This window comes from Hyaena hyaena, unplaced genomic scaffold (assembly GCF_003009895.1).
Source record: "Hyaena hyaena isolate Hyena2069 unplaced genomic scaffold, ASM300989v1 scaffold_71, whole genome shotgun sequence".
NCBI classification, from domain to species: Eukaryota; Metazoa; Chordata; class Mammalia; order Carnivora; family Hyaenidae; genus Hyaena; species Hyaena hyaena.
In genome coordinates, this window is record NW_024080704.1 from 3,294,525 (window position 1) to 3,438,703 (window position 144,179).

At 38.9% G+C, this 144,179-nt stretch overlaps 2 protein-coding genes across 15 annotated transcripts; one reads left to right on the forward strand and one right to left on the reverse strand.

Annotated features, from left to right (window-relative positions):
- Window positions 1-1,235: 1,235 nt before the first annotated feature.
- On the forward strand, window positions 1,236-69,306 carry FN1 (fibronectin 1). 13 transcript variants are annotated; one of them, XM_039233111.1, is made up of 46 exons: window positions 1,380-1,666; window positions 2,653-2,781; window positions 3,694-3,831; window positions 5,343-5,474; window positions 6,414-6,551; window positions 9,012-9,167; window positions 11,597-11,788; window positions 12,626-12,805; window positions 13,431-13,607; window positions 14,975-15,127; window positions 16,418-16,546; window positions 18,416-18,559; window positions 23,293-23,414; window positions 26,090-26,270; window positions 26,465-26,641; window positions 27,660-27,788; window positions 27,890-27,979; window positions 28,802-28,996; window positions 29,750-30,022; window positions 31,313-31,579; window positions 36,440-36,534; window positions 37,958-38,126; window positions 38,623-38,709; window positions 39,952-40,143; window positions 41,434-41,706; window positions 42,786-42,968; window positions 45,329-45,418; window positions 46,691-46,960; window positions 47,959-48,075; window positions 48,880-49,044; window positions 49,572-49,727; window positions 50,401-50,514; window positions 51,331-51,600; window positions 52,791-52,978; window positions 54,177-54,264; window positions 55,390-55,566; window positions 56,330-56,419; window positions 56,649-56,828; window positions 57,994-58,083; window positions 59,041-59,504; window positions 60,651-60,789; window positions 63,256-63,420; window positions 65,262-65,387; window positions 66,132-66,238; window positions 68,070-68,177; window positions 68,549-69,306. In XM_039233111.1, the coding sequence occupies exons 1-46, from the start codon at window positions 1,504-1,506 to the stop codon at window positions 68,618-68,620; spliced, it is 7,440 nt and encodes a 2,479-aa protein (XP_039089042.1). In that variant the 5' UTR covers window positions 1,380-1,503; the 3' UTR covers window positions 68,621-69,306. The 13 variants fall into 13 exon arrangements, with proteins under 13 accessions (XP_039089054.1, XP_039089042.1, XP_039089043.1 ...); XM_039233112.1 differs by having other exon boundaries at window positions 59,116-59,504; XM_039233118.1 differs by having other exon boundaries at window positions 59,398-59,504.
- Window positions 69,307-81,966: 12,660 nt separating this feature from the next.
- ATIC (5-aminoimidazole-4-carboxamide ribonucleotide formyltransferase/IMP cyclohydrolase) lies at window positions 81,967-108,927 on the reverse strand. 2 transcript variants are annotated; one of them, XM_039233143.1, is made up of 16 exons: window positions 108,800-108,927; window positions 108,386-108,512; window positions 104,729-104,805; window positions 103,755-103,821; window positions 101,092-101,180; window positions 100,333-100,484; window positions 99,849-100,005; window positions 95,126-95,251; window positions 94,146-94,253; window positions 93,200-93,285; window positions 91,584-91,673; window positions 90,167-90,295; window positions 85,601-85,693; window positions 84,174-84,356; window positions 82,505-82,660; window positions 81,967-82,199 (listed from the first exon to the last, which is right to left on the reverse strand). In XM_039233143.1, the coding sequence occupies exons 1-16, from the start codon at window positions 108,816-108,818 to the stop codon at window positions 82,080-82,082; spliced, it is 1,779 nt and encodes a 592-aa protein (XP_039089074.1). In that variant the 5' UTR covers window positions 108,819-108,927; the 3' UTR covers window positions 81,967-82,079. The 2 variants fall into 2 exon arrangements, with proteins under 2 accessions (XP_039089074.1, XP_039089075.1); XM_039233144.1 differs by lacking the exons at window positions 103,755-103,821; window positions 104,729-104,805.
- Window positions 108,928-144,179: the final 35,252 nt, after the last annotated feature.

Below are 144,179 nucleotides of genomic sequence, written 5' to 3' on the forward strand. Positions count from 1 at the left end.
ATGTGATGAATTGCTCAATGCTAGTCTTCTCAGATTCCCTTTCAACCCCCTGCATTTAGAGGGAAAGAGGGAGAGACCTTAAATGGGAACTTTCCACATTCTTGGAATATATAACAATTGAATGTAGTTTTTTAAAAAAAAAAATTGCAGCAGGGGCCGGGGGAAGGGCATTCTGTGATGAAACTGAGATCTCCCAAAAGAAAATGCCAAATAAAAGCAAAGAAGGGACTATGGGAAGCCAAGTCTGTAAATGGTCTTTTCTAAGCTTTTAGTGAGTCAGACAAGATCTTTGCTTCTGTGTGCAACAGGCTTAGTGAACGTGGGCAAAGAGATGAAGACCTTTTTCTCCAGTTCACAGGTCGTCCCCGACTGATTTCACTTTGAGTGGAAACAGGCACCCCATCCCCAGGAAAGAGACTTCCCTGCACATTTCAAAAAGCAAACTGCTTCTTTGTCCTTCCGAAAAGAAAACTGAATCCACCCCACCCCCCACCCCCATCCTCCAGACACTGGCAGAACTTAGTAGAAGCTCATTAAAGAATCGCTTTTCCCCCTGCTCCCCGGGCCGACCTTTCTCAGAACACGGCAGGTACAACCTTGAAGGGGGAAGTCTTGAATGGGAAGTTGTGAAGGCAAAGAAAGAGAGTCCCGAGTCAGTGCACATTAGACCAAAGAGAGGGACCAGGAGGGAAGCCAGCCCCGCCCTGGGACTGTAAAGTCTACATTCCTACAGCTGCAAGGTGGTGGCTACTTTATGGTTTTTCCTCCCCCCAAAATACACTCCAGTGAGCAGACATTTTTTTTTTTTTTCTCAGAAGTGATGCAATTACTCAACTTCCCCCCACCCCAGTAAAAAAGAAAAGGAAAGGCGGGGGGTGTCTTGCAACCCCGTCGCCTCGCACAACTCCAGCCCCTCCCTTTCCTCCCAGTCTACCCCTTTCCAGCCGCTTCCCATCCCTCCCCCTCAGCCCCAAGAAAGTTTGACGACCGCAAAGGAAACCAAAAAAAAGTTCCCTAGCCCCACTCCTGGCGGGCGATCAGCATCTCTTTTGTTCGCTGCGAACCCACAGTTCCCCTGACGTCACCCGGAGTCCGGGCCAATCGGCGCGCGGTCGGCGGCGGCGGCGGGGGCCGGAGGGTGGGGGGAGCCGGGCGGTCCCTCCTCCCCGGCGCCCAGGGCCTCGCGGGGGGCGGGAGGGGACAGTCCCATATAAACCCTGGAGCTCGGGGTTCGGCCGCCCGCGCCGGCTGCGCTTTGCAGGGGGAAAAGGGGAAGCCCCAGGCGCGAGCGCAGGAGAGGGGACCTGCAGCCACAACTTCTCTCGTCCTCTCCTTCCCCTCTGTCCCTCGGGCCGTCCCCTTCCCCATCCCCTGGCCCCTACTTTCTTGGGGGCACCAACCCGCAGGAGGCACTGGAAACTCCTCCCGCAGTTTGCAAAGGGAGCCAAACTTGGTGGCAACTTGCCTTCTGGTGAGGGCGTCTCCCTCCCGCCCCGTCTCAAGATGCTCAGGGGTCCGGGGCCCCGGCTGCTGCTGCTGCTGCTGCTGCTGCTGGCCGTCCTGTCCCTGGGGACAGCGGTGCCCTCCACCGGAGCCTCGAAGAGCAGGAGGCAAGCTCAGCAAATCATTCAGCCCCAGACCCCAGTGGCTGTCAGCCAGAGCAAGCGTGAGTACTGACCTCGGGCTGAAACAGGCTGCCCCGGAGTGGGACCCTGAAGCCAACCAAAGTTGTGGCTGAAGTTTTGCGCGCGCGCGCGTGCGGTGTGTGTGTGTGTGTGTGTGTGTGTGTGTGTGTGTGCACGCCCTAATGAGAGAAACCGGGCGAGGACACAAAAGGCTCGGGTTTGAGTAGCCTGGTTCCGAGGGCCTTAGAATAAAATAATGCATTGGAGCGCAGGGGCTCCCGCAGCGCCTGGTCAGCGGTGCCCGTTAAAGTTGCCTTCCTGTGAATTCATCCAAACTTGCCTTTAAAGTGGAAACTGCCTTTACACTTTCCATTTGGTATTAGTGTGATCCTTACGCTTCAAATTTTCTTTGTTACTAAATGATTGGTTAAATATTTTCAAAATGGGGGTAGTAGGAAGGTGGCTAAATAGCTATATTGTTCCTAACTAACTTGAAAGCGATGTGATTGGTTCACAGTGCTTTGGGGCCCTTCAGGATACTTCTCCAACAACAGAGATCAGAATTCCTCTTCCAGTTTTTCAAAGACACACCCTCCCATAGCCTTGGTGAAAAGAAATTGATTAAAGTTGTCCTTTTTGACTTATTACCCCAAAAAAGCACTGAAGTCTTTGCATATTTTAAAATGTAATTCCAGGGTCCAGGTATCTGCTTTGCAAAATGTTTCCAATTCCTTTGATGTAGACCCCTGGCCAGATGGAAATGACATCATTGTATAACATTTAGCTAAGTTAAAAAGGGAAGGGGGGGAAGGAATACATAAATATCTACATGTACAAATTGTGGTTAACTCTTCAGATAGCTAATTTCTATCTATTTTAGAGTGGAGTATTCTGATGCCCTGATGATTAACTTATTTTTCTATGTTTGTTGCTTAGTCTCATCAATTTAGTTGTGCTAGAAAATTCCATAATTTGGAAAAAAAGAGGGGATGAAAATGTAATCACATTTTTCTTTAATCATTTATAGCTGGTTGTTATGACAATGGGAAACACTATCAGATAAACCAACAATGGGAGCGCACCTACCTAGGAAATGCCTTGGTTTGTACCTGTTATGGAGGGAGCCGAGGCTTTAACTGCGAGAGTAAACCTGAACGTAAGTGGGGGAGCCTGGCAGTTAGTATCTTTCAATATATAGAGAAGTGGGTGCTTGTTAATTAAACTTAGCATTGGTAATAAAAATATGTACACCATTTTCCAGTAGAATTGTCTATCATTTCGTCTTTAAATAACTGTTAATAACTGCTTTTATTTGCCTTTTACATGTTACGTCTTCCTTTAAAACTACTCAAATAGTTTCTTGAGTCTTCTTTTTAGTTTATTCTCTCCAAGTTTTTGATGAGAAAATGAAAGATTTTGTGTTCTCCTTCCAAAAAAAACCTGCCTATAAAATTTTAGTTTCTTAGGAAGGAATTTGAAATCTCAAACTGTAAGATTATGGGCCAGAAAACACTTCGGGCACCCTATTGTAAAGTGATTTGTCAGTCACACAAAACCAGGAGCCGTTTACTTCAAAGTTCTCGTTCTTTTATGACCTCTGTTCTGTTTCTTGTAAATTATAGCAACTCCTGGAGAGAAACAGTGATGAGGCTAAAATGGAAGGAGTAGGATTAAGAAATGACAGTGCCTGGTGGGAGGTGGAGATCTTCAAGTTGTTTGCTTTTCATGTGGACCTTGGTTTGAGTGAGTCAGAGATTAGAATGGAAGCCTTCCTTCACAATTTAGCCAGTCCTGAGGTAGTGCTTTATACAGCTTTTCCCTAAGGGCCTGAGAATCCTTTACAATAGAAATTAATTTACCAAAAATTAGAGACCTGGTCAAAGTTCAAAAGCTGAACTTCTGTGAAGCCTGCGGTAAAATCTACATCTCATATTTTAATGTTTTGCATACTTCCATAGCACTGTGCTACTCATAGAATGGAAATGTGAGTTTTTCTTTGGACGGGATCGGTGGAATAGAAAAGCTTTTACATATGTCAGGCTCATGTGGACTTTCCTTCTCTCCTCAGCTGAAGAGACTTGCTTTGACAAGTACACTGGGAACACTTACCGAGTGGGTGACACTTATGAGCGCCCTAAAGACTCCATGATCTGGGACTGTACCTGCATTGGAGCTGGGCGAGGGAGGATAAGCTGTACCATTGCGAGTAAGAAAGACATTCTGTAAAATGTCGCTGAAATATCATATAAATGAATTTCTCCATTACTGTCACTGTCACTGTCTGCTATCCATGACTGGATATTCCTAATTTGGGGCTTTACCCCAGGTGACCAGATGCTCTTAGGTGATCACACAATGGCTCCTGTGCGCAGGATGGAAACAGCATTTAGCTTGTATGGACTCGTAAGTACCAAGTGGATCTCCTGTGTTCCCTTTCAGTAAGATATGCTTGGAGGACTTGCTTATTTAATATTACCTGGACATCTTCAAGCTAGACTGATCAAGTGATTAGGAAGACGGTCAAGAAAAGTGAATTAGCCATTGTGTGGTCTGTTCTTCTTGCTTGTGATGCAGAGACCTCTTGAATTTCACAGAAACAGCCTGGCTTCTCTGTGACCTATAGAATTTCCCCAGGAAGCAAATCTCTCTGTTCCCAGGGATAATGTGGAATGGTTAGCCTACTAGTGTTTTCAACCTTTGGGGACTGTGTTGACTATCATTAATTCCCATTTAGCTAAGGCAGTCTTTTCATTATGATTCACTAGGCTACCTGTAGACTCAACATAGCATTTAGTGGAGTGCCTGAGTGGCTCAGACAGTTGGGCATCTGACTCTTGATTTCGACTCAGGTCATGATCCCAGGGTCATGGAATCGAGCCCCACATCAGGCTCCACACTGAGCATGGAGCCTGCTTAAGACTCTCTCTCTGCCTCTCTTCCCCCCCCCACACACACACACTCTGTCTCTTTCTCTGTCTCTCTCTAAACATAAATAAATAAATAAATAACGAAACAAAGATTTAGTTTGTTTAATCCATCTTTTAAGTATAAGTTACTTGAAAGGCATCTGTCCAAAGGAACAAAGCAGTCCTTTGTGGATAGACTCAATCAGCTTTTCCTGTACTTAATGTTAGGGTTTATTCAAGTTTATTGGCAATCTTATGAATCAGTGGTCCATAGTGTTTATAATCTAGTGGACAGTTCAGCCTCTGGATGTGCCACTGTGTTTAACAGGTTGGAAGAGTACCCAGGTTTACGCACTTGATAGGTGTGCATCTATGTGATTTTTACCAATGTGACTTTTTTTACTCTGGGGTAAAATATGGGTTCTCCCACTCATGAAAGCTGGAAAGCTATGTCCATTGCAGCCTTTTCATTCAGTCAGTCTCGACCTGTCTGCCAGCCTTTCTTTTCTGACTTAGGACCCAATTTCCTGTGATCTCTCTGAGGAACCAGGATTTATGACCTCTTTCTTTGCCATCAGTTTTCTGTGTGACTTCCCATCGTGCTTACACAAGACATTTAATTGAATGACCCAAAGTGACCAGACCTATTAACTTGCCCCCTGCCTTTGATGGGAAAGCTGTTCTCTTTTCTCACTTTGGCTAACCCAAGTACCTACCCTGGGTGGAACAGGAGACCTTTTCTTTTCTTTCTTCCTCTTTTTGTTTTTTTTCTTAAATATTCTCTCAAACATTTGCTTTTTATCTTAAACAGACCGTTGCCATGAAGGGGGTCAGTCCTACAAGATCGGTGACACATGGAGGAGACCACATGAGACAGGAGGTTACATGTTAGAGTGTGTGTGTCTTGGTAATGGAAAAGGCGAATGGACCTGCAAGCCAATAGGTATGTGGCTCTGAGGGATGACTGACAGGTGGGGAGGCACAGGCAAAATGTTGGGTGGACCACCAAATGCCATGTGGACATGAGATCTGAATTCCAATTTAAAAAATAACACAATGGAAATTTTATTTCAAATACTGAAATATTTCATACTCCATAGTCCTGAAGGAATCAGACCAAAAATTACTAACATTGGTAGAAGACTTAATTTTGTATAAGGACAAGATCAAATTGAAAGGTGTAGGAAAAAACCATTTATTTTGTCTAATATCTCATCTTTGCTTTCTCCTTGGTCAAGATATAAATGATTTAAAAGAAAAGAAAATGGCGTTTTGACATCTTTCTTTATTGGAACACGCTGGACTGAAACAATATTGTGTGTGCTCTGTCACATCTTGGTGGTTTTTTTTTCAAACTAAAAATTTTTGAGCTTCTTTTGGCCATAATCTTCAGATGAACTCTATAAATACAAATCTAAGTCTTTGCCTATAGATTTGAATATATAAATTGTTCTTGAATCAAAGACATTTTGTGTTGTAGTTGTTTTTACAGAAATCAGATTTTAAACAGCTTTCTTGTTTTTTTTAATGCATTCATAATTAAGATCATAATTGTGGGTGTTTAGTCCCCCACAGATGAATACATATACAGATCCTTTTCCCTCAAATACTTGTGTGAGAAAGGCTACTAGCTGAATATATATAGTCCATGTACTTATTAGGAGAATAGAATTTCCGCCTGCCGGCTCAGTTTGGGCTTTCTTTCTCTTTGGTTACTTCCTATGTGCTTAGTTACAGGGCGTGCCTTTCTTTTTGAACAGAGTACCACTTAAAAAAATGTGGCTGGATTTTTGCTTACACAATATACTTTAAATTACAAGGAGCCTCCACAATTCAAAATAACCCTTTTTCCCCTTGTTTTTTTATCCAAATTTCCTTACAGCTGAGAAATGTTTTGATCATGCTGCTGGAACTTCCTACGTTGTTGGAGAAACCTGGGAAAAGCCATATCAGGGCTGGATGATGGTGGATTGTACCTGTCTGGGGGAAGGCAGTGGACGTATCACCTGTACTTCTAGAAGTACGTCTTAGTTCTTTTACTCAAGATGAGGCGAGGTATTGTTTTCTGGATTCCTAGCGAGACCTGTAATGTGATGTCACTTAGAACACACCCAATACACCAGCATGTCTTGGTAACATTTGGATGTCAAGAAAGATTCCACAAGCAACTTACTCTGTTTCTTCAAAGAAAACTAGAAAGTTTTCGGCTATGAGTGACTAAGAAATTAGTCAATATGCATTGAAATGTCAAACATGCTGTGGACCTGAAGATAAGTTGCAAATGTTTGATTTAAGTGATCACTGAGATATTTTCCAAGTCTTAAGAGCAAAGAAATCATTAAAAATCACATGCAAATACATATTTGGGCATGTAGTTACTATTGACAGAGAATGGAGCAAGCTTTAAAGTTTTAGGTTTGCTTCTATGCTTGAAATTTAACCGGGGCGTATTCATTGGCAAAATTGATGAAAATAAAAAAGTATGTACAGGTTAAAATTATGTGCCTACCTGGGATTAAGGACAGTGTCCTACCCAAAGCACTTGAATAGGCTTCTTAGTGCCTTAAAGAAGCTGGCCTCTAGCACACCCGCTGCTCCTTCCAAGATTGCCTGGAGGCTCTACCTGTAGCCTTAGGGAGTCAAGCCTCCCCTTTTGAATTTTTCAAACCAACAGCAGCTAGTTTATTGAAGCAAAACAGCCATTAACTGTTGGTGTTATAAACAAATCCTAAGTCAAATCTAAATAAATTAAATCTATTTTGTTTATCCAGGTTCACGTATTTAACCATCTTAAAATGTTCACCCTCCAAATTTGAATTCTTTGCTGACAAAAAAAAAAAATGAGTCTTTCATGGAAAGTGGTAATAATTCTGGCAGAGTCCTTCCCAGAAACTTGCTGGTTCATTAGATCTTTTGAATTTAGAATGTTATAATGATCATCAGACTTTCAAGACCTTGGTGGCAATGTTTTAGCTCAAGACAAATTGGGCGTCTGACTCTATTTTCTTATCTATTATTTAAAGTTCTTCTACTAGCAAGCTTGGAGAACATTCTTCAAAGAAAAGTCATTTAGTCCATGCAATTTTGTAAGTCACCACTTTGTGCAGGATAGTATAGGATTGCAAAAAATGAATTGAACATTAGCCCACCCTCCAAAAAGCACTTACTAAGTAGGTCAGGGAGATGAGAAGGGCTATACATATTCATCTTCTACAAAGTACAATATTAAGGGCTTCAAGATAAATACATAAAAATAGTGCTATGGGGGTTCAGGGAAGGCAATACTTTTGTCTGGGGTTTGGAGAAAAGCTGTAATACCTTCATCCAGACCTCCATTCTGATGGTAGATCAATGTAGGTGTGTATTTGTGTGCCTTTATATCAACTGTCTAATTGCGGTCTCTCTCACCTAGTGCTGTGATTTTCTGATTCATACAGAAATCAAATCCTCTCTTCTCACATTGTAGCATATGGGCAAAACTGGATTTTAACTGAAACAATCTTATTTGCCAGATAATTGAACACATAGACTAATGGCAATTTAGTTACAAATTATCACTGTACATTAATAATTCCATTTTTCCTTGGAGGGTTCACAGTGAGCCATTCAAAAGAAGCCATTTGACTGGTAATTTTAAACAGGTATGTGTTGGGGAAGGACAGAAAAGAACATTTTAAAGAAGTTGGCAATCCTCTGAATTTTCTTACATAACAAATGAAGAAAGAGATGCTATTGTTTTTTTATAACTTCTTTGGGGCAGTTGGGGGAGACCTTTTGAAATCTACTTGCCTCCCTATTGTTTCTTGTTTTCTAAAGAAAGTCCCCTGTTGAAAGGCTGGCCATATACAGCAATTACTGGGAGAAAGATGGGAGAGCATGAGAAGGAAAGAGAGGGAAAAATAGAAAGTCAGAGAATGAATTCGGTCAAATTGTTTCACCAGTGTGAAAACAATTATTTTAAAAAACTTAATGGACTAAAGATGATGAAAAAGTACTTTGGCAAAGGGAAAGAGGAACGAGACTAAATCTCACAAAGTCACACATATCCCTTTCTGCTCTAACAAGTGGAATCCCATCTTTCAGAAGGTTGACACCTGTTGTACCAGAGCCACATATAAACATAACCCCGAAGAATAGCTCACCAAACTTTAAACCATTACCTTCCTTTTTCTCTTTCCTTTTTTTTTTTTTTTAATTTATTTCTCAGAGAGAGAGAGAGAGACAGCGTGAGCAGGGGAGAGTCAGAGAGAGAGGGAGACACAGAATCTGAAACAGGCTACAGGCCCTGAGCTGGCTGTCAGCACAGAGCCCAACATGGGGCTCGAACCCACCAACAGTGAGATCATGACCTGAGCTGAAGTCAGAGAGGCTTAACCGACTGAGCCACCCAGGCGCCCCTACATTCCTTTTTTAACGCTGACTCCGGCATTTGCCCAGCTTGACATGACATCTATATTGAAATGCTTCCTTTCTGATACAGACAGATGCAATGACCAGGACACCAGGACGTCCTACCGAATCGGAGACACCTGGAGCAAGAAAGATAATCGGGGGAACCTGCTCCAGTGCATCTGCACGGGCAACGGCAGAGGGGAGTGGAAGTGTGAGAGGCACGCGGCGCAGACCACATCTGCTGGTGAGGCACAGAACTAGCCAGAAATGGTAGCGCGTTTCAAAACCTTTGTCCGCAAATCCATCTTTCCTTTGATGTGCATTTGAGGATGAGTTGCAGTGTTTCTGGCTAATAACCCCAGTTCATTTCCAGCTTGCTAGTTGTTAACAACTTTGTTAATATCAGGTTTTAAATTTAAATAAAAATGAAATAAAAATAGATCTCGGGGGAACAAAAGCAGGCTTAGCCCCAAGAGATTAAACTGATGCTTAAGGCAATGCCAGTGTTAAAAATCCTACACAATTAATATATAGATAGATAGGTAGATAGGTTTCCATATATGCACACATATGCATTCACATGTATATGCATTTTTTATACCTAAAGTGCATTTTAATGGAAACAAAAGGGTTACAATGGGTTATGTGACTGCTCAGTTCTCCTGCTAGGAAAAGGGAAAAAAGTACATTTGTTCTTTTTCAGAATGGAATATATTTCCTTGTCCTGACATTCAGCTTTCTTTGTAGCGGAAACAATCCTTTATGCGTGGTTTCCATGCTCCAGCAAACTTTGTTGCATTCCATAAAATAATGCACAATCATTTTCTTCATGTATTGGCATTTACAATTTGAGAAATTCAGAAGAGGCCTAGGGACGAGAATGAATGACACAATGTCTAAAACATTAAAAAAAAGAAGAAGTTTTCATTATTTCTGGCATGAGAACAAGATCTTTGCATTGTTGCTTGTGTAAGAGTCTGAAGGCAGAAATATGGCGATCGCGGATGTGTGCTTCTGCTGTCATTCTTACTATGCTCTCACCGAGTTTTCACTGCATAATGTACTAGCATTATTGTTAGTTTCTCCTTCTGATGAATTTTCATCTTGTTCTGGGCATTTCCAAAGGTGAACAAGATTAGATTTGATAGCATCTTTGAGTTATTTGATTATTTTTATTTTATTTATTTATTTATTTATTTATTGAGAGAGAGAGAGAGAGAGTAGGTAAAGGGCAGAGGAGAGAGACAGACAGACAGAGAGAGAATCCCAAGCAGGCTCCATGCACAGTTTGGAGCCCGAAGCAGGGCTCCATCTCACAATGGTGAGATCATGATCTGAGCTGAAATTCAGAGTCAGGCACTTACTGATTGATCCACGAATGCATCCCACGTTTTTTGATTATTGTCAGTGAAATTACTGCTAACCAAAAAAGGAAAAGAAACAATTATAAATATCAATCTACTGAAATAGTTTATGTTCTCTTTTTTCCCCCTCTTCCAGCTCTGCTACTAAAATAGTTTAAATTAAAAGGGTAGTTGAGGCTTAACAGGATAAAGATTCAATAAATGTTATCTATTTTTATTAATATTACTAGTATTATATGGAAAAGGTTTTGTTCAAAAAAGTTTGAGAAGCATTGGGTTAAACAAAATGGAGCCTGATTCTATGGGATCTTTATGTTACTTTGTATTGTGGCTCTTTGGTGGAGGATATAAATACAGATGCCCGCTCTTTGGTGTGTATGACCTTGGGACCCACTGTATGCGAAGTGTCTTTGGGTTCTAGGGTTGAGCAGGGCTTAGGGAGATGCTGAATTCAGTCTACCAGTTATTTTGGCATCCATGCTGAATCTTCTTCTATGGGCCTGGCCTTTGGGGGAACAGATTTCCAAGAGTTTAAAGAAAAGATGAACATATTGTGCTGTCTTACTCTGAAAACAAAGCTGTGTTAAGAGGATTGATTGGGTTTAGAAACACACACACATGCACAAATTCCCAAATAATCCTGGGGGGAAACAAAATGTGGAAGGAGGAACAACTTCTAGAGAATCCAGAATGGCTGCCCAGGACACTTTCATTGAGCTCAGAGTTAAAGAGATGGCCACAGGTCTGCCGCAGGGTGTCAGGGACTTCTCAAAAACAATATTGCTAAAAGAAATGCCTGGTTATATTGAGTTTATAGAAGCTGCTAAAAGAGCAAGGGTGAGGCAGACCATTCCAGGAGAAGGGAAAAATATGAAGACAGCACAGGGTACAATGAGGGAATGAGACAAGGCCTACACCAAGGAAGGAAGTGGTCAGAAGCGAGTTGGAAGAACTTAAGCGTGGAGGATAATGAACCTGTGGACCATGTGCTTCCTGGATTGAGTGAGGAATTATTGAGGGCATCTGCTCTGTTGAGTGGCAGGATAATGTCTGTGACTTAGAAATACAATCCCAGTAGCTCCAGATGCGCTGGAAGATGGAGACCCTTTGGTTAGACTCTTACAGGTAATTTCCAAGGCTGAATGTAAAAGCTAACACAGAAAGGGAGGGGCGTTGCTTTTCAGTTCCAGGTCAGTAACACCATGGATTACAGAGTGATCTGTATGGGGCCCTGAAGATCCCAACTCCAGAAAATAGTTAGTTGGTTTCTCTTACCCAACTTTAGGACTTTCCTTTCTCATGCCCTTAGGATCTGGCTCCATCACAGATGTCCGAACCGCCATTTACCAGCCCCAGCCTCACCCCCAGCCTGTTCCATACGGTCACTGTGTCACAGACAGCGGTGTGGTTTACTCTGTGGGGATGCAGTGGCTGAAGACACAAGGAAATAAGCAAATGCTGTGCACTTGCCTGGGCAATGGTGTCAGCTGCCAAGAGACAGGTCTGTATTATCTTTTAAAAAAATAGTACTGATAACTTTTTATTATTTATTTTTTGAGAGGCAGTACATTCATTTACCAAAAAAAAAGAAACAACCAAAAACCAAAAAACAAAACAACCCAAAGTAAAACAATAAAACAAACAAGAAAAGCTTATAATCTTACCACCCTGTGATAACAACCAGGGTTGGCATTTCATATATTTTCTTCCAATCTTTTTAATCTATGTATTTTCTTTCCTGTAGTGCAGATTAAACTGCTATGTATTATCTTTATTTGTCTAAAATGTTGTTACAAAAGGGTTGCTTTCTGAATAGCAAATCAACCATATTTTGCACTCTGATTCTCAAATTTCTGGAGCTTTGTGATGTAAACATCTTTCAACAACCTAATGCTTTGCTTCTGGGCTACAAAGGTGGTAGTAACAATGATAGCGCTATAACTATAATTGGTGCTAACCAATAACAATTGGTACCCTTGACTTTTCCCCTAGAATAACCTCATGTATTAATTATTATGCCGCCAACAGAGTCCTCTAGATCCCTCCAGTATACTGTGAGCCGCATTATTAATTAACTAGTATTAATATACAATCGCAAATGGGGGAACTGAGGCATGGCAGCAAAGGTGACAACAAAGGACATGGGCAGAAGAACTCAGGTGTCACTCTGTTCACAAAAGATGGGTACGCTGAGTAATACATTTGGACTGACTAGGTGATTCTCTCCGCTGGCCGCTTGAGGGCACAAGCTTAGTCTCCATTAAGCTAAAAAGAAGCAGCTACTGGCAGGAGATGAATACAGCTCTATTTACTGTGTTGGTTCTGGTTGTGCTTGTAGCTGTAACGCAAACCTACGGTGGCAATTCAAACGGGGAGCCGTGTGTCTTACCATTCACCTACAACGGCAGGACTTTCTACTCCTGCACCACAGAGGGGCGACAGGATGGACATCTCTGGTGCAGCACAACTTCCAATTATGAGCAAGACCAGAAATACTCCTTCTGTACAGACCATACCGGTGAGTCTCCCAGGCGGAAAGCACAGCAGTGAGAAAACCCCATTTCCCATGCCCTATTTTTATTTGCCAGCCTTCTGGGCATTCATCTTGAGGCTGCAGAAGACATATCACTTTTATTCAGTCTGGACCCAGGAAACATGAAGCAGACTTAGCAGCTGAAGACCCTTCCACATTCCCTAGGACTCTTGGGAAATGACACTGAGGGGAAAGTCCTCCTGTTCAGTTATTTCTGACACACTGGGATTATGATGTGATTAAAGATATGGGCATATTAAAATCCGCTGGCAATCCCACAGGGCTAAAGAATACACAGGATGGATGCCTGAGTGCTTTAGCTTCTCTTCTGGTTAACACTGTTTTATTCAAAGCGAACATTTGATCTTTTCTCTTTTGGCTGGGAAAATGAGAGTGAAATTGGATTTAAATCTGTTTTGAAGGTGAAGGTGAATACGCTAAGGGAGCTTGCGACTCTATTATCAGGCATCCTGTATTCTGAGGTAGACTTCCTGTGAATTAGCTGCAGAGACCTGGCTCGCTCGGAACCGTCTTGTGGTAATTCCCTGCTGTACACTGAAGATCTCAGTTGTCATACTATTTTTTCCTATTTGTCTGTTATTCTGGGCAGTTTTGGTTCAGACTCGAGGTGGAAATTCCAATGGTGCCTTGTGCCACTTCCCCTTCCTGTACAACAACCATAACTACACAGACTGTACTTCTGAGGGCAGGAGAGACAATATGAAGTGGTGTGGAACGACGGAGAACTATGATGCTGACCAGAAGTTTGGATTCTGCCCCATGGCTGGTAAGACAAAGCCCTGTAGACACTCATTTATGCAGTAAGACAGAAGAATGGTGTCCAGTTTACTCCTATTTTACCCATTAAGTCTTAATTTTCAGACAGCATACAACTTCATAAGATATATTTATATTCATATAGCTATATATCATATATAGTTATATGTTATGTAACTATGTATATAATTATAAAATCCTTTTGATAGAATTGAATGTCTGAAAATATATAAATGCAATAAAAATACCTTTTTTAAAAGTCTGGAAATGTTGGGGCGCCTGGGTGGCTTAGTCGGTTAAGCGTCCGACTTTCGCTTAGGTCATGATCTCGCGGTTCGTGGGTTTGAGCCCCGCGTCGGGCTCTGTGCTTACTGCCAGCTCGGAGCCTGGAGCCTGTTTCAGTCTNAGCCCCGCGTCGGGCTCTGTGCTTACTGCCAGCTCGGAGCCTGGAGCCTGTTTCAGTCTGTGACTCCCTCTCTCTCTGACCCTCCCCTGCTCACGCTCTCTCTCTCTCTCTCTCTCTCTCCTAGAAATAAATAAAACATAAAAAAAAAAATTAAAAAAAAAAAGTCTGGAAATGCAAATTATTCACAGGTTTGTCGTTTGTAAAAAGCAAATAACTGAGTCACTTACAACATTTAATACATAGCTGCTGTAGTCACAGACCCATGATATTTACCACATAATTTTGATTTGATTAGAATAAGCTCTGTCACTTATTAAATATCAAAATGACCAAAACTGTATGCTTTCTATCAAGTATGGGATCTTTTCTTTTTTAAAGGGGGATCTAGTTTGTAAGGATAGAGAAAGGGGAGCCAATACCTGTTCTTTGTTTTCAAATTTCAAGAACCCCATAGATTACATTTATCCTGTTGTAGAGCCAAGAAGCTGTGTACTGTACTTCATTGAGTGTGAGGCCATGAAACATAAGAAAACTACTTAAGCTTTTATTTCTTTCAACACAAGAGAATGTCAGACTTAGAAGAAAACCATGCTCTAGCTTACAATTCTATACCCAAATGCATAGTTTCCCTTCGGGATAGAATAAGCTGGAAGTAGAAAAATTATGGGGCGGTAGTCAACACTGGTAGTACAACAATGGAAACCCTTTACGTGAATGTGTAGGCATTATCGTGGTTTGACATCCCCCAGTCTTTCCTGTAATTACCCCCTACATCATACTTCCCCTGTGGACTATGTTTGCTCTCTCTAGTACTCAAAGCTCTTCACATGCACAGAGCAGCCCTGAGACTTCGTTGAGGCACACTCAGACTGCTTTCCAACCAATTCTTGGCTATCCTATTATCCTAAGGACTGCACATACTGCGCATGTGTTTACACCTTGTGAACATTTCTCCATACATTTCTATACAGCCCACGAGGAAATCTGCACAACCAATGAAGGGGTCATGTATCGCATTGGAGATCAGTGGGACAAACAGCATGATATGGGCCACATGATGAGGTGCACATGTGTTGGGAATGGTCGTGGAGAATGGACTTGTGTCGCCTACTCTCAGCTCCGAGGTATGCTTGCTTATTTATTAATGAGAGCATGTGAGAGGACCAAAACTACAGAGAGGACCAAGTTTGTTTATGAAAACTTATACTTTCCAAAAAGCAGGAGAGGAAATGTGTGATGCCACACCATTAGTCTTCTGTGCTGGATAAGTTTGTCATGTTAGGCAGCCAGTGGAGAGAAGCTGGCAGAACACTTCTAAAATTCTGAAACATTCCCAGGATGTAAGTATTCAGGCTGAGCTGAGAAGATGACTTCAAAGGCTAGAACACAATTATTTGATCCTGTTAGCTTTTAGTTACGCCATTGGATTCATGTCTAGAAAAGATTGAATCATTTCTGTAAAGAAAAGAGACTTTGCTCTTCTAAAAACAGATCCTTGCAGATCCAAATTGAAGGTGACAATCAGAGAGACCTATTTCTTTTGCTCAGCTCAGTTTTTTTCCTTTGGATCCTGGAATATAATACAGGGATGTCGATTTATGAAAACAATTTTGGTACTTCTGTTTCTCTGATTCAAAGAGTATGATTTGGGTAGAACTCTAAACTAATAAATAGTCCATATAACTGGTGTGTTGACATTGGCCTGAACTTGTTCTCCTTTGTGGGTAACACAATCCAGGATTAATAATAAATTCATATGATGTTGCAGAACAGAAAGGAAAGACATACAGACTAACTCTTCATTTTACAGAGGAAGGAGCTGAGACCCAAAAAGGGAAAGTAATTTTCTCAGGATCTCTCAGAGAGTTAGGAACACAGTTGGCCTACGTTTGTGCGCGTGTGTGTTTAATTTCACAAAGGCCATCGATGTTATTTTATTTCCCAAATCCAAATATCTCCCCGCCCCGGCCATTCCAGAGATCAGACCATCACACCATTCTGGGTACTCCATAAGTATGTTTAATCCTCTTCCTATTTCTCACAGCAAGCAGAGATCTAAAGGACATTATCAATGTAGCAAGGACTTTTCCAAAAGTAAAACATACACTTGTTTAAAAATTACCTTTCCGCAGAAAGGTATATTTTACCACATTCTTTAGGTGTATAGACTTTGACCTCCGATATTTAAGTTTATAAAAAAGTTGATAAGAGAGAGAATTATTTTTTCCAAATACTGTATTCCTGGCTAAGCTTTGAAAAAATGTTCAATCTATGCTAGTAAGAAAGTTATTTTAGTGGGAGGTGTTGATATTTTAGTGAGGAAAAGACTGTATGCTTTGTAAAGCATGGCTTTTTAAAATTTTTTCATCATGAAACTTAAAAAGTTCTCCACCATCCCACTTTCTCCTAAACAGATCAGTGCATTGTTGATGATATCACCTACAACGTGAATGACACATTCCACAAGCGTCATGAAGAAGGGCACATGCTGAATTGTACCTGTTTTGGTCAGGGCCGGGGCAGATGGAAGTGCGATCCTGTTGGTAATTAGCCTTGTGTCTTTAGGTGGTTTTGGACGCTGGGACTAGTTAGCAGGTTTCAGATAAGGAGACCATTTAATATTACATATGGAAGTTGACTCCATTGACTTTGATCAATGGCTTGCAGAGAGCTTTGCAAAGTCTTTTCTCTAATCATGGACCAATATATCAACTTGATATTGGCAGTTATCTATTTTTGTTGAGTTTGGTAAAACATGCAGGTTTATTTTAATGGAATGGAATAATTCTTTGGTTCTGAATCATAAAGAGAATCCGTGTTATGAAAGAGAACTTTGCTGACTGTGCAATAACATGGGCAAGTGAGCATGCCAGTAAATACCTCCCTCCAAAGGCTTTATTTTTCTTGGCTGCCCTTTATACCAGATCTAAGCAAATAGTGAAGGTTGAGCCTTAAAAGACCTGTGTGGCCAGCTCTAAGGTAATCCATTAATATTCCCTTACCAAAGGAGACCTGCTGCTCACTAAGAAAACAAACTGATCAGATGAGTTTGTTTGACATGAGATTATCAAAGCTGAGAGAGAAGAGTGAGAGGTTTTCTTAGAAACTGCTCAGCAAGTAGTCATAGGTAAAATCAGTTCATCCATGGGCATGTAAAATTAAATACTCCAGAATTTAAAGAGGTATATAAAGTGATCCTTTGTTCTTACTATTCAAATGGTAAATCAGCTGCATCGATATAGGCTGAATATAATATCTAATTTATTTTCACTTTTCTAAAATTGATAATTCAGAATGTTAGTATATACTGAAAGCTAAATCATAATTTTTTTTGAGAAATATTATGTTTTTAAAAGAAAGCTCAACATTTCTCCCACTGAGTACTTTTTTTCTTTTCTTTTTTTTTTTCTTAACTACCAATTGCCCTGTAAGGTAAAGGATACGAACAAAACATTTTGTAACCACATATATTTGTAAGGACAGTTGCCTCTCTGCCTCTCCCCAGCTCATGCTCTGTTTTCTCTGTCTCTCTTAAAAGTAAAAAACATTAAAAAAATTGTTAAACATAAGGACAGTTGCAAGTTTCCATTAAAAGTAAGAATATATGGTCTGAAAATTAAGAAAAAATGGGGGAAGGCATCTGGGTTCAGTTCGCTGAGCATCTTGACTTCAGCTCAGGTCATGATCTCATAGTTCAAGGGTTTGAGCCTTGCATCAGGCTCTGTGCTGAAAGCTCAGAGCCTGGAGCCTACTTCAGATTCTGTGTCTCCCTCTCTATCTGCCCCTCCCCTCCTCACACTCTGTGTGTCTCTCTCTCAAAGATAAATAAGCATTAAAAAAATTTTTTTGAGGGGCTTTTGAGTGGCTCAGTTGGTTAAGTGTCCAACTTTGGCTCAGGTCATGATCTCACAGTTCATGGGTTCAAGCCCTATGTCGGGCTCTGTGCTGACAGCTAGCTCAGAGCCTGGAGCCTGCTTCAGATTCTGTATCTCCCTCTTTTGCTCTGACCCTTCCCTTCTCACACTGTGTGTGTGTCTCTTTCTCTCAGAAATAAATAAAACATTAAAAAAATGAAAAAAAATTTTTTAAGAATATAGGAATACCTTAATCAGTCGGTTAAGGTCCTACTTTGGCTTAGGTTATATCTCATGGTTTGTGGGTTCAAGTCCCGCGTTGGGCTCTGTGCTGACAGCTCAGAGCCTGGAGACTGCTTTGGATTCTGTGTCTCCCTCCCTCTCTCTCTCACCCTCTCTCTCTCTCTCTCTGTAACTCGCCTGCTCATGATCTGTCTCTCTATCAAAAATAAATAAACCTTAAAAAATTAAAAATATATATATATGGTCTAGCACAATGAAATTAAATTTGTAGCTCCATGTGTTCAGTGCTGCTTCTTTTACTTATTTATATTTTAGACCAATGCCAGGATTCAGAAACTCGAACATTTTATCAAATTGGAGACTCCTGGGAGAAATATGTGCATGGTGTCAGGTACCAGTGCTACTGCTATGGCCGTGGCATTGGGGAATGGCATTGCCAACCTTTGCAGACCTATCCAGGTAAGTATCGTCCGTAATGAGAGCTTTTAACTGAATTACCAAAACAGGGCAGCATCAGTATTTCTAATACTCTGTTGCCTGGATTGGCCTCCTCTCTCTTTCCCATCTTTTTCTCATGTCTCTAATAATCAGATTTTTGACTAAAATAATTTTCCTTTTTTTCCTCCATCAAGTAAAAGGTGTACTAGGCTATGAAAATGTGCCCGTGTGTGAATTTGTTTCTGAACACTGTAGAGTATTCCATTAGGTTAAAACACTCTGGCTAATTCCATCTCCCATCTGTATGAGGAAATACAACCCATGCAGTGAGCCATACTGGAAGTAAAGTGTGGGGTTGTATCTTATTGCTCTTAATAGAGAGAGGTTGCCTAGAGAGAGTATGTGAAATACAGGGTATGTGTGTTCACTCACCATTTCATCTAGGGCGTCTTTTTGTCAAAATTTTCATTTGTTTGATCAGTTGAAGTCTAGAACAAAGTATCCTGGGTCAAGAGTTGAGTAATTTGGTCAATTTTCTGCCCACGCAGTTCAAATATTCTCAAATGTTTATTGCTGGGTTGGTTTTTTCTTTTTTTTTTTCCAGTCACAGGACATAATGCCTAGCTGGAGGTGTGATTAATTCATTTTAGACAAAAAAGGCATTTTTTAATTTAATTTTCGCTGAGTGATTATAACAAGGCATGGTGAATTATGAAGCTCAAATTTTAGGCAGCAGTTATTTGAGCAACTACTGAGGTGCGAAGCCTCCTAGGCCTCTGTTAACCTTACACTTGAAACATGGGCCACATTTGGAAACAAAAAGAACTTTTGAGAGCATCAGATTCTGCCTATGACAGAAATTAAGATTAAGTAAACTAGGGTCACCTGGGTTCTTAGTTAGTTAAGTGTCTGCCTTTGGCTCAGGTCATGATTTTATTATTTGAGTCCTACGTCAGGCTCTCTGCTGTCAGTGAGGCGTCTGCTTAGGACGCCTCTGCCCCCTCTCTCTCTGCTCCTCCCCTGCTTGTGCTCTATCTCTCTCTCTCTCTCAAAAATAAATAAACATTTAAACAAAGATTAAGTAAACTAAATCCCTCCATAATGTAATAAGAGATTCACCATCATAGAGAACAAGATAGCGAACAACTTGGCCAAAGGTAGAGTTCTCCAAGATGTGGGTCCTGGCTACAGGCGGTGAAAGAGATCCATGTCAAGCTTCACTCACTAGTTTCTCATCTGTAAAATGGGGAGATTAAAGCTGCTTGCCTTTAAAGTTCTTTCTAGCACTAACAATCTAACCACTTCTGATCCTAAGTACTAACCACCCAGATACATCCTTCCAACAAACTCGGAAGAAACCCTGCTCTCCCCAACCCTTAGTCACTGCCAGGGCCATACAAGGTGACTTTGCTTGAATAAGCTCACAGCACACATTGACCTGGCTCTTAAATTGTATTCAGGGTGGGTTTGGATGTAGGAATCACTTAAAATATTTTTTAATAATTAAAAAATTTGATTGCAGAAGAACCTTAAGCTCAGAAATTAAATATATATATTTTTTCCTTTAATGAGGCAACTAAAGGGTAGAAGCTTCTAAAGAAATGCTCCTGAGTTTCTATCTTTATGGTTGCTATTGATGTGGCAACTTGTCGAAAATTGTCCTCAATGAATTAGAGAGAAATTTTTTTTTCTCACCCTTTTACAATGAGCCTACTTACAAAACTGTTCGCCGGAAGCATTTAGGTGGACAGGACAGGGGTAAAATCTAGATGGGAAGGAAGCCTTCTGCTTTGGAGTTTTACATGTTGACTTTGTTCCTAGTTTTTAAAAAGAGTAAGAAGAATGTCCAGGGAACAGGGAGGAGGAGATTTGGAGAGGGGATTGGTGTTTGCCCTCAGTGGGTGGCTAGGTGCCTATCTCCATGCCTGGTTTGCTCAATGGTTCGTGCCTAGCGCAGGGGTCTTTATGAGTATGGGAAGAATAAAGGGACCACAGATGACCCAGTAGACTGTCTCTGAGCCTTGCCCTGTTTGCTCCCCCCTGCAGAGGATTTGGTGGAGTTGTTCAAACTCAGAGAAGATAAGAGGCATTTGGTTGTCAATAAACAGCCCAGAAAGCACAGATCTCAGCAAACAAAATAGAGAAAAAAGGACTGAGTCACAAACTCATAAATATTTAACTTCCCCAGGGTCATGGAATGATTCATTTCAGCCTTATTTTAAACTGATTTTAAAAGCATACACATTGTGTCATATCTTTACTTAACTATTTTATGGTTAGCCTGATCAGATTGACTAAGAGAGGGAGTAAAGTTTTTACCATAGTAATTTAGCATATACCAGTTACTTTAATTTTAGTTTTACCAAATCTAACCAATGTAGTGATGTCTAACCAATGATGTCAGAATTTTCAGATTTCCTGTCTTCAAATCATATATAGATTCAAGTCAAGTAGTAATCAGAATTTAGTTGTGCTTACAAATGATGGACACAGTTTCTTTACTTTCTGAATAAAAATATACTAAATGCATGAAATCCACACTGCTGTTGAGTGGGACTATGGCATAAGCCTAAATTTGAAAACCTACAATTTCAAACCAGTGCTTGAAGTTTTAGAAAGAAAAGAAACGTCTGTAGTTTTGCTCTGTCACTGAGGTGAAAACAAGCAAGTCGCCGTTTTCTTTTCCCTCCTCTCTCTTTTATTACCCTGTGGACCCAGGAACAGGATTAGGGTTAAAGGTGGACAGTAATTGTCATTTGTGTTGTCTTTCTAAAACTTAGACATTCAACCATCATAAACTTTTTCTTTTAATTAAAGGCTATTTTTTAGAGCAGTTTTACAGCAAAATTGAAAGGAAGAGACAGAGCTTTCCTGTACAGCCCCTGCTCCCACCATGTGCCCAAATGTTCCCTACACAAGCGGTGCATTTGTTACAATCAATAAACCTGCATCGAGATGCCATTTTCACCCCATGTCTACGGTTTACATGAAGGATCACTCTTGGTATTGTACATTCGATGGCATCATAAACCTATTCCTCCCTCAAAATCATGATTGCCAAACTAAGTAAAATACATATCAGATGTCTCTTTACCTAAGGAAATTATAGTAGGAATTCTTTAAGCAATCAATATTTAAACAACCTTATGCCAATTACTGTAAATAATTTAAGGACCTGCTATTCCTATATTTACTGATGTTCACAAAAGTCACATCTGTAACATTTTGCTTCACCATTTGTCTTTAAAAATGTATTTGTATTTTTGAGGAGCTTCATGAACAGAAGGGGTAATTCAGAGAGTGACGTGGAATTAACTTCTGTCAATTGATTAAAACAAACATCCTACCATGAAATATACACTACTGTGAATAGTGTGTGAAATATACACTACTTTAGAATAGAAAACTAAGAATTTTATACATGGATTTTGATGTTCATGTGGCTTAGACATGTGTGCATTAAGATTCAAAGAATCTTAATTTGTTAGTCTTCAACCACTTTGAATTATTCTCAGTGTGGAAGTGAGTATATTATTCTAAAACTTTTGAGTCTACACAGATGTGCAAGTTATATATTTGTTCTGCTACAGAAAACTTTGTTTTCAAAGAGAATTTGACAGCAAAGATAATAATTAGGTTTGAAAATCAATATTTTTTTTCCTAAGAGCTTTCAGAAAACCTAATTCTGTTAACAATCTGGTGAAATACTTTACTAAACTTGCAAATTTTTGCTCTCTTTGATAGAGTGGCAGTTAGAAATTCTTGGAAAGGTTATGACAAGGAACATTATTTTTATTTCTAATCAGTAGAACATCGACATCATGGAAAAGACAGTGTTTAGAGAAAAGATGGTGTTCTGTTCTGCAGGCATAAATTTTCTAGCTAATTCATTATTATCCTAAATGGAGCCTACACTATTAATAAATTAATCCCACTTTCCTTATATTGTTTTTCTTAAAAAAATCTTTAAATTTTGTTGGAAACAGTCATACATATTGAGATGTGGAAATACTGAATTTAGTATATACTTCAAACTGTCATTTCAACTGATAATTGCTTTTGAAAAAAAAAGTTTGATCTCTTAATAACTTGGGCCATCAGTGGTGTGATTTTAAAGTATACTTACTAAGTAAAAATAAAATGAAAACTTTTTCCCTAATGGGATGCGTAGGCTGATAAGAAATAAAATTGAGCCTGTAATTACTGCTTTTGTGTATTCATCTAGGATCCTACCCCATTTAGAAATATGTGTGTTTTATATCATGTCATCCGACCTTTAGAATGTTGTTTTCTTCTTAGTGGGTAGATTCACTCTAGATGAAAGACTTCACAAATGAGCATTTGTTTTAAAGAAGCTTAGTATGATACATAATTGGAGTTTGAGCTCTGTGTTACTTTATTTGGGTTAGGGTAGTTAGGCAATTTTCTCAAAATTCTTACTTTGAAAACGCAGAGAAAATCAAACTAAGAGACATTTTTCAAATTTTATTTTATTTGCTATAAATGAGTTCTATTTGCATTTCTCATGTGAGGGACAATGATATATTGACTGAGAAAGGATTTTGTTGCATTGATTTCCAAGGGCAATATGTAAAAAAGTAATCCCAGAAATTTAATTTAATTTTATTTTTTTACTCTACTCACATTTACTGATAAGCAAAACTGTCTTTTAATGATGGCCATCCACATGCACTACCTTTTAAGTTGAAGTAAGTGAATACCCAAGATCACCAACCTCACATTCTCATTTTCAGGCACAACTGGGCCCGTACAAGTCATCATAACTGAGACCCCCAGTCAGCCCAATTCCCACCCCATCCAGTGGAGTGCACCAGAGCCATCTCACATTTCCAAGTACATTCTCAGATGGAAACCTGTGAGTATCCCACCCACAAACTGGGGACATTGAAGGTTCTAAAATGAACACACTCTAAACCTTTGTTTTTCAGCTTTCAAGCCAACAGATGAACTATCTGTGATTTAACATATAGATTTAGCTTTTTTGATATTTAGACAAATTTAGAAAGATTGATTATTTAGAAAGATCTTAACAAGGACTTAGAAATAATAACACCTGAAACAATTCTGCCCCAACATGGAAAGGGAATCTAAAGGCTTCATATGTCTTGCAACTCTATCAGAGGAAAATGATTATTGACACCGTTTCCATGATTTGAAAAAACATTTTTTTTTAAATGTTTTATTTATTTCTAGGAGAGAGAGAGACAGCATGAGCAGGGGAGGGTCAGAGAGAGAGGGAGACACAGAATTGGAAACAGGCTCCAGGCTCTGAGCTGGCAGTCAGCACACAGCCTGACTCGGGGCTCGAACCCACGAACCATGAGATCATGACCTGAGCAAAAGTCGGACGCTTAACCGACTAAGCCACCCAGGCGCCCCATCATTTCCATGATTTGAAAAATTAATATTTAGCTATTGGGGTTCACTTTTTTAAGGGATCACCTCTTAAAACATGACTTTTGTTTCTCTGAAGTTATTTATGTAGAGGGGCAAAAAGATGAAGCCAGGGAAGAATTCATGAGGGGTGATAGTGGGCTTGTTTAAAAGGTGAACCTTGTGATTTTTCTAATAAGAAGCATCTAGAAATTGAAGAAATCATACTGAGGAAGATGTTGGTCTAGTGAATTTTAGTTTTTCTTACCCTTCAAACCTGTCTGTTAGATCTCCAAAATTCATGACTCATAATTTAAGAAACACTATTTTAAACCCAGGAGAAAAATGCCCACTTTTAGTCACAGCTGTTAAATCCTAGCAATTAAAAACAAAATGAAACAAAACACTGAACCAAGTCAGGCAGTTGTATTTAAACTCTTTGGGAAAAATTCAAGCTATGAAATCATTCTTTTTTGTAGCATGCTCAGTATTCTTGTCATAGTGTCTGGAGAAACCACTTCTAGAACTCTGCATTTAGTGATGTTAGCCAATGGGATCACGATATTTTCCCCTCCAATAGCTTCTTGTCTGTTAGCTTGCTATCTCAACTCCAGTTTTATTTACTTTAAAGCTAACTCTGAAGTACTATGTGAGATCACTGCAATAAGGGACATTTACAGGTAAGTATAAGATGTACATTGAATTGGAAAATCTTCAAAGAAGAGAAGTGATTAATTTCTTTAAGATTTTTAACAATTAAGAATTTTCAGGTTTTTCCTCAATGGATGTTACCTGAGAGTGTATTTTTTAATACTTTCTTCTGATGGCTAAGCTTCTAGAGAAGTTCACATTGACTAGAACATTTATCATTAAATCTGATCTAATTGTAATGACTAATTTCAGATTTTTTTCAATGTATTTGAGTTAAAATTTAAATTTAAAGCATACTATGATCCATTTCATTTATTTCAAAAATACAAATGGGGCACCTGGATGGCTCAGTTAAGCATCTGACTTTGGCTCAGGTCATGATCTGGTGTGATCTGTGGGTTCAAACCCTACATCTGGCTCTGTGCTGACAGCTCAGAGCCTGGAGCTGCTTTGGATTCTGTGTCTTCCTCTCTTTCTGCCCCTCCCCCACTCATGCTCTGTCTGTCTCCCTTTCTCTCTCTCTCTCTCTCTCTCTGTCTCAAAAATAAACATTAAAAATTTTAAATATGTATATAAATGGACACTTGAATGTTTGAATTATGGAGGAGCTGGTTGATTGGATTATTTTAAAAAGTCACTGGGCATTACAAATGTATTTTGACTTAGTTTAGAATATTTACACTTAAAAGGATCTCATCTTGTTTGAAGTAAGTGTGTTTCTTTTCCACACATTTTATTGCAATGAGTTTTGTGATCCATGACATATTAATGAAGCTGGACGGATATGAAAATGTAAACTGGGAGCAAAGATTAAATAAACTGAAATCACATTCTTCTGCAGTCTTGCCCAAAGTTGGCTAACTGCTTTTGATGGAGTAAATCATATCCAAGAATGAGTCATACAGCCAGACCAGCTGAACCTTATATGTGATGGTCGCAGGAACTGAGTCACATATTATACCCTTGACTATTTCTGCAAGGCAAGAAATTTGTGTTCTACTAAGTGAGAGGTAGAATATATGGCCTTTTCCCACTTGAGAGAAGAATATATCTCTGTTCATTGTAGACATTTAAAAATGGGAGAGGCAAAACTTAGGCTCATTATATTTTCTTGCTAATGAGAAATTAGTCTGGCAAAAAGGGAGGTGCCCAGTTCCTGTGACTGTGAGACCTTGGACATGTCATATGACTGTTTCTTCACCTGTAAAATGAGGGCAGTTATGCCATTAACTTGGAGATGGGAGAGATGAAGACTGAATGAGAGAATGCAAGTAAAACAGCATATGGCATGGCACACAGTAAGCTATCAGTAAATATTGGCCATATTAATAATTATTATTAATATTAAACTCTGCTACAGGTCCCTATTCTGATTTCAATGTTCCATGCTTTTCCTCCACAATGGAGCTGCAAAGGTCCCTCACTCTTTGAAGATTACTCACTGTCATCTCTGAATGTTCATCCTTGTGAATACTTAAGGGATTTTTTTTTCTTCTAAATCTTTAGAAAAATTCCCCAAGGGGTTGGAAGGAAGCCACCATTCCTGGCCACCTGAATTCCTACACCATCAAAGGCCTGACACCAGGTGTGGTATATGAGGGACAGCTCATCAGTGTTCAGCACTATGGCCACAAAGAGGTGACCCGCTTTGACTTCACCACCACCAGCACGAGCACAGCGGTGACAAGTACGTACCGAGCCATCCCCATGTCCGTGCCTGTGCTCTTCAGAGCTGTGCTGTCCTCAAGTGGTTTGCTTCTCGAGTACTATTCTTCCATGGATGGCACCAACATTGTTTTTTAAAACTGGTGTTCTATAGATTCCAGTAGTTCATTTTCTCGATGGCTGAAGGCTTCCTCTCCCCTTCCCGTGACTGTCTAGGCAACACTGTGACAGGAGAGACAACACCTCTTTCTCCCGTTGTGGCCACTTCTGAATCTGTGACCGAAATCACGGCCAGCAGCTTTGTGGTCTCATGGGTCTCGGCCTCAGACACTGTGTCAGGATTCCGTGTGGAGTACGAGCTAAGTGAGGAAGGAGATGAACCACAGTACCTTGGTAAGCTAAACGTGTTGCCATGACAGCTTTTGAGTGGCTGGTGGTAACTGTCGGGGTGGGGGGTCGGGGTGCAGGGGGCATCCAAGCAGACAGTCTATGAGTTTGGAGCTAGTTGACAGCTCAGATTGAACAAACTTCCAGTGTGAGGAAGGGGAAAAACTGACCCTTTCTAGAACTGAGCTGGGGTTTTCCTGAACTGTGCTCACATTTTCTGGTCCCAGTAGGAGCTGCCTTATCCATTTACCTGGGCGCCAAGTCTGTACAACCATAGTGCTTTCTTTAGGGAAGTGATTGCCAGTATGAGGACCGCAGCAGAAAATGTTAGCCTTGGGGAAGCACTCATGCTTTTCAAATTGTCATGGTTAGGGGCTTTTTTAAAAACTTTATTGCAATATAATATATCATAGGCATAGAGCTTGATGAATTTTTGTAAAGTGAAAACACCCCTGTGAGCAGTATCCAGATCAAGAAAAAGAACACCCAGGGGCATCTGGGTGGCTCAGTTGGTTAAGCTTCTGACTCATGATTTGGGCTCAGGTCATGGCCTCACAGTTCATGGGATTGAGCCCTGAGTCGGGCTCTGGGTTGTCAGCAGAGCCTGCTTGCGATTCTTTCTCTCTTTCTCTCTCTCTGCCCCATCCCCACTCATGCTCTCTCTCTCCCCCTCTCTCAAAATAAATAACCTTAAAAAAAAAAGATCTTCCATCCTACCCCTCACCCCCTTGTCCCCTGCCCATAACCACTGCCCTGAATTTTAACTACAGAGAGCTATTTTTATAAATTTGGGGGTGGATTACAAAAATTATATATCTTCAGAGAAAAAATTCAGAAAAATGGTAAACAAAAGAAAATCCCATAATGTATTAAAAATTATTTATTACCCATTAGTACATTTCCTTCTAGACTTTCCCCTTCCCTTATAAATGTCTAGTTTTAAAAATATCCCTTTTATAGGCTGTGGAGTGATTTGAGGGATTGGTTTGCTCTGATTAGTAACCTTTCCTTTTTTACTTTAAAGATCTTCCCAGCACAGCCACTTCTGTGAGCATCCCTGACCTGCTTCCTGGCCGAAAATACATTGTAAATGTCTATCAGATATCTGAAGAAGGAGAGCAGAGTCTGATCCTGTCTACTTCACAGACAACAGGTACCTGTGTACTTCACGCTGTGAGAAGAATCGTTTGTACAACAGGCCTAAAGCGATATTTCCTGGCCGTTTTCCTCATTTGTTTTCTTTTTTTTTGTTAGCGCCCGATGCGCCTCCTGACCCTGCCGTGGACCGAGTCGATGACACCTCAATTGTTGTTCGCTGGAGCAGACCCCAGGCGCCCATCACAGGTGAGCTTGGCCTCCTCTTCCTGGCTGCCATGTTAGTCTTGATGGCATAGGTGGTGAGGCGGTTGATTCTAACCTGTGGACAGGGAGATCACTTGGACAGGGAGATCACTTAAATTCTGCATAATTACTAGTCTAGGGTGGAGGTGTGTGTGTGTGTGTGTGTGTGTGTGTGTAATAGTAATTCAGAATGTGATTATCATCAAGGCTTACAGCTCAACTTTCGTACAGATCATTTCCCATTATATCCATTTTATTGACCCCCCCATACACATAGACACACACCGACACAATCTCTAAAGTCAGCTCATGGACTTATTTAACCAGGCATTTCTGAGATCAAAGAGGGTTAATTTTTCTGAAAACTTCATTCTAAGACTTATTCTTAAAGAGGTAATACAGTTGCCTTCTTAGCTCATTAAGTGACTCAGCTGCCTCTGAAGTTTCTAAAAGACACAGAGAGTGCTAGACAATCTGTATTTAAGGTAGTTCACTAATTGCTTTCAGTGCTCAGAGCTCAAAGAAAAGAGATCATTTTAACAAGAGTATTTTCACCTCATGGCATCTCTAATAGACGTTTATTAAGGATATTAGGTCTTCAAGGATGATATTTATTATTAAAAAAGGTTCGCACTGTTGCCCATATTTTATCTTTGTACTGAATAATCCTTATAAGAAGTGGCAACATCTAAAGACTCAGAAGGAATCACTAGTTCTTAACTAATCAAGCAAGATGCTAAGGATTTTTCTGATAAGAGATTTACGATGTATGAAACTTCTATTTCATGAAACAGTGTGGCTAACTTTACCCCTTGGAATCTTCAGGATACAGAATAGTGTACTCGCCATCCGTAGAAGGTAGTAGCACAGAACTTAACCTTCCCGAAACTGCCAACTCCGTCACCCTCAGTGACTTGCAGCCTGGAGTTCAGTATAACATCACTATCTATGCTGTGGAAGAAAATCAAGAAAGTACTCCTGTTTTCATCCAACAAGAAACCACTGGTGTCCCGCGTTCAGGTAACTTAAAGGCACTTCTTATGGTATCATATCTCTTAGAGCTTAACGAGGAAACACGCCTACCCACTTTTCTGTTGTTGGAATAAAACCACCCTTGGACTGTGTTCATTTCCTTAGCCTGTTAGAGAAGACCAGAAATGTTGGACGAAAGAATAGTTGTTTCTGTGGGCGGGTTGCTTTGTCTCTGTAAACATTTCCTCCATGCAAGTAATCTCATAGATTAGTTTATCCCTAAACTTAAGAAATTCGGCTGAAATGTCCACACTATTAACTGATTTGTCAGAGGTGGCTGTGGGCCTTCCTGATTAAAAACTGACCCCTTAACGTCTTCACATTTCCCCCAGAAACTTAAGAGTCACTTTCTCTGTTACTTTGAAATATCATCAAACAGTTCAGTAAAATGCAAACCACGTTTTTTTCTGTTGTCTCAATAAGGGGTGTATTGTATTGTATTGTATTGTATTTTTTACATATTTATTTTAAACTCCTTGAAAGGACACTTAATATGTTGGAAACTCTTCTACTTACCTACATGTTTTAGATAAAAACTTAAAATGTTACATGTAAGCAGTATGACTGAACCATGAAAATATAAGAAAAAAAACTAATAATTTTTTGGTTAAGAGACAAAACTTGGCATTACTTTGGAATGAGAGGCCCTGTGAATTTCCTTAAATACATCTGGGAAATTGGCTTTAAAAAAAATAGTCTTCAGCAGGAATTATGACTGACCAGTTGGCTCTTGTCTGTTAGATAAAGTTCCCCCTCCCCGGGACCTGCAGTTTGTAGAAGTGACTGACGTCAAGATCACCATCATGTGGACACCCCCTGAGAGCCCCGTGACCGGTTACCGTGTGGACGTGATCCCGGTCAACTTGCCTGGGGAACACGGGCAGAGGCTGCCCATCAGCAGGAACACCTTTGCAGAGGTCACCGGACTGTCCCCTGGGGTCACCTATCACTTCAAAGTCTTTGCTGTGAACCAAGGGAGGGAGAGCAAACCTCTGACGGCACAACAGACCACCAGTATGTTCCGCTCTCGACGATCTCCACCCCGAATTCTCCACTCTCATCCCCAATCTGTGGTGCATGTGCAGCAAACCATTTACTCCTAGGCATATGGTTAGAAATAGGGAAATACCCAGTGGATAAGGGAATGCAAAGTGGACATAAAGCACATTACACATGAAAGCAAAATTGAGACCCGCTCCCCAGATGCCAAATGGTACCCCATTCCCCAAATACACATACCCATGTCATGGCACTGAAAGAAGACAGCTTCAGAGAAACTAATTTTCTTTGCTAACATAGACATGGATTGTAAACCTGAGTATATTTTTTATAACTTCATATTTCTCCATCAAACTTAAAATGTACGCTCTTAACCCTTTTATAAATTATTTACAAATAGTAATTGCTTAAACATTAATTGCTTATTAAGTGCCAGGTTCTCTGTTCAGTTCTTTACAAGCATTGTCCTTCTATTTAATACTCTTTTGGATCTAACAAAGAAGGTCTTGTTATCCTCATTAGATTCATGAAGAAATTGAAACTCATTAAAAAAATTCTGCAATTTGTAAAGTTCCAGAGCTAGAAAGTGATGGAGCTGGATCCACAAAGACGTAATGGCATTTTGACTCCATGTCCCATTCTTTCAGTGTCTTTGACTATCTCTGAAGCATTCCCTTCATCCAAAAAGGGTCTTAAATTACTGCAGGGAAACCGCTAGTAATCATACTCCAGGAAACTCATGATATGTGTGATTCTTTCTGATAATACATACTCACCAGTGTCCAACCATGATTCTAACGTCTTGTGTTATAATTATTAGCTGAATAGGAATCATTGGAAAATTACTTTTATTTCTCTAGCAAGGACTAATCACTCAGTAAATGCAGAGAATACTGTCTCTGTTCCTTGTAGAGGTCATATCCTGCTCTCATTGTAGTGGGCTTGTCTCTCATTTTTTAACCTGTTTGGCTCAGAGCAGAGTCCGATGTGGCCATCACAAGTCTTTTTGTTTTTGTTTTTCTAATGCTATCTCTATAATGTGAGTATAATTTCAGAGGGTGATGGGAAAGTCAGGCTGGAAAATTAGACTTTCCTTAGGATCAAAGTCTAGCAAAAAAAAAGCAACAATTTCTCAAAGTTCTGTATAGTGCTCCATCTCATAATGGCTCAACATTTCCAAGGCTTTGACTTTTACTTAGTTTCAACCGTGAGAAAACTTTAGAAAATTCAGCTGGGCTTTTAAGTTTCAATTAGATCATTACCAAGATTCAAATATTTCTTGCTATGTTTCATCTTTTTTTCTAGAATTGGATGCTCCAACTAACCTCCAGTTTACCAACGAAACTGACTCCACTGTCATAGTGACCTGGACTCCACCTAGGGCCCAGATAGCTGGGTACCGACTGACCGTGGGCCTGACCCGGGGAGGCCAGCCCAAGCAGTACAACGTGGGGCCCTCTGCCTCGCAGTACCCCCTGAGGAATCTGCAGCCTGCCTCTGAGTACACTGCAACCCTCATGGCTGTCAAAGGCAACCAGCAGAGTCCCAAAGCCACTGGAGTCTTTACCACCCGTAAGCCAAAGTTTATTGTCTTTTCTTAGTTATGTCATAGATTCTCTTACCTGTATTTACATTCTCCATCCTTCATCCAACTTTTAACAAGTTAACTTAAAAAAAAAACCCTTAGTACAAGGTTTAAAGGAAGATTTGTGGGGCACCTGGATGGCTCAGTGGGTTGAGCGTCCAACTTTTGGTTTCAGCTCGGGTCCTGTTTTCACAATTTGCGGGTTGGAGCTCCACATCCGGCTGTGCACTGACAGTGTGGAGTCAGCTTGGGATTCTCTCTCTCTCTCTCTCTCTCTCTCCCTGCCCCTCCCCTGCTCATACTCTCTCTCTCTCAAAACAAATAAATAAACTTAAAAAAAAATGAAGATTTAAACCAGTGCTACTCAAAATGTGGTCATGGATCAGCTGCTTGATCCATGAACTATATCTTATTGGACAGTAAGGAGCTTGTGCCAGAATATAAATCATGAAACACACCATTCAGTTCAGGTGATCATTTTTAGAAGCAAGATTTTCTTGATAAAGGTAGCAGCATGTTAAACTACAAATGTCGCCAAGCTTCTTCTTTCCTCTGGGACCACTTTGAGTAACATGTTTTAAAGCACCCAGTTATTTGAAAATTGAACGCTATTAGTATTAAACGAATTTACCAATTACTAGTTAAGACAAGGAAACAGCACCTAGGTCTACATCCTAATACTCTTGGTGTTGAATGAAGCAGTAAGTATAGAACGAAAACATTTACCAACTGAATGGAAACCAACAGAACAAGAGGCTAAGGACATTATTTCTTTCTTTTTTAAAAAACTTTTAATGTTTATTTATTTTTGAGAGACAGAGAGACAGAGCACTAGTGTGGCAGGGTCAGAGAGAGAAGGAGACGGTGAGATCATGACCTGAGCTGAAGTCGATGCTTAACTGACTGAGCCACCCAGGCGCCCCAGGCGCCCCAGAAAATGATTTCTTTATGAGACTGCAGCAGAACAGAATAACTTTTTTTTTCCTTTTATCTTTCTTAAATTACTCTTGAAGTTCCAGAGGGAAAATACTGACAATGTTTGGTCACATCTATCCTGTTTTACTCAACATTTTATAGGAAGTGTCCCTAAGTCTCCTATGTATCTACATCAAAATAAAGGCCAGTATTCATAAACTGATTTCTATTAAAAACATTCTCATTTATATTACAAAGAATTATGAGACCCCTAATTTCTAGCTGAGCATTATTTGTTATTTTTAAGTCAACATTTTCAATTACAGGAACATGTAACACTTTTTGACATATATTACAACTATGAGCTAGTTTACACTTATTTCTAAAAGCTTTTAAGAATACAGAGGCTAATAAGCATTCAAAAAGTGAATATAAGTTTATTTGTAAATAACTATGGAATTTACTTCCCAAAGAAAATTCATTTTCCTGTAGGAATTCATAATTTACCAAAAATTTAATTCCATTTAAATTTGGTTTATGACTTTTGGTAGTGAAGTCTTTTCTTAAATAACTGCTAATTATAAGCAAGTAAAATCTTTTTATTTGTGAATTAATCTTTAAATTTCGCTATTTTATGTACATGTTACTAAGATACTCTATAATCCATTAATACGAATCAGTGTCTTTATATTTCTTATAAATATCTATTTCTTACAGATGCCCTTCATGAATTAGAATGGAGATTTCAGTAGGTTTAGCCTTTTACTGATCACATATTATTCTACAAATTATCATTTTTACTTTTTCACTCCTTAACATGAGATATATTTTATTCAGTTTCTTTTGTTGGACTGAGTGCCCATGAAAGAAAAAACATTTTCACTGGTATGAACAGTAATTTAAGTAGAGTATGGAGAGTCAGTGTAGTCTATTTCAAGCACATTTGGACACTTTGATATATTGGACATGTTATTTTTGCTCTCTGCACGGTATATTTATATAAAATAAAATTATATTTGAGTTTAAGGAAGTACTGATAGTCAAAACTAATCTTATTAGATAAAGGTTAACCTAGTGCCTTGCACACAGTACGCTTTCAAAAAATATTCACTGAATAGAGGATTCAGGGACGAATGAGAATGAAAACAGTTCAACCAAGCTTCAATTTAAATAAACCTACTAAGTAGAGAGTTCCTCAAGTTCATTTGAACTTGGAGTACTCTCTGAGGCTCTAAACATCAGTAGGGCTTGCATATTTTGAAACTGCTGTAAGGTTCTGTAGCTTTCTTATGGTCTTACCAAACTTAATTCTGGGAAGAACTTCTCTGGATTTTATAACTTGTGCCAAATTCTTAAAAGCAAATGTGAGAGTGGGGGATGAAGGACTGTTTCTGGGGAAAATACAGCTTATTCTTTTATAAATAGGGCAAATTTTATTTCTTTACCAGCGAAGCTGTTCTTCACCTAAGATCTTCCAGAACCCATAACTCATACTTACAGTCACATCCTTTGTTTGACATCGGTTTGTGGGTTTGTGGTTTGGAGATGTTCCTGTAATGGTCTTCTCAGGCAGAGAACTTCTTAAACTTAGGAAGCTTCTAGCTGGCTGGCTCAAGCAATAGAAAACACCCAGTCTTAAAGTCCAAGACAGTTGAAAAGAATGTAATTTGTGAAAAAGTTGTGGCTTTCACAGATGTTCAGTACAAGAGCTGCTTGCTCTCTGAATTGTTTTTTTGTGGCCATTAACGTGGTACACAGGGCTGGCCACAGCATTTTGTCAAAGTCAGCAGCAGCCAAGTGGTGTATGATTTCAGAGACTCTGGGAAGGCATCATGGGTTACCCATCCTGGTTCCCCCCCCCCCAAAAAACACCCTTGAAATAATAACATACTTAGGAAACAGCTCAATAAACCAGTATAACTTCAATTCGGCCATTAGAGTAGTCATTACAAAGTAGCCCACACACATACTTTATTTTTCCCCACACAGTATTTTCAAAACAGTTAAAAAAAATCACACATTAAAGTCCAAGTTAGAAAAAAAAATGGAATTGCAGTGGTGCCTGAATTCCCTCATGCTCAAAGGGAAAATGTTCCCTCATGCTCAAAGGGAAAATGAGTGACTGGAGCTGAGTAGTGAGACGGATCTTGAAACTTGTAATTTCCATTTGTGTACCTCTGGGGGATAACTGTCTCACCGGCTATTCACAATTTAGCATAAATTCATTTAATAGTTGTTTCCCCCAATGGGCACAAAATTTGTTTGGTACATAAAAAGGAGGGAATTATGAAGGCACCAAACATGTGACCCGGGCTGGCAACACACTTGAAACCCATGAATTTGACACTTACCCTATTCAGATGTCTTGGCTGTCGAGACCTCACCTTTCCCGTAGCAGCTAGTTATTGAAATGCTCATTCCCTTATTACAGGATTTAGTAGTTCAGCCAATTATATTTTAGAGATTCTAAATCTGTAATAAGATTTGTAGGACTGTTGAAAATGTCTATTTTTTTAAGTTTGATTATTTATTTACTTACTTATTATTTATTTATTTATTTATTTATTTAGACAGAGACAGAGACAGCACAAGTTGGGGAGGGGCAGAGAGAGAGAGAGAATCCCAAGCAGGCTCTACACTGTCAGTACAGACCCCAGTGTGGGGTTGGAACTCATGAACTGAGATCATGACCTGAGTCGAAACCTAGAATTGATCGCTCAACCAACTGAGCCACCCAGGCAACCCAAAAATGTCTATCTTAAGTTTGTGCACACATACTCTTTCTTCCTTTGTCTTCTTATTTTTAATTTTTTTAAATGTTTATTTATTTTGAGAGAGACAAAGAGAGAGAGTGCACGTGATCAGGGGAGGGGTAGAGAGAGAGGGACAGAGAATTCCAAGCAGGCTCCATGCTTAGTACAGTGCCCAATGCAGGGCCTGATCTCATGAACCATGGGATCATAACCAGAGCTGAAACCAAGAGTTGGTTGCTTAACCAACTGAGCCACTCAGGAATTTCTCTGTTCTTGTTTGTTTGTTTTTTTAAGTAATGTTTTCATTAAGAGAAATAACAGTGAGGTTAGGATGTTAGGAGATGCAAAATAAACTTTTGTTATAATTCTTAATTCCAGTGGCAGAGTACTAAATTTTTGCAGTCTGATTATCCTAAGTGGGTAATCACATATTTAAGGAATCTTTAGAATTTATAAGTGTGTCCATAGTGGAAGATTTTGTTTAACTTTCATACGGCATTTCTTATTGCAACCAGAAATAATTGACCATCATTATGGAATAATTCAACATAAAGCTATTTTCAGATCTCATCTATAATTTAACTATTGTTCTCAAATTAATGATTTAAAAAGCAGAATGATAATCAATTTGTGATCAGTTTTACATTTCAAATGAGATTCTACAGGGAAATTGTCCTAAAACTCAAATCCCAAACTGATGAAAAGACACAAATCATAGACTCCAAGGACTTGAAAGTGTCCTCTGAGGTCATTCAGCTCCTTGTTACTCAAGTACGATTCGTAGACTCAGCATCAGCATTCCAAAATTGCAAACTTGTAGCCCCATGTTGATCCTACAGAATCAGAACCTTCATTTTAGCCACGTGCAAATAGTAACAAAAATACTTGTTACTGGGGTGCCTGGGTGGTTGAGCATACAACTCGAATTTGGTTCGGGTCATGATCCCAGAGTTGTGGGATTGAGCCCTGCATTGGAGTCTGCGCTGGGTGTGGAGCCTACTTAAGGTTCTCTCTCTCTCTTTCTCTCTCTCTCTATGCCCCTCTCCCCATTCTCCCTCTCTCTCTTTCTCTGAAAAAAAGAAAAAGAAAGAAAGAAAGAAAGAAAATACTTGTTACATACATTCTTTGCAGTTGTCTGTGATTCCAAGGTTTGAACACATGCATGGTTCTATTTCACAGTGCAGCCTGTCAGCTCCATTCCACCTTACAACACAGAGGTCACTGAGACTACCATTGTGATCACATGGACACCTGCTCCAAGGATTGGTTTTAAGGTAAATTGCAGATCTTCCTAACTTCTTGTGAGATAGCTGTGAAGTGGCCTCGTGTTTCTGGATATGGTAGAAACAGGATGTTTGGGAGTCAGGAGACCTGGGTATTACTAGCTGCTTCTGTCTATGCCTCTCTGACCACATTATCCAGATGTAACATTACTGTGGCCTCACTGGATTGCTGGAAAGATGGACTGAGGCCATAGAAGTGCTTCACAAAAGGATAAAACATTAGTATGGAACTGTTGTTGTTGTCTAATTTTCTCTATCCTTTCCCCCAGGGAACTGCATTTTAAAATATATAGGGAAACACCATTTGTTGTGTTGTTCTAAATGGGTGTCAACAAGTTCACAAAAACCAATTTAGGGAGACCAATTAAAGTCAGAGTCACTTAAAAATCACATTTTCATCCAATCATTTCATCTCAACTTGTTCAAAGGCCCTTGGGTGAATCTCTTAATAGAAGTTAAGATTAAGGTCTTCCCTGTAGATATCTGGATTCATGTTCTTTAAAATAATCATATTAGGGAAGTGATGAATACAAATGAATATGTTTTAAAGAATTCCTTTCTTTGGCATTTAGAGTGTAGGGAGAGAAATATTTATTATAATTAGAAATCAAGACTAGATCCCCATGACTGCTTGTTTAAAAATATACACCAAAGGTCACTTCTTTTTTGAAATATGCAAATAGCCATATTGATGATTATGCTACTTAAATATAGAGAAGCCCTTTTTGAAGATTGCCTTTCAAATTCCCCTTACTCATGTCATTCTCACTTTCAGAAGCCTTATAACCTACAAAGGACGTCTCTAGAGTTGAACACTGTTTGATGACACGGTATTGCCTAGGTTTTGACATAAAATATTAAAAAATTGAAAATTATGGGCACATTTATTTTAATTCTTCTTTTGTAATATATTGTCCTGCAGCTTAAGCTGTGAACATGCTTCTTCAAAAGAAATGTTTCTGAAGTACAAAAATGTTAAAGGGTCTATTGCCTTTACATTGAATGTTCATAACTCATTAAAGGGAGTGCTAGAGGATTTCTTCCAGCAAAAAAGAAAATAGAAATGAACTACCATGTGGCTCAAAGCCCCTGTGTACTTCTGATTTATATTAGGAGATTATTTATCAAGCAAAACCATATGTCATGACATTTCTCCAGAACCTTCCATTACAAGCCAATGTAATACAGTTTTGGAAGACACGTCTCCCACCTTGCCCACCTGCCCAGTCCAGAGAGTTTCCAGCTAAAGTATCTAATAGAACTAAAGGCAGGCCCCAACTCCTTCCCTAATAAAAGCACAGCATGTGATATGCATTGGAGTTCACATTATACAAAGCATGACTGAAACCTCTCGGCAGTAACCCAGCTCTGGAAATATTTATCCTTGGTGTTTATTTTGCTTTCCTTCTTCTAGCTGGGTGTACGGCCAAGCCAGGGAGGGGAAGCACCACGAGAAGTGACATCAGAGTCAGGAAGCATTGTCGTGTCTGGCCTGACCCCAGGCGTGGAATATGTTTATACTATCTCAGTCCTGAGAGATGGGGAGGAGAGAGATACACCGATTGTAAAGAAAGTGGTGACACGTAAGAGGAGTCTTTTGCTTCTTTTCTTTTAGTTTTAAAATCTGTTACAATTTGTAAAAATAGCTGATAGCTATATCACTTTTTGCTTCTGATGACAGCACAAGGGGAAGATCCCATGTCTCCTTATCTTATTAGCTATTTCTAAATTTGGAGCAGCAAATTCAACCTTTGTCATATATTCCATGGCATGAGAACTGTTATTTCCAATGTCAAAAATATTTATTAACTGGAAAGACAGAAAGAATGTCAATGGTATTTCAAAATTGTTAATTGTAAAAAAAAAAAAATGTTCTCAGAGAATTACTGTCCACCATGGCTTCATAGTATAAGTTCTATCCTTTTACTGATTCCTAAAAAGAAAGGAGGGAAGGAGAGAGGGGGAGACAGAGAAAGAGAAAGAGAAAGAAGGAAAGGGAAAGGAAGGGGAACAAGAAACATTCCACAGGTCAAGTGCTTGGTGTTAGCTTAACTTTGATCTTAAATTTTTTTTGCATAGCATTGTCTCCACCAACCAACCTGCACCTGGAGGCAAACCCTGACACCGGAGTGCTTACAGTCTCCTGGGAGAGGAGCACCACTCCAGGTAAGCCTGGGATGTATCAGAGGGCAAGTCTATGCAGTACCATCACAGGGCAAAAGTTTCAGAAACTTACAGAGAAAGGTCCACATTATAAGTACCCAGCTTTTTTTAAAAAAAATATATAGGAGTACATGAGCATACGTCACAGAGTGACATGTAGAGTGTTTGACTGCAAGTTTCTTTAAATAACAGGAAAATGAACAGGGCAGATCCTTATCAAGCTGTAGGGAATCATGAGGGCTGACGGAAACCATCCTGGATAGTACCTTTTGCTCAGTAGTGCTCAACATTGTCCAGAAAAAAAAAAAAAAAGGCTGAAATCATACTACAGAAATTTCCTTTTGTCAATTATTAGAGATTCTATGTATACTATTCAGTGAAGTTGCACCACAAAAACCTAAAGGTGATAAAAGATAGAAATGACCTCCAGTTTGAAACTTTAAGTTGGCAAGTCGTATGCTTGTTTGAAGCTGGATCATTAATGTTTAGTCTTCATGGACAGCATAGATGGTCACTAACACATGTAATGGTCACTAACAAATGTAACGACCTTTATTTCCATCTAGTTGGACTTTCTGGTCTAGACATCACTTTCATTTCCCTCTTGTTCTTCACCCTTTAGTAAGTTTAACTTAAACATATTTTTCTCATTTAGTCTGTCGTGTGGCTCTCTAATTATCACTGTTTTAATTTGAATGTCTCTCTCTTTCCTGTCAACACTCTTAATGCCCACTTTCTATGATTCCAGAAGTCTTCTGCAGTTAGCATTGTATACTTTTATAGAATATAAGTATAGCACTCTTGTTTTTCACTTTGTCTCCTTTCCTTATTCCCTTCCTATAAATCCCATAGGTTAAGACCTTGTAAATTAGGAGAGCCCAAATTGGGGATTATGCTTAAGGTTGAGAACCATTCCAGAATAAGCAGTGTTATTATATGGAGTGTTCCTCATCTGTCCTGCAGATGATCTGTTAAGGCAAAGCAGAGTAGAGTGGTAGAAGGAGCTTGGAATTGGAGTCAGACGAGCCTATGGTAATCACTCCCCCAGTCTAAGATTTTTTTTAAACCGAGGATATTAATACCTGCCTCAAAAGGTTGCTGTAGCACTGAATAACAGGAGAGTCCTCAATAAATGCTGGGTCCTTTCCCCAATCCCTTCTGTGGGTCCATCATTGGGGTATAGTTTGATACACCCTGGGTCACAAATGCTTTGTGCAGTAACCTCCTCCTTTCTGTTCTCTCTAGACATTACTGGTTACAGAATTACCACCACCCCTACAAATGGCCAACAGGGATATTCTTTGGAAGAAGTGGTCCATGCAGATCAGAGTTCCTGCACTTTTGAAAACCTGAGTCCTGGCCTGGAGTACAATGTCAGCGTTTACACTGTCAAGGATGACAAGGAAAGTGCCCCTATCTCTGATACCATCATCCCAGGTAATGAAACAATAAGCAGTTATCCTAAGAGTGGCAGATTCGATGAGAGTGGGGATTGACATCTTAATCCCCAGATGGTTGAGTGTGTCAGATACATTTGAGATTTAATTCTCACTTCCCAACCACACTCTACAAAACTATGAAGTCAAGGCAACTATTTGGACAATTGCTTGCTGTTAACACCGCTTTACTTTCTGTGCTTCACTGGGATGCTGTTTGTTGCGATGGGTATGTGATGGAGTGGCAAACATGGCCTTCACTCTGTACTGTCCGCTCACGTGGAAATATTACTAAAATGACGTCATGTGTCTGTCCTCCGTACTGACAGGCTAAAAGTAATATGGTAAATGCATCCCATCGATACATCTATCCCTGATTTTACAGTCCATATTCGTTTCAACAGATGTCTATACAATCACCACACGTGAGCATTGACTTAGCACCTGGTTGACATGTCTAATTCTTTACTTTGCGGTTTCAAATCCTTCCTTTATAAAACTGAATTAAAAAAGAAAGGCCATACCTTCAGGTGTTCTTTCTGGTGGACTGAAAGACAACACTGAAAAGACCTATCCCTAGATAGGTCTTTTTTATTTGCCTAAAATTGGATCGTGACAGAATGAAAGTATGGGACAGACTGTGTTCTCCTTTGCACTGTTTGGTCAAATGTTTTTACTAACGCTAATTAAATAACTTTTTGATTTTGAATTAAACAAAATACTGGCAATGGCCTTGGATTCAAGTCTGTCTTCCACCCGAATGTGCTTTTGAATGGCACATTTTACACCATACGATCATAATGCATCAGCATTATGGCCATAATGTTGTCTTGAGTTTTTGTGTGGGAAGAGGAAGAAAAACCCACCGACTGATTTTTTTAACCTTCTTCATACAAGCTTTATTTTTCTACTAAAAAAGTTTGGATTAAAAAAAAACACTGTTGCTACTTACTATAGATATTATATCTAGGTTCTAAGAATGGTTTTGACATGCTGAACAGGCCTATAATTTTTAAGAATCTGAGAGGTTCAAACTCTAATATTTAGAGTCACTTCTAAAATGCAAGAAAATCCCTAAGAATATTGTAACCTGTTTTATTCTCCCAGGGAAGCAAGCTATTCATGATGCTTAGGGTGTCTTTTCAGAAAATTTGGAAAAGATTGCATATTACCATCATTGCTTTAACATTCCATCAATTTTACCACTGGTAACCTGATGTACACTGCTTTATTTTTTCCTCTTTTTTGCCTCTATTTTCCTTTTGCCCCTCTGTGCTTTGTAACTCAATAGAGGTGCCCCAACTCACTGACCTAAGCTTTGTTGATATAACCGATTCAAGCATCGGCCTGAGGTGGACCCCGCTAAACTCTTCCACCATTATTGGGTACCGCATCACAGTAGTTGCGGCAGGAGAAGGTATCCCTATTTTTGAAGATTTTGTGGACTCCTCAGTAGGATACTACACAGTGACAGGGCTGGAGCCGGGCATTGACTATGACATCAGCGTTATCACTCTCATTAATGGCGGAGAGAGTGCCCCTACTACACTGACACAGCAAACGGGTGAATTTTGAAAACTTCTGTGTTTTGAGACGTGGACGGTGTTGCATGCTGCCACCAGTCACTGGTTAAATATGGATGTTTCGCAGGAAAAGCCAGCAATCCACCAATGACTAAGAGAGGGTGGGTTGAGGCAGGGGCGAAGGAATTGAATGTATATGCTACACTGATTGGATGGAGGCATATGCAAGTGGTCTTAAATATACTTTCACTTAAGCCACAAATGGGTAGAAAGCTAGAGAGATCTGTTCTGTTAAACACAAAATGGCAAAGGTTATACGAATTTGCAGACTTGGCGTTTTTAAAAGGTATCTCACATGAATATCAAATCAGATAAGGAGCACCAGTTAACGGGAGAGGCTCTTACAAAATGTGCCATTATGTTCTTCTTTCGACTTTTTGATAAATCCTACCATGTTCCTTCTATGAGCTGACTTAAAAACCCAGTCAAATTTAGGGTAGATTGGAAGGGGGTTGTTTTGACACAGGAGAAAAAGAAACTTTGGGGCACTGTGGATTGCATTGCCATGGCTAGGTAAAGAAACTCCTCTTTAACCAGTCTGGGGCTGAGCATGCAACATTCCGGAGGTTCTCTGCCCTGCATGGTAAGAAACATGCTGAGAACCAGTCTGCATGAACCCTTTGCACTTGTAGGTAGAACTCACGGAGTGGGATTGTAGTCATTTCACCTCAGGGGAAATGTAGGGCCCTCTCATCTTTTCATCTGTGTGCATGTGTTTCTCTTTGCTGTGTGGCAACTTCAGCCTCTTCAGCCTGGGATAAAATAACTGGCAGTGGTGTTAATAATGTACTTAAAATCAACATGTTTGAAAGTAGATGAAAAGTATTCTTTGAAATGTACTGATGGCAGAAAGGTTAAAGAGGCCTAACAGTACTGTGTGTAGAGTTTTATTTTTAACAGTAGTTCACTATGATTTAGATCAGATTTAGATTAGAGTGTTTGCATGATTCTGACTCATTTCCTTTATGCATGAACTCTTGGTTTTACCTTTCCAGCTAGTTTTTGTTACCTTTAATTTTAAAATGACGTTGACTCAGCCTCCCTTCTTATTTGAAACCAGCTGTCCCTCCTCCTACTGACCTGAGATTCACCAATATCGGTCCAGACACAATGCGTGTCACCTGGGCCCCGCCTCCGTCCATTGAATTGACCAACTTCCTGGTGCGCTACTCCCCCGTCAAGAATGAGGAAGATGTTGCAGAGTTGTCCATCTCTCCTTCAGACAGTGCAGTGGTCTTAACAAGTAAGTAGTCAACTGTATCTGTTCCATATATGCTAAGCTAGAGCATGAAGAGAGAATTCCAGATTCTCAGGTAGGAGCAACTAAGATCAAGACAGCTACAGCAAAACTACAGACAAAACCCCAAATCAGATGTGTAGCTCTGAACACTTTGCAAGATGTCACGTTTGTCGCTATTTTAATGTATGTATCTTTGAGATCGACAACTTTTTTTTAATATTTTTTATTTATTTCTAGGAGAGAGAGACAGCGTGAGCAGGGGAGGGTCAGAGAGAGAGGGAGATACAGACTCTGAAATAGGCTCCAGGCTCTGAGCTGGCAGTCAGTACAGAGCTCGACGCAGGGCTTGAACCCACAAACCGCGAGATCATGACCTGAGCAAAAGTCAGACGCTTAACCGGCTAAGCCACCCAGGCGCCCCAAGATCGACAACTTTTTAAAGATCGCAGTAGAAAAGCACCAGCAGCGAAGTTTGGAGACTTCAAATGAATTCTGCTTCCAAATAAGCACATACAAATAAATGAATGTCAAGAGAAAATAGAGAACTATAAATTTAGATATTTGGAGAGAGAAACAATAAGGATTGAAAATAGTGTCACCATGTCTGTTTTATTCTCATTAAAAAAAAAAGTGTCAGTGGGTACTCTCTAGCTTCTGAGAACATAGAAACAGTGACTTCTTACCAGGATAGATCAGGATGCTGTTTTGAAGAAAGAGCCAGAAGTATAATTGGTACTTCAGAAAGAATCTTCTGGCAGGATTTCTCTGAAGGCTGAGGACCCAGAAAACAGCTAACATTCAGATAAGCAACAACCATTTACGTGTCTTTCTGGATCCTACCCTTTTGAAATAGACCTTGTTTATTAAAGAAAATAGAAGGAGGCTGCAATGTGGTGCTGTTTTTCCTGTAAATGTTGCTTCTTACTATTTTCACCATAATAGTAAAATAAGCACATGAGAATAGCATAGGTTTCTACATAAGGAAAGAAAGGGCTCACATTTAGGTACATTACCAAATGACGGTCTGAAAACATCCTCTATGTTGCAAACACATTTTAGAGAATGAAAGGCAGCTCAACATGACTATAGTCTTGGCTTCTTGTTTCATGGCGAAGGGTGAGAACATCCTCATGTCTGCCTATCTACACGGCTATGGTTTCTGCTCTGGAACACTCTGGAGTCAGTGTTACAGCATCACTCATTACACAGCTCCTGCTTCGGGACCACTCTCCACCCTACCGACTGGTCCCATGTTCATCATGTGTTCTAAGATCTTATTCTAGATCCTGCTCTAGATTGCAAGGTTGCCATCTCCCCCCCCCCCTGCCCCCGCACACACACACCCTTCAGAGAAGCCATTATTACCCAGTGAAGCAACTGAGGTCTCTAGTGGTTAAGTAAATTGCTCCTGAGCAAACAGAAATAAGGGAAGTAGAGTCCAAGTATCCAGCCCTTCTTTAGTCTGGTGCTTTTCCAAACCTTGCAGGGGCTTCTGCACAAAGGCTGAAGGGTTAATGGTGTGGTGGGGAATGAAGTCTCCTGAGTAGGAATTCAAAGGTTAAAAACCTACTCTGTACCTTTTTGGGGACCTCAAAATTAAGAGTAGAGGATACTCAGAAATATGTATGTAACTTTTTAACTATTCTGTTCTTCAATATGGCAGAACCAATATCACTTTCCTCATGGAATATGACTCTTTTCCAGGAATGGTTAATTATTAAGACCACTGGTCTTGGTCTGGGTCAAATCCTATATGTTCTCAGGCAAGTACGCCAAAGAAGATAACTTCTCTGCACCTCATTTTTCTCCTGTGTAAAATGGGGATGGTTGTAAACCAAACTTTTGGAGGAAATAGGTACTTTCATTGTCATGAATGCGGTGATGGCTTCACAGGTTCCTACAGACACCACAGCCTGTCAAAATTGTACACTTTAAATATTTTTAGTTTATCGTACAGCCATAAGTCTGCTTTCAGTAGTGACAGACGACTTCCTAGGGTTGTTGGTGAAGAGTAAATGATAATCCACAGTGTCACAGTTATTATTATTACATGCCTTCAACAGATGTCATATTAAGTGGATGACAGATAATACTACATGGCTGCGACCATCTTATTGCAGATCTGGCTGAATCAGAGTCTCAGAAGTGGAACCGAGGGCAGGTCTTAGAGATGTCACAGGGCGAGGTGACCTTTCCTTATCACCTCATTACAGCCCATCTCCAGGTAGCAATAGTCATGTTGGTATAAGTCAGTTATAGGGCTGAACTTTTTTGTATCTTATCAGCTGAAATAGTCCTAAGGGTGTTTTGCTTTTTCGTGGTTTTGAGGACAATTTAAAAGTAAGTGCCACTTGCCTCTTCAGATCTCCTGCCTGGAACCGAATATTTGGTCACTGTCTCCAGTGTTTACGAACAGCACGAGAGCATACCTCTTAGAGGAAGACAGAAAACAGGTGAGTCATGCTGGTAGTATGCTTATCAGATAGCTCTCACCTGCCAATTTTGAATACTGCCTCCAAAAATACATCTCCATTTGTGGTAGTGGTGCTTCTAACCTTGTCATGCCTTTTTGATCACTGGTCTTAAAAATTAAATGTTACTTCTTCAAGCATTACTCTGATTTTCAGTCACTAAGATTATACACTCTGCTTCCAGAGAGGACTCAAAATCGTCTAGAAACTTTATTATCTGTCTTTTTAAAAAAATCTCCCAAGAATAATATAATCTCTATTATTAAGAGATAGTGAACATTCTTCTTATTAGGCAGCTGTGTCTAAGGCTGACCCAACCCTGTCCTTGTCATGGAAGTCTCTTCCCTCCTTTGCTAAGCCAACAAGTTTATCTCTTGATGAAATATTCATGCATGATGTAAAGAAGTTGAACTGAATCCCATAATATTACATTTCTTGTTAAATATAAGGGCTTCTATTAATTATTCCTTTTAAGAAAATGCAATGTGATACATTCATTAATTTATGTATTATAATCCACTTGCTTCCAAAAAAAAGTTGTGATATCTCAATTTGGTTTAAATATATTATTGAATAGAATAAGTAAATATTAGTACTAAGATAAAATTTTTCCAGAAGTCCCAGAAAGATTAAGTGATTTGAATTTGAGATAAACTCTAAATTCTGATTAACTTTTCTGTGGAACACTAAATTTTCCATTCCTGAGGATTTACCTGCATTGTAATTTGTCCAGGATGCTGTCTTGTTTTAGTTTTTGAGAGTTTTGTGTTTGGCATTATTACCACCCCATTGAGCTATCAGTTCCCTCTTGAGTATAGAAAACTTCTTTGAGAGCCAAATACTTAACTTGAGAATGGGCATAACTTACCTTATTTTGAGAGACACGCTTACAGGACAGAAACATAGAATACTTGAACCCTGAAGCATTTGAAAATAATTCCTGTATCTTAAACACCTATCTTTAAGAGTGATGCAGAAACCTAGAATAACAACACACATACATCACTTGTATTACTTAGCAAAAGAAAAAAGAGAAAGCTTGGGTTGGCCGTTTGGAACTGAGTCAGAGTATGATTTTGAAATTTATGTGTGGCTTAGAATCAGTCCATCATAACCTGAGGTTTATGGCAATTTGTTGTGTTCATGAGAAAGAACAGACACACTGGGTGTGTGTTACTTTCTCTACATTCTTCCTCACCTCCTAAGCTGATGGTGTCTTCCCCCTGTCCCTTCTCTCCTGGGTGGGAAAAACAGGTCTTGATTCCCCAACTGGCATAGACTTTTCTGACATCACTGCCCACTCCTTCACCGTCCACTGGATTGCTCCTCGAGCCACCATCACTGGCTACCGGATTCGCCATCACCCTGAGCACACTGGTGGAAGACCTCGGGAAGATCGGGTGCCTCCGTCTCGGAATTCTATCACCCTCACCAATCTCAATCCGGGCACAGAGTACGTGGTCAGCATCGTTGCTCTTAATGGCAGAGAGGAAAGCCCTCCCTTGATTGGCCAACAGTCAACAGGTAACTTGTTTTCTGGTCTGCAAAGAACCTCAGATTACTTTCCTTTGCAGGCGGTATCTTCTGTGAAACAGCTTTGTGTTGTCTCAGCCATTGTCTCTTAAAAAAATAGATTGTGGTTATGAGACATGTAGAGAGGAGTATATGTGGAAAAAATCTTAGACTGTATCAAAGATCTTTTTTTTTAATGAGTATCTTAGTTTTTATTTTTTGAGAGAGAGACAGAGACAGAGTGTGAGCAGGGGAAGGAAAGAGAGCAAGGGAGACACAGAATCTGAAGTAGGCTCCAGGCTCTGAGCTAGCTGTCAGCACAGAGCCCAAAGCGGGGCTCGAACCCACAACCTGCGAGATCATGACCTGAGCTGAAGTCAAGCACTTAACCGACTAAGCCACCCAGGAGCCCTGAAGATCATTTTTTTATTGCAAAAAATTTCTCACCGAATTTAGATATTTATATGTTTCTAACACCTAAAGTTTTATTCAAAATATAAAGAAAATCCCTGTTTCAAAATTCCCTTAAAAACATAATTATTTTAATGTAATAGTGTCATTATTTTTAGGAGATAGATATTGAGGTATCTGGGGGAGAAGTAGCATGATGGTATCTGTACCTCAGTCTCAAATGTAGTAACAGAAAGAGACAGAGAGACAAGCAAACGTGTCAGATGTTACCAATTAGCAAATGCCTGTGAGAAGGGGATACAGGTGTTCAGTTTATTACTTTTGTGACTTCTCTGTTATTTTACAATTTTTCAAAATAACGAGTTGAAGGAAAAAAACACTACAATAAATTTGTAACAATCATTTTATCACAATTTGAACTGACTCCTTAACCCCTTACCTTTAATTGTTCATAATTTTTAATTCTGCTAATCTTGCATAGTATATTTACATTATTATATGAGAGAATTATGAAGGCGCTGACCCGAGAAATGAGCGAAGAGTGAATCTGGGCATGGTTTGAAAGTTACAGAGGTGGTAACTCTCCCACATTTTTCTAGTTTCTGATGTTCCGAGGGACCTGGAAGTCATCGCTGCAACCCCCACCAGCCTCCTGATCAGCTGGGATGCTCCTGCTGTCACAGTGAGATATTACAGGATCACCTATGGGGAAACAGGTGCGTCAGTAAGATGCTGTTTCACTCTGATCAAGTCAGATTCTGTTGTGGGTAATGTGAACTCCCAGTGATGGATACATATTTTAAGAAACTTTGGCAAGTCCATTCAGTAGAGCCTTATCTTTTCCAAGATTATGTGAAAAAAAATATGTATGCTATAATGGGTGGCAAAATCAAGAAAAAAAAATTCTTTGTATAATACTAATGGGGGAAGAAAGGAATTTATCTATTTATCTATCTATCTATTTATCTATTTTTATGTTTATTTATTTAATTTTGAGAGAGAGAGAGAGAGAATGAGGCAGAGAATACCAAGCAGGCTCCACAGTGTCAGCACAGACACCGATATGGGGCTTAAATTCACAAACCGTAAGGTCCTAACTCGAGCTGAAATCAAGAGTCAGTTGCTTAACCAACTGAGGCATCTCAGCACCCCATCAAAATTTTATTTAACATGAATATATAGCATTAATATTTTGAAAAAGGGAATGTAATCTATGCGATCCTGCATTGAGGACTTACCTTCTTTCTCCTTCTAATGTTAACCCACAATTCAGTGACATTTTAAAGATGAAATGTTAAAATAGCATTGACTGTGATTTCCTCCCAATTTTTACACACTTACTAAGGCTCACTACATGCATAAATAAATATGTTTCTGTTTAGGCCCTATTAATAGCACTCTTTTAAAAGGAATAAGCAAAGGTGTGACTAACTGCTGTCTCAATATGTTATTGTAGTTCCTCAGCAATCCCCAACTATTTCTCAGCCCCTCACGCTTTGAACTAACCCCTTTTCACACAGGAGGAACTAGCCCTGTTCAAGAGTTCACTGTGCCTGGGAGCAAATCCACAGCTACCATCAGTGGCCTGAAACCTGGAGTGGACTACACCATCACAGTGTATGCTGTCACTGGCCGAGGAGACAGCCCAGCAAGCAGCAAACCAATTTCCATCAATTATCGAACAGGTACCAGCCCCTGCTCTGAGGTGACACGGGAATATTTACTCAGTTTTACAAAGTTCTCCCAAGGGACTTTCCTCATTGTGGAATTAGTTTTCCTTTTTAATAAAAAACAACACAGACAGCTAATGGAGTTTTGAGCCAGATGTACAAAGAAGTATCACAAAGGGCAGAAATTTTGTCTATTTTGTTAATGGATATATTCCATGTGCCTACAATAGAGACAGGCATAGGGGATGTTCAATATATGCATTAATGAATGAAGGAACGAGCTGATAAGGTAAGAAGACAAACACCTGCTTGGAATATAGTTTTTTTGTGAATGATGTAGCCATCTTGAAAACAGGTAATGGCATCTGGATGCATACCCCACCTCCCCAAGGTAATCTCTCTGTTTCTGCAAAAGATACACCTGGGAGTCATTAATGGTAATTAGAGCTCATTCTGTGCATAACGGAACTGGAAACAAGACTAGTCCATTCTTGTCCCCATGGACTGGGGCTTCACTGATTTTTCCTTGTTTTTATGTGTAGAAATTGACAAGCCAGCCCAGATGCAAGTGACTGATGTTCAGGAAAACAGCATTAGTGTCAGATGGCTGCCTTCAAGTTCCCCTGTTACTGGCTACAGAGTGACCACGACTCCCAAAAATGGCCGAGGACCATCAAAAACTAAAACTGCAGGTCCAGGTAAGAATAACCAGCATCTCACATACATCAAGATAAACAGAATAGGGTCACACACTATGCTTTTTAAAATAAATGGCCTCCTAGGTCTGAGTACTATACATTTTCATATCATATGTCAAAGATTCCCCACTTGTGAACTCAGGGCTCAACGTTGTTACAGACTCCCTCCATAGTAGAATTTTTGGGATAACTGTGTTTCTACTTTAACTGCATAGTTCTCTTTGATAGTATGGACATCTTACATGATTAGATCTATCTTTGTGGTTCCGTTTATCATGCATACCAAAGAGAGAGATGGCCTAACTTTTTAAAGATCCTTTTAGCTGTTGTTTTTGTTTTTATATAAAATGCTGGTGAAATTAGGATCCCAAGGTGGTATCTTGAAGTCAAGCTAATTTTCATTTTTTCCAAGAGCAGCATCCTTCATTGTTGGAGACACTATATTAAATTTTAGAGTGTCTCCTTTAGTTTGACTTTACTCCAGTATGGCAGTTGGTAGTAGCAAAGAACATGTTGTCCAAGAGAAATTCATATCTGACTCATTCATATTTTCATGGTAATTCTGCAAATGAAAATTCTGGGCCACCATGCATTTATTACGGAACTCTGGAAGTCACTCAGCTGGCCTTACAGTGGTTGACATAGATGCATTTGCTTTTCACTCCCTTTGCAGATCAAACAGAAATGACCATTGAAGGCTTGCAGCCCACAGTGGAGTATGTGGTTAGTGTCTACGCTCAGAATCAAAACGGAGAGAGTCAGCCTCTGGTTCAAACTGCAGTAACCAGTACGTAACCAATGCTTATTTCCCATTTCAAAGTCAGTTGTGTTCTTAGGCAACTGAATGCCCTCTGCACATCTTTTGCAATTATACCTAGAGAAAGCCAACTTGGTTAGTTTGAATCTTGAGCTGAGCCCTTTACAAACATTTTTCCTTCTTGATGCCAAACAATGAACCTATAGGGAAGGAAGTGTGTAGCGCTATCATAGTTGCTGTGCTTTGAATTTCTTTTGCTCAAATGGCCTCAGCAAAATCTTGTTTGCCTATAGCAAATCTACAAAATATTTTGCCTGCACCTCATTTTCTATGACTGGATGGTAAAGTTGATTGTGGCATGCTCCGTGAAGCGATTATGTTTGGAGCATTTAGAAAACTGTCTGGACCGGCGATTAATGGCAACAATAGAGTGGGGAGAGAAGAGTTAAAGAAAGGTTATAATAATATGACTCTAACATTGAAAATCAACTTTACCAATTCCAAGGAATAGAAAATCCAGGTCTGTGAGACTAACATCACATTGCAAAAACAAATCTGGGTAGAATATCGTAAAATTAATAGAAATAAATCCTCATTGTGGAGACATTTTGCCGGTGTCTATGTGTCGCACATACACCTATGTTTTAATAGGTGATGTACCATTGAATAGTTTCTAAACCAAAACAACCTATTCAGGTGTCAAGTAATTTTCCGTTTAATAGTGGGATCATTGGAATTTAATTCATCAGAGAAAATGGTGTCTGCAAAACTGCTTTGCATGTTGTAAAAATGCTTATTTCACAACTTGCTTTTCACATGATCTCTTACCATTAATTTGCCTAACAGACATTGATCGCCCTAAAGGACTGGCATTCACTGATGTGGATGTCGATTCCATCAAAATTGCTTGGGAAAGCCCACAGGGGCAAGTTTCCAGGTACAGGGTGACCTACTCGAACCCTGAGGATGGAATCCATGAGCTATTCCCTGCACCTGATGGTGAAGAAGACACAGCAGAGCTGCAAGGCCTCAGGCCGGGTTCTGAGTACACAGTCAGTGTGGTTGCCTTGCACGATGATATGGAGAGCCAGCCCCTGATTGGAACCCAGTCCACAGGTATATCGGTAACTGCACCAGTGGGTGCTCACGGGAGCAGTGGCTTTATGCCCTGCTGAATGAATTTTACTTTCTCGGGTTATTGATTCCCTGGAAGGGGGTAAAAAATTTCAGCCTCTTTAATAGAAAGACCCTCTTTAGAAAGGAATAGTAACAAACAATAAAGTTTAGGGGATATTCAGATACAGTCTCATAAAGGGAAGTTTTAGAGTGGCTTGCCTTATAAATAAGGCCATAAAGTAAGACATTTGAAGATGATACTAAAATTGTGGATTATTTTTTAAACCCGGATTCCCTGCGGTTACACTCGCTGTGCACAAAGGAAAGGAGTTTGGCATCCTAGAGCTTACTCTAAAAAAGGAACCCAAACGGGGCCATTTCCTAGCAGCATGGTTCTAAGAACACGTAGGTAAGACCTTCCTTCTCTGGTTAGATATCATGTGCTGGGTGTGCAATTTGCTTAAAGGGTTGAGAATCAGACACAGAGGAAACGGTTTAGGGCAAATGCTTTCCACAATACTTTATCCGCTTGTGCTTTGTTTCGGAAGCAGAGTGGAATGCCAAATTCATGTCCTTGTGGCACCATAAACCTTGGAGGTGACTATCTGTATTATTGCTCTTTGCTTCTCTTTTCTGCTTCTGTTGTGAGCCAATTTTCTTCTTATGCTGCACCACGGAGAATACTTCAAATTTAGCAGCACTGTCTGCTTTGGGGTTCAAATAAAGAGGATAAAGACATAATTCTGTCTTTTGGGGATGGAATACTCTGTGAAATGGTTTTCCATAGAAAGATCATTTGTCTAGGAAAAGGGCTACTGCTCATCTTTCCATACAAAACGGAAAATCAATCCTAATGGCCAATAAGCCAACTTGACTTTTTTTTAAAATTTTTATTTTTTTAAGGGAAAGCAAAAAAACCAAAATGACTTCTCAGACCTAAAGTCTTTAGACTTCTGGTAGTTATCCAAGTGTTTCCAGTGATTCTGAGAATTGGTGGATATAAAACACGTTTTTTCAGAGAACATTTTTCTTTATTTTGCAACCCTCCTTTCTCATTACTGAATCTTGGCTTGACCAGGGAACCCACCTCACCAAACAAACACAATCTATTCTACTTCCTGGAATTCACTTTATTTTCCCTTTTCCTCAGTTCCTATAAGATAACCTCTAACCAATGACCATCCCGACAGCCATTCCTGCACCAACCAACCTGAAGTTCACTCAAGTTACACCAACAAGTCTGACTGCCCAGTGGACAGCACCCAATGTTCAGCTCACTGGGTATAGAGTGCGGGTGACCCCCAAGGAAAAGACTGGACCAATGAAAGAAATCAACCTTGCTCCTGACAGCTCATCTGTGGTTGTATCAGGACTCATGGTATGAAGTACCCTTTTTCATTGGAATAAAATACACTTGACCCTTGAACAACATAGATTTGGTCTGTGTGGGGCCATTTACATACGTTGATTTTTTTTATAGTACAGTACAAAAATTTGTTTTCTCTTCTTTATGATTTTACTAATAACATTTTTCTCTAGCTTACTTTATTTTAAGAGTACAGTATATAATACAAATAACATACAACTGCTTATCAGTAAGGCTTCTTGTCAACAGCGGGCTATTACTAGTCAAGTTTGGGGGAGAGTCCCAGGTTATAAATAGATTTTCAACTAGGCAGGGGGGTTGGGACCCCTAACCCCTGCATTGTTCAAGGATCAACTGTAGTCATCTCTTACACATTTTAAGGTGGTGGAGATAAAATATCATAATAAATCTAGTTGTGTTTTTTGCCTCTGCCATCAAATAATTTTCTTATAATTCTATATCTGAATTATCTATAGTGAAGTAAGCTTTTCCAGATGACTATCTGGGACAGAATTTTATAAATAGCTTTGGGTATTGCACTGCTCTTTAAACATATTCTCTTTATTTTAAAAGATTATATGTGTGTATGTGTGTGTATTGAGGGGGCAATTCATACATCCATAGGCTGAATGCATAAATCCACTTTGGTTGTACATTTTCTGAGCTCTTTTATCTTGGCAAGGAATATTCTCCAGTGTGTACCACCCCAGCCTGACTATCTTTTTATAGAGGCATTTTCAATCCTTCTAGACATGCATATGGAAAACTAACAGGAGTCTAGGATATGGACAGCCTTCTTAACAACATAAGGCCAATTCCAGGAGAAATGACAGAGAGGGTTCAGAGATGAGTAGAGTGTTCTCTCTGCCTCTCTATGGTCAGAAAAATTCATGACTGGCACCTGTCAGATCATAAAGGAGAAAAACAGGCTAATACACATTTACCCCACTTTGCATAAGCTCAGTGTAACTATGTAAGTTACAGCTTACTTGGTGTTAACCCCTAAGCACATTTTTAAATTCATGTAATTCACACGTCTCGTTGGTCATCGGCAGCACAGGAATGAAATTCATCTAGGAATTTATGGCACTGTGGATTTTGATAGTTTATTTTTTTCCTTTATAACCGTTGTGATTTTTGAATGCTGTAATGAAAATGCCTGGGCTTTAGTTGATCGTGTTACTAAAGCTTACTGTGTCCTCCTTTCTAGGTGGCCACCAAATATGAAGTGAGCGTCTATGCCCTTAAGGACAGTTTGACAAGCAGGCCAGTTCAGGGAGTCGTCACTACTCTGGAGAGTGAGTAATCAGGCTTTTTAGTGTCAACAGATATTCTGCATACATAAAAATGAAAGAATGGTAAATAACTTTCTTAGATCTCCAAATTAATAGAAACATTCCCAATATGGAAACTGATTTGCTTGCCCATCTTTTTGACTGCCTATAGTCACCTTGTATGCCCTTCCAGAAAGTGGTGTACTGGCACATAAATGGAATCACTTCAAAATATTATAATGTTAGTGTTATGAAGTAGGACTCACATTTACTTTATGCTCTATTTGTTGGGAATTGTTTTCATAAAGTCTGGAGATGGCAGACACACGGGCTTCTGCTGTACCTTAACAGTACAGTAAGTATTGGCCAAAATTGGGCCAAAATTCTAGTTTTGTACCATATTAATAATTTATAGTATGCTCTTTCAGAAATCACATAAAGTATCAAAATTTCCTCATCTATAAAATAGGGATGCTATTGCATACGTTGAGAGAGAAAAAATGAAGCCTTATAGAAGGACAAAATACTAGCAATACTATATATGTTATTGTTGGCTGACCATATCATTGTAACTCCTACCACACATATTTTATGTTAGAATAAATTAATAATTTTTATACTTATTGAGGTATTTGAAGATACTATAAAGTCAGACTCAGAAACCATGGGTAAAATATGTAAAAGTTTTGTTTTGCCAAACAAACAAACAAACAAACAAACAAACCAAAAAAACAGTATGACAGGTGAATCTTTTCATACTTTCTATACTGTCAACCTTTCTCTCTGGATGTAGGAGAAAATCTACACATTATTAGTTATTTATAGAAATGGATGTGTTTAGTGTAAAATAAAGAAACATTTTAAAATATTAAAATTGGGTTGCCTGGGTGGCTCAGTCGGTTAAGCATCCAACTTTGGCCCAGGTCATGATCTACACTTCGTGGGTTTGAGCCCTGCATCTGGCTCTGTGCTGACAGCTCAGAGCCTGGAGCCTGCTTCGGATTCTGTGTCTCCCTCTCTCTCTGCCCCTCCCCAGCTCACACTCTGTCTCTCAAAAATAAATAAACATTTAAAAAAATTAAAAAAAAAAATCAAAACCTTACCTAAATGGATCAGCCAGGCACTAACAGCTAGTTTTGATTTGTGCAGATGTCAGCCCTCCAAGAAGGGCCCGTGTGACAGATGCCACAGAGACCACCATCACCATCAGCTGGAGAACCAAGACTGAGACAATCACTGGCTTCCAGGTTGATGCCATACCGGCAAATGGCCAGACTCCAATCCAGAGAACCATCAAGCCAGATGTCAGAAGCTACACCATCACAGGTCAGGGAACTCACTGGACTGACCGCGTTTGTTGATTGCTATTCACGACACAAATTAACTTCTCAGTTACTCCACCACTTGCACTGATTAAATTTACTGTCAGTGTTTTAGAATATTCCACATATAACATTTAAAAACTCACTTTCATGCCATGATTAGAAATAGTTGTAGTCTGTGAATGCCTGATTTTATCTAATGTTTGTCAGAGAAATGGTATAAGCTTCATTTTTTAAATTTAACCTTTATCAACATATCCTTCCTTATTAAAAAAAAAAGTAACATAACATTTAAAACCAAAAGAAACTAAATAGCTGCATACAGTTTGTAACATTAACATTGAGTATAAAAGATAATTAAATTTTAAAAAACAAATAACACTACATAAAAATCAGTGTTAGTCAGAGAATGTTCAATATCTGGGTCAATTTAGGTCCAGTTACCAACCAGTGACTGATTACAATAAAGTGAAAACACACTCAGCAGGTACTCGTCCCTAATTCTCCAAGACGATCACTTCTAACATAGCATTTAAAAAATTTTAAAATGTATTTTAGCCAATATCTTTGTATGCATCAATGAATTCCTTTTGAGAGATGTTTCTCATTAGCGCTCATGCCATGCTCTAATTTACTGTTGAAATTGGACCATGTTTATAGCCTATATACATATAGGATGATAGAGGAACCATAAAAATTACAGAGGAGTTTGAAAATTCTCCTAACAATTTAAGATCAGATAAAAAGCATCTCTTCACAAATCACAGGTTTACAACCCGGCACGGACTACAAGATCTATTTATACACCCTGAATGACAATGCTCGGAGCTCCCCTGTGGTCATCGATGCCTCCACTGGTAACTACTTTTGTACTGAAGAAATGCCATTGACTCATAGGTGATCAGTGATGTGAACTTAAACAAAAATGAGGCTGGCATTTTTGGATTACAGATTACAAGTGACTCATTTTTATAGTTCTAGAACTCTCAGATTCTCTCAAGTCTGTTGAAAAGGGAGGGAAAGGAGTGTGGGAGTAATTTCCTTGCTTACTCACTTTCTTAGAGACTTAATTTTGTTTTCTTTTAGCCATTGATGCACCGTCCAACCTGCGTTTCCTGGCCACCACACCCAACTCCTTGCTGGTATCATGGCAGCCACCCCGTGCCAGGATTACTGGTTACATCATCAAGTATGAGAAACCTGGGTCCCCTCCCAGAGAAGTGGTCCCTCGTCCTCGCCCTGGTGTCACAGAGGCTACTATTACTGGTATTGGGGTTTCCGTGTTGCCCAGTTCCTCCAGACTTCCTAGGACACACAAAATGCTTTGCAGGTTCCAACTATGTCTTTGATGCTGTATCACGAGAACAAGAAGCCCTATTTCCAGCGCCTTCAAAAAGCTTTCTCTGTGGAGGTGCTGTAGGGCTCAATACATCTCAAAAGGCATGAATTCATGAAAATGCAGTAATTCTAATACTGTCATAATGGCATAACTGGAATCTTTTTATTGGCTGTATATTCGCCAAATACTTGTCAGTCCAGTCCTAGAAAAAGACAGTTTTCACAACAAGGTAGCTAATTGTGATCCTGTCCTCCAATGAGCTCCCTAAAGATCTGATGATCATACAGGATGTGCCAGATTGCCACCTGCCATTGCCTTCATTTCCTAGTTTCACAGACTGAGTCTTGAGGCAAAGTGATTCCCATCCACCCATATTGGAGAGAATGCCTGGAATGGAGAATAAGAATTGTCCATTTCAGTGGGAAAGATCAAAAGCCCTGGTATTATTTTTGTTCCAGGAGATTAAAATTTTAAACTATGTACAGGAAATAAATATCTGGATTTTCGAATCATATAGAACACAGAGAAACCAGAAAGAGACATTGCTGTTTTAGAAATTTTGGGAGCAGGAAAGTAGAATCAGATGTGGAAGGGAGTTGAATTGGATACTTCCTGCAGGGACCACACAAAGAGTGGCCACTTTCTTCTAGAGTACTTACCTGTAGTCTAACTTTTCATGATCCTGCCACTAAGGACCATCTGGTTATTAGGCCTAAGTAGATTCATGTGTATAATCTGGAATGATCTCTCCCAAATGTATCTTCTACTGGTGGTTTATGATGCTGATAGATTTCCTTGAATTCAAAAGGGCAAATAAGACCGCATATTAAAGGAATACCCACAAAAGGTTAGCATAAAAGTGTTCACTCAGGTGTCAGATTTGGTAGGAATATTATTAATTTACCAAGTGGTCATCATATGCAGAGCATTTGGGTTTTGTAGGAAAAAAGTGAAGACTCTTTTACCTATCAGAAGGCCAAAGGCCAGCTAGAGAGAGGATGCTTGCTTCCCAGTAGCATCTCCTGGTAAGATCAGCTTCCATTTGACTAGCTGAGCACACAGACATAACACGATGATCTGTCCTTCCATCAGGTCTGGAACCAGGTACTGAGTATACCATCCAAGTCATTGCCCTCAAGAACAACCAGAAGAGTGAGCCTCTGATTGGAAGGAAAAAGACAGGTAAAGGGCACCTTCCGGGTAGGAAGATAATCAAGACAAAACTAATTATAAGCGATAAATTTTGCAGTGAAAAGGTTCTCGAGGTTTTGATATCTTTCTCGTGGAAATTTTTTCTTAAACAGCTTAACATGTATGTTGTGCTCTTAGGTATCATGAATAACCTAACATAATCAGCAGCATTCAGTTTTATTTTTTTCTTAGCCAGTCAATATAAAGCCTTTTATTCACCTTTAAAAAATTTACGCCAGTTATTAAAGTGTAAAAACCAGGTTACTATTATTGCTATTCTTCTATACCTTCTGTTGAAGTTAATGTTAAACAAACAAACAAAAAAAAAAAAGTAGAGAGAATAATCCTTCCCATTGGTTTTTATTTATTATTTGGTTTCTGAAACCTGAACTAAATAATCTCTTCAACTTTACGAATCCAATTGCAGTTTAATTTGAAGAAAATGCTATATTGATGCTGATAGGAGAATTTTAGAAATAAACATGAATGTACTTTTATTTACTTTTACCATTTCAATTCATGAAAAACTGTTGAGTCAAACCTCTGGAACTCCCTCATACTTCAGATGCTGAAATAATTACTTTGGATTCTGTTCTGTATCATATGATTCTCAAATGAAAAAAAGAAGAAAAAAGCCTGCACATTTCAATTCCATTAGGCTTAATTTGAGCAGAAGTAGCTTCTTTGGGGCTCAGCGGTTCAAAGCTTTATGTGTATGATAAATTCATACTAATGCTTTTTCATTCTAAACTATAAAGAAACCTTTCAGAAAAATCATAAAGATTTCTTTTTGGAAAAAGTGTTTTGTGATCTCAGAACTGCTAATTTTCTAGGGGCTTTGGTCAGATTGATAAACAGTCATTGTTGCCTGAATTGATAATGACTACTGCTGCTACTTTTGGGAGCTTAACACGCTTTGCTTTTTTGGCTCTAACCTCTCTCGGCTAGATGAGCTTCCCCAACTGGTAACCCTTCCACACCCCAATCTTCACGGACCAGAGATCTTGGATGTTCCCTCCACAGTTCAAAAGACCCCTTTCATCAGCCCTGGGTATGACACTGGAAACGGTATTCAGCTTCCTGGCACTTCTGGTCAGCAGCCCAGTGTTGGGCAACAAATGATCTTTGAGGAGCATGGTTTTAGGCGCACCACACCGCCCACAACGGCCACCCCTGTAAGGCATAGGCCAAGACCATATCCGCCGAATGTAAATGAGGAGATCCAAGTTGGTCATGTCCCCAGGGGAGACGTAGACCATCACCTCTACCCCCACGTTCTGGGACTCAATCCAAATGCCTCTACAGGACAAGAAGCTCTCTCTCAGACAACCATCTCTTGGACCCCATTCCAAGAAAGCTCTGAGTATATCATTTCATGTCATCCAGTTGGCATTGATGAAGAACCCTTACAGGTAATTGCTTTTCCTCTTTACTTCTGAGTAGCCTGGAAATAAGTAAGCTAGGTAACTGAAGTGACCAGAGCTCTATTAGAAAGGGGCTCTCTTTCTAGGACCTTTTAGAAAGGTGGCACGCTTAAGCCCTGATTCCTCTTTTTGAAATTTCAGTATGCCTTACTTTGTGGGATGTGCCAAAGAGTATCATTAGCTTTTGTTTAGGAGAGAAAATAAAATAATTTCTATTATTCTCACACATTTGAAGTTCCTTAGTAATACTGACAAAGAAATTATCTGAGAAAAGAGAGATAAATATCCTGCCTTAACTTAAATTTGTGCAACAAGGACTAAAATTGCCATCCTTGGGACACCTGGCTGGCTCAGTGGGAAGAGTATGTGACTCTTGATCTCAGGCTCGTGAGTTGGAGCCTCACACTGAGTAGAGAGATTACTTTAGAAATAAAGTAAATCTACTTTAGATTTACTACCTTAGAAATCTTTAGAAATAAATAAATAACCACCTTATAGTTTGTCCATGAAAAATCCCATTATCTACAGTATGTCTAAGGAGAAAGAACTTAAGTGAAGCCATGCATATCAGCTGTTACAAGTGATGGATTCTCTAAAACTTTTATTCTTTGGCTTGTTGGTATCAGTTTTTATTGTGTTCTCATTTTTAGAAAGTGGCAGAATTAAAAAAAAAACTGACTACACTGTGAAAGATTTATGAGCTTAGTAAAAGATGAGTTTGAGGATTTGCCAAAATGCTTTAAGACCCCCATATGGGGGTCACATGCCACCTCTCATAGGATGAACAGATGTCCCTCTTGGTAGTGTCTGCATTTTATGTAAAAGACATAATGAAAGTTTCCAGTGAGCTTCCATAGACCTGCGATCGCAGTACAATGAAGAGGAGGCTAGCTATTGATTTACTGAGGGCTCCTGGTAACTAGGGAGCACATAGGGTAGATTTTTGGCGGGTCAAAAAGACGGGCTCTCCCCCAAGTTCCATTTGTCTCCATGGCTAGATCGGGACCCTCCCACCATCCTTCCTTGTTTGCTTTATTTCCATAGTGCAGGTTATTGATAAGAGAATAGGGCAAGTCACATCAGTTCTGCACTATAACGCTTTCTCCATCACTTTGGATGTGCCGATAATTGCAGTTCCGAGTTCCTGGAACTTCGGCCAGTGCCACTCTGACAGGCCTTACCAGAGGGGCCACCTACAACATCATAGTGGAGGCACTGAAAGACCACAAGAGACACAAGGTTCGGGAGGAGGTCGTTACCGTGGGCAACTCTGGTACGTGAAGGCCTGGTCACGCAGGCACAGGCTCCCCTCTGGACTACCCCAGAGACCCTTTCTCTCTTGACTCACTGTTCCTTTGTTGCTGTTTGTCTTTTAACGTTGGGAATCAATGCCATGAAGTAAATGAGCAACTTTAAATGCAATGATTTTTCCCTTATGGTATCCTAGTATCTTTGGAAAATAGTCTCAAACCCTGATATCATAATAGACCTGGAAAGGACCTCAAATATTATTTAATCCAACATTCAGACTCCTGCTAGTGAATATCTGAACTGATACAGGGCATAAGTCTCCTGATCTCTTTTCCCAGACTCTTAGCATCTCACCACGTCGCTGCCTCTTCAGTGATTTTTAAGTACCGGAACTGATTACCTATCAAGGAAAGTCCCTATCTGCAGACATTCCCTATCAGCTGGCTTTTGTTCCTCATGTAAAATGCTACCAACATAGCCCACTTCTGTTCAAAGAGCTCCCTTATTCCAATGTTATTTCAATTTCTTTTTCTGATTATGTAGGCTCAAAGCCGAAATAGAGGTTAAATGGTCACTGACTCCTCTTTGTAGCACCTGCAAAGTCCTTTTAAGCCAGTAGTGTATTACCAGCCTTTCCAGCCTGCATTAGCTAAAGATTCACCAAGAAACAGGACATAGGGAATAATCAAAACCATGAATCTTCCATCTTCCCACCAGAGGGTTCTCTATTCCACATCAGCTGGGAGTGCTAAATTCTATCCCTGTCAAATGACGGGCTTTATTCCTAGGGTCATTACCAAATGTATAGTGACAGATGACCATGCTATTTTACATGTAAAACTGCCTGTGAAGTTAAGCAGTTGACTGTTTGGTGGGGGGTTGGCGGGGGGGCATCATCTTGTGCTTGTTGTGTTATGTATCCATGGTAATGCGTGCCCTCTGCCTTGCGTGGTTTTACTAGTAACAAGCCACGTGAAAGGAATTTTCAAAAGCATAGAGGTCTTTGGGCTTTTCTCCATCATTTTTTTTTTAAAGATTCCATCTCCATAACTTAAGTCAGGTGGAATTTTAATGCCTGGCTATTTTTAGGAGGGTTACCAAATCCCTAGTAACACTTCAGGCTCCTTTCATTTTTTTTCCCCCGACCCTGCATCCCCAGCAGCAGAATTCTGCATTCCAGCCAGGTTCTCCTGGCTCTCAGACATGTCAGACTTCTTAGCTTCTCCCAAACTCTAGTTTCTTCCAGGGTGATGCCTTTTAAACTATTAGGCCCCTTGAACCATCTATCGCTTTTGAGCTTTTGATTTTTGCACTGTAAAAAGAAAGAGACCCAGTGGGATTCAAAGTCACCGAAGTTAGTTTATTTAATTTTTAGAAAATCACTGGAAGCATGCTTTGTTTGCACAGATTACTTTAAGCTTTCTCAAAACACAAAGACCAAGATCTTAGGCAACATGAAGAGACCTCATTACTAATTCCTAAGTCATTCATATCCCTTGCTTTCTCTTATTTGGAACAGTTGATTTTATTGCTAAAGTAAAGCAGTCCTACTACTATGATAATAATGTACAAAACTTAGGATGTTTGCACTATTATGCAAAAGCTGTAATAATAAAAGTGAATATTGCATTCTAATGGTATATAAGAATAGCTGAGACTTTTGCATTAAAAGCAAAAGATGCTCTCAGGGGTGCCTGGATGGCTGAGTCCTTAAGCATCTGGCTTAGGCTCAGGTCATGATCTCGCAGTTTGTGAGTTTGAGCTTTACATCGGGCTCTGTGCTGACAGCTCAGAGCCTGGAGCCTGCTTCAGATTCTGTGTCTCCCTCTCTCTCTCTGCCCCTTCCCTGCTCACTTACTCTCTCTCTCTCTCTCTCTCAAAAATAAACATTATAAATAAATAGATAAATAAATAAAAAGAAAACGCAATCGATGCTCTCTAATGTTCTTTCTTTGGTGAGCACTTCTTAAGTGTTGGCAATGGACCAGTGCTTTGAATCCATGATATCATGTCATCTTCACAAGATCCTGAGCAGGTAGATGTATTTTTATTATTATCCCGTGTTGCAGGTGAGGGAAATAAGACAGAGAAATACGAAGTAACCAGCTTAAGGTCACTCAGGCACATGCAGAGAGACCTTCCAGCCTCTGCGCCCCACTCAGATTCTGAACTAGCTTAAAATGCCTTGAGATGGGTTCCATGTGCTATAGACTAATTTTGCCAGAAATGAGGATTTTTTAGAAGTGACAGCAAAAATGAAATGTGGGCTCCTTTTAAGGTGCTTGGGTAAGTGTTCCCAGCAGCACCTAAGCATTGTTTATTAATAAGAGCAGCTGCTGCATTGGATAGAACGGAGGTACGTTTCTTACTGCTGCTTGGATATCTGGTTTATACTAAGTCATTATAACAAGAATTAAGTTTTTTCCTTATGGTCCCAAACCACCAATATGATGTCTTTTTTTTCTTTTTCCTCCTTTTCTTCATGTAGTCGACCAAGGCCTAAACCAACCTACAGATGACTCGTGCTTCGACCCCTACACGGTTTCCCATTATGCCGTTGGAGAGGAGTGGGAGCGGTTATCTGAATCTGGCTTTAAGCTCTCGTGCCAGTGCTTGGGCTTTGGCAGTGGGCATTTCAGATGCGACTCCTCTAGTGAGTAGCTTGCTTTGTCCATCTCCTCCAGTTCCAGGCGTTAACACAGTGTGCCAAGCAGGCATGTTTGGCAGACACGGGCTCTTCCAAACATGAAGCAAATGAGGGGAGACTGCTGGACCCAAAGTAACATTTTGCATCATAAAAAATGATGGGAAATTTTACTTGTTGACTCTTGCCTCATTTCCAGGGTTTTGGGTCAATATGACTGTTAATTAAGAATATATTTGTGATGGTGATATGATTTTTTTAGGAAAATTTTCTGTTAAGATAATAAAACCAAACTCTCTGGAGCCAAGTTTAATGAAGAGTAGCAGAGACACAAAAGGATCCCAAATCTTTTTTAATCCTTAATGTTGAGTGAGCTCATAGGAGAACATAATGCCCATACTCTCTTTCAACACAAACCAAACATACACATATCATAAAATATATACAGTCTCATGCATACACACCCTAATATCCCACATACATGTACACTTCAGGTAGCTTGAATCTTGCCATGTAATGTAGAGAACAGATGATCGTCTATACATAATTAAGAATCAACTTCAATTGAAACATACTAGATTTTCAAACTATAAAAAGATTTTAATTATGTTTTCAGTTAAAATATTCCTAGGAATGATTTATTATGCTTTGAAATTTGACATTAGAGTTTATAAAACTCTCATTTGTGCTTTGTTTTTAGGGGATGTGATTATTACGGACAATTGGTTTTTTTTTAATAGGTGTTAACCATTATGGCTTATGAATGAGCCTCCTACAGACATAGCCAGAAATCGTATTTGGGGAAATCCAACATAATAGATTTTTAGGAGATTTTTCAGACTAAACTATGAAATGGTTTAATTCAGACTAACATATGAAGACAACTAATGTTTTCGAATCAGACTGGTATGCCTGACCATCCGAAAATGGAAAGACAGAGCAGATGTATCCTATGCCATTTAGTAGGAGTTGGAGGTTTTAGCATTTGGCATCATTTAGGTGGCTTTTCATTTCTGAAACTGAACTATTTTAAGTTTGTATATTTATTTCCAAGCTAAGTACTTAGGCTCAAGAGTGACAGCAGAACTATAAGGTGATTTATATGATTCTTCGGCTCAACTTACATATCCTTTGCTTAGATGTCACAATTGTCAATTTAAGGAAGGACTGACTTGATAAAAGGGAAGAAGTGATGTGCTGTTATACACGTTTCTGAGGTGCGTTTTGTTTTAGGGTAAACCTTGGAGATTAAAAAGACATCTTTTATGTATAGTAAAGATATAGAACTGTGACTTTAGATGTTCCTCAGAACGAGCCTTGTTTGTAGGGATGATAACCAGTGATTTATCATTTTGCTTGTTTTTGTTTTGTCTTGATATACAGGCTCATTCCTTTACTCTTTACAAGAAACAGGCTGTGATTGGTAGAAACCAGCTGAACTTTGTTTTTTGGTTAATAGGACTACTTTGTATCCAGGTTCTCTGCAAATCCAAAAAGTGACTTTTCATCTCTGATCCATTCCCAGAAGACTATTTAAATCCTACTTTGGTTTTCAGTAATTTAAACCTTAAGAGTGAGAATGCAAATGAAGGTCACTGACAATTCTTGTGACATGATTTTGGCAGAATATACTGCATCTTAAAGCAGCCTAGAAAATGTGAAACAGTAAAGATAATGTTTTTAAATCCAACCAAAAAGTGGTTTGTCATGGAGATCATGACTTTCAACTTTTCTTGCCACTCCTTCCAGGTGCCTGGCTTTTGAAATCCTGTGACACGTCCCAGTACATGCACTGTTTTGCGAGTCAGAACACACTGGTAACTCTGCCTCTGATTTTCCCCACCCCGCAGAATGGTGCCATGACAATGGCGTGAACTACAAGATTGGAGAGAAGTGGGATCGTCAGGGGGAGAATGGTCAGATGATGAGCTGCACCTGTCTTGGAAATGGAAAAGGAGAATTCAAGTGTGATCCTCGTACGTTGCCACACATCATTTTTAGGGCCTTATCAAGCACCCCCACTTTTATTACTGAGCTGTAGCTCTCATTCACAGAAATGATTGGAGACTTTAGGTATCCTTGAGGAGGGAGCCGTGGGTTTGTTAATCTTTCGATTTGGGAAAGTGGAGACAAGCTTCAAAAATGAGCCATGATTTAATGTTATTACAGGGCACATGAGCACTTTTCCTGCCTGAGTATTTTGACCATAATCTGCAGTGAAATATTACGAGGAAGCTTTATGTATGGTTCTTTAGATTCAACTTTTTAAAAAAAAATTTTTTTTTTTTATTTCTAGGAGAGAGAGAAAGAGAGACAGCGTGAGCAGGGGAGGGTCAGAGAGAGAGGGAGATACAGACTCTGAAATAGGCTCCAGGCTCTGAGCTGGCAGTCCGCACAGAGCCCGATGCGGGGCTTGAACCCACGAACCGCGAGATCATGACCTAAGCGAAAGTCGGACGCTTAACCGACTAAGCCACCCAGGCGCCCCTAGATTCAACTTTTAAAACATGAACCTTATCCAGTTTATCAGATTTTGTTTCTGGAAGTGCTGCCCTAACGTCTGTACAGCAGTACCTCTCTTAACAATGGTTCCCACAAACATGGAGGATTTTTGGCTGTGATGATACACATTTTGGAAATAGAACCCACCCCTATGTATAAAGGTGAAGTCTGTATTATTCTCAGTCTTACATGAGCTTCTGACTTGTGTCTCCACGCAGACGAGGCAACGTGCTATGATGACGGGAAGACGTACCATGTAGGAGAACAGTGGCAGAAGGAATATCTTGGTGCCATTTGCTCCTGCACGTGCTTCGGAGGACAGCGGGTAAAGCCTGCCTCCCTGCAATTTAGATAAGACAAAGGGGAGGCTCCTGCACCGGTGATTAAGGGGTCTGCATCCTGTGTGTGTGCTATACACAAAGGCATGGTAGAGCCCCTTAGGAGGGTAGAAATCCCTCATTTCCTATTGGCACATCGCTTCCAATATTAGGCCCTTCTAGACTCCTTCCATTTCTTCCCTCCATGGCTCTGTCCCCACCTGAGGACCCAGCGCAACCCATGGAAACTACTCTGATCTCTTCCACCCCAGTGGGTAGGTGGGGAGGGAGAAACTATGAGGCACTCTCTGTCTCTCATTAACTCTTACAAAGGACTGTGAGCATAGAACTCAGGCATTTCTGGTAAATGGTTGGTACAGAAATGTGTGATGGAAAGTTAACTTTTAGACTGTGGTCTCACTTCATCATCTCCTCATTATTTATGCACATGAAACCTTTCATTTGTGACACCTGCTCTAAAGAAAGTGCTAAATGAAACACTTAAGACAGCCGTGGAAATTGTTACTTTTCTATGTGTGAAAAAGCCAGATTCAGTGATTTGTAAGTAGATATTTACCTGTATTAGGTATTATGAGGGAATATGCTCTTTTTAAAGTTTTATTTATTTATTTTTGAGAGAGAGGGAGAGAGTGAGAGCAAGCAAGGGAGAGGCAGAGAGAGAGAGAGTGAATCCCAAGCAGGCTTTGCACCACCAGCGCAGAGCCCGCCATGGAGCTCAAACTCTTAAACTGTGAGATAATGACTAGAGCCGAAATCAAGAGTCAGATGCCTAACCTGAGCCAACCAGGTGCCCCAGGAATACACTTTTAAATGGAGTAATATGTCTGGAATATTTAAGTGACAGTAGAAGAAAGAAAGTGATTATATTATTTAAGGCTCTTTTGGTTATGAGAGGAAAGCTCAATTCAGGTTGATTTAGGCAAAAAAAGACTCAACAAAACTGAAGAGTCCAGGGTCTATCAGCCTCAGGGAGGCTCTAGCGGTGGCACAGAGTCTCTTACTCTCTCATATGCTTTGTTCCTTTGCTTTGGCTTTGTTTCATAGACACTCCTACTGATAGTGAGAAAGATGACCTCTGTCAGCTCCATATTTATCACCTACAGGCTTAGGAGCAACAATGAAGAGAACATGTTCTAGCAACAGTGTCAGAGAGGAGTTTCAGTGGCCCAGCTCGGCCCTGTTCCCATCTCTCATCCCACATCTGGCCAGATGAAAGGCTACAGTGCACACTGGCCATGGAAATTTAGGAAGGAAGTGAAAACAGGAGGAGATGGCCAGGAGTCACTCAGCTGGGTGGCAGTCCCAGATCCACTGGCAGTTCAGCTTGTGGCTCTCCCACTCGCTCTGAGCCAGTCACTCTGTGGGTCTGAGTTGCCTTATCTGTAAAATGAGGGCGTTTGTTGCTGTGATCTCAAGTCCATTTAATTTTTTTTTTTCAAGTCCATTTTAAAAAGCCCTAGGATTCTAGGAAAACCTCCCTGTCTTCTAGTGCCGAAAGAAGTTGGGGACCAAAGAAGTTGGGACTTACTTAGGAAGTTGGGACCGCAATGAATCTTAGCAGATGGGAGGGGATTGAATAGGGAGAGAGAAGGGACATTTCAGGAAAAGCATAAATAGACAGGGGCAATTATAAGATATGAGTAATAAGCCCAAATGTATTCTATCAGTTATAAATGCATAAAATCCTCATCAAAGCTCCCTTAGTGGTTAATCACTTATAGCTTATCCTTTGCCAGTGTGTGTAAGACCTGAACATCTTCTTTAACACAAGCACTGATTGTGATGTCCTCATCTGACTTCATGCCTGTGTTCTCTCAGGGCTGGCGCTGTGACAACTGCCGAAGACCAGGGGCTGAACCTGGTCACGAAGGCTCCACCGGCCACTACAACCAGTACTCACAGAGATACCATCAGAGAACAAACACTGTATGTGCACTGCATTTTGAGTGTTTCTCCCCTAAATGCAGTTAGGCACCCAGTAGGGAGTCTTTTTCTGTAGCTACTTTTCTTCTGAATGAACCAAATATTCTTAATTTTTAAAAACATCTTTTAAATGACTTGAGTAGAATACAGTACCCTATGACATAATTTAGGCTCAAATTTATTAAACTCTTGAATATCTCCTATTGCCTGGTACATTGCTAATAAGTTCTTGAAGCTAGAAATCTTCTGTCTATAAGTAGTTGTCATAAAAGCCTCCCTGCCTTTTTTTCTGTACACTTTACAGGATTTTTTTGGTAAATGTTTCTTCTATTTTAACACAGTGCTGCTTTTTTTTTCCTTTTCTGTTTTAACAGAATGTCAACTGCCCAATTGAGTGCTTCATGCCTTTAGATGTCCAGGCTGACAGAGAAGATTCCCGAGAGTAATATTTTCAACCCTGAGAAACAAGCATGCATTCTCTGCCAAGGTCCATCCAAACTGGAGTGATGTTAGCAGACCCCATCTTAGAGTGTTTCTTTCTTAAGCCCTTTGCTCTGGAGTGACTTCTCCAGCTTCAGCTCAACTCACAGCTTCTCCAAGCATCACCCTGGGAGTGTTTTGAGACTTTTCTCATAAATGGAGGCAGTACATTGCAAGTTCTGCTCCGAAATATTCAATACCGCTCAGTATTTTAAATGAAATGATTCTAACTTGTGATTTGGGATCAATAGGGAAGCACAGGCACCAACCAACATACAAAATGTATTGAAATTATATTCCCAAAATTTTAAGTAGGAAAGTTACCCAAACACTTCTGCTTCCACTTAACTGGCCTGCAATATTTAGGGACGGCATGTCCTTGTAACTGTGATATTTGAAATATCCACAGTATTCACCTTTTCCAAATGACTCTAGTAATGGTCTAGAGATATCTTTCTCTTACCTGTTATTTATCAATTTTTCCCAGTATTTTTATATGGAAAACGTTGTATTGAAGACACTTGGTATGCAGTTGGTAAGAGGAATTTGGTATAATTATGGTTGGTGATTATTTTTTATACTGTATGTGCCAAAGCTTTACTACTGTGGAAAAACAACTGTTTAATAAAAGATTTACATTCCACAACTTGAATGTCGTGGCTTTTTTGTATAAAGGAATTTGGGGTAAAGAAGAACGCCCATGAATGTTCCTTTTCAGGGGTGCCTGGGTGGCTCAGTCAATTAGGTGTCTGACTTTGACTCAGGTCACGATCTCATGGTCTGTGAGTTCCAGCCCCGTGTTGGGTTCTGTGCTGATGGCTCAGAGCCGGAAGCCTGCATCGCATTCTTTGTCTCCCTCTCTCTCGGCTCCTCCCCTGCTCACGCTGTCTCTCTCTCTCAGAAATAAATAAACAGTAATAAAAATAAATGAATGTTCTTTTTCAATTCAGCAAACATTGGAAAACCTGTATGTACAGCTTCCTCCTTGGCGATTTACATACAAAATTTTCTAAATCTGCCACTACAAAAACAGATGCATTCTTATCATTTCTTCTCTTCAGTAATGGAGCTAGTTTTATATTTCTGCTTTACCAGATTTCAGTGGACTCAAATATTTAACTTGCTGGCTGGTGGGATCGAAAGCATCTTTAGTTGTTCTTTTCCAGCTATCATTCTTCCTTCCCTCCCCTCTCCATTCCATCCTCATTGAACAAACATCCATTCAAAGAGTTTACCTGCAAGGAAAATAAAAGGAGGACTGTGATGTTAACACTCCTTGAATAATGTATTGAAGAGCCTAAAATTAAGGCCTCCATTAAGAGCAACCTCGGGCTGCATGTAGCCAGTTCCAGGAAAAGCCTCAGATTGTTCAAGGCTAAAGCCATCCTCAGACTGCCCTCAGATCAGCTAATCAAAAAAAAAAAACAAAAACAAAAAAACAAAAAAACATTCCTATGGTCTGAGTCAAGGCTGGGAACTGCAAACAGTTATTTTATACAAACTAGCCAATCACTCACCGCTTGCCTGAACCCCACGTGGGCCCTTTGAACTCACCTCATAACTGGTCATTTTCAAAGGATTCTCAAAAGTCATGATTGGGTCCCACCAAAAGTAATGAACACCTCACAGATACTGAATGGTCAAAGCTGTTACCATGGGTACTGTACAATTGTAATTGGTGCTTAGATGATGATGCTATATGTACTCTAACACCCCCATCACTTACTCCTTAAAAATCCTGTTCACTATTGTTCTTCGCTTCACCTTGCTGCCACGACACCGGTAGGTGGGTGAGCCCCTGCTCGAGCTTGTAATAAAGACCCTTTTGTATTTGCATTGGTGTCGGCTCCTTGGTGGTCTCTGGGGACTCGCGAATAGGGCACAACAGTATCCTAGAGGAGTTCTGTCTTAGGGAGATGCTGTGATAGAAGAATCTCAACCCAGCTCCGCTTGCTTCCTGCCAGCTGACACTTTTGGGGTACCCCAGCAGAGCACGAACAGTTTGCACACTCCTGATCTACAGAGGACATCTCCTTTTCAGTTTAACTTTGGGGAAACAACAAAACTTTGAGATTAAATCCAGCATCTAAATAGTGGCACTGGAAACAGTTGATTTTTAATTAGTGAAATATTTGTAATTCATAACATACAAGACATGGAAAACATTTTTTTTAAGTTTGAAAGAGAGAGAGAGCATGCATACATGCACACACGCCAGTGGGGGAGGATCAGGGACAAAGGGAGAATCACAAACAGGCTCCACACTGTCAGCACAGAGCCTGACAGGGGGCTCAATTCCAGAAACCGTGAGATCATGCCTAGAGATCATGACTTGGGATGAAATCAAGAGTTGGACACTTAACCGACAGAGCCACCCAGGTGCTGTTTTTTAATACACTGTTGAGTAATGGAAGAAAATATTTCAATAAATACTTGCCAATGAATATTAAGACTAAATACCGAAAGAGATTTACTCAGGGTTCATATGTTTAAAAAAAAAAAAAACCCTCACATTTGAATTGATTTATGGTTTATAAAATGCCCTGACATTTAATGTTTCACTGGGACAAGGTTTTACAGTCTAGTTTTATAAAGAATACAACTCAGATTAGTTTTCCTTAGCAGGACATAGAAGCAAACCCTAGGTTTCTGTTTAACATTCCTAATCTTTCAGCTTTATTAGGCCAGTAATGACCAAGACAGCAGCTCTGAATATTTTTTTTTTAAAGAGAGTAAAAGAGACATAAATCACAGAAGAAACAGATCATGGTGATATTAAATGACTCTCATATATGTGTTATCATTCATCACTGAAGAGAAAATGTGATTCAATACAAATCTATACACACTGTGCAGCAGGAAGTCCCAGTGAAGATGCAGGCCTGAGAGAATGCACACTGGTTCCTCCATCTCCATCTGTGATGAGGAGGCCCAGGTGACATGCGGGTCAAGGTCCACACCTTGGCTCCATCTTGCTTAGAAGTCTTTATATTTTAAAACATGATGAAAGAGCAGCTATCAGTTGAGAATGTGCTTCAAACCACTTACCTATCTGCAAACCTAAAACTATCTTCCCAAATAAAAGAGTTTAGGTAAATCCACTTGGACTATTATCGTTTAAATGGATAGCAAACCCTCTTGACAACTTATACACTGATATGTATAAAACACAAGCTCCATATTTAAGATTTAAAAATACCTCTTTTTCCAGAATGCCTGCTAGACTCTCAAAAGCAATATATAATTTTAAGATTTTTATTTGTTTATTTTTTAATATAGTTTATTGTCCAGTTGGTTTCCATATAACAGCCAGTGCTCATCCCAACAAGTGCCCTCCTCCACGCCCATTATCCCCCTTCCCCTCTCCCCCAGCCCCCATCAACCTTCAATTTGTTCTCAGTATTTAAGAGTCTCTTGTGGTTTGTCTCCCTCCCTCTCCTTAACTATTTTTTTCCCTTTCCCCTCTTCTATGGTCCTCTGTTAAATTTCTCCTGTTCCCCATATAAGTGGAAACATGGTATCTGTCCTTCTCTGCCTGACTTATTTCGCTCAGCATAACACCCTCAAGTTCCATCCACGTTGCTACAAATGGCCAGGTTTCATCCTTTCTCATTGCCATGTAGTATTCCATTGTATACATAAACCACCTTCAAAAGCAATATATTAATCTTACAAATTAAACTCTTTCAATAGTGAATCAGTTAACTGCATTTAAATAATCAGTAAATTAAACATACTTAAATGACCTTTTATATTTTGGCATCACAATGCAAGAATGGTAAAACTTTCTTTACTACTTCTCAGAAAAATCATTCAAACACAAGAACCAAGAAGATTTTCAAAGTTCTTTAAACAGTTTTTACCCACTGATGATACTTCTTCCCCTGAGGCTTGTCTTAAAACAGACCAGATTGAAAATGCATAATTAAAAGACCAATCTGGGGGCACCTGGGTGGCTCAGTCAGTTCAGCATTCGACTTTGACTCAGGTCATGATCTCACGGGTTCGTGAGTTAGAGCCCCGCATCAGGCCCACTGCTGTCAGTGTGAAGCCTGCTTGGGATTCTCTCTCTCTCTCTCTCTCTCTCTCTCTCTTTGCCCCTCTCCTGGTCGTGCGCATGCTCTCTCACTCTCTTACTTTCCCTCTCTCAAAAATAAAATAAACATTAAAAACAAAATACCAATCTGGATTTAGGCAGGAAATTGCCAATTCAAGAAAAAGTTTGGTAAAACTAGTAAATATATCAAATTTCAAAAAGAGAAATCATAAGTTTGAAGCTTTACCTTGCCTTGCTGCATTTGATTTGCAATGAAATTTATTGTGTATTTATACTGTTTTCAGCTCTAATGACCTAAGTGAATGATGCAAATTAGTCTGTATAATAATATCACTATAAGTCTATAAGGCTCACTTTCTAAGGTGGTGAATAAAGAAATGATCAGGTGGAAATTACAAGTATAGGAAATGACTTTTCTATTTAATTATATTTCCATTGAAAATTCTATTCCATTTCTAGTTGCATGAAACTCATTAAAGTGATTAAGAAACATCACATCAGCACATTTAAATGCTGAAATTGCTTCCTATTCAGTAAATTCCCATTACTGTGGTAGGGAAAGTGGCAGGCTACAATTAAAAAATCCCATTTTCGGGAGATACATTTCAACCATTAAAAAAAAAGAAAGGGTGCTCTTGGGACTTCTCATGTTCAGGAACATTTAAAGATAAGCATAAAGGCTGATAGAGGAGAAGAAGGAGCACAAAGATGACCTTGCACTGCCGTGGGTTTTTCAGACTAAGGATGTTATTTTTAAAGAGTATATGGCACTCATATTTGAAATGAGAGTTATTATCATTGCCACATCGGCTCACTCCATAACTTCATTGAAATAAAAGAGATTAATTTGAATTGCAAACAAAAATCCACATAAATCACAAAGAAAGGAAAGAAAATGCCGTAATAAAACAGCAAGAGAAAAGGTGCAGAAATGGTGCTTCAGCCGAAAGCCAAGAATGGAAATTCCTTTTCTAAAGTTCCTCAGTAGAGTCAGTAGGAGATATTAAAGCATGTTTTACATTTCCTTGAATTCCTTTTTACTTACTCTTTAGAGACATGCACGTTTTAACAATCTTAGGAGCCAAATTTATCTTTAAAATAGCTCTTGTGGGGGGCCCCCAAAGAGTCACAATTAGCGCTGTGTGGAGGCAGCCAGCATGGGGGTCTGTCGGCAGCCTGTACTTGCTGGCCCCAGAACACACGTCCCGCATGCTGCCTGCCACCGTAGGCTCCTCTTACATACAGTGCAGTGAAGGCCAAGGATTTTCTCTTGGCCTTCTCTTTTCTCTCTTTGCCTTATGGTACTTTGGAAACTGCCATTTCATTCCAGAAGGAATTATTGCCTCTGCCAGCAAACGGCTGGACAGGACTTTACAAGGAAACCTACTGATCTCTATAATTAATTCGGCATTAATTTTACGATGCTGAGCCAAGCACTAAAAAGCTATATTTGACTCAAAAACATGCTGCTTTGGTAGAGACATTGAAACCCTCATCCACGGCCAGTGGAAAGGTAAAATGGTCCAGCTGCTGTGAAAGTTTGGTGGTTCTCCTAAAAGTTAACCCCAGAATTGCGTAGAACCCAGCAATTCCACTCCTAGGTGAAATACCCTGGAGAAGCAAAAACACATGTTCACATAAAAACCTGTACACAAACGTTCATAGCACAGTTATTCATAACAGACAAAAGGTGGAAATCACCCAAATGTTGATCAATTGATGACTGGATAAACAAATGAGGTGCCTCTGTACAAGGGAATAGTATTTGACTATAAAAAGAGATGAAGTTTGGATACACGCCACAATATGAACTTTATATTAAGTGAAAGAAGTCAGGCACAAAAGGCTGTATATCATATGAGTCCAACTATATGATGTGTCCAGAATAGGAAAACCAATAGAAAAATTAGATTAAAGGATATGGGGGGGGGGCGGGAGGAGGAAGGAATAAAGAGTACCTGCTAATGGGGACAGGCTTCGCTTTTGGGGTGAACACAATGTTCTAGAACTAGGTAGTGGTGATGGTGACATAAATTTGTGAACATACACACTTAAAATCACTGATTTGTACACTTTGAAATTGTTAAAATGGTCAATTTTGTGTTATGTGAATCTTATTTCAATAAAAAAAAGAAAATGCTACTTTACTTACAGAAAGTCTTTGCAATATCTTTTGGCCTACTAGTAAGAAGTGAGGTGTGGGGAAAGAGAGTTGATGAAAGGTTGAAGGAATGCAGACATCTCGGCTACCTATCTGGAAACTGAAATAAAATCCTTCATAAATATGCACTTACTATTTTTTAAGCAATTTCCATACATTAATGTCACCCTCCACTACCTTCCATGCCTCCATCCACACAAAAGCACCAGGAATAATAACTAGCATCTTTTACAGAATTTATTATGTTCTGGGTGGTGTTCTCAGTGTTCTTACACACTTTGTCTCACCTACCCCTAAAACAGCCCCGTGAGGTGCATACAGATAGGAAGTGAGGCGAAAGCTGAGTGAATAGCCTAACATCACTCAGCTTATTAGTAGCAGAGTTGTGACTTGAACCTGCCAAACTATCTTCATATGTCTTTAACCAGAAGTACTTTTAACCAAGAGCTGCTAAGCCTTTCCAGAAGCAACTTGGTCCTTATTTTACAGGTGAGGAAGGAAAAAACTGCAAGAGTTCAAACCACATGCCCAAGATCACCCAACTGGTGAGAGGCAAAACAAGTTAGTGATTATCATAAAAGGAACAAGGTAGTTTTCTGGAGGGAAAAATGGGAAAATAATTCATAATGGGCATGAGCGGGGGGGATGCTGGCAAAATGACCTTCCTTGACCTGGTTGATGGTGACATAGGTGCTTGTTTACATATATATTTTTTAAGTTTTATTTTGGTAGAGAGCAAGTTAGCAGAGGAGGGGCAGAGAGACAGGAAGAGAGAATCCCAAGCAGGCTGGGCACTGTCAGTACAGAGCCCAAACAAAGCGGGGTTGGAACTCACGAACCATGAGATCACAACTTGAGCCAAAGTCAGACGTTTGACCCACTGAGCCACCCAAGCGCCCTGTTTAAATATTATTCTTTAAACTGTATACGTTTTATGCACTTTCAACAGGTATGATTTATTACAATTTATTTTTAAAATGAATTTGTGCATAAGAAGACCACAACACTGCATACAATTTCTACATGAGAGAAAAACTCAGGAGAAACGGCAAGAGGTATGCGAAGTAAAAGTTAACAGAAAGCTTGGAAAGCTTGTCTTAAAAAAAAAAAAAAAAAAAGAAGGTAAGAGAAAATGTCTCTCTCTCACCCTGAATTGAAAATCTAGGATCAACATATGGGAGTCTGGGGGGATGGGAATGGGGAAATGTTTTTTAAGCAGGTGGGAGTTCTTATGAGGGGAGAAATACATAGCTATCAGTTTAAAGCAATAGTAGGAAGGGAATAAAAGTGGTCTGAATTTTATAGGATGGTAGAAATAGGGTCCAAATATATCAATAATTGAAATGAATATAAATGAGCTGAAAGCAAAGGTAAAGGTTGGCAAACTGCACTAATAACAAAAACAGGTTCCAGATATATCTGCACCTATAGCATAAGAGCACCAAAATAAGAATGAAAAGTGGTATTAGGCATGTATAAACCAGAAAAAGTGCTAGTCTAGCTATGTTCATAATACAGAAAATAACATATTTTATATATTTTATCTAAAACAAAAATTGTTAATAGGATTGGAGTTAGTACATAATAAAAGTACCATGAAAAATAGTAACTTAATGAAAGCAAGCACTTTTTTAGCTTCAAATGTACATGAAGCAAACATTTATAAGTCTGCAGGGAGTAACGTAAACTCATCTTCACAGAGGGAGGTTTCAAACGATCTGTCTCAACCGTTGAGATAGATCAAACAAGAAAAAATCATTAAACTACAGCTATCACTTTAAAAGAAAAAAAAAAAGAGGCACAAATGAAATGAAATGAAATGACATTACAAGAAAGCAATAACAAAATTCAAAATATTGGAAACTCTGTGGAACAAAAAACCTGGTATCTTCAATAACTGGCTGCAAAAAATAAAATAAAAAAGGAGAGGAACCAGTCAATTAACAAACTTGAAATGCATCAGCCAAATGCAATGTGTGTCTCATGCTTGGATCTTATTCCCAACAAACTCAGGGGGAAAAAAGCAAGTGTGGAAGATCGGGACAGTTACTGGGTATTTGATATTAAGAATGGTTAGGTCTTTTAATGTAATACTTGAATTATGATGATATATTTTAAAAAATTTTATTTGCTAATAGTTTGAGGTAAAAAAAAATGTATAGAGTTCCCATATGCGCTACACCCAGTTTCTGCTTATTATCATCTTTCTTTATTATGGTACATTTGTTACAATGAATGAATCAATATTGATCCATAATAAATAAACTATATACTTCAGACTTTGCTTAGTTTTTACCTGGTGTCCTTTTTCTGTTCAAGCAGTCTATCCTGGGGGCATTACGTTTCATGGTTGTGTCTCTTTAGTTTCCTCTAGACAGAGGTCCTCAGACTTCCCTTGTTTTTGATGATCTTGATAGTTTTAAGTACTAGTATTTTGTAGAATGTCCTTCAACTGGGAGTTGTCTGTTTTTCTTATGACTCAACTGGGCTTATAGGTTTTTGGAAAGACAAGAGAGGTAAAGTGCCACTCCCATTTTGAGGTATACACTATCAGCATGACACAGTTGTTCAACCTTCTTCACCTGGCCAAGGTGCTGCTGGTCAGGTTTCTCCACTGTAGTTACTCTTTTACCCTCCTTGCCATGCTATGCTCCTTGACAAGAAGTCATATGCAGAGAGCCAGCACTTAAGGGGTGGAGAGTTATGCTCATATCCTTGAAAGTGCAGGATCCAAATAAACTAAAATTCTTCTTCATGGATTTATTCTTCATATATTTAGTCATCCATTTATGTTAGTCTTCAACTCAGGTATTTCATAGATTGGGTTATAATCCAACACTACATTATTTTGTTGCTCAAATGATTCCAGCTTTGGCTATTAGGAACTCTTTTGGTTGGCTCCTATGTCCTTTGACATACTCCCATCACTGTTTTTGTTTTCAAATCACTTCCTTACCTGGTTCTTTAAGATGCTCCAGACATCTCATCTTGTTATTATTTTCTGCCCTAGTCTTAGACTTGGCTGTTTCTCTAAGGAGTCCTGGATCCTTCCTAATGAAACCAAGAACTCGGCATTAGGCATGTTCTTTGCTACAGGGTATCATTATTTCTTGGACCTCTCAGCAGATAAATATGATAAGAATACTTTAAAAATTTATTTTATAGTTACTTTAACTGAAATATTTATAGAGGAAACATCTATATTGTGCTTCACAATAATCAGTGTTGAGGAGTGGTTAAGTGGGGAAACAGTAGATAAAACTAGTGATTATGAGTTATACGTGGATGACAGGTACAGAGTTTAATTTGTGTCCATCCCAAAACTTCCATAATAAAGACCCTTTAAAAATTCAGAAAAATACAGCCATGTGCCAACAATCTTGACAACTTAAGACAAAATGGTCAAATTCCTAGGAGAAAAAAATATATACTTTCTAGAAGTAACTCAGAAATTTATTTAAAAATTTATTTTATTTTATTTTTTGAGAGAGAGACACAGTGTGAGCAGGCCAGGGGCAGAGAGGGAAACACAGAATCAGAAGCAGGCTCCAGGCGCTGACATGTCAGTATAGAGCCTGACACAGGGCTTGAAACCACAAACCGAAAGATCAACTAACTGACTGAGCCTCCCAGGTGCCCCTAGAATTGACTTAGAAATTTATCAAAATAACATAAGAAATGGAAGCAATGACTAAAATCTTCCCTATGATATTCACTGGTGTTCCTGATTCTCTTAAGGGTAGACTGTACTGGACTAACTCTCCCACAGATAGTTATGAACACAGAACAAAAATGTTATAAAATCTACTTGAAACCACTGGAGAGGAACCAAAAGGTGGTAGAAACCAAAGGGGATCAACCTTTAGAGGAAAGGAAGGGGATGTCAATTCTCCACAAATTGATCTATGGATTCAATGTAATTCCAGTAAAAATGCCAACAGAATTTTTCTTTTTCCCCAAAGAGAGAACATGAGGTGGGAAGAGGGCCAGAGGGAGAGAGAACGTTAAGCAGGCTCTATGCTCAGCACCTGCCCAATCTAGGGCTTGATCCCACAATTCTGCGATCACGATCTTAGCCTAAATCAAAAATCAGACGCTCAACTGAGTCACCCAGGTGCCCTCCAACAGAATTCTTTGTAGAAATAGACTAGTTCACTTTTATATGTATATAAAAATGCCAAAGCCCTGGAATAGTCAAAAAACAAGTTTTTAAAAAGGACGATAAAGGACTTCCATTATCGAATTTCAAAATCTACTACAAAGCTACAAATTTTAAGACAACATGGTACTGGAGTTAGTCAAATAACTATGGAACAGAACAGAGGCCAGAAATAGACCCATGCAAATAATGGTTAGCTAAGCAAACAAGGCAATTCAACAGGAAGTTTTCTAGAATGATGATAAAACACCTGGATGAAAGTATGGAAAAAAAATAAAACTTGACCCATACCATCACACTAAAATTGAAAAAGATCTTAAATGTAAATGCTAATAGTCAAAACTATAAATTGTCTAGAACAAAACAAGAGAAAATCTTCATAATCTTTGGGCAGGTAGACAAAGATTTCTCATTTTTAGGACTACATAAAAATGTAAAGATCAACATGGGATTCAGGATGAGGTTATCTTGGAGAAGATAGGATGTGGTGGGCGAAGATGGGGATACCAAATGGCTGGATTCTAAGTTATTTCTCAGATCCTAGATTTTGTCCTGGAGACAAAAGTCACATTCCTATTACATTACTGTAAAATATGTACATAAACCGGTCTGTCATGGACTGAAGATTATTCTAATTCTGTATGCCTGAAGTCCAAAATAAAAACTTATCTGGTTTAAAAAGTTTACTCTTGGGGCGCCTAGGTGGCTTAGTCGGTTAAGCGTACGACTTTTGCTTAGGTCATGATCTCGCGGTTCGTGGGTTCGAGCCCCGCGTCGGGCTCTGTGCTGACTGCCAGCTCAGAGCCTGGAGCCTATTTCAGAGTCTGTGTCTCCCTCTCTCTCTGACCCTCCCCAGCTCACGCTGTCTCTCTCTCTCTCCTAGAAATAAATAAAAATAACAACAAAAAAAAGTTTACTCTTTTACAAAAATATTTTTAAAGCATTTTGGGTCTTTAAAAATATTGTTTCTGGGGCGCCTGGGTGGCTCAGTTGGTTAAGTGTCCGACTTCGGCTCAGGTCATGATCTCACAGTTTGTGGGTTCGGGCCCTGCGTTGGGCTCTGTGCTGACAGCTAGCTCAGAGCCTGGAACCTGTTTCGGATTCTGTGTCTCCCTCTCTCTCTCTGACCCTCCCCTGCTAATGCTGTCTCTCAGAAATATATAAAACATTAAAGAAATTTAAAAAAATAAAAAATAATAAATAAAAACATTGTTTCTCCAGGGGTACTTGGGTGTCTCAGTTGGTTAAGTGTCTGACTTCGGCTCAGGTCATGATCTCATGGCTCTTTTGAGTTTGAGCCCCATGTCAGGCTCTGTACTGACAGCTCAGAGCCTGGAGCCTGCTTTAGATTCCGTGTCTCCCTCTTTCTCTTGAAACCTCCCCTGCTCACGCTCTGTGTCTTTCTCAAAAATAAAAAAATAATAAAAAATAAATTATAAAAAAAATACTGCTCCTCTGTATCTGGGAAGTAATGGAGGGTGGCATTTCAGCTCTCATACAGTCCTCTTCTGCAAATGTAAAACAGTAATTACAGAACGAATGAACTTGATAAATTTGGACTTCGGTATCGATATCTAATTAAGATGTTTTGTAGTCCCATTCTCAAGAATTCTTGTGTCAGCATGGTTAGGCAACACAGTGTTAAATACAGCAACCACTGTTTCGATGATTATACTCTTGATGTTAACCTTTGGTCAAGCTAAAGAACAATTAAATTGGGAATGTCAAATGCACACTTAATTTATAAGCCAGAATCTAGATTAGCATTCCCCTCAACCATTGTGGCTTTAACCGACATTAATACTTATCTGATTCTGTGGGTCAAGAATTCACGAGAAACTCCTTTGGGAAGTTATGTCTCCGGTCCCTCAAGAGGTTCAGCTAGATGTTGCCCGAGATTGGAGCTGGGGGACCACCCCCAAGGCAGCTGGCTCAGAGCTGGCATGTAGTGTTACCGAAACGGTTCCTCTCCTTGTGGAGGGCTGCTTAAACGTCTTTACAACATGGTGATCGCCAATCCTGGGTCAAATAATCCAAAGATCTAAGACTGAAGTTACAATGCCTTTTAGCACCTACTCCCAGATGTCAACAGAATTTTTTTTTTTTTTTTGAGTATTTTATTAGTTATACAAGTTAGCCTTCTTTCAACAAAGGCTGGAAAATTAGTTCATTTTACGACTGGAAGGATGACCTTAAAAAGACACAAAAATTTCAGCAATTTCAATTTAGGGAGGAGGTAGACTAAAGTCATGGAAAAAGAGGGCTCCCTCTATTAAGATGAAAAATGACAAAAGGTTTTAGTTGGCCACAGGTGTCATATATAAAGGCAGTCAGGGCTACCTGTGCAGGGCACACGAGGGCACCACTTCGTGACGTGGGGAAGTACTGCCATCCCACTGTGTCCTACTTTCAGTAAGAAACCTGCACGTGGAATGTTGGGTCTACTTTTGAACAGCAAACGTTGATTACGTTTTTACAGGCCTCCAGGAGGGACAAGAAGGGCTTGCAAATATCATGGATAACATTTTATTTAACACGAAGGGAAGAGTATGTACTAGTATTACTTGTATTATGTGGCCAATAGAAGACTTATTCAGCCCCTCTAAGGTTCTAGACTCCACACTGCAATGTGCTGTTTACTGGGAAAGTAGAAAACCAAGCTTTTTCTTACGATGACTGCACGAATGGAATCCTCTGTGAGGAAAGCTGTGAAGCTGCAGGCTGCTCATGTTCTCGAACTCTGTGTCTGCTCAGTTTCTCTGTCTTACTTGATGATTTTTAACGTTTCATACAGACAATGTTTTGAGGGGATCTGAGTTTCAGGAGGCAGGGCTATTCCTTCCTGTATTTCTTACACACAGATATTTGTGGGTAATGTTTGTTGTGCTAGAGAGCTTATAACTTCAAGAAATTAAATACAACCAAAAGCAGTGAATCCCAGATGACTAAGCCTTAGCGTTTTATTTTTTTTAAAAAGGCATTTGTCAAAATGTTACATGCGATTTTCCACCTACACAGAAGCAAACCATAAGATATTGTGCAATGAAATCAATGATGAAAGAGCCGAAGATTCGTATGAGCGAGAATTATCCCCAGTTCATCGCAAGCCTCTACCACAACTCTGTCGGCAGCAGAACCAGAAGGAGCAGCAATGTACGCCACGCCGCTCTGAGGAGAGAAGAGACATGACTTTCAAGACACAAGTTCACGTGAAGACGTGAAAAATTAAAATTCTCCTCTACAAAGCCTAAGGTAACAATGGTTTACAATACAGACTGATTCACTCAGCCAAAACAGCAAAATAGCCAGATTTCGGTTATCCACACATCAAATGGAAAAGTAAAATACTTAAATATTACTGATATATCACATTGCCATATAAAACTCAGAACTTAAACACCAAAAGCAGGGTTTCTGAAATGGTTTTACATCAGAATCAATTCTGTGCAAATGCACATCAATTCCATACTTACCCTTTTAGCTCTGTCTACGTTATCCCTGAAAGGAAAGAAAGCATCAGAGCTGATAGAAACTTCATTAAGTTTGTCAATCCACTCCTTCTTCTCTGCTTCAGTTAATAGTGCAGGCACATCCTCAAATAATGCCTTCCACTTTACCAAATCTTCATCCTATGAGAAGGGGTGGAGAGGAGAGAGAACGATTTTGGATATGATCTTTAGTACTATCTGATGCAAATCAGAATGCCAGAAAGCACTAGGCATTTGTCCCAGGATTTAATTATAAATAATGGCTCATTCCAATTTACATTGATGCTAGAATTTTTTTTTTGATGCTTTTAACATTTCATTAAAGAAAATTAATTCTAAGTGTACCAAATAAAGATTATACCATTTACTTTCAAAATCAATTTATTCTAAATATATTTTGTTTTTTAATCTCTGCCTAAATAAAATCTACTATTTTATATCCCTGTATCAAAACAAGCAAACAGATGATGATGGATGTTCTAGAACTGTATTTACACAGCGTCAAGTCTACAGTCAGTCATAGAGATGAATCAAGGTATGTTTCGGGGTATTCATATTTTTAAAAAGGTGCTTCCATTTTGGATGATTTGTTGGCTTAAACAATATGCCTTTCACTCTTGTTCACGTACATATAAAGATTTTCCCAGAACTATGAGCAAAATTCTGCTAGTAGTATTAAACAGGGAAATACAAATATTAAAGTAAAAAAAGGAAGGCTTATGTTTTAAGTACTTTATGGTTATAAGGCACATTCTTCAGTGACACTTATTATGTCATAGATCCCTGTCCCTGAACTTGTGGAAAACATAGTGTGGATGACTCACCTCCTCAGAAGACTATCGAGTATCTGATTATCAGACTTATCTCTTTTGTTTTCCACACAGGATTTACCGACATTTGCTATGTCCAAAAATGGGGTTAAATTCTGTATTTTTTTTTGCAGGCTACTTGATAGTTGCAATTTTATTTATTTATTTATTTTTGATGTTTATTTATTTTTGAGACAGTGCAACTAAGAAAGGGGTAAGGGAGAGGGACAAAGGATCCGAAGCGGGCTCTGCACTGACAGTGTGACGGCAGCAAGTCTGATGTGCCTGAATTCATGAACCGTGAGATCATGACCTGAGATAAAGTTGGACGCTCAACTGACTGAGGCACCCAGGTGCACTCATAGTTGCAATTTTAATGCTCCCATATGCTTTCTTCTAAAAAGAAGACATTAAATTTGAAATGTAACAAAAACTGATTGAGTTGTTAATTGACACTGGTAGAAAGTATACGGGGAGAAGACACTAGTTACCTGCTATCAGATACGTTGTATTTCATGTTGAATACACACCTATCATGTAGCAAGCACCATGCTTGGCACTGTGAAAGCCTCAGGGTAGGTGAAAAAAAAAAGAGTCCCAGACATCAAAAGTTCAAAACCAACAGAGGAAGAACAAACATATAAAACTAATTTTAAAAGACAAGGAGGCTCTGTGGTATCAGAAAGGAATGAACTACGAACAAAAAAGTTAAAGACAAGATAATGGAGAGTTGGTAAAAAGCTTAGAATTACAATTTTAGACAACGCAAAATTTCAAGAAAAATACCTGTTACGAAGACGGTGAGCATACCGGTATACTCCACCCACAAACCCAATGACTTTTACCTCGCCAATGGTCCCAGAAACATACTGATCAATGGCATTGGAGATTTCTGCTCTCTTCACTCCAGTTTTAAACTTCATTGAAAGCACTTGCGGATGATGTCTAAGCCACCAACAGTCTGCCTTATCCCCAGCAAGGCGTGTGCAATGTATTCGCGACTGCTGTCCTGCTCCAATGCCAATAACCTGAGGAACACCAAACATGAAGATTATTCTCTCTTCCAACAACATATTTTTTTTTAACAACTCTTTTGTGCATACTTCCTAAAATCTATCGATTTTGCGGAAAAAACATCTGGCCAAAATATAAATAATTTTTAATTTATTAAGGGTGAGGGTAGGCATTTATAACTACTATTAATATGTTTTACCTTTCCAGTGACATTTGAAGTATGGTTATTAATACTCTGTAAGATTCTAGAACTCCTGTAGTTCTAGAACTCCTGTAGAATTCTAGAACATCAGTAGTGAAGTATAGTCTTACTGGAACTTATTAGAACCTTAGTCCAAGTCCAAGGAGACCAGTAATCATAATCCCCCAAATTTTTGTTATCACAGACAAGCAATCTTTTAACAATGGACAATCACTAGAATTCTGAATCTCAAAGAGTCTTCAGGTCACATAATTAATATCCACACTTTCACTTCCCCACTTCTGGGACAAATAATTTAACACATGCCAAGAGAAGAGCTCAAGACACTGGGAGAAGGGCCCCCAAGGCTGTGGAAGCTATGGTGAAACCAGAACCAGTTCAGTCTAGAGTTAGAAGTGACCTCCAGGAGGAGCTGGCTCCGTCCTGCACTCTAGGGCTCAGCACAAGAGGAAACCGGTTAAGTATCTTGCTTAATGTCTGTAAGAAACATTCAATACCTTGATTGTGGTAGTAGTCACTTAACTACATAATATGGGCAAACCGCTCAAAACTCAACACTTAGAAAGAGTAAATTTTATTGTATATAAATTATGTCTCAGTAAACCTGATTTTTAAAAGATCACATTAACTTGTAGTCTACAGATTCTTGGTAAAATAACCTTAGAAATAAAAGTACAAGTATCCAACAGGCTACAAAAATATGGGATAATAGGAAGAAGTACTATTCCTGACTCTCTCTTCACTGGAAATACCACACCGATCAGAAGGAGGGGAGTGAATAACTCATTTTATAGTGGCTATTACAGTCCCACTAACCCAAATGTGCCAACTCAGTTTGGGCAAGAAGTAATACGATCAATTTTAATACGTCGTTCCAAAGACACTTTGTGATCCTTACTAGTTTTAGTAAGTCCACCATGTTACTGAGTAGATACCAACAAGCCCAGAAAAGAGAAACTTGGCCGATCTTCCTTTCCAAGTAGTCTAGTACCTCAGGTAGGAGTATCATTTTGAAAATCAACTGTCTGGCCTAAGTGGGTTTGAGAGCTTGGTTACCTGACCATTCTTGGCATAACACACAGAGTTAGACTGCGTGTACTTCACAGCAATGGTGGCTACGATGAGGTCTCTGAGTGCAGACTCTGGCAACTGGAAAACACACAGGATGGTCAACTGCAGTGGAATTTGTAACTCCACTGAAAAACATTAAGCATCTTATAGATCATTTTTTTACAGACCTATGATGTAGTTGTATCATTCAAATGACAGAAGAAATGAACTGTTCACAGAAAACACTACTGTGTTTTACTGAAAAAGATCAACATTCAGCATATGTGTCGTGGAACGCAGCAGTGCCTGATGCATCAAGGACTCTAACTAATGCCATTTTGCAGCCTGTTTACACACCACACGAATTGTGAAACACCGTATCCATTCCCAAACTGACAAATAATACATTCTCTACCACAGTACCAAGAAATATATATGGAAACATGAGAAAGTTCATGTTCAGAAAAAACACTGAGAATAATTTTCACAGATATTACAACTGTAATGTCTACACACAGCCACAGCTGTTTTGGAAAAATCAAATTAGGATCATTTTCTGCTTTGTCTAGAATATTCTAGGTAGAAACTATTCAAAAATATTTGTGAATTACCAGACCTACCAGAATAAAGTAATTGCTACAGCCAAAAATGTCACTATGTTTAATATAAAGATCAAATACAAACTGAAAAGGATTATCTATGTGCACAAAAGCTATACGCACTAGCTAACTAATCAATTAGCTAAGTGAAAAATCAGACTTCAAAATTAAAACTTACGTTCTGCAACTTGTATTAAGATAATAAAAAAGACAAAGTACAGGGGCACCTGGGTGGCTTGGTCGGCTGATCATCCAACTTTGGCTCAGTTCATGATCTCATGGTTTGTGGCACAGAGCCCCCCGCATTGGGCTCTGTGCTGACCGCTCAGAGCCTGGAGCCTCCTTCAGATTCTGTATCTCCCTCTCTCTGCCCCTTCCTCACTCATGCTCTGTCTCTTGAAAATGGATAAATATTAAAAAAAAAAAAAAGACAAAGTACAGACTGGGAGAAAATACTTGCAAACCACATATCCAAAAAAGGACTAGTATTTTAAATAAGACCTCTCAAAACTCAGTGACAAAAACAATCTAATTAGAAAATGAACAAAAGACATGAAGAGACATTTCACTAAAAAGGATACACAGATTGGCAAAATAAATAAGAAAAAAAACACCCTAGTCACTAGCCATTAGAAAATGCTAATTAAAAAAAAAATCACACTATACTGCCACACACCTAACTGAAACAGGGTGACAACACTAAAAGCTATAGGGAGAACGCAGAGAACTGGCCCACTCACATAATGCTGGTGTAAAACGCATAATGGCATAGGCTCTCAGGAACACTGTTTGGCAATTAAAAAAACTAAATATGAGACTATGATCCTACCCAGCAGCCACTAATTATACTCTTGGGCCTTTATAACAGAAGAATGAGAACTTATGTTCACATAAAAACCCACTCATGAATGTACAATGAATGAAAATTACAAAAGGGAGAACGGACTAGATGTTATCCAAGGTTAAGGAGGGGGTGGAGGCAGGAAGGAAGGGAGTGTGATTATAAGAGGGCAACATAAGGGATCCTTGTGGTCATGGAAGCATTCTTTCTGTGTCTGGGCTGTACCAGTATCATTATCATGGGATACTATACTGCAGCACTGTATTACCATCAGGGGAAATGGGGCAAAGGGTACATGGGAATTCTCAACAGTGCATGTAATCTGTAATTCTCATTTTTATTTTAACATTAAAAGCTGGTATTCTGAGACAGGATCAAGAAATACAAGGCTTCTCAAGGGAGGAGGTGGTATGGGGATGGGAGTGAAGAAATCCAGCCATATAAACACAGCACAAATAGTTAAAACAAATTAAAGCATTATTTAAGAAAAATGGAGCAGGAAATAATTCAACCGTGTTCACTAACGCTTAATGCACACTCCTCATGCTTCTCCCACTGTTCTAGACACACAGGATTTTGAGGCTGAAATGTTAACACAACACTGCTTTCAAAGGAGAGGGGAATACAAAGAAAGATAAAACCACTCCTACGCTTCAGTTTCCAAATTTCTAATTAAAAATACATATGACACAAGTAGAGAAGAATTAAGATAACAGATGAATTAAAACCATACCTCATTCCTTATAAAAAAAAAATCTAAGTTACTATAGCCAGAGGTACAAAACCTATCAAGCACTGCTAAATTATTAATCTGTCTAATAAGTACAAACCTACCAGGAAAACTTACAAAAGTAAGAGTCTCAATATGGGGGCAGGGTTGTCAACAGAGGACTATGGAATCTAGGTCAATACTGTTACAGTATTTTAAAAGATACGTTAACCAGTCAGGTTTATAAAGTGAAAGGAAAAAGAGTCTCCTATCTTAGTGAGTTGCCTACAGTAACAATGGTACAAAAACAATGCTTCTATCTGGAAATCCCAGTACTTACAGTCTTGACCAAAGGAGAAGAGTGCAAAGGACTGCCAAGTATTTCTATGTGAAATGCCCACCATGTTCCTTCACTTCACGGCATCATTAATTAAAAAAATATATAAACGGAAGACTAAAACAACAAAGATCACGTCTTAATCACCATACACTTACTAACAAATTGAATTATTCCAATAATTCATTACTTAAGTTTACTTTCAGCAATTCTACCTAAAGCCTCAGGAGTCAGACCTGGAAGCAACTGCACCTCCTCATTTTCCATTTCTTTTATAATGAATGACTTGTTAAGAGACAACCTTTCCTAGGAACAGACAGACAAGCTCAACAGCAAGGTAGTAAAAGCAAGTACTAAGAGGCAAAGATCCCAGAGAGAAGGGAAGTAGAAAGAAAAGAATGTAGTCATAAATGCTAGATGCTTCAAACATTTTCTAAGTTGCAAGGCACTAAGCTAAAAGGTAAAGGAACTGAGCACAAACTGTGGCAGTGTTACAGCAGTAAGTAGCATAAATGGAGTTCAGTAAACCAGGGAAAGCTGATACTAGCGGACACTTGATGCTTTCAGCAGAAGAGGGGTGAACCACAGATGGATCCTCACAAAGATTTAAGCCCAAATTCAAGTCAGCTTAATTCCTGCCAGGATAGAGATGATCTGACTCCACCTGATCTGCCCGCCAAAAGTAGAAATCAGCTCTTTCTAGAGGGAAAAAAAAATACCATCCAGATCTTCAAAATACCTCTATAGTTTTTTCACATTTAATACCCAATCATTCAATCAAAAATACCAGACAAAGCAGCAGGTAAGACCATAAAACAACATAGTTACACATCTTAAGTAGGTGTGTATGTGTGTGTGTGTGGTGTGTGTGAAGTAGAGCCAGTGTTAGAACCAGCAAAGATATCGTTCAAAATAAAGGGTCCAATTAAGAGATTTCAGAAAAGAAATACCAGCTCACCCATTTCCATTATTATGTAATCTTGGGTAAATTTATTATTTTTATTATTTTTTTAATGTTTGTTTCTTTTTTTTTTTTAATGTTTTATTTATTTCTAGGAGAGAGAGAGACAGCGTGAGCAGGGGAGGGTCAGAGAGAGACGGAGTCACAGACTCTGAAACAGGCTCCAAGCTCTGAGCTGGCAGTCAGCACAGAGCCCGACACGGGGCTCGAACCCACGAACCGCAAGATCATGACCTAAGCGAAAGTCAGACGCTTAACTGACTAAACCACCCAGGCGCCCCAATGTTTGTTTATTTCTGAGAGAGAGAGACAGAGTGCAAGCTGGGGAGGGGCAGAGAGAGAGGGAGATACAGAATCCGAAGCAGGCTCCAGGCTCCGAGCTGTCAGCACAGAGCCCGACGCGGGGCTTGAACTCACGAACCGCGAGATCATGACCCGAGCCGAAGTCGGACGCTCAACCGACTGAGCCACCCAGGCACTCCACCTTGGTCAAATTTCTTAACTGTACCTGATGTCACAATTTTGTGATCTTTACAATAAAGATGATAGCAGTCACCCTTCCCCACCCTCCACCTAAAGTGCTATGGGCATTAAATGATAGGGTACATACAAATCTAAGAAAAAAATCACCATTATCATCCTAGGAATATGTCCTTCCTAAAAGATGACAAACAGCATAAAAGCAAAAACCTGACTACGTGAACACACTGATCATCATACTGAAAATGGAAACAATCTAAGTATCTAACATAGTACATCTATACATGGATTGCCATTTGGCCTTTCAGATAAAGATGTGGATCTACATTTATTGATATAGAAACATATTTGCAGCTTAGTGTGTGGGAAAAGGCAAGTTATAGAAGAAAATCATAAAAAATATGATCCCATTTATGTATAAAGGAAAATATAAATACCTCTATGTACATACACTTATAAGCTTCTAATATCATCATTTATTCTTTTTTTATTTAAGCTTGCAAACTTACTTGATAACTCAAAATTGAGCTAGACATTTGCACATCAACCTTTTTAAAATATGAACCTTAAAAAATGCATAAGCTTATAAATATTAAAAACACTCACTGAGTTACTAGCATACAGTTCAGATATTTTCAAACTTACATCTTTATTCTTGGTCACAACATTGCTAAATAATGACCTGTCGATGACACCATTATTTCTCTTCTGACTTAAGCGAAGACCAAAGAGAGTTCGAACTTCATTTTCATCTGGACTGTAAGACTGGTCCATCTAAAATAGAAATTTAGAGTCAAAAGCAGTACACCTACAACCTTTAACATTTTTCATTTAACTTACATACAAAGAAAATCATTATAAGCAAGCTTATATTCATTTTTTCTAATGTAAGCATGTGTAAGATCACTTCAGTATGGGTGTAACAGAACAGCCAGGCATCATTATTTATCTTAGACTATGGGCTAGTTTCCCTAATACAGAAGTGTGTGTAAAAATCAGTAACGAAAAAATCTCACCAATTAGAAAAATAGGCAAAGAATATGGTCAGATAATTTATAAAAAGGACTAAAAAATACTCTTATATATGAAACGATGTTCATCCCATACATAATGGGAAACTGAAGCTACAATGAGATGCCATTTTCATCTCCTATCGATAAGAAGAAAAAATTAAAGAACACAGTGCTGGCAAAGCTATTAGGAAATCCCATTCAGACATAAAATTTGATGGGACAACCGCCAAGAGGAGCAGGACTTATCAAAACTCCCACAATACACAGCCTGTGACCTGGTCCTAATTCACTGCAGGCCATGTGTAGTGGCTAGAGACTGGTGACTGGCTACATAAGCTACCCCAGTACTGGGCAAACTTTCAACATGGCCAAACTCTATGCATAGGTGTCAGGAGGAAAAACAACAAAAAGAAAAGGAAATGCAAAAATTTCCTAAAAAGCACCAACTATTTCAGGAAAGATGAGCAAGAAATTTAAAATATTAGTTACTTTTAAAGAGATAACAGAGTGGCAAAAGGCAAAGATGGGGAGGCTTTTCTTCAAATAATATTTAAATTTAATACCTTTTGAGTAGGAAGCCATGTATCTGTATTAATTTTTATTATGTATTTAAAAAAATTTCTTTAATGCTTATTTATTTTTGAGAGACAGAGAGACTGCATGAACGGGGCAGGGGCAAAGAGAGAGAGGGAGACACGGAATGTGAAGCAGGCTCCAGGCTCTGAGCTGTCAGCACAGAGCTCGATACAGGGCTCAAACTCACGGACCACAAGATCATGACCTGAGCTGAAGTGAGATGCTTAACTGACTGAGCCACCCAGGCGCCCCTAAAGATTTTTTTAAATTAAAATTTAAAACTAAGACTAAGGAAGCTACCCCCATCTTAAACCAAACAGTTAATAGTAAGAAAAAACTCTGTTAAGATTAAGAATTAAAGAAACTTCAGTAAAGGGTACATTAAAAGACTATCATCATAAAGCAAAGATTAAATATGGGGAAAAAGAAAAACAAAAAATCAAATTCCTATTTTAAACATGAATTAAACTAACCTGAAGAACACAGTAGCTCCCATTTTTCTTTTTAGAAAGTATTTTCAAAGCTTCATCTTCATATCCTGGGGCAATGATACCATCAGATACCTATAAATATACTAAACATTAATTTTTTAAAAAATGTTTTATTTATTTTTAAGACAGAGCATGAGAGGGGGAGGGGCAGAGAGAGAGGGAGACACAGAATCCAAAGCAGGCTCCAGGCTTTGAGCTGTCAGCACAGAGCCTCATGCGGGGCTTGAACCCACGAATGAGAGATCATGACCTGAGCTGAAGTCAGAGACTTAACCAACTGAGCCACCCAGGCGCCCCAAACATTAACATTTTCAAGTTTTTATTAGGAGATAGAGGGAGGCACAGAGAGAGAGAGAAAGAAAGAGAGAGAGAGAGAGAGAGAGAGAGAGAGAGAATATGAATCCCAAGCAGGCTCCATGCTCAGCGTGGAGACCAACACAGGGCTTGATCCTGTGTTGAGTCGAAAGAGTTCTACCCTTAACTGACTGAGCCACCCTAGCGACCCTTAAACATTAATTTCTATTTTCAAAAATTAGGGAGCACATCCTAAGCAATCTAAAAACCATTATCTGTCTTAATGCAGCAGCATTTTCTGGTTTCTTTCTCCAACAGATAATGCTAGTATGTGTACCTGGAAAAGATAAGCCTATATTAAAATAGAGTTCTACAGCTAACCTTCCTTAACTGTAAGGGTTTTTAGCCATTTGTTTCAGTTTTAACTAAGAATATACAAATGATTCACTGTAATGCATGTACCTTAAGAAGAAAAAGGATTTCTCACTAACCTGTTCATGATGAGTTTTGCACTAGGAAGAGCACTCTCTAGTGCCCTCTTGGCCAGTACTAGCAAAATGACCTGAGGCAAAGCACTTTCCACAAGCGCATGACATGGGGATCAGATTACAGCTTTGCTAATAACCTTAGGCAAGGGAAGTACCTCAACAGCAAGACAAAGGGATCTGATATAACATCTTTGAAGGGTAGCAAATTCATACCACAAAGCCTTGTGCAGGTCAGCTCCACTGTGGGTGGGGGAGGGTAGTGGGATAGTAGTGATCATGGGAAGAATCCCCAAAGCACTGAATGTTGTCAAGCTCATGCAGCCTTCATTTCTACCTATTTGTTTTCCCTCCAAGCTTTCTGGGCTATCTTCTTTTTCTTTCAGTCTGTCTCTTTGCCCCAAAACCCACTTTTCCAGAATGGTTATTTGGTATTCAACTAATGGGGGTTAGTTTTCCAAGGAGTTTCAATCTTCCCCTATACATCTCTTTCATTATAAACCTATAAAGGTTTACAGTAAGGCTCATTATTACATCATCCTCTGCTCTTAAGAGACAGTAACTTTGGCATTAAGATAATGACTACTAGATAATATAAAAAACCTAAGTATATAAATCAAGACTTTTAAAACATTCACTAAATCTCAAAATTACAATTCAGTCAAGTATTCATGTTCTACATGAACTATGAACATTCTAAATGATAAATTTAACCTAGAAATGGTATAAATATTATAAGTCATAGTTTCAATGAAAACTATGAACAAATAGATCTTTACTCAGTTATGCATGGATCAAGACACAGGAATGTTCACTAACCTCTCTGGAGATAATTTTGGCAGTAGGGACATCACAAATATCAGATAATGCAATAAAGTCACCAAATGAAGACATCCTATCAGCCCCTGTAAATAAAAATTAAGATGAAGAGTATGTATCACAAATGGTCCCTGCAAAGAAAAAGATGTTTAAAAAACCCCAGTAGGTTCATATAAAATCCATTTCTCTAAATTTAACTTTATTAGTTATGTAAGATCTAAAATAACAGATTAAGAAGTCATTTAACTGAAGTAATCATAACAAAGTATTCTTTAATTTTCCTTCCAGGACAGCATTTGGCAAACTCTTCTTGTGAAGGGCCTGATAGAAGCTTTGTAGGCACATTGTCTCTGTCACACCTACTCAGCTGTGCCACTGTAGAAATCAGCCACATCAACAAAGGGACATGGCCCTGTTTCAATCAAACTATATTTACAAAGCTAGGTGGCAGGCTGGGTGTATTTAGGCCATGAGCCACAGTCTGCTAACCCTGTGGTAGAAGGTGAACTGTGCTATCAAGTTTCTCAATGGTCTTTCATAAATGTTACAGTAATATTCACAAGTTATTAACATCATGAATTAGGTATTTCTGAAATACATAAACTGTAACTCTAAACAAATTTAGTGTAGTTAATACAAGCATACAATTTTAGTCTTTTATTAAACAATACAATGTATTCAAATGCCTAATGTGAAATTAGATGCACCAAATTCCAATTATGTTTCCATTTATTACATTAAAATATGAGCACACACTTTTATAAGCAAATTTATTCCAAGGCACTTAGAGAGTCATTCCTAAGTATTAATAAAAAAACAAATTAAAGATAATTTGGAATCTAATACTGAAACGAAAGATACTATTACTTTATTCTACTTAGGATAAAATAGTCTCTTCTCTTTCAAACAACAAACAAACACACAAAAACCCTATTACTGTTCCCACCTCTTGCTCTTGCATACGCAGTTGATATGGGCGTCAAGGTTTTATACAGATCATAGACCATGCAGACTTTGGCCTCATCTTCACTTAGTGGAATTCCAACAGCAGCACCTGAAATAGAAAACCATAAAATAAACCCTCAAGTCTCAAGTTACCACTTTATCATCTCCTAAATCAAGACAACATTTTCCTTTCCTTTCCTTTTTTTTTTTAAAGTAGGCTTCATGCCCAATGCAGAACCAAATGCGGCAGTGAATTCAAGGCCCTGAGATCATATATACCTGCGCTGACATCAAGGGCTGGACACGCAACAAGCTCAGCCACCCAGGAGCCCCCAAGGCAACATTTTTCATAACATCTAGTCTATGCAGCATAATTTCTAGTGCCTACGCCAAATTAAACAAAAATCTGGCCAGATAATTAAAAACAAAAATACAGTTGCAGGGGAGCAAGAAGAGGGGGAAATCTCTCTGGCTTTTGAAAACGACCACTGAGTTGGCCAGCACCACACATCTATGAAGCTAATTTACTTCACAATCACCTTAATATCAAATAAACTTCAGAGAACTATGTGTTAGATTTGACTTAGACATAGAAGGAAAACTGTATCTCATACAATGGCTATAAAAAGCTACAGATAAGGTGTCTCTAGAACTTCTTGTATCTACTCAGTTCATTTTCAACCCTGTGGAAAAATACTGTCCATTTTACTTTATTTTTTACTTTTCCACTAAAAAAAAGCAATTTCCTGATCCCCTTATCTCACAGTAATGTTACACAATTACATAACATAAATAACAACTATGTGTTAATTTATTACCAGATTTTGTCACGCTACTATATCAATACTGTTATTAGACTTGAAAAAGGTGGTTTGAGACTTTAGAGAATATCTATATTCACATCAGAACATGTCAATTCTTTCTAAAATTAAAAAGTGCATTTTGAACCATTCCAGAGCATTCTGGAAAGCAGTGCTTTACCTGCTGGGCTGACATGTTTGAAAGAGGCAGCGGCAGGAAGGTCTAAAGCTTCTTTGAGCTCCTGCACCAGCTGCCAGGCATTCAAAGCATCACACAAATTTATAAATCCAGGGGCTCCATTTAGAACTACACAAAGAAAAATACACAACACATTACCAAGCAGGATCAATCAAGTCAGATACACATTTCTGAAAAAATAACCTACGTCAAGGCTGTACAAGTATGTTTTCAGAGAAGTATAATTAAGAGGCAAACACATACACCAACATAAAAGAACCTGAGAAAAAAAGAAACCAAAACACTAAGACTAGAGTTGAAGCCTGCCTCATCCTGCCTCCCAAAAAGAATATACATACACACTCAAATATGCTATATGCTACTGAAGAAACCAAATCTAGACAATCTAGAAATGAACTAACAGTGAATTCAGGAATAGGAGAAAGAATAAGACCAGTGATCGCCAGGAATCCACTTCAGTAAAGAACTAAGATAGAAAAATCATGGCAATTCTTGAGGTAGTACAAAATCTAATCCATAAACTTTGCGGTGTAAGAACATTATTACAAACTAATCCAAGTGCCGTGGATGGGGAAAAAGTGTATTGGATTTTTCCTCTTTTACACCAGCCTCAGTAGGCTCTGCCGAAAGTTGAAATGCAGTTAAAAAAATTACAATTTCAGAGTTTCTCATTGCCTGTTTTCTTGACAATAGCAGGATTGTTAGGAGCTATTATCTCTTGTGAATAAATTATAAATTCAGCACATACCCAAAAAAAGGGAGCCATTAATTAAAAACCAATTTATAACTGCATTTCCTTTCTATTATCTTGGACGATACATACTTATAAAAATAAAACTTGAATATTTACTGAGTGCCTACAACAATGTTGGGCACTGTTCTAGGTAATGAAAATGTATTATCAATGAATAAGCTAGCTCCTTTCATGCCCTGTCCCCCAATCACTGTCTCCATAGAGCTGATGGGAAAGCCAGAGAAGAAACAAAATAGGCAGTAAGCAAAAAACGTTAAAAAATATTACGTACTTATACAAATCAGTTGAAAACATGTTCACACAAAAACCCAAACTTGAATGTTTTTAGCTTTATTCATAACTGTTAAAAATTGTCTTTCCATTTTTGACGTCCTTCAAGAGGTAAATGGATAAACCAACTATGATATATCCAAATACCATGGAATACTGTTAAAAGTAAGAAGAAATGAGCTTTCAAGTCACCAAATGACATGGAGGAACCTGAAATGCATACCACTAAATGAAACAAACTAGCATCAAAGCTACACACTGTAGGATTCTAACCTTATGACATTATGGAAACAGCAAAACTATGGAGATGGTACAAATATGAGTGGCAGCAGGAGTAGGGAAGTAGAATGGATGAAATTTTTAGTTGGTGAAACTATTCTGCATATTGTCAAGGTGGATACATGACATTATACGTGTCAAAACCCACAGAATATACAACACAAAGAGTGAGCCCTAATGTACAAGGGACTTTAGTTAATAATGAACATTTGCTCCTCAATTTTAACAAATGTGCCATACTAATACAAGATGTAAAAGGGGAGAGCTAGGGATGAGACCCAGAGGGAGGGAATGTCTGGTAACTCTCTATACTTTCTAAGAAATTTTTCTGTAAATCTACAACTACTTTAAAAAATAAAGTTTACTAAGAAAATAATAAAAATGTTCCTAAAAACGAGTTCCCTTGACCAGCATGAATGAAATTGCTTTTGAAAATGAAAAATATGGGAACTGAAAGTACATGGAAGTATCTTTTGCCTCAGCATCTAAAGGGGAAACATTATAAGAAGGAAATACCTAAGGATAAAACAAGAGCATTTCTTTTGTTTTAAGAAATTCTAGATGTAAAAATTCATGCAACATGTCAAATTTCTAATTATTAATTCAATACTCAGGAAACATGCCAAGAAATATTCTAAGTACTGAGGATGTAGTGATAAACAAGAAGCTATGAACAAAGATGAAATTTCTGCTCTCCAGGGAAGATGATTAAATGGGAGAAGATGATTAAAACATAAATACACTAAAACCTTGGATTGTAAGTAATTTGTTCTATGAGCATTCTGTAAGACAAGCAAACATTTCTAATAAATGTTAACTTGATAAATGTCTTGCAATATGAAGAGTATGTGACGCTGAGTGTCACATGATCACAACTGAGCCAATGGTTCTTCTCTCTCTCTCACTGCGGGATTGTGATCATCTCTCATGCTAGGATGTTTGGTCTCAGGCCACAGTGTTTGGCAGAAATTAGTGCTTTTTCAGAATGCTGGAAGATGCCCACAACTGGCACCAGTGTATTTTTTGTCACTTCAAAGTACCTCTAGACAGTCCTGTGGTTTTTCCATTCAACAGTAAGCTTAGGAATGCTTTGCTTCATTCTAGGTCACACTGCCTCCAGATACAGACCCTCTTTTCTTGCTGTCTTATTGCCAGTTACATTCAATACAGAGTATGACGAGTTTATTAATAGTGTACTGTAGTCAACATCCATGTGAGCGTATACAATGGCCCCCATACAGAAAAAGGTTGAAAAGAAAGGTGGTAAGATGATTACGGTAGAAGGAAATCATTGAAAAGTATGAACTAGGTATGTGAGTGGCTGAAATTGCAAGATTTTACCAGTCTACCAGTATCTTGTCTGCGAAGGAGAAGAAAAAGGCATAGAACTCCCTCACTTCGAAGAGATTAGGGAGATGTGTAAAATGTGGAAAACAGTGCAAAATAAGGCTGTAGCTGTGTGAGCAATGAATCTGTTTAAGGACCATGCAATGTAAATTTCCGTGAAATCCTCAAAAGGAGGCAAAATCAACTGTCGTTGGATGGGTTCCTTGTTAACGGTGCACAAAATGAAAAAGAGTCCATTGAACCAATGGATAGCAGTGATTCTGTTAGTGACAGTGAAAGTTGTCTTCTACAATAACCCGCCTCTTTATCTCCTTCACACGAGCCATGAAGGTTTTCAAAGGTAAGTAAAGGTTAATTTTTCTTCATATTTTGTATTTTCTTTATTATTTTGTATCATATTACAGTTTTGAAATCATTTTTATAATGAGTATTTTTAGGTTGTGGAAGGAACCATCTGAGTTTCCTTTATTTCTTATGAGGAAATTTGCTTTGATATACAAGCACTTTGGATTATAAGCATGTTTCTGGAACAAATTATGCTCACAAACCAAGGTTTCACTGTATATGCAACAAAACAGTGTTGTGAGAAAAGTGTGACTTTTCTCACTTCAGTCTGGGTGATCTGAGAAAACTTTGAGGAGGTGACTTTAAGGTGATATCTGAATGACAAAATAGACCTTGAAGAGCAGAGCAAAGGCTGTAGACGCTGCCTGAGGACCAAATGGAAACAACGCGCTGGGGAGCATGGAGTAGAGGAGGGTTGTCTAGGAAGAGCAGTCAGATAACAGGGTCTGCAGGGGATGCACAGGCATTCAAGTGCAAGGGAAAGCCAATGAATGGTCTCAAACAGGGTGTAACGTCACCTGATTTACATGGTGAAGACTGTTCTGCCGTGAGTAGAAGACCAAGCAAAGAGCATTACTGTAGTCTGGGAGACTTTTGGGGTGACTGCGGGGCCTAGCACACTGTTAGAAGGGATTCCAAATGTATCTGAAATAGGGTAATAATAGGACTTGATCCTGTGAATAGGAAGGGAAAGAAAGGAGTATTTCAAATTCTCCTCTAATCTCCCACTCTTCTCCCTGCTCCTCTCTTTCAGCTGGTATCAAGGGACAAGAAGCAGACAGGAGTACCCGTGTCTTCCCACCACGTGTACCAACGAGCGTGCTCTCAACCTGCCTTCCCAGGGTATGAGGAGAGCTGTCCTTGCGGTCACTGGAGGCCAGCACTCCTACCCGAGGCCTTCACACGGGCAACTCGCCCCTGCCCTCTGCACCCACGCGCCCCGACCAGATAGTAGCACGTGTTCTAATGCCCACCTCAAGAATAAAACAGAACAGAAAAGTGAATAGTGTCTTTTGATTCTACAAATCCATGGAAGTCCTAACTGGTTTTCCTGTTCAAAGTTCTGTTCGAAGAATTATCTTTCTTTTCTTTTTTTTTAATATTTTTTATTTATTTCTGAGAGAGAGACAGCGCAAGCAGGGGAGGGTCAGAGAGAGAGGAAGACACAGAATCTGAAACAGGATCCAGGCTCTGAGCTAGCTGTCAGCACAAAGCCTGACACGGGGCTTGAACCCACGAACTGTGAGATCATGACCTGAGCTGAAGCCGGATGCTTAACCGACTGAACCACCCAGGCACCCCAAGAATTATCGTTCTTATTATTCCCTAACCTCACGTTCATATCTCGGCCTACTTCACCTGGGATTCCAGAGCCTGTGATCCTTGGCTGGTCCCTCCTCATCTTGACCTTTTCTAGGAAATTGATCCATCCTGTCCCAAATCTCCAAATCATCTATATGGCAAGGACATTTCAAACTCCATCTCCAACCTGACTTCTCTCCAGAACCCATGACTGTCTCAATAGATTGTGTTCACAAGACCACCCGGCATCTCACACTTCAGGTGGCTTTGAAAGGCATGATGTAATTTCATTTACCTTTTCAACGTGAACCACATCAGATAGAATACAGAGAACAACACACGCGCGTGCGCGCACACCCGCACCCCCCCCCCCAGCAAACTCTATGCCACATATCACACAGCCCTTACCTGTGATGGGAAGCTTGGGCTTCAGCGTGTATACCTGAGCAGGAGTTTGGTGAGGATTCATTCCATACCTCAAGGGCATCTGAGATATTCCTTTACTATACTGTTTCCTGAAGTAATCTGAAATTGCTTCATCATATTGTGCCGTATGAGTGAAAGCCTACAAAAAGTGTAAGTTTTGTGAAATACCAACCACTTACCAAAGTTGGGGCAAGAGGGTTTTAGGTAGCACAGAGCAAACCACACTCCTTCCCGCACATATCTGTGCAGGAAAGACAACCAATTATCACAAAAGAACAGAACGAATTATTCTCTTTCCAAGTCTCTTTCAACTTTTTGACATTACACATCTGTAATGCTTGGTTCTCTTCATTTATAGGGAAAGGATAGCAGCTCCAAGCAGAGGCTTGGTGAATGATACGATCTAGTAAAAATGGAATACCATTTGGTTTGGCAAACACTTTGCTCAATAAAAGTGCATCCCCACCTTCAAAGCTAACTGGCGTCTAGTCTCCAAGGAGGTGTCTTTACTGTCGGAGTTCTGCATCTCTGCGGCCACGGCCACATAGTCCTCGGGTTCACATACTACTGTTACTCGAGCATGGTTTTTGGCTGCTGCTCTCAGTAGGGTTACTCCACCTTGGAAGAACAAGACAATTTGTATTTCCGTGAGTTTAACCTCCTTTAAATAAAGTCACCAAATACAGGTTTCTACTTTAATTTCTGACTTAAAAAAATGGGGAAAACGTACCCCAGGTGAATCTCTATACAAAGAAAGAGCTTAGAAAATATAGATGGGTTACAGTCATCTCAGAACACAATGTGGGAACAGTAACTATTTTCTGCTCTCTCAATTTTTTGATTTTCAGTGAACATCAAAACAAAATATCTTTTAAAATGTACATAGCCAGGGGTGCCTGGGTCGCTCAGTCAGTTGACCATCTGATTCTTGATTTTGGCTCCGGTCACGATCCCAGGGACATGGGACTGAGCTCCACGTTGGGCTCCACAAGCATGGAGCCTGCTTAAGATTCTCTCTCTCTCCCTCCCTCCCTCCCCCTCCCTCCCTCCCTCCCTCCCTTTCTCTCTTTCCTGCTCTGCCCCTCCCCCCACTTCTTTCTCTCTAAAAAATAATAAATAAAAAAAGCAAAAAGTAAAAATAAATAAAATGGAAAACAGTCCAAAAATAAATAAAATATAAATAATCCTCCCCTGTCAGTTTTCAAATATGGTTTTTCTAATTTACCAATATCAATCTGCTCAACAGCCTGTTCAACAGTTACATCGGGAGAAGCCACTGTCTTCACAAAGGGATACAGATTACAGACGACAACCCTAAACCAAAAAAAAAAGATTTAACTACCATTAGAAATACAAACTTTATGGGATTTACATATAAGTCAGTCAACAGCTTTAACATGACCCAAGAGTCTAAAGATCTAAAATATAAACTATAAGCCTGGCATTTTAGAATTCTAAAAAGTATGCTGAGACATTGGGAGGTCCACTGTTGCAGAACATAGGTAAATATACATGGCTTTGGTCAGCAGATGCTGTCAAAATCATTTTGCAATACTGCTGCTCAGGCACATTTAGTTACCTATTGTAGGATCCAGGCATTAAAAAATCTTTTTAAATTTTAACAGAAATGCAAAATAAAAGGCTACAGATAACATCCTCATTTTGGACTACAATCATTATTATCCTGGACATTCAATTTTAAACTCTATTTCCAATGGGTCAGGCACAATGATGAAAAATGATAGACTGAATTCTAAGGGTGAAGTATTTGCTTATTTGTTTTGTCTTCAGAAAGATCATATACAACGGCGGTAACAGGAAGGCTAAATGAATACTTTAAGATATAGTACTAATCTAAAATTCACAACCGGTGGAGTAGAGATCCACACCTGGACCTGCAATGTGAGGGGCTCTGTGGGCAGGTTTACACCCAGTGAAATAAGCACAGTTGGTAAAAACTAATAAAAACAGAAAAACAGAAGAAGGGAAACACTTCCTGGTGCCTATAACCCTGAGACCAAAAGCAAAGAAAATGTCGCACGAAAAATATAGACCAATATCTTATGAATACAAACAAAAAATTCCTCAAAGAAAACTAGCAAACAGAATCCAGCAAAATACAGAAAAGAGGCTCACATGGCAGCCAAAAGTATGGTTTATCCCAAGAATGTAAGGTTGGTTTGCTATCTAAGAATCAGTTAGCGTAACAGCCCATGTCAATAACACAAAAGACAAAAACCACCTGAGCACCTCAACAGATGCAAAGCTGTTACACCCACTCATGATAAGAACACTCAAGAAACAGAAGAGAACTTTGTTTAACATGATAAAAAGTAGGTAAGAAAAACCCTAAAACCCACGGCTAATATCATATTTAAAGGCAAAAGACTGAATGCTTTCCCCTAAGATCAAGAACAAAACAAGGATGTTCACTCTCACCACTTCTATTCAACATTTTACTGGCAATTAACAAAGAGAATTAAATAAAAAGGATCAAGACTGGAAAGGAAGAGGTAAAGGTATCTCTAGTAGCAGGTGACATGAGTTTGCATATAGAAAATCCTGAGGTATTCCACAGAAAAACCCTATTATCTCTGAGATGAGCAAGCTGTAGGACATACAATTAGTTCAACTTATATACACATTAGCAAAGAACGCGAAAGTGAAACTAGGAAAACGATTTTACTAATGGTACGATCAAAAACAAAAACTATTTAAGAATAAATTTAACAAAGGCATAAAACTTGTGTGCTAAAAAGTACAAACATTGTTGAGAAAATTAAAGCATCTAAACAAACGGAAAGACATCTCAGTTTATGGAATGGAAGACTCAATATTTAGATGGCAACATCTCCAAAACTGATATACAGATTCAACACAATCCTTATGAAACTCCAACTCTGTTTCTTCAGAAATGGGCAAGCTGACCCCATAATTCATATGGAAATGTAACAAATCCTGAATATCCAAAATGATCTTGAGAAAGACCAAAAAGTTGGAGGACTCATACTTCTCAATTTCAAAATTTGCCACAAAGATAAAAATAATGATGTGGTGCTGGCATAATGACAGAGATATAGGTCAAGTGTGCCAAGACCATTCATCGAGGTTCTGAAAGAAGTCTTTTCAACAAACGATACTGGGACAACTGGACACATACAGCAGAATGAAGTTGGAACCCTATGTCACACTCATATATAAAAAATACCTTAAAAAAATTAAAGAAATAAGCATAAGAGCTAAAACTAAAAAACTCTTACATCTTCATTATTTTGGATTATGCCATTGCTTTTTAAATATAACACCAAAAGCACAGATAACAAAAGAAAAATAAAATGGACATCATCAAAACTTAAAGCTTTTATGACAGTCAAAGGACACTATTACAGAAAGGAAAAACAACCCACCTAATGGGATAAAATGAACCCTTACAACTTAATAATATAATGATAAAAACAATTAAAAAATGGGCAAAGGACTGGAACAGGCATTTCTGGAAAAGTATACAAAATGGCCAATCGGCAAATGTTTATAGTGAGTGAATAAGAAACTAAACCTAATATTAACCTTGTTCTTAAAAGTAGGGCACCAAGTTTGGCATGCTGGTGGTCTTTGTTCCTTAATGTATTAAAATGTCAACTTCATGGGGCGCCTGGGTGGCTTAGTCGGTTAAGCGTCCGACTTTCGCTTGGGTCATGATCTCGCGGTTCGTGGGTTCGAGCCCCGCGTCGGGCTCTGTGCTGACTGCCAGCTCAGAGCCTGGAGCCTGTTTCAGTCTGTGACTCCCTCTCTCTCTGACCCTCCCCTGCTCACACTGTCTCTCTCTCTCCTAGAAATAAATAAAACATTAAAAAAAAAAATTTTAAAATGTCAACTTCAAATTTTTACCTGATAAGATTAAAATCAAGTCTTGCCATGTCAGCATTATCTTCTGGGATATTACGAGCCAAGATTCCTAATTTAACAAAGTTAAAGTATTAGGTTCCCAAGAAACACATTAGAATAAGGTACTTCTTTCCAATATAGTCCCATCAATCGAGTTGAACCCTCTAATACTGTCTAATAAAGAAAACAAAATAGTAGAAGATTAAGAATAGTGGGTATATTTAAAAAGCTTTGTATCCGTTCCTCATTCCCCCACCTTTTTTAAGATTTTTTTATTTTTAAGTTATCTCTACACCCAATGTGGGGTTTGAACTCACAACCCCGAGACTAAGAGCTGCATGCTCTACCAAGTGAGTCAGCCAGCGCACCCATTACTCCCCTTTTCTTAAGCAACAAAATGTAGAAGGAGTTTTTACATAACTATTGCCAGTTCCATTAGTGTCTGTGTTTCCATAAGTAAGTGGCTTGTCTGGTGATCCTTTTATTCTGCCAAATTTTACTATAATTGGTAATTAGCAGTATACCTATCTCTTACCATTTTTGGTTAGTACGTAATTCTTGGACTCAGATGAGTAAACAAAACTAAAGCCTTTTGAAAAACAATTATTTTGATAGTCAGTTACACTGTGTTACTTTATACTAAGCGTAGAGTGTAATAAAAGCTTTTTCACACATGAAACTGAAACATTTTCACTAACTACAGAGGGAAATAGCACTCTCAATTAATTATCAGGTCAGGATTAAAGGCAAGCAGAGGAAAACAATGTGAATCCATCACATAATAAAGCAGAATAGATTCTACACAGGTTCTATGTATTATGAATTTGAGGAGCAAATGTGACAAAACCAATAGACTCACAAGTAATTTTTAGGGGGGCTTATGACCTGCCTTTTCCCTCATTTATTTCACAAAGTAATCAACCAAAATATTCCTGAAGACCACTGATTGTTTTAAATTGAAGGTACCGACCACTTACCAGCGTGGACTGCAGGATGCAAGGTTTTCACACGTCCCCCTAACATTTCAGGAAATCCCGTTAACTCAGAGACATCTCTGAAAGTAGATGAGCAGAATATTGCTGTTTCTGCTAAACTGTCATTTTACATTTTATGCCATTCCAAAGCACCTTCCAACATTACATCTACTGTTCTCATCTAGGGGGATTTTTCAGAGCATAAATTTTCAGAAATCAGAAACTGAATCCTAAGCAATACATTCAATTGAGAATTTAGCAGTATATACAAAAAGCACCTTATCTCAGAAACAGACTTAAGTAAAAACAAGAATTCAGTTTTAAGATTAAATAAGCATAAAGATGGCAAATCAAATGAGTGGGAAAATAAAACACTGTGTTTTAGTAAAGTGGTGTTTATATTGGAACAATAATGGTTTATCTACATAAAAATAAATTCCCAATGAATCAAAGGTTTGATTATTTTTAAAGAATGTTTATTTACTTATTTTGTAAGAGTGCATGCACGCAAGGGGAGCAGAGAGAGAATCCCAAACAGGTTCAGAGCCTGACGCAGGGCTTGATCCCACCAACTGTGAGATCATGACCTGAGCTGAAATCAACAATCAGACACTGAACGGACTGAGCTACCCAGGTACCCTCAAAGGTCTGAGTATTTAAAATAATCACAGAACTACCAAAATTAAATATGTGAGGAATGCATTCGAAGCATATGTAGGGAATGCATTTGAAGCATTAAATAACGGGTTAACAAATCTGTCTATGTAAAATGTTAATAGTTTTACACAGAAAAAATAGTTAGCTGGAAAAAATAATCTCAAAATTTGACAAAGGGTCAAATGAAGACAATGTTTAAATATTGATTCACATCACCAAACTGACATGAACTCCCCTACTCTTCAGCCTGATTTACAAGCAGATTATAATGACACGAAAAATGCAGACAATATGTTAGGTGAACAAAATCAAGAAGTAAAACTATCTTATGTCTGAGTTAGAAAATTAGACAGATATTTATAAAAATACTGGAAGAAAGCATATCAACGTGTTAAACAATTATGAACACGTTGTTATTATCTTCTTTATAATTTTCTACATTTTTCAAATTTCCTACAACCCACATACATTAACCGTTATAGTAAAAAGTAATAAATATTTTAAAGCAGCAAATTCCTGGGCATCTGAGTGGCTCAGGCGGTTGAGCATGAGACTTCAGCTTAGGCCAAGATCTCACGGGTTCAGGAGCTTGAGCGCCATGTCATGCTCGCTGCTGCAGGGGCACAACCTGCTTCAGATCCTGTCTCCTCTTATTTGCCCCCCTTCCCGACATAACATTAAAAAAAATAAAGCAGCAAATTCCAATAGGATACAGAATTTCCTGGGTAGAGTCTCCTATGAAGGGCCATCTGCAGATGACCGGTTTTTGACGAAGGACTCACACTGTTCCAACATAAACTGAAAACTGGTGACATTATGTTGTCCAATTCAAAATTCCCTTTTCTGGCCTTCAGGAAATAAAATCCAGTTTCTCCAATTGAGGATGATTGTTAAAAACAGAGAAGGCAGATCTATTCTCAGAATGAAAAAACAGGTGGCTCATTAAGAAGCTTGTTGCTCCTGGGGCGCCTGGGTGGCTCAGTCTGTTGGGTGTCTGACTTCGGCTCAGGTCATGATCTCACAGTTTGTGGGTTCGAGCCTCGCGTCGGGCTCTGTGCTGACAGCTAGCTCAGCCTGGAGCCTGTTTCAGATTCTGTGTCTCCCTCTCTCTCTGACCCTCCCCTGCTCACGCTGTATCTCTCTCTCTCTCTCTCTCTCTCAGAAATAAATTTAAAAAAAAAAAAAAAAAAAAGCTGTTGCTCCTTTGTATTCCAGAATTTGCATGCAATAGCTGCAGTCTTCAAAATTTCTCTGCATGCCCACTGCTGTATAGTCACCAATTAAAATCTCATCAGTTTACCTCAAACCTCCATGTTAACTTCCTGGGATAAAAACTTGGCTCTTTTACTAGCTGTGTTAACTGTTACTAACTCTGGCAAGTTACCTAACTTCTTTGTGCCTCAGTTTCCTTATTTATTAAATGGGGATAATACAATCTACACTATTGTTATAAAGCTATTGTTAGGATTACATGAGAGTGTGTGTGTATAATATGAAGTGAACAGTCTCACACTATAATGGGAGAGAAATACATTTACATTCCTAATTTTTAAGAAATGTACAGCTATAATGGGGGCAAGCAAGAAGTGAGTAGAGATCAAACAAGGCTCAAGAGCTGATAAGTATTTAAACTGAGGGATGGAATGACACCATGACAGCTCATTATCTTTTTCTACTTTTGATTATGTCTGAAATGGTCCCATAATACAAAGTTTGGTAGAGAAAAAAAGGCTTAGAAGAGGAGCTTGCTTAATTTGAAAGGTCCAACTACAACAGCAGCCATCATGCTCCACAAGAAAGAACAGCCTAGATACTGGATTCTCACCCTGCTGGTCTTCACAAAAGGCTGGCCTGTCTTTCACGATTCTTATAGGGTTCTTATGAGAACATCAGAGAGATGATGCAAAAAGACTTTGGAAAGTAGAAAAGCATTTATTTAATAAAGTAAGGCACTCTTGCCATTTGAACCTGTCAAATTTAGGAAAGCTGTGTACTGCTTCTGAAAGCAGGAGTATACAATTAAAAAAGTAGTAATCTCGGGGCGCCTGGGTGGCTCTGACAGTTGAGCATCTGACTCTTGCTTTTGCTTGGGTCATGATCTCACGGTTTCATGAGTTCGAGTCCCAGATCGGGCTCAGTTGCTGGCAGCTCAGAGCCTGCTTGGAATTCTCCCTTTCCCTCTCTCTGCCCCTCCCCCACTCACAGCTGTCTCTGTCTCTCTCAAAATAAATTTAAAAAGAAAATAAAAAGGCAGTAGTCTGACCAGAAGGCAAAAAGCAAAATTTCTCATAGAGCAACGAAAACAGCCACATCTTTCACTCCTTTCCTAAAATGTATTTCAGGAGTGGGTAGGTCCTTCTTCTGAAATCCCACCTCCATTTATTAGAGCTGTCCTTAATGCCTTTTTCATTTTCTACCCCTCAGTAAGTTACTTCCTCCCTCTCCACCAGAATGTCAGCTTCTTGAGGTCAGGAATGGCAGATGATTTATCTTTTATCATTCCTTCGTCCCATCACTTAGCCAGGTAAGGAACATTGTGAAAGGAATGAATAAAAGATCTGTGCCTTTATATCACTAACAGAGAACGTAAGGGAACACAGGAAGACTTGAATCTTAATGATGTCAACAGTTGCACTACAGAGCCAGTCCAAACAGGTCATGGGAATCATATAATTTGGGGTTTTCTTTAATAACAAATGGCCCACCTAAATTAATTTTCTATACAAAGTAGCTAAGAAAGAGGGCTTTCTGACATGGGGACTCCTGGGGTTTCAACCCTGAACTCCTGACCGAGCTCTGCAAACCGGAGCACAAGTTACTAAATGTGAGCCTCTCTTTCCTCTTCTGCAAAGTGTGTAAGCAGCGTGCCAGCCTCCCAGCATTGCTGGAAGGAGTAAGTGACGCCTTTCACTCACTGTGCCCGGAGTGCATTCCTGTCTGGTCAACGTGACCACTCTCCGTTCTTCGGATTGGACTTACCTTAAAAACTAAACTGTGTCTTACCTGACCGCCAGACCTGCATCCCTGAGGGTTTTTGCAGTCCCTCCAGAAGCGATCAGATTCAAACCAACAGAAGTTAAGTTTCTGGCAAATTCCACGAGGCCCGTTTTGTCAGAGACACTAAATAAGGCTGAAACAGAAGGCATTTCCCGTCACCACTCGCAATACATGACACGAAGTCCTTCCAGGCCTTGGGTGCGGGGACAGTCACGGAACTCGAGGCGATCCCAGCGGCCCACGGTGGCCGGGCCTGACCCGGGGCCTCCCCCGGGTCGGACACCTGCCAGCCGCGCTACCGCGAACACACCGCGGGCTCGCAGTCACCGCGCGCAACCCGGCGCCGCCATTGTGGGCTGAGGGCGCCGCGGGGAAGGGGCGCAGGGGGCGTGGCTCCGCGAGGGCGCGCGAGGGGCTCACCGAGCTGGCTGGGTGCCATGGCTGCGGGCGGCGGGGTCCGGGGCGAGCGAGGGCAGCTGCGGCGACGCCACGTGCGGAGGGGCGCCGAGAGGCCGGAACGCGCGCGATCAGGCGGAGGGGCGCGCCGGGCGGTCACCTGACCTGCCACGTGACCCAGCCGTCCCACCAGGCGCCCCGCCCTGTTCAATTTCAGAGCTGAAATTGGAGCCTCGGGGCTGAAGGGGAAGGCGGAGAGAGGTTGGCTCAGGCCTGCCTAGGCCCGGAACTTGAACGGATCACCGCTCCAGTCTCACGTACTAAGCGTGACTTGGCCCTTTCCGCAAAAGTGAGGCGCCCCAGGACCGCAGGAGCAAATAAATGCCTGTTGCCCAGAACAGCCTGCCCCGAGAAACTGGAGCCATGTCAAAAGCAATGGTACAGAAAACCAGAGCAACCCAAGGAGTTTTTGCAGCGGCGAAGGTAGAAAGCATTTAGCAATCACCTACTTCATTTTAATAGAGTTAAAAAAATAAATAAAAGGAAGACCTGATGGTCAAAGATTAAGCTATTGACACCACGGTTCACGTAATAGAGGCAAAACAAAGTGAAATTGACACTCGTTTTAAGTTTTTGATCCCACATTATGAAATAATCTGAAATCTGCTTCAAGATGGTGAACAGTAAATAATATTTCACTCAAGCCCAGATGAAAGGAATGATAACGGTTAAGGGAGAGCGGAGAACATCTTTCATTAAAAATAGGAAAAGCAAAACTGCACACTCATTTCTTTTTGAAAATAACATCTTTGACTCAAATTACTATTGCTGTTTATAAAGATTTTTTAAAAATGTTCCTTATTAGGATTATATTACAAAATCGTACTGCCTATCTTTTATTCTTAGTCTAGGGCTCACAGATGCAGAAAGGAGAGTGTTTTCTTATTACCTATATGCTATTTATTTGTGTTTTTTTCTGTTACCCTCCCTCATTCTTCCAGTCTCTTTTCTTACACCCTCAAATGATTATTTATCATGACCAGAATCAAGACCTCTGAATATGCAAACTTCTTGGTCTGAATATTTCTCACATTTCTGAAAGAAATATTAAGATTATCACAGTATCTTCAGATTGTATTTGCCAACTTTGAATTTAAAAAGATAAGATTCATAGCTGCTTAAAAAAGGAAATCTCCCTACCTAGTCACAATAAGGTTTTTACAGGAAATGGAAAGCAGAGAAAGGAGAAAATAATGCTGAGATTAGTGATAAGAGGAAAATAAATACTATTTAGGCATTGGATATTTTTCCTGCATGTGAATTTTTCAGGTATTTAATTTAATATTTATTGACCCCTTTCTGCCTGATTATCAGAAATACAGTGTCAGAAAGAAAAAGATGAATATTACCTAGTCACTATCCTTAAGGGACTCATGATGGAATGAAAATATAGAAACACAGGTACAATGAGGAAATATTAATGTAAAGGGAACATGGGATTAAATTGATTTTTGTAGCAGTCTTTTAGAATGTTGTCATATGTACTAAAAAGGAATGAACTGTGGGTTCAAGACCAAGACACAACTTTTTCATTTAAAGATGCTTACTAAAATGAGCTTTTACGAATCCTTACATGGTTTTAAAATTGAGACTTGATAACTACCTCATACGTTAATGGCAAGAAGAGTAAGTGAATTTTTGGCTAGCTTTGTGATCCTGACCAAATCACTCCATCTTTAGGACCATAGTTGCCTGCTCTGTAATATGGACATAACTGTTCTTCAGGCTTCTTCAGATTGTAAGAAGAAAATTAATTTGTTGAAAGTACAAACTGTGGGGTTCCTGGGAGGCCCTGTCGGTTGAGCTGATTTTGGCTCAGGTCATGATCTCATGGTTCATGAGTTTGGGCCCTGTGTTGGGCTATGCACTGGCAGTGTGAGCCTGCTTGGGATTCTCTCTCTTTCTCTCGGTGCCCCTCCTCTGCTTTCAAATGTTCTCCCTTTCAAATAAATAAATAAATAGTAAGCACAAACTATAAAATGATTGATATGGGTGATAAAGAACTTGTAATTTCCCTCTTGGTTCATTCACCTGATGTAGATAAAATAATGTGTATCTCTCTGGGCTTCAGAATATATCCTTCTTACAGGTGCTAGTCACAAGCAAGCCAGTGTATTAGAAATGGGAGATGCTGGGGGCATCTGGGGGGCTCAGTCAGTTAAGTGGCTGACTTTGTCTCAGGGCATCATCTCACGGTTCGTGGGTTAAAGCCCCGCGTCAGGCTCTGTACTGACAGCTAGCTCAGAGCCTGGAGCCTGTTTCAGATTCTGTGTCTCCCTCTCTGACCCTCCCCTGTTCACTCTGTCTTTCTCTATCTCTCAGAAATAAATACAAAACATTAAAAAATATATAAAAAAGAAATGGAGATGCTGAGTTCATCTCCCAAGAGTCTGTCACTAGCATTACCGTTTCAGACGGATCGAAAAGATGTGCATGCACTATGTGCATTTTCCTTTCTTGTTATTTCATACTCTGTCCCAAAGGAAGCTTGAAGACACAGAGATTATCTTTATATACAATAGCTCCCCCTTATCTGTGGTTTCATTTTTCTGCAGTTTGTTGCCCGAGGTCAACTGCTGCTGGGGAGCAGATGATCCTCCTTATGACGAATCAGCAGAAGATCAATAGTAGCCTAACTCTACTTCACAGTTGCTACGTCATCGTCATCATCTCCTCACTTAGGCATTTAATCATCTCGCATCATCACAAAAAGGGTGAGTACAGTATAGTCAGACATTTTGAAAGAGCAAAATTTATATAACTATTATTATGGCGTATTGTCATAATTGTTCTATTTTATTATTAGTTATTGTTAATCTCTCATTGTGACTATCTTAAATTGAACTTTATCATTCTTACATAAAGGAAAAAACATACTATACATGGGGTTCAGTACTCTCCGTGGTTTCAGGCATCCATCAGGTGTTTTGGAACGGTAGGCAGAACTACTGTATCTAAAAGCATTTAGTATATTTGTGAGTTTGGTTCCTTAGGTGTGCTTTTATCTGTTTTGCCTGTATGCTGTTTGTTTCTTGTTTAAACGTAACACTTTCTCCAAAAAGCCTCCATTTCATTTCTAAACCTGGGATTTCCTACTGGCTTCTAAGGATTAGGAAAGCTGCTCCATTTTGAGCTAACTTATTCTGGCAGTTTATCCGCTCATGTGGATGTAGTTTGCCATATGAAGTGATTCCCAGGAGTTTGGATAATAGGATTAAGTATTGTCTACAAAATCCCTCTCTGATCTAGAGGTTAAACCCTTTTATGACATGTTAAGAAATCTGAACATTTTCCTTGAAGGATATGGGAGATGTTTGGAATTATAAAGATGACAATGATACAAAGAATGAATTGAATATCTGGAAGCAAGGAAACCAATTAGGAAGGTTTTGCATTAACGAACTCCCAACCAAAGACTTGAAAGCATGGAAAAAGGAGAGATGTGTGAGACAAAATCAGGTAAAACCAGCAGCACATGGAGGTTAATTGCATAAGGGAAATATAAAACGGAAGGAAATAAGAGAGGCTCCATTGTTTCTAGCTTTATCATCTGAGTAGTGGTGAAGCAAATAATTGATATTAAAAAAGAAAAAACAATTTTGGCATGTGTCTGAGATCAATGTGAGGAGGTTGGGTAAATAAATTTGAGTTTCTAAATGTCGATCTTGAAGTATCAAAATGAACAATACAGACATCAAAATGAACATATACAGTAAGGTCTTATAAATACAAATGCAGGGATGCCTCGGTGGCTCAGTCAATTGAGTGTCCGACTTTGGCTGAGATTGTGGTCTCGCGGTCTCACGGTCTCCGGTTTGTGAGTTTGAGCCCCACATGAGGCTCACTGCTATCAGCCTGTCAGTGCAGAGCCCACTTCCTCTGTCCTCCTCTTTCTACCACTCCCCCGCTTGCGCTCTCCCCCAAATAAATAAATAAATAGATATTCAAAAAAATTAAAAAATACAAATGAAAATCAGGAATAGATGTGAGTCTAAAGATAAATAAATTTGGAAAGTCAGTGACACTGTAGTAGTTTAAGCCTGAAAGAAGACACCCTTGCTTAATTAGACTCAATGAATAGGTTAGGTCAGAAGGCTGAACAAAGGAAATTAGCTTAAGCAAGCATTTAATACCCTAGAAGTACATGTGGATTTTAATTGTTTGGTCTTCATATAATTAATATAATAGCCTATAGTATAATAAAAACAATGATATTATGGCAAATGTTCATCTGATGAATATTTATAGAGGATACTATTTACTTACAGATTCACTCAAAAAATATTGACTGAGGGGCACCTGGATGGCTCATTTGGTTAAGCCTCTGACTAATGATTTCGGCTCAGATCATGATCTCACTGTTCCTGAGGTCAAGCCCTGTGAGTCTGGGCTCTGTGCTGACAGTGTGGAGCCTGCTTGGGATTCCCTCTCTCCTTTTCTGTCCCTAACCCTCCAAATAAAAAATATGTTAATTTAAAAAATTTTTATTTTAATGTTTATTTATTTTTGAGAGAGAGACAGTGTGAGCAGAGGAGGGGCACAGAGAGAGAGGGAGATACAGAATCTGAAGGGGCTCCGGGCTCTGAGATGTCAGCACAGCCCAACGTGGGGCTTGAACTCAGGAACCCTGAGATCATGACCTGAGCCGAAGTCTGACACTTAACTGACTAAGCCTACCAGATGCCCCAACTTGAAAAAAATATTGACTGAGGCCCTAATACGCACAGGCTAGTGGGCAATAAGATTGCAAAGGTAAGCCAAACAGACAAAAAAAAAAAAAAAAAAATCCCTGCCCCCATGAGTTTATACTCTTAGAGGAGGAGACAGTCAATAAATGAAAGAGATGCATGAAATTTTTAGTATGAAGGTATGAAGATACCTTATGGAAAAAATAAAGCCAAATGAGAAGAGCACTTTAGACTAAGTCGTAAGGAGGAAGTAGCTCTGGATGTCATGAAAGTGAAGGGCAGAGAGTCAGAAAAAGCTGTCAATTATTTGAAATACGTTGGAAAGTAATAAAAAGATCGAAAGGTGACCATTGTGATTAGCAGTGTTATCCTCATCAAGGACTTGGTAAGACCAAGTTCAGTGGAGCGGTGGTGGCAGAAGCCAGGCTGAAGGAAGATTGCCAGGCATTGCTGAAACCGCTTTGAAGTTGATGACGGTGAATTTATGGAGACTGTTGAAATGTGTGATTTTCCTCTAGCAGTTAGATAATTAATGCAGACACAAAGAAGGTAGATGGTTCCATTCATCCAGGATTGGGGTTTTCCCAGGACTGTTAAGAGAAGAAAAAGAGACAAGGGACTTTGGTATTTTGGCAAGTGTGATTGACTTGATAGGTGTGAAATCTAAGCTGGAAAGGCCGAGAAGTAAAGACAAGAGAGAGGCTGTTTGGGTCAGCCATGCAGATGAAGACTAGTTATTAGTTCTGGCAAGCTGGAAGAATGGAAGGAAACACTGTTTTAGACAATGGGTTTTTAAGGGTGGAGCAGTTGGGGATGTGGAAAGTTGAGGTATAGAGAGAAGCTAATTAGGATGCCCAGGACTCTTCCAGTTTATGTCTTTTGTCCTTTGGTACTTATTAATAGCACCAACTTCTACCTTCAAAAGTGTCTCGATTTGGAAAATAAATTATATGGTCCAAATGGATTTTTTTATCATTTTGATATTAATTGAATAATATATAACTCAGCACAGAATATAAATTTTAATATATTGACTAGAAATTTCTTAAAGGCAATTATAATGGATTATGTTTACAAATTTCAAGTATCTTTTTGGCAGTTACTTGAGCTCCCCCGGTTATTTGAAGAACTTGAAATGAAAGCCAAATTTTCACCGTTTTGCAGTTCTGATAGTAAGAATTGATTCAGACTAGAATCATCCATAGATGCTAAGGCTGAAAATGGGGCTCCAGCTACTGTGCAGATAACGTACAATCTGAGGAAAGATTTACAAGAAGAGCCTTTAGCTTTGGCTCCTAATGTGAAGTTCCTTTTCCAATCATCTACCAAATAGACCAGTCCCCAGCTGGGACTGGGCCTTTCATTAACAGTCTCCCTATCCTTTTCTTCCCAGACATAATTGCCTGGATTTTCAAATATTTGCTAATATCTTGTCTTTCTGGCCAGCCTTGCCCAACTGTTGAATTCCTCTGCCACTTATATAAGATCTCTTATATCCCCATCTGTCAGATCTAAAGCTGGAGATTACTACTTAGCCCCAGCATCCATTATATTTCACCTTTGACTAAATCATCACATCAGTTTTTTATAGTTTTTAGAGCTTTCCCTGGTATCCTGCTTCAAAGAGTAAAATGTCATGATAATTTAATCCTGAAATAGAAAAAATAGCTCTTCTGTTATTTTCCCTTCCAATGGCTTTCTTCATCACTGTGTCCTCCAGGTGGATTGATTCTTTCCCCTCCTTTAATCCCAGAGTTTACTTTAATGATAACACCTTTACATTTTATTGCACTTGTTTCTTTATAAAGCTATGTATCCCTTTATACTTTATGGGCAATGACTATGTTTTATTTTTCTGTGTTTACCTGAATGCCTAATACAACTAGTTGATAACAGACATTAACTATAGAGGCTTAAAAGATTTGACTCTACTCTCTACTCTTCATCTTTGTCACCTCAAATTCATAAACACCATCTCATTTGCAGAGATTTGAGAGAGCAAGTGCGTGAGCAAGGGATAGGCAGAGAGAGAGAGGGAGGCAGAGAAGCCCTCTGCACAATTTGTGCTGAGCAGTATGCAGGGCTTGAACCCATAAACTGTGATGTTATGACCTGAGCTGAAATCAAGAGTCAGATATTTAACTAACTGAGCCACCCAGGAGCCCCTCACAGACTTTTTTTTTATATCTCAACTTCTGTGATTATCTTGGTGACATCACTGTCCCCATCAATGACCTATTATTCATTGGTCTTTCAGTTCCTTAACTCCATGTGTCAAAAGGGCATCTCAGAAACTTTAAATTGATACCATTTTGTGGACAAAATTCCTTAGAATCATCCTTGAGAAACTCCTGCTAATATATTATTAGAACTGCTTTTTCAAAATAATTTTACTGCTGATAACAATGTTATATTTAAATGGTACAAAATTTATTGTCCAAACAAAGTCAAACCTGACAACCTCTGCCTTTTTCAAAAAATGTTTATTTTGAGAAGAAGAGGAAAGAGAGAGAGCGCACTCAGGGGAGGGGTAGAGAGAGAGAATCCCAAGCAGGCTCCACGCTGTCAGTATACAGCCTGAGTTGAAATCCAGAATCAACTGCTTAATTGATACCCCTTTCAGGCACCCCAGAGAATCTCTGCCTTTTGAGTTGGATAGTTTATCCCATGAAAATTTAAGATTATTACTAATATATTTGAATTTACATCTGCAACTTTACTACTTGTTTTCTAGTCTTGTGACTTGTTTTGTTTTGTCCTTTTTAAATGTCTTCTTCTGGATTAAGTGGATATTAGCTAATGTACCATTTTAATTCCTTTATTGATTTTTAACTACATTTTTGAGTTATTTTTCTTAGTAGGTGCTCTAAGAATTATAACACATTTTCATTTATCAGAATATGCTTTAGATTTATACTAACTTAATTCCAGTGGGATACAGAAAACTCGCCCCACTATAGTTCCTTCTTACAAATCCAACAGTGAAGTGTTATAACTATTGTTTTATACAATCATATGTCTTTTTAAAAAGTTAAGAAAAGAAAAAATATATTTGCCAAGTTTCTATATTAACATTCTTATTAACCAGTTCCCATACTCTTCATATCTTCTTGTGGATTTGAGTCACTGTATGATGTCACTTCTTGCTCCACAATAGTTTCCTTCTTTCCTCACTGTGTAGCTGTTGTTAAATATATTGTATCTCTATGCTATAAGCCCCCAAATTACTATTTATATAAGCTTATGTAATCTATAAATCCCCATATTCAATTTTATAGGTATTATTTTATGCTATTGTTTTAAAAAATAAATTAAGAGGAGAAAAGAGAAGACATGAAATTATGCTATCTTTTGTAATTGCTATATAATTATCTTTACTGGAACTCTGCTCTTTCATGTGGATCCAAATTACAGTCTAATGTCACTCACTTCCTTTCTGTCTGAAGAACTTGAGTTAGTATTTCTTGCAAGATAGATCTGCTAGCAGCAAATTCTTTTACTCTTTGTTTATCTGGAAATACCTTGCTTTCTGCCTTAGTTTTCAAAAGATGGGTTGCTACATGTAAGATTCTTGCTTTGACAGTTTTTTTTCTTCTCTTTTTCCTTTAAGCAGAGTCAATGTCATCACACTGACCTCTGGTTTCCATTGTACTTGATTAGAAGTCGGTTATGAATCTTACTGGAATTCCCTTGTACATTATGAATCATTTTGCTGCTTTTAAGATTTTCTCTTTGCTTTGGATTTTAACATTTGACTACAATATGCCTACCTGTGGCTGTCTTCCATTTTACCATGCTTAGAATTTATTGAAGTTCTTTGATGTGTAAATTAATGTTTTTTATAATGAAATTTGGGAAGTTTTCAAACGTGGTTTCTTCAAGTATTTGTTTCTGTCCTTTCTCTTTCTTCTCCCACAAGCAGTCCCATTATGCATATGTGCTTGTACTTATTGGGATCCCATCTTTTTCTGAGACTTCATTTTTTTTTTTCATTGTCTTCTTTCTATTATTCGAATTGTTTAATCTGTATGGCTGTATCTTCAAGTTCACACATTCTTTCTCTGCCAGGTCAAATCTACATTTGAGCCCCTCTAGCAAATATTTCATTTCCATTATTTTATTTTTTTTATTCTAGAATTTCATTTGATTCCTTTTGATAATCTTTTTATTGATGTTATTAATTCAATGAATTGTCATGGTAACTTTCCTTTAATTCTTTAAATATGATTCCCTTTAGTTCTTTGAACATATTTATATGTTGTCTATACATTGTAACAAAGTAACTAACTACTTTGAAGTTTTGCCTGCTAACTTCAAAACTTGAACTTCCTTAAAGGCATTTTTCTTGCCTTTTTTAAAGAAGTAGGACACTTTTGGGAGAGTGAACTGTTATTTAATAATTACAGTCAGACAAAATACATAAAATTTCATGGTTCTGGTAAAACGAGGATATATGGTTATATTTGCCAGGATGAAATGTGACACCCGAAAATTTTAACAAATTGAGAATCCATATTTCTTTCTGAATTTTTATATCTGGAAATGATGATTTTCTGAGACACATAAATTCTTTGTTCAGAAAGGAATACATAAGTTTAGGAACTTGACTTGGTGTAAGTGAATACCTTGATACTTTTCTATTGAGGAAAATCTTAAAAGTCCAAAATTAGAAAGTTTGTTTAAAGACTGTGTGTGGCAGATACTTAATTGCCTATGCAAAATTGTATTCTCCCTCCCCCTTATTGCTGGCAGATCCCCAATTTTATTCCAGTTCACCCCTTTCAGAAGACCAGGTGTACTTACAAAAGGAGCTATTTGCTGTAATCCTGTTTCCTTTAGCAGTGATAGGTATATGGGTACACATAGGACTACTTCATAGATAATGAGACATGGTAAAATGTCTACTTCTGAAAACCTCTTCTTAGTTCTTAAAAAGAGACTCATTGAAGAAGCAACTCCTTTTCTGTTGCATATGATTCTTAGAACTGTGGCAACTGTCTTTTAACTATGTCTTCTAATTAAAAGATCTACTTTGAGGCTAAAAAAAAATGAGAAGAATCTGGATTTTTGATACCATCATGAAGCCTCTCAATTAGCCAAATCTTGAGCCACCCCACTTTCAAACTTCTTGGTATTTGAGTTATTAATTTCTTTTTGTTGTTGTTGGTTAAGCCAGTTGATTTTGCCTTCTTTATAAGTAGCTTAAAACATCCTGAAAATTTTAAAAAGAAATTGTTTCAGAAAACAGTATCAAAGGATAAGATTCATCCAAACTTAAACATAGTGTAGTTTTCACTATTGAACTATGTCATCCTGTGCTGTCCAGTATGGTTGCCATTAGTCACAGGTGGCTATTGAGCACTTGAAATGTGCCCAGTCTGAACTGAGAATTCAGTAAGTGTAAAACAAACACCATGTTTTGAAGACTTAGAACTAAAATGATAAAAAAATGAAGGAATTTCTAATAATTTTAATCATGTGTTGAAATGATAACATTTAGGACATATTCGATTAAATAAAATAGATTGTTAAAATTAATTTTACCTTTTTCTTTTAACTGTTTTTAGTGCGACTACTCTAAAATGTAAAGATATATGGTTCCCATTATATTTTTACTGGACAGCATTAATCTAGACAGAATCCAAGAATTCTCATATCATTTGCCAACTGAGACAAGGCACAGAATTCTTTGAAATGCTTTATATTTGACTGATGGGGTTATTACTGAGGATGACGAGATTAGAGATCATATACAATGCTTGGCTAGCTAAACTAACACAAGGAGATCTCTGGTGGGCTGCAGTTAAACTTGGGTGGGGTATGGGTGTTTTGGAATGCTGGAGGAGGAGGAAGAGGAGGAGGCCAGCTTTTTTTTTTTTTTTTTACAAATAGTGTATTGTCAAGTTGGTTTCCATATAACACCCAGTGCTCATCCCCACAAGTGCCCTCTTCCATACCCATCTTCCCCCTCTCCCTCACACCCATCAGTCCTCATGGTTCTCAGCATTCAAGAGTCTCTCATGGTTTGCCTCTCTCCCTTTCCCCCACCATTTTCACCCATCTTCTCCCACATGGTTCTCTGTTAAGTTCCTCCTAATCCTCCTATATGTGCAAACATATGGTATTTGTCCTTCTCTGCCTGACTTATTTCGCTCAGCATAACATCCTCAAGGGCCATCCATGTTGCTACACATGGCCAGATTTCATTCTTTCTCATGGCCATGTAGTATTCCAGCTTTATAACTTCCCAGACAGCAAAGATAGCAAAGTGCCCCAGGCTGGCCCTTCCAGGTGTTTCTGCAGTCCTTGGGGAACTCAAGTTATGTAACTATAAGTTACATTTATACAAAGTTTAGCAAAACAATAGAACACATAGACCCTTGCTGCATATCTCTTATTTGTTTATTCTCCTGTGATTGTTCACCTTTAGGTCATGAACTTTTTGTTTTTGCACCTCTGAAATGTTATATGCCTTCTGTACACTGCAAGCCAAGTGAGATTTGTGATTAGCCTGACACTGCAACGAATGAGAATAGGGGTGAGGCAAACAGGGTCTTTGTGAAAGTTGACTCTTATGCCTTCTGCTCTCTTTCTTACTAGGGTTTGCTGACCATTTCCAGCATTTGACATTTTGCAAATGCTATTTAGATAGCAAGATTCAAATATAATTGCAAATTTTAGAAATTCTCTAAAATGAGGAAAGGATGGAGCTCCTGCGTGGCTTACTCAGTTAAATATCTGACTTAGGCTCAGGTCATGATCTCGGAGTTTAAGGGTTTGAGCCCCACCTTGGGCTTCATACTGACAGCTCAAAGACTGGAGCTTGCTTCAGATTCTGTCTCCCTATCTCTCTCTGCCCCTCCCCCATTCACATTCTGTCTCTCTCTGTCTCAAAAAGTAAACATTAAAAAAAAATGTGGAAAGTGGTACATTTGGTTTTACTAGAATTGTTAGATTTCCGGACAGTTAGGATTGATTATAGAATCTAGTTTATATACATTCAGGATTTGGGTACCAGATCCTACAGATGTATTTTTCATATCTTCCTCCTGTCTCTGAGATGCTAAATAGTTTATGGGGACAAATAAATGCATATTGTACTATTTCAGTTCTCTAGATCAGAACTGTAAGTTCTTCCAACTCTAAAACCATGGATTTTGGGTGTCTATCAAAAGAAAAAGCTAAATTAAAATTTGATTTAAAAGATACAGTTATCATTAGAAAAACTAGAAATAGAACATAGCCTGATATAGACTCTCCTTATGTTCCTACATAAGACTCTGAGGAAGTAGATGAACCTTGCCCTTTCCCTCATGCTGAAAAGTAATCACTATGCAAAAGTGTTGTTTTATCTCAGGGCTCCTTGCCAATATGTCAGTCTTAAATTTAGAAAAAAAAAAAGTTAAATGTATACATAGATTTTAAAGTGTACATTTTGGCTGAATACATAGGAAAGTAAATTTCTGTGTTTTAAGGTTGTCATAAAAATCTTGTCTGCACTAATTTTAAAGGGAATAATTTGTATGGATTTATATTAATTTTATATAAATTCTTTCAGCAAAATATATTATACTTTTGTTTAATGTTTTTTATTTATTTCTGAGAGAGAGAGAGAGATAGCGTGAGCAGGGGAGGGTCAGAGAGAGAGGGAGACACAGAATCTGAAACAGGCTCCAGGCCATGAGCTAGCTGTCAGCCCAGAGCCCAACACAGGGCTCGAACCCACGAACTGTGAGATCATGACCCTAGCCGAAGTCGGACGCTTAACCGACTGAGCCACCCAGGCGCCCCAGCAAAATATATTATACTTATTTCTAACAACATATTATGTATATACCCATTACAAATATATGGCTAAAGCACTGTTTATGTGCTATTGTAAATGTATAGCTAATAATTGTAAATTAAGTACTATGTGCTGCATACTTGTCTCTGTACTTCATATAGATGAATTTATTTAATCAGCTGTATTTTCTCTGAATTTATTCATAAAAATCAAATCTTTAGTATTACATCATATTTTTAGAACTTAAAACCAATATCCTTAGAATTTGAAGAGGAAAGGTCGGTTTGCAAGGTTAAAGTAAAATCTACAATCTAACCTCTGGAAAGGTTCCATATAAAAATCAATAGCAAAAGAAAAATATTTTGGATTACCAGGAATAATAAAAGCACAATAAGATACTTGGATGGTTTTCTTGTAGCAAAAAAACATGCAATCCTTCAAGAGTAGAAAAAAGACTCCATCTGTGCAATTATAGACAGAACACAATTGTCATCTGTCTTATGTCTCCTTTCCCCACAAAGAATCTAGTTTAGGATTAAGATTAAATATCAGCCCCTGAGACCACATACTACATCAATTTATTGTTGAAGCTGGATGTCAAAAGAACTTCCATGTAAAAGAATTATTTCAGAATAGTGTCAGTATAATTTATTATCATTTTTTTAGTTGTTAAATGTAAAGTTACGTCAACTATAAATTTATATGACTTTTAAGTTTAAGTTTTGTGAAACCCATTGTAATCTGTTTAGATTCTTTGATATCAAGTGTCAATATGCATGTAAAGATGTGTCTCCTTTATTTGATTTTTGAGAGGACCATTGATTCAACGTATATATAATAGTGGAGAGTACAGAGCAAGGACTAGGGCTTTTAAGTAATGTAATAAAAAATTAGCATGATTTTTGTTGTTCGGAAGAACTTTCAACTGGTTCTGGTCAAGAATGAAAGGAAGCTAGAAAAGCTATATTAAAATAAAATTTTTACTTTTCATTTTTAAGGATAATGCAAACTAGAAAAGGGCCAGGAGACCTACAGTACCACAACATAAGTGTGTAATCACCAAACATTCATGCTTGCTAAGATGTTAAGGGCAAGGAGATAGGAATGGATAAAAGGAGGCCATTTAGGTTATTTAAGCTTAACAAGGGCAGAGAAATGGAGATGTTCAAGAAAATACAGCCACAGAATACATAAACCATTTCCTGCTTAGAGTATTCTCTACATATTCATGCAGTGAGTTCATGCAGTTCTACACACAATATTCAGCATATCAAAAGAAAAGCATTTCCTCAGAGAATAAAGAAAGGGAAGAGGATTTATTTCTAGAAGAACTCTCCCAGGAGAATATACCACCACTGGGGGGCAGCAGAGGTTGCCCTTGGGTCATCAGCATCGTCTCAGAATTTCAATTCAAAAACAACTAACTACATTTGCACAGTGCTTTCCAGTTAATGAGTGTTCTTATCACTCATTTCCATTATAACATAATTGCGAATATTCTATTCTCACCCATTTTTCAGATGTAGAAAAGAAAAGCCTGTGGAAGCTCCAGGTTACCGTGACAAGGAGTAGTACAGTTGAAACTACCTTTTCCCATCCCAAAGTCTGTGCTGGTACTAATAAGCTATAGAGAGTATGTGATAAAAGGCAGGCTTCTGGGAACATAAATTTTAGCCTAGTATGGGGAAGCCACTGAATGTTTCAATTATGAGGTACACCATTGATTTTATATTGGGTTTTTTGTTGCTAAGTAGGAAGAGAGACATAACACTCCACATTAGTTTTTTAAAATATTTATTTATTTTTGAGAGGGGGAGGGGCTTAGAAAGAGGGAGACAGAAGATCCAAAGTGGGCTCTGCACTGACAGCACAGAACCCTTACTGGGGCTCACGCTCAAGAACCGTGAGATCCTGACCTGAACTGAAGTCGGATGCTTAACTGACTGAGCCACCCAGGCATCCCCAGATTAAGTTGCATTTTAACTTCAAAGGCTTAAAAATATAAAAAAAGAAAGAATACTGTAAACTTAAGGAAGTAATATATATGTATATATAAATAATTCAAGTTATTTATGTGTGCTTATTCATATTTCTATGTATGTGTATGTATGTGTTGATAATCTTTTAAGGAAAATGGTATAGTTGATCTGTACTTTTTTTACTTCTGGGCTTATCTTTTTAATTCTCCCTCTTCTTGTTTCATACTAAAGTGCATTTAGGGTCAATGCTCACTTGAAATTTCAAAATTATGTTTACCAGATGATTCCTGACTTAATAACAAAGCTAGGAAAGGATCTTATGGTTTTCCTCCCTTCTCAAAAGCACTTATTCCTTTAAATTTTTTTTAATGTTTATTTTTGGGGAGTGGGGGGAGAGACACCGAGAGAGGGTGGGGCAGAGATAGAGGGAGACACAGAATCTGAAGCAGGCTCCAGGCTCCAAGCTGTCAGCACAGAGCCTGATGCAGGGCTTGAACTCAAAACCCATGTGATCATGACCTGAGCCCAAACCAAGAATGGACACTTAGCTGACTGAGCCACCAAGGCACCCCAAAAGAACTTATTCCTTTAAAAAAGGCAATGTGCAATTTCAGGTCAGGTAATAGTGGTGGTTGGTGGCAAAAGAGAAGATATTTTGCTGGAGGTGAACTGTGCAGAACTATTCAGTTACGCTATGGGAATGGAAGCTTCCTTTATCCTTATTTTGTATCCGTATTAAAGACTGCCCCTTTATTGCTTTACACATATTTCTCCTTGCCCATGATGACCAGACAATTTTTAGCATGCAAGAAATATGATTGTTCTGACACTCAGGGATTCTAAAAGGGCTGAAAAACCATGGACTAATATTGAAATGAAAGAATTAGCTTAGATCACTTGAAAGGCTTATGCTTTCAATAAACATTCTTAGAACACCTACTGTGTGTCTTACACTAGGTTGGCACTGGGAACATTAAGATTAAGAAATAATTTCCAGGCCAAAAAAAAAAAAAGAAAAACCAACAAACTTTCCAATGCCAAAGGTAAGATCAAGATAGTACCAATGTTAAATGCAAAATGGGTGCTGGTAGCTGGTTAGAAAATCCTTTCTCCCAGGTTTCTTAAGTAAGGAAATAATAGTGAAACACTGTTTAACAAATACTGCATCATCAATTCTCTTGATGAGACACAGTTATCGTCCAGAAAAACGTGGGAATTGGTAAAACTGAGTTTGCATAGTCAGGTTCCAGATAGTCTCCAACGATGCCAACCGCTGGTCTTTTCACCTTTGTGCGTCCCATCCCCCGTGAAGCAGGTTTGATTTGTAGGACAGATAACATACCGCAGAAGCAATGGGACAGCCTCTCCATCTGGGACTCTCTGGATCCCTTCGTGGGGTGAGGTTAGCAGCCATGCTGTGAGCAGCCGTGTAGAGAGGCCCAGGTGGTAAGGAGCTGAGGTAGGTTCTCCTTTTCCATTTGTGGTCAGGCCTTCCAGGGACCACAGCCATGGTTGACAGTTTGACTACAGCGTCGTGAGAGGCCCTGAGCCAGAGCCACCCAGCTAAGCCATGCTGGGTTTCAGACTCACAGGAACCATCATGTTAAAAATGCTTGTTGTTTTAAGCTCCCAGATTTTGGAGTAATTTGTTACACAATGTTCAAGTCTGTTTCTAGGCCCAACATGGAGCCGCTCCTGCCTGGGGTGCCACATCAGCAAACCGAAACGTAGATAACTTTTGCGTCCCTGGACAGATTCCACTTGACCAAAACACAGTATTATCAAGTCAGCCAATCCACAAAAGCCAGCTTTGGGTTCTATACTTACTTCCTTTTCTCCTTCTCACACCAAACAAGGTTGACTCTGTGGCCTCAGCCAATCAGATGCTTTCTATCTGTGTTTTCCTTGTTCCGTATTCTTTGATAAAAGCTTCCTACCTTAACCCCTGTTTTGCAGTCCTCCAAAAGGAGACTGTCTGCTTCATGAATTTTTAAATAAAGTTTGTTTGCGTCACCTAAATTGTCTTCCTTAATCATTTTTCAAACAGCTTTTCGTGACAAAGAATGGGATCCAAAGCTGACTGCTACTGGCCTATGGGATGAGACACATAGGCAAGATTCCCGCTGAACCCTTTGAGTTGTTTCCTGTTCTGTCTTCCTTACAGAAAGGCCATGGGTAAGTCACTCTCAGATTTGTGCTCTGCTCCCTCGCACCTAGTTCCCAGGTGTGTGTGTGTGTGTATGTATATATATATATGTGTATATAAAAATATACATATATATATATACGTATATTCTGGGATCCTGGAAAGTTCTGTGGTACTTATATTTGGAATCTACAATGGGTGGCAACCTTTAGGGAACTCATGAAGCCTGAAGGTAAGTCCACACCATAAACCGCTTGGTGGCTTGGGAAAGTAAGACAAATTTGGACTCTTTTGACCATGAAAATCAAAGTTTAACAGAAAATATTGATTCTCAGCACCCTTTTTAAAAATTTTTTAAAATTTTTTTATTTTTTTAAATTTCCCCAGAGAGTGTCTCCCATAGTCTTTACATCTTAGTGGCATCTGTATCCAGCCACTTGCTTAGGTCAAACATTTGAAGTCACCCTGAGCTTCTATCCCATAGCCAACCTGTCAGTAAATACCATCAACTCTTATCTTCAAAATGTGTACAGAATGTGACCACTCTCTACTGTCACCAGTACTTGTCATCTCCCTCCTGGATCATTGCAAGTGTCTTCTAAATGTTTTTCTCATGACTCCCCCTTGCAGTCTATTCTCAACAGAGTAGCCAGACAGAGAAATCCTTTGAAAAGCATATACAATCATGGTTCAGCTGTGATCTAACTTCCAGTGGCTTCCCTTCTCACTCTAAGGAAAAGGCGAAGTGCTTCGAGTGACACACAGACACTGTGCATCAGGACCCTTACACCCCTGCCCTCTCCTACTCTTCTCCATCTTGTTCCTGCAGACACTGTGGAGTCTTCATGCTTCTTCAACACTCCAGGCATGAGTCACCTTCGAGGCTCATCTCTTACCAATTTTACATCTCTTCCCATGGTCGGCTTTCCAGAGAAGCCATCCCTTACATTCGTTCCATAGACTGTGTATGTGTTTATTGAGCCCTTAGTCTGTGTTATGTAATGCTCTAGAACCTTGGGATACAATAGTGAATTAAATGGACAAAAATTCCTGCCTCACAGAGTAAGGGGAGGCAGATTATAAGTAACAAGTAATACAGACATAAATTTGGCCTTAAGTCTTATAGACCAAAGCAGAACATGTGAGAGAGGATCAAAGTGATGCAGAGTAATGTCACTAAGAGGGTGACATTTAAGGAAAGCCTGGAGGGAGAAGAAAGAGAGCGACTCCAGTGTGTGCAAATCCCCTTCACATCCTTCTATCCTTTCTGTCCTTTCCTTGCTCAGCTTCCCCTCTATATAGCCTTATCACCACCTAACACACTGTAAATTTTATACCTAAATAAGAAGATAATTCTATTAACATATTGTATGTTCCATAATGAAATAATGGAATAAAGTTAGCCTCTGAGAATCCTCTGGAAGGAACCTTTCCCATTTGAATGCATGTAAAACATTGCTTGAAAAATATCTCCTTAATAGAGACTAGACTCGCATAAACTAAGTACCAGTTTTTCAGGGAACCTGCTGCTTTTGATATAGAATCCTGTTGGACGTAGTGTAAGAACTCAATCAATAAAAATACCTGGTAGGTGGTAAGAATATATCACGATATTAAAAAAGGGTATATTCTCTCTTCCCCTCCTTCCGTGTCTCTCTTTGCTTTTGTCATATGGAGCAGAAAAACCAATTTCTTCTTTGTGTAAAGAGACCAACAGAGACCGAGTCCTTAGATACTGAGTAGAAGTGCATTTTCTTCAAGCCACTGAAAGCCTATGGCTAAGGAAGAAGGACTGCAGGGGGTTTTAACACTCTTAGAATTGGTTTGATGACAGGGAATCCACAATCCCTGGATAAGCCAAATAAGTCAGAGTGAGTTAAATATAAGCCAAAGGTAGGTTAGCATCAGAGGAGGCTCCAGTTTATAAAGATTGGCTTAGAGCAAAATCAATTTTTCAATACAAGAGAAGCCCTAATTATTAATATCAGTGAATGGATTATTGAAATTAAGGCATTCTATGAAATTTTATGGTAAACATTCTTCCTATTTTTCATTAGTTAAAAAAAAAAAAAGTCATTGGCTGTAGTCCCTTGCAGGCTTGACATGTTTCTGTAGCCCACACACTATGATAAAGAATGCTATCAACCTGTGAAATCTGGGGTGTACAGTTGAGGTTACTTGGGGGTTGATGGATTTGTGCTGCTTCATTCACATTCTCATAAATGTTAGATCCCTCTTGTGACTCATGATACAGCATGAGTTTGTAAGACCAGCTTGATGGTTTGGGGATCAGATCTGAGGCCCTGGCCTCATTAGCACAGTAACTAAAAAGCTGAGCTAATTGGTCACACACCATAGTAACTTACAAAATGATTATTTATGGAACACCAAAGATAGAGTCTTAAAGTGTATTTGTGGCAAGCACAGCATTTTGGTTTCTTTATATGATTTAAAAATAAGAGCAGTAATAAACAGGATAGTGCATCATACTTCCAGGCATGAGGTTTACAATTGTGAACCATTTCCTAAAGGAATTTTTTAACCATAATCTCCCTTTTTTAATAAACATAAAATTATCATGCTCCATCTGAAAATTATTGCCATCATCTATATGTTCCCACCAGCCAAAATCAGTTTTGAAGCTTTATTTAATGTAGTCAAACACAAAATGTTATATTGTTTGCTTTTACAAACTCCAGATGTACTTCTTGAAATGTCTGATGTGTCCTTTCTTGCTCTTTCCCCTTCTGCTTATTCTGTCTCTAACAACCAGGCTCAAAATTGAAAGTATGTATCTTTTGATAGAATTTTCTACAAATGTATGGAGGTGTTAATATCATTTCAAAATATAAAATATAATTTGTATATATACAAATAGATAGCATGGATCAAACTGTTATTTGATGAGTAGGTTAACAAAACCAGTGCAAACAAGAATATGAGATTGTTATATATAAGTAAAAAATGTAAATAAAAGAGTTCTGACATTCATTTGCTAAATTATGTGCAAATCTAATGTCCAGGATGGCAGTAAACCATAACTTTCAGGGTTAGCTTCTCTTTAGGACAAATATCAATTGCAATTGATCAGTTTCTACAAGTTAAACACCTAATTTCGCAGATGTTAGGCCATAAGCAATAGTAAATAGTAAGTCAAAGGAAGTTACATTCTCTAGTTATATAGTCCTTAGATGGTCTTATTGACATGATATTAAAAGATAACAGCATCATCTTTTCCCCAAATTTCTGGTAACTTTTCTTAATACAAATTATAAAAAAGTGAACACGTGATACAAAAGAATAAGTGGTAAGGTGGTGGGCTTTTGTGAGAGAGTTTTGTGTAGTGATCATGTAATTGTGTAATACTCCACATTCCCTTTCTCTATTCATAGATCTCCCAAGATCACCCTTTTTAGGAAATTTAGTTTATCTTACACCAACTCCTGAATAGTCCCCTGGACGGTTGCCTTTCTTGACTTTATGATCTTCCCCATCCCATGCTCTTCTGCTTTGGGACTGATCACTACTCTTTTTAGACGTTAACAATGCCTACGTTTTCTGGAAGATAGTCCTCCCTTGATTGGATGCAGAGGGATAGATGAACAACCTGCTACACCTCCCTCTATCACTCCACCCTTTAACTCCATACCACACTCAGTAGGCTGTACAGATACATCTACTCTACTCTTTAACTCCACACCTCACTCAGCAGGCTGTACAGATATAACTGACTCACTTATTGTGTTGGGAGTAAGGAGAATTACGACACGGAGAAAAATTTCAAGCTGTGTGTTGCATGTCGTTATTCTCAGTGCCCAAGGAAAAAGCTCCCAAAAGACTAGAACCTTTGTAGAGGTTTTCCTTTGTGGACACAACTCAAGTTCCTTCCTTCCTTGATCTCCTACCCTCAATTCCATATTTCTCAGCACTTGCTTTCTTATTCATACCTACACTGTATGAAACTCCAGTTTTCCTTTTGGGAAACTCACTTCTCCATTCACAGGGACGTGTCTGATCTTCCTCTACCATGTAATCTCTAAAAATAATAATCAAGAGCATGTTTCTAAATATCTGAGTTATTCAAGCTAGAAAATTATCCCTGGTAGCTTCACCATGATAAACTAAAATGGGCACTAGATTGAACTCAAATGTCTTTCTCCATTCTTTCTTTCCCATCCCTACTTCACTGTTTAATACAGATATACTGTCTCATTAGAAGCCCCCAATTACCAAGTTTAATACATGCACAGATGCACATATTTCCCAGGGATAGAGGTACTTTTCAGAGAGGAAGAGAAACCTTTACCTAAGTATAACAATTTTCCAAGATCACTGTTCTTATATATATGTGCATATATATATAACACTTAACGTTTATTGCCCTGAGGTACCCTTTAACAAAGTTTCTTCAAAATTATGACTTTTTCAAGTATTTGCCTTTGCTCCAATACTTTTAATACAGAAAGAACTGGATAAACTGAAATGACTGCATTCCTGGGAGCAAAATGGAGCATCTCTATTTCACTTTTTTTAAGTGGAAGGAAGAGCTATAAGAGGACTTCTTTACCTCATGCCCAAGTATCATTTCCTGTCTTCCCAGGAATCAGCAGGGGTATTCTTTCAGTTAAGCTTATTGTTTGGCAAGAACATGATAGAAAGTTCTAAAGCATTTTTTATGGGCTGAATTGTGTTTCCTCAAAACACTGGGTGAGGTCCTAACACCCAGTACCTGTGAATGTGACTGTATTTTGAAATAGGGTCTTTGTAGATATAATCCAGTAAAGATGAAGTCAGACTGAGTTAGGGAGGGCCCAAATCCAATATGAATAGTGTCCTAATAATGAGCTAAAAAAGGGATCTTCTCCTGGAGGTTTTGGAGGGGTCATGGCCCAGCCAACACTTTGATTTTGGATTTCTCTCCTTTCAGAACAATGGCAGAATACATTTATGTTGTTTTAAGTCTCTCAGTTTGTAGTACTTAATTATAACAGAACTAGAAAACTAATAATATAGCCATAATCATCATCATCATAGATACTGATAATGATATCTACTATGTGGCATTTACTATGTCATTTGCTTGACTGATTTGCATGCTAGATATCAGTGTAGACTCTTGGGTCAGAGTTCCTGAGTTCAGATTCTGGCTCACATAACTAGGTATGAGACATAGAACAAGTTATATAACTATTACCTATTACTTCTTTTATTTTCTCAGATCATTATAATAGCCTTGAAAGAAAGATATTAATATCCCCATGTAATAGTAGAGCCTTCTGAGGTATCGAGAAATTTACCTATAAATTTGACTATAAACCCATGGAAATGCAGTCAGTAAAGTGGAACTATTAGAAGTATTTAAATTATGCTTTCTAACTTCTTATTTTGAAATAATTTCAAATTCATAGTATGATAGGGAAAAATAGAATAAAAGAGGCAGAAAGGAAAAGGTTAGGACTTGAGGTCCCTGGGTGGGGAAAAACACATTTTGGAACAATGCTGGGAACATTTGACCTCTAGCAAACTCCTTCAGGCACAAGGTTCCTCTCAAGAATGTATCCCTCCCCACCCCACCCCCCACCTCAGGTTTCCTTCAGGAATTTGATAAAAGACCTGACTAAAAATAAGTAGACCATGAAACGTTTGACCCACAAGGAAACTGGTATGGCCATAGACATACAATGGAAATGAGCCAATCAAAAAGGAATGACCAGGCATTTAGTGTTACCTAGCCAATAAGGGTAGAGCCTGCGAAGAAACAAGGGAGAAGGAAAAGGGGCTGACCCAACCGTATAAAACAGAGTCCTTCACTTGTAGTCTGCAGGTATTCATTTTTGAATGCTCCCTGTCTGCAAAGAGAGATTTCATACTATCCTAACTTTCTAATCTTATACTTTAATAAAGTTTAGCCTGCTGCTCATTTTATTCCGTGTCCACCTCTTCATTCTTCAAAGTGGTAAGACAATGAAACCTGGGTAGTGAGGTAAAAATCCTGCAACAAAAAAAAAATTACAAGAATAATACAAAGAATTCTCACATACTTTCACCTAGACTCCCCAATTGTTAATTTTTCTTATCAAATTTTTCTTATCACTGGCTTTCTCTCTCTCCTGCTTTCTTTTTGTATGTGTGTGTGTTTATGTATTCTCTCTCTCTCTTTATGAGTGTGTATAGTATATATATTTTATTTTTTTCCCTAAGCCACTTGAGATTTAGACATGTGTCCTTTTCTTCCTTGGTACTTCAATATGTGGTTCCTAAAAAGGAGTCCTCTCCCATCTAATGAAAGTTCAACCATGAAAATAAAGAAATTAAGACTGATACTTAGGGTGTTGTACATTTTTAAGTGAATTTTTTATTTAAGAATAGCATACATACAAAAAGTACACAAATCATAGATACACAGAAGAAACACAGCTTAATGAACTTTCACCAAGTTAGCACAGCCAGGTAACCACCAGGTAGATCAGGAAATAGATTGTTATCAGCACCTAAAAGCTTCTGACACTGTGTCCCTTCCCAGTTACTTCTTCTACTTTCTACTCCTCAAAGGTAACCTTTATCCTGACTTCTATCAATATAGATTGGTTTTGACTGGTTTTAAACTTTATAGGAAAGGGATTATGTAACTATGTTCTTTTTTTTTTCTTCCCCCTGCTTTAAAGACAGGCTTCTTTCACTCAGTATTAATATGTGAGGTTCATTCTTGATGTTATTTCAGTTACTCATTTATTTCTTATTGCTGTATAGTATTTCGTTGTATGAATACATCTCAATTTATTCATTCTTCCGCTATGGGACATGTGTATTATTGTCAGTGTTGGACTAGATGTGCTCATATGTGTACATTTCTGTTGGGTTTATTACTAGGATTATGATGGTTAGGTCATAGGCATGGATAAGTTCAGTTTTAGTACATATGGTACTGCCAAATAGTTTACCAAAGTGATTGTATACTATACTGTTCAGTTGTCTATGAGAATTCCAGTTGCTTCATATCCTTACCAAACTTGGTATTATTATTCTTTTTTAAATGTGTTATTTTATATTCTTTTTATACATCATGAAGGAAAGTTTTACTTGGTTAATGTGAATTAAATGAATACTCTAGTAAGAATAATCCTGTAAGAACACCAACTTCAGTTGCTGTATTAGCTGTATATTATTGCACATTTACTAAATTACTTCAAAACTTACTACCTTAAAACAATAATAAGCATTTATTACATCACAAATTTCCTGTAGGTCAAGAATTTGGGGACACCCAAACTAGGTTAGTTAAGTGGTTCTGGCTCAGGGTGTCAGGGATCACAGGGTTACATTCAAGATGTCAGCTCGAGCATCTCAACAAGGGCTGAGGGTCTTGCTTCAAAGGTGGCTCACTAATAAGGCTGGAAAGTTGATGCTGGCTATAGGCAGGAGGCCTCAGCTCCTCACAACATGTCTCTCCCATAAGGCTACTTAAGTGTCCTCACAACATGATGGTTGTCTTTCACCAGAGTGAATGATCCAAGGGAGAGGAAGGTGTGTACAATATATTTGATGACCTGGCCTCTCAAGTCACACTCAGTCATTTCCAGGGTACTCTGTTGGCTGCACATGGGAACCATATTCAGCGTGACTACACAGGGCCACCTTGGAGTTGACTGCCACAGCTGCTGCTTAAACTCAGTTACCCAAGGTTTTTTGTTTGTTTTTTCAATGTAGATAAAGAAACAAATTACTTAATACATGTGTATTGATATGACAAAAGCAATAAATTGATTTTTAGGGCAACTATTTCTTCTGTTTCAGAGATTTGTAAGAGATTTTTGGATATCTTTAAGTTCCTGTTACTCCTTTTTTTTCCCTTTTTCTCCTTTTTGATGAGTTATGGAGTAAACAGATTTGGTGTGTATGAAAGTATTTTGCAGGGAAGTCAGCATGTGTACAGAAGATCAGCAATCAGTATCTACTTCTCTAGGTTAGCTATGGGAGAAGGGATGAACAAAGGAGAGAAGGGGAGGTTCAGACAGATGGAAAGCCTGGGCAGGTCAGAGGTACCGAATATTAAAAGTTTTATTTCTTCTGAGATAAGCACAAAATATTGTATGTCTCATGTCTGTCTGTCTGTCTAAGTACCTATCCACCTAGCTACCTACCTACCCACCTATTTCTAAAATCTTTCACTGAGTGGTCCAGTCATCTTTCTATTTTTAACACTTATTTGAGAAATTTGTAAATAATCACAAGTGAAGTAAGCGTTAACAAAATGTTTTTGTTCTTACAACATTTAAATCCATTGGCTTTTCCATGTTGTCTTGGTAGTCTGTTTACAGTAAGTAATCTAACATATTATGACAAAGTTTAGTCAGTGTTCAACAGTTTCTCTTAATTGTACTCAAAGCTGTAAAGTACTTTTTAAATTTTTGTAATTAAAAAAAAATTTTAAGTTTATTTTTCAGAGAGAGACAGAGCAAATGGGGGAGGAGCAGAGAGAGAGGGAGACAGAGAACCAAACCAAGCTCCTTTGTGTCAGTGCAAAGCTGGATGTGGGGCTCGAACTCACAAACTGTAAGATCAGATCATGACCCACGCTGAAACCAAGAGTCAGATGCTCAACTGACTGAGCCACCCAAGCACCCCTTTAAAGTACTTTTAAAAATATATTCTCCTATTTCTCATCTTCTGGGCATGTGTCCACGTTAAATAAAAACTAGACCAATGCTGTCTGACCCAAGATGTTTATCTAGTATCAAAGTAATTAACATTTAATGAGAAAAGGCAGACATGGTGCTTAGCTCTTTTATATGCATCGACTTGTATACTATTGCAACCCTATAAAGTAGCTGATATTATTATCCTAATTTTTATAGATGAGAAATTACAGTTTAGAGAGATTAAGAACTTGACTGAGGTCACATAGCTAATAAGTGGTGGAGCCAGCCAGGATTTGAACTAAGTCATTGATTCTGAAAACATCTTTTTAACCTGTTTAAGAAGTTACATGTTCCACAATAGAAGGATGCTCATGTGGATTATAACTTCAATAAAATATTATGCAATTGTTGGAGATTATGTGCTCAAATAATTTTTATTGGGTTTTAAAAATACGTATAGTTCAATAGTAAACAAAAGAACAAGATACACACTTATATCCTGGAGGCCCTGTCCTGGAGGCCCTGTCCAGCCGGTCCAGGGGTCCCTGAAGGATGGATGGTGTCGGCAAGAGAGAGTGAAAGAGCCATGAGAATCTTTCTGATCACCAGGCAGTCATCTCTGACCTGTTGGTCTTGGTGTCCTTATTTAAAGGTCCAATGACAACATGAGATCAGAAAAAGGAATTTTTACAATGGAAAACTCTTTGTGATAAGGTTTTTTGGAAGTATTCTTGCAGAATTATCCAATCATAGTGAGGTTGAGTAAATCTTACAACTAAGGAAATAACAGGATGTTCTTAGTGAAAAACAGGATGACATACATATTTGTTCTAAGTTAATAAGTATAGGATTAGGACATAGGTGAAGTTGTGTATAGATAGGCTAGGAGTCATTCTGTATGGCTCACAAGAGGACGAATGTTTTTGAGCTGGTTAATAAGTTGTTTGTGGAAACTTTTTTGACTTGATGCTGAATGTGTTAACACCATGGAGGCACTAAATGTGTCGGCCTTTGTTTTTGGGTTATGTTTTAGCTACTCTTATCTATCCTCATCCCAGCTGCCAGTGTAAGGGAGGGTGTTTGTGGAAAGTAGGCCTTAGGGAAGGGACTGCCATACATCACCAGTTAGAAAAGGTATAAGTATTAACTTAAGTTCTGCCCTTATCTGTTCCTTAACTCTAAATTAGGCTCTTTGTCTCAGGGCCAGGCTCAATTGTAACTCCTGTGTTCTTAACCCCCTTTTTTATCTAAGTCTTGGATCTGCAAGGCCCATAGGAAGAGCATATTGACAGTCATCCACAGTGCTTTCATCTAAAATCTCTTTTGAAGAGGCAGGAATATGCTTTTCCTTATGAGGTATCTATGTGGGGAATATCGGTCTGATTTGGAATATTGTGAGCCTGGTCAATACCAGCAGGCTCATTTCCAACATGAGCCAGTAGTGGCAGAAGGAGATACCAGTTTTCGTTTCTCATGGCAGGAGCTGTGCAAACACTGTCATTTCCTCACTGTGACTGTCATCCAGCAAGGCTGGTGCGGCTCCCAACGTCTATAAGATACTCACATTATAATCTCAGCTATAAAGAAGACTAAGTATGTATGAATATCTCTATAGGAGAAAGAAAAAGGAGGTAGTATATACGAACATTAATGATATTTATCTGTAAATATGGTAATAAGACTATGGATGTTTTTTTATTTTTTTATTATGCATTTTTAAAAATGTTTCTTCTATTTTGAAAGACAGAGAAAGACAGTGCAAGCAGGGGTGGGTCAGAGAGAGAGGAAGAAGAGAATCTGGAGCAGGCTCCAGGCTCTGAGCTGTCAGCACAGAGCCCGATGTGGGGCTAGAACTCAGAAACCATGAGATCATGACCTGAGCTGAAGTCAGACAATTAACCAACTGAGCCACTCAGGTGCCCCTTATTATGCATTTCTATAATGAACTTGCATTACTCTTATAGGAAAAAAGTAATAAAAACCTTTAATACTTATCGTATATGAGAGAGGAAATTTGAAGACTTGGTTTCAATGATTAAAGGAATAAGGCTGTTTAATAACTGCTGTATCTGTTAAAAGGTTTAACCCATTCAATTAGATCTGTTTCTGATGTAGGGTATCAGATGTTCAGACACAATGTAAGGTTCTCCTGCTTGCTGTATTCCCTTTTTCTTTCCACCTTATGTTGGCGATAAAACAGAAAGTATGTGTTTCTCATTGGGAAGTTGGCATTTGAAGGAGACCGCTGCTTTTCTCAGCTTAAAGAAGATAAAAGGAGTTATCAAGTAATGTTTTCTTTCACCTAAGGATGTTGGTCCCACTCCAACAATTGGAATTGATTGAACTCCAGTGCTTGCAAATTTAAAAGCCTAACACAGGGATCTGCTTGCTCTGAATTTTACAAATCAATGGATAAACTCCAAACAAAAACCCATTACAGAGCACCTTAATGTTTATCTGTTTGGTAAGATAAACATTTGTAAACGAGCATTTTCAGCTGTGAGCTTCAATAATAGCAGTATGAGATCTGTATTGGATATTAAAAATTTGCATAGAACTGTGAAGGTAGGACAAATCCAAAGGAGAAAATTGCTTTTTGCAAAATCAAGTCTTCAGATCCATATTCTCAATTAAATTGTGTTTCATTCATCTAGACTAGAGTCATTTCTCTTGGCTTTTGATAACATTTTTATTATTGCCTATGTAATGTAACATCACATGAAACAAATGTGTTTTGTGGTACTCAATTAAAAGTATTGCTTCATGGAAGCCTGTAAAAGCAATGAACCAGGCAAAAGAAATGATATTAAATAGACATATTTGATGAGTGTAATGATTGCTAATTAGTTTTCCATTTAGCTCTGATTTTATCAAATACAAATTTTGACATTAAATTAGGACTTCAGTGGTGCGCCTGGGTGGCTCAGTCGGTTAAGCATCCAACTTTGGCTCAGGTCATGATCTCACTGGTTCATGAGTTTGAGCCCTGCATTGGGCTCGTGCTGACAGCTCAGAGCCTGGAGCCTGCTTAGGATTTTGTGTCTCCCTCTCTCTTTGCCCCTCTTTCGCTCACTCTGTGTCTCTGTCTCTAAAAAATTAAATAAACATTAAAAAAATTAGTTTAAATTTGGACTTCAGTACTTTGCTTACTGAGATCAATCAAACTGGTTGAAAAGATTTAGAAAGACCATAGATCTATATGAAATCAGTACTTTTGCATAAAAAGATTAGTTCTTAGATTTCAGTCCATAGACTTAAGGGCCTTAACATCTAGGTCAGAGCTTTACACATGGCCTTTGATGATGGACCAGGTTCTCTCCTCCCAATTTGTCACAGGTGAATATTTTGATAAAGTACAATAAAATTGAAGTACTAGAATAATGGAAGCATGAAAATAAAAACATAATGAAACAGAAACACGTTTTTTATTATCAATTTCAACAGGTATACATTATTGTCAAATTTTTCTAAAAGTTTAAAATCTTTACTCTTAATTTCTGTACTTACGTTATCATGAACCAACAACAAACCATCTCAAACCTACAGCAGATGTACAGACCACAGTTCAGTGCTGCAGTGGGTTTCTCCGCTCATCTCCAAGCCCCACGCTATTGTTTGGCTTGGGCTGGAAATCTAATAGGGACTTCAGAGTAGAGACTTCTGTAACCCAGAGAATTTGAGGAAGCTAACTTTGTCATCCTCACCTCAACCTCCCCTTGAGAAAGTCTACAGACTGTAATTATACCTGTGTGGTACCAAAATCCATCACGTGTAGTGTCCTGTTGCTCTCCCCAGATTTATAAACACCGAGGCAGGTGTTCCCAAGGTTCATCTGGCTGTGGTTTCACTAGGATTCACATTTAGGTTTGCCTGCATTCAGAGACCAATCTAATCTAGCCTTTCTACCTAAAATAAAATGTTACACTCTGGGAGATTTGGTGCTGGGCACTTTTGAATTTCTCTAAGGACTATTCTAGAAGTCCAGTGCATGGTCCATGTTGCCATAGATCATTGACATGGTTAAGGTCCCGATACCACATTGATCCTCAACTTTTACATGGCTACTAACAATCTACTTGGTATGCATAGCATTATGAGTAACTTTATAGCCACTCAGTGTATTCCGATTAGGAGTTATTTTCCCCCACGTTACTCCATTTATTCCTAACTAGGAATTAACTCTCCAATAAACTGCAGCATGTTCATTTACCTCTGAAAATGAAATGTGTGAGTTGTTGAATGTCAGGCTCTGCCTCATGAGAAGGAAACTCTAGAGTGAATTCTCATTCAGCATGGGTAAGATAAGATTATTTGCCTTTTTCTGTTGGTCGTGAAATATGCTGATCATCTTCTAGTGCTGAATATTTACCTATTATACTGATATTTGTCACCAGTTTATCTGTAGGAATATTTTAAAGACAGATTGGTTTTAGAGTAAATCATTTACAGTGAATGGAACTTGCTTTAGGAGGTAGCTTAAATGTAAAAAAGGTTAAAGAGCTTAAAATATCCAGATATTCAGAGATAAAATTTGGGTGCTTCAGAAATATATATTTGTGGAAGCCACATTGATGGGTCCATGTCTTAAGATGGTGGTTGTGGGCACCTGGGTGGCTCAGTTGGTTAAGCTGCAACTCTTGATTTTGGCTCAGGTTATTATCCCAGTGTTGTGAGATCGAGCCCCATGTTGGGCTCAGAGCCTGCTTGACATCCTTTCTCTCTCTCCCTCTGCTCCTCTCCCCTGCTTGTGCACCCTCTCAAATAAATAAATAAATAAAGATGGTTGTTGCATACAAGATATCTTCATTTTGCCTTAATCCTTACTTCCGCCCCATTCCATTCGAAACTATTTCAAGTGCATATGTTGGTCATTTCTGGGTTGATATTGGGCCAGGACTCATTCAAGAGCACCAAACTGCAAAACAGACACGTGTGCACACCTACTTCTGGATTTTCCATTTGAGATACATGCACTGAGGATGAGGCCAGACTTATGAATACTGTTTATTACTATATGGGTTTGGTGCCAATACCCTTGTGTGGAATTCCTAGAACTGATAGATTGTGCTGGGCTACACAGGGCTGAAACCATCAACTGTGTGCCATTTGTCAAAGACCTAACTGAAAGGAATTCCTTTAGATCTTCTTATTCTAGTGACGAAAATAAATAAATAAAGGGGGGTTGGTGGGATGATTTTCTCCCCCTAAGATCTAGACTGAAGTGGTCTAATACTCTACCCCAGGCCAAGCATTCCTTTTGCCAAGTAGAAACTGTGGTTTGGGTAGATAGTGAGAGGAGGCAGCAGAAGGAGTTAATTTGTGGGTGGAAAACAGGGCTTCTTCTCTTCTGCAGCTGTTGGGGAAGTCATTTTAATGAGACAAGTCAGAAAGGACAGGATCTCTAAGAAACCAAATCCAGCTGGAGGACATTGAGAGAGAAATGGAAGGTTTTGCTTCCTTAATATGTTTCCTTACCATGACACTGTCTTCCCTCTGCCATAGCACCACAGCCCAGCAAAGGTCCTCAGAAACTAACATTGCTTCTCCTTAAGAGTGGAGGGCAGGGAAGATTGATCTGACCTCAGAGGCCAATGATATGTATTGTCCAGCAGATGGTTAATCCTGTGGTCATGATTTACCTCCCCAGGCATGTCTAGGGTCTGCCAGCTGTATCCATAGAGAGGTGAACCAGAAGCTAATGCCTCTTCCCTACCAGTCTTCCATATTGCTTATGCTGCCTCATTCCTCCCACATTGTATTTAAATTAAGGGAGGCACAAGACCCTGCTGCTTTGCATTGTGATGAGCTGTATCTGATCGCAGCCTCTGAATGCTCTGGGATGCTATGCGGCAGAGCAGCTATGAGCATGAATCAATTAAGCGGCTATTAGGTTCAGCCTCTTAGACCATGGCACAGTCAGCTTCACGCTGTCTTTGTTACATATGAAATCCCCAGAGAGAATAATACCTTATCTAAACTTTCATTATATTTTATAGTAGAATGAATATGGATCGATAATAAATTTTGTTCTAATATAACATTAGTTTCAGAAGAATTTCACCCTTTTCCTCTTTCTCCATCAAGAAATCAAATTATAACCATAAAAAATAAAAGCTTTTCTACTTAAGGACTCTGTGAACAGTGGTTCCCTTTATAATATTAATATTTTAGGTTATATTTTAAAATAAGCTTGGGTGATTTTATACAATGTAGAATTAAATTTGCTTTTCAGAACATGAACTTACATTTGGATGTTTTTGAAAATTAACCTTTTTTTACATAAAAGCTGTAGGGGAGGAAAACTTTTCTTCTAGGTTCTTTGACCTAATAATTAGATTGACATAGACAAGTTAACAGCAGAAAGACAATTTAATTTTGTGTGTATGGGAGCTCATAGAAACAGATTCAAAGGAGTGACTGACCAAAGCAGGTGGCTATGATACCTTTTATCCAAATACACAATTATTTGTGAATTATTTTGACAAAGGGGTTTGGGCTTGTGGTAGCAAATTAATGAAAAATTATCAAGATTTGTTTATACACCCTTGGCCTTGAATTGCCTACCTCTGGTGAGAAGCATTCCTCCTACCTACCAGGTGCAAAGAGGGTACTCTTCACATGAGGAATTTATTTCCTGCTTTCAGAAGGACAGAAGACATTTCTTGCATGAGATATTTCTTAAGTAATTTTAATTCAAAATAGTATGTTAAAGTGGCACATTTTGAGGTGGCCTGCCCTGAATCCCATCACTATGAAATTAGATCATGTATTATTAATATATAATAATTATATATTATTTTTAATTTAAGTTTTTAAAATTGGGAGGTCCATCAAATATATGGACAAGATTGGAAAATAAAATTATAGGAATTCATCATTTATATATCTACTACAAAGCTTTAGTAAAATAGTATTATACCATTTACACCTGAATAGTTTCTGAAAAAATGGTGTACTACAGATGTAACTGTGGCCACCTTTAATTTTTCCCCTCACATTACCCTCCCTTGCTATGAGAAACAATCACTCTTATGAAATCAATGTGCATCATTTCCATGGTTTGTATATTTTTACTCTGTTTACATAGAAACTGTACAGTCTTATTTTACTACTGTCATACTGTGCATATCTTTCTCCAACTTGATTTTCAAATTCAACATTTCAGATAAAAGTTTCACCTGGGGCTACTGGAACACGTATACAACTAGATAAACTCCAAGTCTTAATTAATTAGCTAATTTATTTATTCAAGAGAGCAGTAGCACACATGTGATCAGGAGAGGAGCAGAGAGAGGGAGACAGAGAATCCCAAGCCGACTCTGTACTCACCTGGGGCTCCCTCTCACAAATCATGAGATCATGACATGAGCTGAACAGAAATCAAGAGTCAGAGGCTTAACTGACTGAGCCACCATGGCACTCCAACCCCAAGCCTTTAAATTGGTGCTACCTGAACTCCTGAAAATATAGGCACTTGCATAATTTTCTAAGAAGTAGATTCACAACTTTCTCAACATTCTTAGTTTTGTCTTTGACCTCAGAAGTCTGTCTTCAAAATTTTGAAATTTCCTTAATGTACAAAGCTTTTTTTCTAATCGAGATGTATAATTCATTTCTTTTATTTTTTTCTATATGTCTTTCTATTCTGTGTGGAAAAAAATGATGATTCTATTGATAGGCTTTTTTTTTCTTTTGGGAAGTTTTGAGGGCTAGGAAGGACTTCGTAAAACTGCAGGTGCCACTCTGACCAGTAGAGGGCACTAGCACAATTAAAAACAGAAAAGGCATCTTTTCAGAGCACAGAAATACAAACACCAAACGAGTTGCTTGCAGGAGCTTCACATATTTATTTATCTCTGTTTACAGATCCTTACATCGAGCTTCTAATATGTTTTAAAACTTTTTTGTTCAACCTATTTTAATATTACCAGTCTCATAAAACAAATTTAAAGCAGGCCTGAGAAGCCCTTAATAAATGAAGAAGAACACTGCAGCTAGATTCCTTATCTAGTCATTGCTGAGTTCTTAAGATGCATTTACTGGTCAATTAGTGGATATCTTTATCAATAAAAATTAAATAACATAATTTAAGAGTTTACATAGAAAAAGGAGACTCTTCATTTAAGACTTTCCTAAAAATGCTTTGTCATTTGGGCCTCCCTTGTTACATATCCACTCTTTGGGAACATTCCATATCTCTCTTTTGTCAAAAGAAGGCAGTGGGCTTGAGGTGCCTGGGTGGCTCAGTCGGTTAAGCGTCTGACATCAGCTCAGGTCATGATCTCACAGTTAGTGGTTTTGAGCCCCATATTGGGCTCTGTGCTGACAGCTCAGAGCCTGGAGCCTGCTTCAGATTCTGTGTCTCCCTCTTTCTCTGCCTTTTACCTGCTAATGTTCTGTCTCTCTGTCTGTCAAAAATAAAGAAAACATTAAAAAAATTTTTTTAAAAAGGTGGCAGTGGGCACTTTGCATCCTGAAGGCTGTACTGCTGGGGACTCTGGCAGCAAGAAATTATTTCACCAGAGATCCTGCCCATTACTCATTTGCTTTCTGTGCGTGTACTGAAAGAGTTAAGGGGACCAGGGATCAATTTCCCTTCTCCTAGATGAGAACCACTTGACGGCATCCTGTGTGCTAACTGCAGTTGTTAATTCAGAGCAGAGGAAAGGTGACCTAAGCAAGTATCTTAACAAAAGAACATTAAAGTAACTTCATGATTTACGAGAAGCGTTTGCCTGACAATTCCTTGAGATAAAAAAGAAATAAATGGCTCTTCCCATTTTATGGATCAGAAAACTGATGCTCCTGAAAGTCCATGCTGTAGACTATTCATGACCATGGTTGCCCCTTCTTGTTAACACGTGGCAGAGTAAAGACCTTTCTAAAGGTTTCCTGATTTCTAGTCAGCTAGGAGTCTTATCTCTTTATTGATCCATTCCTTTCCATACTTGTTTTGAATAATTTTCTTTTTGACATTTAATTAGTTTATAGCATGGAGTCTTTTAAAAAAGTTAATGTTATTTAATACATTTTCAGTAGTTTGTTCTACATTTCTCCCCCAAATCTGTGTGTTAGCCATTATTTTGATACAGCCTCGGGATCATCTAGTCAGCATATAGCTGTTAATTCATTTCCTCTATTGAACAAAGCAAAGATCCCATCCAAATAGAGCTTACATTCTGGAGGAGAGAGGACACATTATAAATAATAAACATAATAAGTAAATTACATCATATGTTAGAAGGTGGTACATACTATAGGAAAATGATAAGCTGAGCAGAAGAAGGACCATGGTGAGTCAGAGGTGGGAGCTGAAGTTTTAAGTAGGACCTTCCTAAGAAAGAGGTGAGTGAGCTAGTCCTCTGAATACCTGGGAAAAAACAGATAGAACCACTAAAAAACAGGCCTTCAGGCCAGACACTCTCTGGCTTGTTGGGGATCACAAAGGAAGAGACTAGCATGGTTTTGGTGCAGAGAATGTAGGGAAACACACAAGAGGAGGAGTATGCTGTGAGATAACCCATGAGAAGACTGTGGGCCGCTGTAAGGACTTTGACTTTGATTCTGAGTGAAATGGGTGCCATGGAGTGGAAAGACATAATCAGAATAAATATCTTGACAGGATCACTCTGGCTAGAGAATAGACTATGTCTGTGATTGAAACAAATAGGTGATAATTGTATCAATCCAAGTCGAATGTAGCAGGGCACTGGTGGTGGAGGGGTGAGAAATGGTCGGCCAACCCAATTTCCTGACAACCGAAAGTATGTTGTGACAGAAAGGAAAGAGGTAAGAATGGCTTCAGGTTTTGTACCCAAGCAACTGGACAGATGGAGGTGCCATTAACTGGGAGGGTGAATAAAGGCTTTGAGTGGTGCAGGCTGGCAGGCTGAGGGGGCAGATCAGGAATCCAGATCGGAATTATTAGCTCAAAGGTGTAATTACACATGAAATGTTGATGAGGTGGCAAGATATGGGAATTTGGAGTTTAAGAGAGAAACTCTTCTAGGCATGAGGCTGGGTTATAGGCACGTGGCCAGGTATTGCTGGGGGCGAGGGGAGCACCACACACTTACTCTTGGGTGCTCCAGTGTTAAGGGGACAAG

Coding starts and splice junctions, on each gene's coding strand:
- FN1 (XM_039233111.1), top strand. CDS start 1,504: ATGCTCAGGGGTCCGGGGCCCCGGCTGCTGCTGCTGCTGCTGCTGCTG. Junction 15,128..16,417: donor CGCCTACTCTCAGCTCCGAG/GTATGCTTGCTT, acceptor TCTCCTAAACAG/ATCAGTGCATTGTTGATGAT. Junction 41,707..42,785: donor TACACTGACACAGCAAACGG/GTGAATTTTGAA, acceptor ATTTGAAACCAG/CTGTCCCTCCTCCTACTGAC.
- ATIC (XM_039233143.1), bottom strand. Junction 100,485..101,091: donor TGTTGAGCAGATTGATATTG/GTAAATTAGAAA, acceptor TGTTCTTCCAAG/GTGGAGTAACCCTACTGAGA. Junction 82,200..82,504: donor ACGTAGACAGAGCTAAAAGG/GTAAGTATGGAA, acceptor TTCTCTCCTCAG/AGCGGCGTGGCGTACATTGC.